The 144133-nt window shown below is 38.3% G+C and overlaps 1 protein-coding gene and 1 long non-coding RNA gene across 2 annotated transcripts; one reads left to right on the forward strand and one right to left on the reverse strand.

Moving 5' to 3' along the window:
- Nucleotides 1-2104: 2104 nt before the first annotated feature.
- lingo2 (leucine rich repeat and Ig domain containing 2) lies at nucleotides 2105-107209 on the reverse strand. Its single transcript, XM_042418087.1, has 2 exons — nucleotides 107155-107209; nucleotides 2105-4636 (listed from the first exon to the last, which is right to left on the reverse strand). The coding sequence occupies exon 2, from the start codon at nucleotides 4622-4624 to the stop codon at nucleotides 2783-2785; it is 1842 nt and encodes a 613-aa protein (XP_042274021.1). The 5' UTR covers nucleotides 4625-4636; nucleotides 107155-107209; the 3' UTR covers nucleotides 2105-2782.
- On the forward strand, nucleotides 101265-104659 carry LOC121901356. Its single transcript, XR_006097259.1, has 4 exons — nucleotides 101265-101851; nucleotides 103408-103483; nucleotides 103561-103621; nucleotides 104387-104659. It is a non-coding gene; the product is annotated as an uncharacterized LOC121901356 (long non-coding RNA).
- Nucleotides 107210-144133: the final 36924 nt, after the last annotated feature.

Below are 144133 nucleotides of genomic sequence, written 5' to 3' on the forward strand. Positions count from 1 at the left end.
GTGTGAACAGTTTCCTTGGATCAACAGTTGAAACAGAGCACTGTATATACTTAAAAATACATTTCAAACCAAGGAACAATAATGCAAGTAAAAGTCTACATTAGCAGTCGAGCAAGATTAAATGAAGTATACTTTTTCTTTTAGGAAATATGGTAGTATTATGGTAGTATATACTAACACATTTGGCTTTACACAGAAAATCTCCAAAAATCCCAGAGAGTTTTGTTTGATAGAATTTTCAGTTAAACTTCCAAAAACTGAATATGTGAAGATACCCATACTTCTTTAGAGAACAAAGTTTATATTTTTAAGTAAATTAATTTGAAAAATTCTAAAGGATAAGGTCATGGTCAATTTTCAATGTAGTTTTAGAGCAACTGTAATGTAATCATCAGTAATACACTGAAAGATGATGGAAGACATTAAAAAATGAATAAACCTGTACTAATATACCCCCTATGAAGTAAATAGTTACACATCAGTGAATTGTTCACCAGAGTTTGTGTGAGTTCATTACTGATTATTATTATTATTATTCTTGTAAGAATTTCCTCTTGGAAATATGCCATTTTACAGAGGCTTTTACCTATGAATACTAGGTCTGATACATTTATGGTAAATTAAGTGAAACGTAATAGCAGGGATGTGTATTATTCAGCAGTGACTTCTACATATTTACCTACAGTACAGCAGTAAATGCTTGGTAATTTATTATTCCATGACTCTATCTAGTAAAAGACTGTAATGGGATTACCCAAATTATTGAAGACACAGTGAAATGAAAAATACATTTTTCAAGTTCTAATCCTGTTTCTCTGTGTTAATTATTCATTCGTTACATGCCAAATATGTGTAAAAATAATAATTTTTGAGTATTTTTATATCAAAGTCCCTCCCTTTTCTTTTCATGTAAATTGTAAAAATATTTGTGATGACTCATCTTGATCTCAGGGTGGTTACATAAATTTCTCCAATCAAATGTGATTTATGGTGACTAGCTAACCCCACCCATCATGTAAAACCATACTTGACCGACAGCAATATTTCAGTAAGAGGTTTGTGTTTGGATTTCAGCAGGCAAAAACCTTGTTTACATTTCCAAAGAATGTGGTTGAGGTCTTCATTTATTCCTTTCACCAATATCCTCGTCCTTCTGATCTAGCTATGCAGGTGTGGGAGGTGTGTGTGGAGGGTGACAATTCTCTGCCGCGCCGCATCCCCAACCATATATTCACTCAGAGATACAGCATATTACTGAAACTAAACACAGTCTAATTTCTGTTTCACTGGGACTTTAAAAACGTATAATATCAACATTTATTGATATTTAGAAACTGATTTCTGATACATTGTTGCTATTAAAGTGAATGAACTTTTAGTGGAGTATTATAGTTGAGGATCACTGTATCATGTTAATATATTACTATTTGTAAGTAGTTGTAAGTATTTATGAAGTTCTTCCCAAACTGTGGTTATGTCATTTTGCGTGTGAATGTGTCTGTATACTTAAAGATTCAGTTTCATGAATAGTGTGCAAATTACTTGCTTCACTGTTGCTATGATAGAAAATGTTTACTCAGTACTCAAAGAAGACCGTGATGTCTGTCAGTGAGGCTGAAGAGAAAAAGATTTCATTATGTTTTAGCCATTTAGTCAGACTCATTGGTACAAATACATCTTCCTTTATTTCACATACATTTTTTTTTTACTTTTACTTTTGAAGTTTTCACAATCTAAATGATTCAACAACAAAATGAGGAACTACCACAACAAAGTCCAAATTTCCTACAGGGGAAAATGATGCCAATGTCACTGTAGTAAAATTGACACATGTATTTTGCCATCCAGCAAAGGTACAGTTAAAGGAATAAAAAGAGACAAAAATAGGACAAAAAGGTGGTTCATGTTGATACTTTGACCAATACTGGGTCATCTTTATGACGATCCAAGTGTTATGTTAGATCCTGAACAGTGTTTGAGGACTGATTTTTGCAAAATTCTCAACATTTTTCATAAATAAAATTCTTTTTTATTCTATTTTTATTGATAAATAATATATATTTATTCATATCTAGGAGTCAATTGGGGAACAGGGACAGGTAATCACCCATAGAAGCCCTTCCTGAATCCATGGAAACGTCAAAAGTCTGAAGAATGTTCTTGCTGAACATATGGGGTTATATCAATTTTGGCTAATGCATCCCATGAATATTGCTATGAATAGTTCTTTTGAATGAGTATGTACATACAGTACATGTACATTATGAAGCTTTAGGTACACATATGCAAAGTATTGAACATAGGAAATTATGGTCTGTTTCATTGATTTGTTCAGTGAATAAGCATGGCGCAAGACTAAACAAAGAAGGTTAATAGCTTAGATACAAATTTGTACTGTACATGGTTCAGCTGAGTCTGTGAATCCAACCCCAAATTGAAGGGTTCTTTTTGGGCATATAAATTTCAAAAAGCTGATCAATGACACCTAATCCCTTCAGGTTCCCTTGGTGGCAACAGTTTTCACTCGTCATCCAAGTTGAAGAAGTTGCCCGTTGGCAATTATGTAAGAGGATGTCCTACTATGCTTTTCCGTATTTGAAACATGGTATACAAGCATTTAGTCAAGATCCAGTGATTTAAGGTACTGTTCATCTTGTTATGAAGCCCCTTTTTCACTACCACTCTTCCTGCAGTAGTGGGAAGTTCAGTAGTCCTATTTGCAAAAAAATACATTGTACTTTGGGCATTTCCATAATCCAGATTCTTGGATCTATAAAATAAGTCACATCATTTTCATGTTAAAACGACGAGGACCGGCTTGTCCCTCTGCCGAGTCAACATTGGTGCCGTTAGACTTTGACCGAGGCACATATTCAACATCTATGTTGTTTTTATGTTTTCCTTTCCCTCTGCTCCAAACGAAAAGGAGCAGGAAACAAAACAAGACCACTCCCAGGAATGTGAAACAACCCATAGCGGTTGACACTAAAATAGTCTTTAGGTCCAAACCGAGGGTCACACCGGTCGTCCCATTGGCAGTGGTATTGCTGGGATCTGTGTAGTACTGGGTCCTGTTAGCGTACAGCGATCCAAGACTTTTCACCGCCAATGAAGTCATCAAGGTGTCATTTCCAGCAGTGTTGGATGCAAGGCAAAGATACACACCACTGTCTTGTACTTCTGCTGACTTGATCTCCAGTGTACCGTTGTTGTGGACGGTAACTCGGCCATGGCTCCTACTTGTCAGAACTCGTCGGCGTGGGGACAACCAGGACACAGTGGGCCTTGGTGTCCCCTCAGCACTGCAGCGCAACATTGCTTGCTGGCCTTCATCCACAGTGATCGTTTGTGTTTTATTTTCACGAATTTTTGGCTTGGTGCATGTCACGTAATAGGACAGAAGAGTTTCTTTAAACTCCTTAAAAGGCCGGCCGCGGATACCTTCAGGTGTACTGCACTCCGGCTGCGACTCCCCAAAGAAGATGGAGTGCCTTTTCTGTAAGATCCACATCAGACGACAGTCGCACACTAAGGGATTGTTGTCGATCAGAAGGACCTCCAGAGCCTCAGGAGATTGAAAAACACCCTTCTCCAATGTGTCCAGTCGGTTATGAGAGACATTGAGGACTTTGAGCCCCCGCAGGCCCTGGAAAGCATACGGTTCAATGGCAGTCAGTTGAGCTCCAACCAGATGGAGCTCTCGAAGCCGAATCAGTTCCATCAGCATCCCCCCTTCAATATGCCTGATGCGGTTGTAGGACAGGTTCAGGTGTGTCAGGAAGGGCTGATGCTTCAGGGCTTGGTAAGGGAAGGAGGACAAGTTGGTGTTGGTTATAAACAGGGTGGTCAGGTTGAGGCCATGCAGGGTGTTGGCCGGGACGTGGTCTAGCGAGGGCCAATTATCAATTTCTAAATGCCGCAGCCGGAATAACTTTTTAAATGAGTAAGGATGTAAAGTGCTGATGCTAAGGTATCTCAGATGGAGACTAACCAGGTTGTGCAGGTGGGAAAGAGCCTCAGCAGGTACAACAGTAAGGTTGCACCTTTCTAGGGTGAGTATCTCAAGGCTTAACAGTCCACTGAATGCACGATGAGAAATGTAAACCAGATCATTGTCTCCCACTTCCAAAAATTTTAGATTGTGCAAGTCCTGGAACATGTAATCCAGGAGGATGACGATCTTGTTGTCACTTATATCCAGCCGAGTAAGATTTGCTAAGCCTGTGAAAACACCCAGAGGAATGAGCTTGATACGATTGCTCTTGAGACTGAGCGAGTGCATGTTAAACAGGGCGTTGAATGCTCCAGGCTCAACATAACTGATAATATTTCCACTGAGGTCAAGTTCCTCAAGCCCAGGAAAGGCAACAAAGTCATCAGGGTTGATCATTGTCAGCTTGTTCTTACTCAGGTCGAGGATCCTGGTCTCAGTTGGGATGCCGTCTGGAATGCTGGGCATGCGCTTGCGATGGCAGACAACTGCCTTGCTCTGCGCTGAACACTCGCAGCGTGACGGACATCCCAGAGCAGAACTCACAAAGACAGCCAGGAGGGCCAGTCCCAGGAATGGTTGCCAGCATGAGACGACTGTGTGCAGCATGACTTTGCTCATACAGTCAACCATTCTGTCACGGTTCTGCAAAAGAAAGAGAGAAAAAGAGAGACAAAGAAAGAAGTTAGTGAGTGACTCAGGTTGGACTTCGTGGTAGCTGTGTTCATGTCGAATTTGTTATTTTATAAATAACATGGCAAGACTGCTATTGAATTCTTTAATGATGACACAGGAGCTACTTTGGTACACTTCACTGCACTGTGACTGAAAATACACACCAAATGATCAAATAAGGAAATAACATGCTTGGACAAACAAGAGATGTCAAAGAACATGGAGTAAAATTTGCAGCAGGGAGGCATGAAATGGTTGGTGAAATACAACGTTATGAGACAGTAGTTTTAGGATGAATGTTTATTTTTAAATAAATAACTGGAGGTATACCTTAATGCCGAAATCACAAGAACATATAAACAATTAAGAATTAGTTGTAGATAGTGTTTTTCAAAGAATATAATGTTTACCCTTGTACAGCAAAACCAAGAATGGACAGGTTTTTGAACAAAGTTTGGAGACTTTCTCCCAGTGCGAATAAATGACAAGTTGTACAAGTTGTAACATCAATAAAATTTACCAACTGATGCCTGTTTCCTATCATAAAATAAACATGTTGTTGACGTTAGACCATGTTCACAAAAATCAGCTGCCTGTCTTGGCAGGTGATAACTCTCTGCTTCTACTGTCTCTGTGATTGCTTCTTTTGTGTTTCATATACCATATAGGTCTTTTCATTTACATGTTTTCTGTCAAACAACTGCAGGATCTCAGCAGGAACTAGCAACAATCACAGTACGTCTAAATGCTGAAATCAGCTGACAATGACAGACATATACTGTAGGTATATATTTGTCTATATGTCTATATGTAAAATCTAACAATATGGATGTGTCAGTCATGATGGACGAGTACAGAGACATGTCTAGCAGACAATAGAGGAGATGGAGTTTGTTGACACATGTATTTGACCATTTTCAAAACAAGACACACTCGTAGAACAGGGGGGATGAAGCAGTATATTGTATATGGAGTGCCCTAATAAGCTCTTATGCTTTGCATATTCTCTCTGTCTTTATCTCACAGGCACACACTCACTCACACACACACACACACTGTGCTGATGCTCTTATAGGGTTGGCTGCCTTCATGGTCACTTCAGCTTGAGACTGATTTCCGCTCAGCAGTAATAATCATCAGAATCAAGCTGTTAAATTAATATGTGCAATAAGTGCAACTTTTGCAGCCCATTGTATCACATCACTTTCTGTGTTGTGACAATTTTATAAAACTTGTTTTGTCCATTAAAAGAGTTCTGATAGCATTAAACGTAAATCTAAGCCAACAACACACATCAGGGTGCCTTAGTGTGGTCTGAGCAAACATGTTGCATCTCTTCTTGACATGTTGTGTCTTTTCACACATATTCTTCATCTCGCTCTGTTACTTGGAAATGATAAAAAACACCCCCCACCCTATATCCTGGAAAAGACAACTCCAAATTGGCTGAAGTGGCAGAATGAATGAAATCAATCAGAACAGATGGTGGTTTGTGCAGTTCATGGAAGAGCGTGACCAAACCCACACAACAACTAAGAGGGCAGCATTTAATGTAGGAAGAACATGATTATATTTACAAGCATTACCACAAAGGACACAAAAAAAAATAAACAAAGGTCCCATGTTGAATATTTTCTAGTCCAATTTAAAATGGAGGATGTATTTAATCAACTATTCTAGGAATTGTAGTATCTGCAGTTAAATGAACCTAATGGCAAAAGAGATGTTAACACCTAAAATCTGAGAAAAATCTAAGATAATAAATGAATATTCTTATTAAATGGTTGTGAACCAGAACCATCATATATATAGCAAAGGGGACTTAAAAAAACCCCCACTCTATTCCATGTTTTCATACATCGGGGATTTCTGCTATTATGGCTCATGTATACTGGTTATCTTGTCATGCAATCTCTGCAGAAATTCACATTAAAACACAAACAGGTCGATCTTCATATTTATGTATGTATGTGCTGGTTTTCCATCCATAGGTCTACTCATATAGTATATATCACATAAACACATGAAGATGAGCCGATACATGAACTGAATGCAATGCTTGCCACAAACAGACTGGCTGACAGGTTGCAAAGACTGCAAACCATCCTTGCCTCATTTGGTGTGTCATGGGCTGTGCTAAATTTAAACGGTGAGAGAAATCATCTGAATTTCTCCCCGGGCTCTTAATATGCTCACAGATTATGGTGCAAAGATAATATGGTGCCATACACGTGTAAAGTGAAATGTTATGTAAAGCTAAGAAATAAATTCCAAAGGTCAAAATATAGTAAATCTGAATTCTCAAAGTGCCAAGAACCAACCTTGTGTCAACTCAGTGTGACACAATTAAGACTTCACATGCACTTATACAATAAAACTATAAATACTATCGTGCATATACAAGTAAAATTCTAAAACTTATTTCCAACAAAGAGCCACCACATTGAATTGATCTTAATAAGCCAAAGATAGCCAGAGGCAATGGCTTAAATGAGTCATTGTATATTTCACTGATTTTCTCCAGTATGAATGAGAATCATTAGCTGACATGTTTTTTTTATTTTTATGTGTAAATATTGGTATATTTTCATGGTGTTTTGTGTGTGACATTTACTGAATTTCATTTATTTTTCCTCTTTTATGTGTCTTTACTCTCCCTAGCCTCCAGTTTGCTATAAAGTGTTATCTTTATAGTTAGTGGGCACCATATGGCTGGCTCTCCATTGCTACTGACTTGTAAAACACTGCCAAAAGTCCATAAGCCTATTTAAGTGTTCAACAGCTTTCTAACACATGTACTTGTAATGTCTCTTGTCCTGACTCCCTGAATTGAAAGTAGTGACCTTCTATATTATGTTCAACTTTCATGCTAACATGCTAATGTTTGCACTACTGCATCCAATATACCTGGTTAGTTGTCTTGCATGTTGTGCAGCAATATGGAAAAAAATAGGCTCATTATAGGAATTCATTCATCAAATCATTATTTGCTGTGTTTTTCCAAGATCGTTCTGCTTTATACTGATTAGGGCTTGGTCAATATTATTTTAGTTGACACAGTATGTTTGGTCTGTTTCTTAGCAATAAGATACTGCTTGATTGCCTGATTTTATTCATAATTTTGGTATTTTCTTTAGGCAAAGTTCATACACTGTACAGCTGTTTGTGTGAACCCAAAATTAAAACTAATTAAACCAATTAGTATAAAAAATACATCCTTTCTGGTATGAATACAGAAAGTAAGATAATGAGCCGACAAAATTGAAGATCAAAACCATTTAAACAATACCTGATCTTAGTATTCGGCACATTACTCATTAAATTAAGTCAGTAAATTACTTTGTTTAATGCAGTGTTCAATCAAACATTTGTAGATACACATGGCTAATGTGACTGTGACACACACACACACACACATCCAGACACACACACACGCCTCTGCACAAGTGATTTTCATGTCTTTGTGTTTCTGCAGATTCTTCCCACATAATAACCACGTTATGCATACACACGCTGTCCACATGAATTGCCGCACCATATGATTCAATGGTTTACTAAGAGGGTGTCTAATCAGTATAATGATTGGATGTCTTTGTAACAGTGTGTAATCAGAGTAAGAGTGAGCCTGTGATGTGACCCCCTCACCTGAGCACTGCTGAATGAGAGAACCATAATGCCAGTGAATCATCAGCAGCACCCGCTGAAGTGTGTGTCCTGTGCAGGAGCAAATGCTGCATAGAATTAGGAAGATGCCCCAGGGGCAATATCCACAAATAAAATCCCAACTATCTGCTCATGCAGGGTGGATTTTTGTGTGTATGTGAGTAGTGTGTTCCATTGCTGTGTGCATGGCTTATTTTTCTGAATTTTCCTGATGAGTTAACTGAAATGTCCTATGCTGTTCATTGTTATGCAAAGACTGATTATGTGCTGTTTGTGTCTTTCAAAAGGAGTTTACCTCAAGATAAAATATAGATTTGATTATTTTGTTACCTATAGAATATCAAACGTCACAGATAAAAAGATCCACTTGCCAGGGCAGCAACAAATTGGAGTTTCACCTTGGTCTGTCACCCTCAAAGAACATTCACAGTGAAATAAAAAATGTATTTCCTAAGTTCTTATTCTGTGTCTTTGCATGAATTGTTCTGTTATCTCTTGGTATATGCTACATACAGTAATTGTCAAAAAATAAGTTTTATATATTTATATATCACTGAAACCCTCTCTTTTCTTTTCCTAAAAAATACTTTTGCTGACTCATCCTGCACTTGGGAGCATAGAAATACATTTTTCCGATCACATTTGTCTGGGTGACCAGCTAACTCCCATCATTTACATCTGTAGTTGCAGCTCATAGCAGCCAACAGATCCATTATCATGGGTCAGAAGTGTATGTTTGGAAATCAGCTGGTAAAAACGTTGTTTATATTCTTAAAAGAATGTGGCCGGGGTTGAGGTTTACTTTATTCATTTCTCCCTCATCCTCTGCCTTCTGATATAAGAATTCCAGTGAGGGTGGTGTGGGTCTCTACAGCTCCATATTATTGCAATTCTCTGCAGACTTGCTTGTAAACCACGCCTGGTTTTGAGCAATCCAATGAAACCAATTGTCAATTGGATTAAATCCTGCTGTTGGACTCAGAAATATGTTAAAGAAACTAAAGATGCTTTAACCATGAAAATCAGAAACACATATCACAAAAAAGGTAACAAAAATACTGGCTACTCTACTAAAAACAGTGTTTGACAGTTTTAAACCCAGTTACTTAAACTGGGAAAATGTCGACAATGTGATGTGACATAAAGGTAGGGTACTACGAAAAAGCATCTATCTCAAACATTAGTGGCAGCCATTTCTTTAATAGCCCTTTGACATTGGCCTCTCTCTAGAAATCACCATGTTGCATTCATGTTCAGCAATCACACTGAAGAAGCAAAGACCACCAATATCGCCACCAAGAGAGTTCAGACTGTACATTGTAGCCATAAAATACAATAAAGAAATCAGTCACTCCATCACCATTTCTCTCTGCACTTACTCAGTGAATAATAAGTTAACACAATAAAACATGAGAAGTTCTTAATTAATACCTCTAGGAATAAAATGAATATCAGAAATTGATCACAGGCTATAATTTTACAATTTTATCAACGTTTCTAATTTATCTCAATATTCTGGAAAATTCTAATGACATTCAGTTATGGTCCAGTGATGGCAGAAATCCTGCAATGCACTGTGAGATAAGACTGCACAGTAAAGGTGTTTCTATAATGTGGCCCCTGACCCACATTAGTGCAGGGTTGGATCCTGAGAGGGGGATGATAACAGCTAATGGTGTCTGACTCAGCATAAATCAGTGAACAGCCATTTTGCAGGGGTGTTGAGGTCACCTGCGCAACGCCATCGTTCCAAGCATATGTACACAAGTGGCTCAACGTGAATCTCAAACTTACGCAATACATTTCCATACTAAGAAATCATGGTTTACTCCTCCACTATGACGCATATATAAAAACATATTTATTTTAGCTCATTTTAGTACACACACAGTTTTCTATTCCCATCACAAACAAATTTCCATATGAATCGCTGAAAGCATGTAGTCCTTCCCATCCCATGATGCTGGTCTTTACTTTTCAACACAGCTCAGGGCTTACTAGTAAGAGGATGGGTAGGGATGAAGTCTGTCTGTACCAGAGTCACAAAACACAGCCCTGAATGCGCCATGATTCCACTAACATGTCCTCCACAATCCTCTAAAATGCTTTCCATGCAACAGAAAAGGCTTATATTGCCTTTCCTGAACTTCCCTATTACACTTTACCATGCTAAATAAAGGATTATTCACATCTCGTCAAACTAATGAATGTTGCTGTCCAGGTGTGGGTTTTATCAGACAGAGATCTAGAGGTGAGAGTGTAGCTACTGTATACAGGAGATTGCCACCGCTCCTCAGGCAGTCGACTGATATTGCTGAAATTCTGTCTCTGTATTTTTCTTTTGCACAATCTCACTATGACTCTTTCATTTCTCTCACATTTCTTCCTTCTCTTTGTGTAGCACTACTAATTGATGTGTATTTTTCTGTGTCACTCTATTGCTTAGATGCAATAATTTATAGTTGGATGGTTTTTCGAGGCTGCACACTGTCAACCTGCATTAATGTAAGCAAATTTGTGAGCATTTAGAAGACCAAGTGAGCTCTAAAACACACAAGGTGATGATGATAGCAGGAAACCAACAAGTAGATGTGCAAAGTCAATAACAAAACTGTGGGTGTGCAACAAGCAAAGTTATGAGGTCATTTCAAGAGGAAAGCCTGACACATATTTTTTGATTAATTCTCTTTCATGGGAATAAATCAACAATCAAAGATCTCAAATTTAAGTTTATATCCTGCTGTGCTCTTTTGCTTGGCTACATTTTAACAATGAATGTGCATTCATGCACACAGAATAACAATACAAATGAATATATTTATGATAACTTTAGATACAGCACATACAGATCAGCCATAGTCCCGAGCAGGCTCCTCAAAACTCAGAGGTTTCAGTAGCCAGAAACTCCACAGAAACATGGTAGTTGATTTTGTTCTAATTGGAGCCAATTGAATCAAGCAATCATGGGTCAGATTATTCATCATCCTCCTGCCGGGCAGAGTGGACACCCACTATTCATGTTTGATTTCAAATTATTTACCAACTAATTAGCCCCACAGCTCCAATATGGAATGAATATAATTATGCAAAATGATGAACTTAATTACTCAATGGTAGACCTCACTGTACAGTCCAGGAGGTCGGGTTGTTAGACTGCAACATACACACACAGATTATATCTTAAAAATCACAGGTAAACTACATCTTACTTATTTGTACCCCTTAAATACTTTTTAAAAACCATGTGTTTTGAATGTATTTCAATGTGGACTATACAAGGCATAAAACCTGTTCATCCGTCAAAGGATTATGTAAGCCGTCAGTTCAAGTGAAAACATGAAAATCAAAGTTGGCATAATATGGTTTTTCTGTAATAGCAATGACACTGTATGTCACTGGTCGACTTTCTAACCACAACATTCTGTTTATACTTAGACTCTTAAGCCATAATCCTGGCAAACTATTGGTTGTAAACATTTTTCTTTGGCTTTCATCTGAGGGGTAAGTTTGCACACCCTGAAAGCTCACAAGGCACTTCTTATTTTGCCCAAGTAGTTTGAGGATTTAGATAACAACTTGGCCTCTGTGCAATCAACCAATAAAAAGCCACTTGTGAAATTGGCCTGGCTCTATCTCCTCTGGAAAGGTTTTTCAGACTGTGTTTGATGTGGCCCCCAGGCACTGATCATCCAACATAATGTGATTCCTCTTCACAGAGAAAAGCTTCCCTGCGTTTATAGTGGATGGTGGGAGACAGTTGCTTTCTTTACCCAGCAATTATCAACACCCCTTAAAAAGCATAATCAAAGCGTCAAATTTTGATATTTTGACTCAGAAGACGGCTCCGGAGGAAGAGCCACTTCCACATGGCAGGAAGAGGAGGAAAATAAACTCTCAGAGCGAGAGCAAAGCCGCAGAGGCAGCGGGGCTGTGTGAGGAATAAAGCAATAATGAAAGCAACATTATGTGTAATCATGCAGGGAGAGAATGTGCTACATACTGGTTGCAGCAGTTATACAGCAAGCTCTCTTGTACATTAGCATCTGACATGGCTGCCCTCACATCAATGGGTCCAACTCATCGCGATGTAATTGGTCATAATGAGGAACGAATAAGAAAGGCGAATATTTCAGAATACGCCAAAAAGGAACTTAAAAAAAACAACCTCAAATCCAGATATTAAACAATATTGCCACTTTGACAACAGTTATTATTACAGTTGTTATTCACACTGGGCAATTAACTTGCAGTGATCAAAAAACGGTTAATACTTGTCTGAATAAAGCAGTGGACATGCATAAGCTAAATGTTTGATGCCTCAATGTCCTAGATAACTACAAAATAACAGTACATCCTCATAAGGTTCATTGTAAGGGAAAGTTATTAAATCATCATTTTATTTTAATGAGGCTTATATCTCATAATGATGATACCCTGAAGGAAAGATGTTATTAACTTGCAGGTTAGTTCACAGTCAGAGTGTGCAATTAACCCACCTTTTCAAAAGAGCATCAGCGAGTAATCAAATGGGATCATAATGAGAGGGAGAGACTGCGATGCTCTTTGTCTTATCCATTATTGAAGGGATCTTTGTAAAGGGCAGCAAGGCTTTAGGTTGGTTAAAGTGAGCCTGCCAACATGCAAAATGACACTGTACTCTTTTTAATAAACCACTGTCTATCTGACTGCTCATGCAACAGAATGCCTCCTCAGGATGTGACCTGGATACAATCAAACAACTCAGACCTCATCTATTTTTCCAAACACTAATAATTAACAAGTGATACAAGCAGTGTTTCTAGAAGGAGTAGAATAAGAAAAACAACAGCAGCGGCAGCAACCTTGAGGATTCTTCATGCACACATATGGCAGTGGAAAAACTACAAACCCTTGTTAGTAATTGTTCCATTTTCACAACCATTTTCATAAATTGGATTCCACAAGGCGGACTGTATAATTCATTAACGCACACACTGCAAAAGCAACATGATCATAGTCACATGATCGAGGGTTTTGGGACCAAGAGCCCTTAACGGTGAGGATCAGCCGCCTTGGGGCAATAATAGGCTTCCATGCACAGATTGCCCTTCTGCTTGGCTTGCAAAGCGAAGTCAAAGCTCAATTAATCCGTGTTAATTAGAGATAAACTTGGTAGATTGAGTCAGTTGCTCTTTTCTGTGTCTGATAACCCTTGGTTTGGGAAAGAGGCAAAACGGCCCCATCAAACAGTCAGATCTTGATTCATTCCACAGTGAAGGGAGTTAATCCAATGTTTAATAGCTATTAAAATTATGAACTTTGGAGACAAGCAGGCGCTTGTAAAAGAAGGTAACAAAATTAGGTAATTAAATGTGTGTGGATAAAAATACAGCACTGGCAATATGAAAGGGCTCAATAAGGTCTGGGGAACAGAGCATTGTCATTTCATTACATTTACAAAGTGACAAATGAAAAAGATAAATCGACCAATTAATCAGTTCATTAGAGAACAATGTGTTACATATTAAGAGTTTCATTGCAGTGTATTTTTCTGAGTTAAAATGACACGCACTCTCCACACCCATTAGACTCATACAATATAAACATTAATGCACCGTTATGTTGATATTGAGGTGATGTTATTGTGCTTTATAGTACCACTTCAGCAGGTTAGGATGCTCTCCAGAGTGTTCCTTCACTATAGAACATTCAGGACAGATATTAAGTGTCACATTAACAGGGGCAAGTAGTCAAAAAGGTGTGAATTGCCTGAAGTACATAACACAGAGATGTGTTTTTCTAAAAAGATGTGGTACATTAATTTCTTTCTTCTGCAGAGATAATGGAATATGTAGAGGATAAAGTCATTGGATATCTATACAGTATCTATTGAGATAAATACCAATTTAATGTTGGATCACATAAGTTGAACTAGGTGGATTCATCTTAATACCTTGACCTCAATATGGATGAAGATATACATTGTAAATTGCATAAAAGTCCTTGCTAAATCAGCAGGAATCATTGGTAAGAACCTGAGAGATTTAACTTTTCAAGCTTATTCAAATCCTTTAAAGCCTGTGTCTGTCCTTAATTATTTGACTGGGCCTCTAAAATGATACATTTTTCTCTGTGTGAATTGGTACAAAACAGTGGTTGTAAATATTTTTTAGCCTTAGGGATGGCAATGCTGGCCTGTCACTTGGTCTATCACTTTGGTCCGGACCGAAATATCTCAACCACTGTTAGATGGATTGCCATACAAATTGATGCAGATATCCATGCTGCCATGCTGACTTTGGTGATCCCTTGACTTTTCCTCTAGGTTGACAGTTGTGGTTTTAAGTCAGTGAGTGTCTTTAACAACTATTGGAAGGACTGACATAAAATTTGGCCCATCAGGATGAATTGTCATCTCATTGGCGATCTCTTGACTTTTCATCTAGCACTACCATCAGGTTAAAATTATAGCTTGTCCAATACTTTGGTTAAGAACCAAATACCTGCAAAACTAAGGACATTTTTATCAGCCTCAGCTGTACTTTGTGTTCAGTGCTAAGTAGCTAATGTTAGCAAGACTCTTAGTGTTTGTGTGTACAAACATGCACCAAGGTTGGCTATACTGTAGTGGGAGATATATGATGGGAACCTTGTTGTGAGGTTTGCTGGAAGATTCAGTTCAGAAGTTAAGTTGTTGAATTGCTTTAATATGGAAGAAAGCAGGTTGACTAAAATGATATTTATTGGGGATATATAAATCAGTGGATGTGGCCAAAGAAGTGCACACTTTATTACTACTATGAGTTTGAAATTATGTAGATGTTTGTATTAGTGTAGTTTTGCTGGGAGGTTTGTTGTTATAGTTTTGATATTTTTAATAGCAGCCAGGTTTTTTAATCCTATGTGGGAAGGGCAAATACCTGACACAGATTCAAAAAAACTAATTATGTATGTCTTACTTGGGACCCTTCCTAGCTCTTGTGTACTGATGTGAGGTATTTTACATTATTTAATTTTGTAACTGCCACATATTATTACATATATCATTGGTAATGTGGATTGGAAAACGTTCCACTGTCAGCTGTCAGCTGCTAAACTGAAAGTATGCTCAATGTTATAATTTGCAATCACTGATATAAATCATACACATTCATCCATAAATACCTTGGATCCTTCCACACAGGTAATTCTATCATCCGTAACATGACATGCAGTTGATAAACATCTCTGGTGTTCTTTATACCCAGAACGTATTAATATTCCACTTCAGTAAGGAGAGCAAAACCCTACACTCATTAATCATGGTAACTAGCTGTATTTTTAGATAATGAAAAGAAATCTTTTGCCATCTGCACCCTGACCACCACTTACATGGATAATTCATGCCTATGTGCTATGTAACATATATTCTATTACACAAACACTAAATATAACATGTAGCTCACTAAGCTACTATGACTGCATTGAGTGAAAAATCAATAACTGCATCAGAGACCAGAATCCCTGCCATGCAAGCATTATATGGGTATTTATATGGATGACTTACATTGATTAATTATAATATCAAACCACCAATGACTGGGACTTAACAATGGTATTGATATATGATGTTACAATGTACAATTAACAGAACAGTTAGATATTTCAGGCTATGCTACTCAGTCAGTGATGCTGAGGGATTTTCTTTTTTTCCACTTCCTGCCCACATAGAGAGATTAGCCCACAACAACACCCCTGAAGCTGCTAGGAATGCCATGTATCTAGGGATGCCATGTATTGCTCACTGGCATCACCAGCAGCTCATACACCAGCCAATAGTGGGACTTGAACCTAGGTGCTGCAGGTGTAAGGACTGCTTCCTAAACCATACCAGACTGCTGCCAGTAACAGGTGGGGAGAGGATAAGAGTCAGACAGAAAATGAAAAAAAGAATTTCCTTTCCTTAATCTTCTCTTTCCCTTCTGACTTCATCATAAACTTGCATAACCAGCAAGACTGCCTCAAATTTTTTTTCACCAATCTCCTCTATTTTCACTGACCTAGACTTTATTTTTATTCAGCCTCACGTCTAAAGAGCATTTTTAAAAAGGGTAAGCAGAACCTAGAGTGAATTTCTTCCTTCTCTGGCTTTGATCAGAAAAGCCTTGTGAGATAAATTGTGTGAACTGATTAAAATGCATCTGCAGCAGCCGTTAACACATTGTGTGGGCTCCTGAGAGCCCTCGTGGATGTGCCTCTCGCCCTCCCCTCCACCACCCCTCCATGTCTGGACAGCCTACATCAGGTCTGAGTCAGGGGGTGTTTCATCAGTGTTATGACTCAACCACAGGGACAGTAAAGGTGGTTGGCAAAACCCCTCACCCCCCCACCCACACACCCCATTCTGGCCTATATTTACATCTAAGCGCTTTTCATAAAAAACTAAATATACCATATAGCATGTACAGTCTGAGTCAGAACACAGAAAATGCTTCATGGTAAAAAAAACAGCAACACCATCAACAACAAAAACATATCAACAATCATCCATAATAAAGGAAGACATGTACTGCTGACTCTATAAATGCCTATAGCAAAAATTGAGAAAAGAAAGAACAGTATCACTGCAGCATAACGGAAGCATCATGCTTTCCATTGCCAAAAGTGCATCAGCTTAAACCAAGTACTGTACTGAGAAGATGCTTTTCTGTATTACACTAAGGCATTGCACACATCTCATAGTCATGCTGATTACAAAAATAACTCCATATTAATTTAGAGCATGATATTATAACATTTTACACAAGCTTTAAGAATGTATCAAAGCAACCAGTATAGTCATTAAGCATCATTCTGCACACACTGTCTTCAGCACACCCATAAGCCACTGGGCAAGAAGTATATTATGCCCAAAATAACGGACAAATAAATGCAGGGTTCAAATTTTAAACCTTTTCTTGTAGGAAACAGAAATTATTCATAATGTTACATAAAAAGATATGCAGCTCTAACATACCCATGCATCTCCATGAGGTCCCAGTGTTTCAGTACACTTGGCAGGAAATCTTGGACATATATCTGCAAGACATCTGTCCATCTCTTCCTCTAAATCGAAATGGATGCACAACTTCTTTTCTTAAATCTCATTCTCTTATGCTATTATTTTCTGTGCGTGTGAGATGTCCGTTCCTCTGCGTCTCTCTCTCTCTATGTCTTCCCCTCTCTCCCTCCTCTTTGGTTTTCTCTCTCCTTACCCAATCAAGAGATCTGGCCTCTGACCTTGCAGCTCAATGCCATTAAACTCCTTTCAATTCTGCACCTTGTAGCATCTCAGGGAAGACAATGTAGCCTTATGCAGTCCTTAATATCAGCCCTTACCAGATTGTATATTTTTCTTTCATATAGTCTCGGTCATCTGCTGGTTTGGTGTTTGGTCCCAAAACATATTGAGGCTTTAAAGATAGATATATGATTATTTAGCTGATATTTCAAACACAGTCTGGGAAAAGGCAATAGTGTATTGATTAACTCCAATGGATCCTGTGTATGTTCACACACTCCATCCAAATCAAAATCTTAAACAAACAAACAAAAACACATTATCAGTAAAGGTTCAGAGGATTATACAGTGTTTTTACCAATGGATTTCATTGTAATTTTTATACTGTAATTTCTGTCTGCTCTGTCTATACAATATCTTTTGCATGGCAGAGGAATCCTGCTCTGTTACTATTCCTGAGGTTTCTCTTTTTTTTTCTTATCTGAATTGGGGCTAAGGGTCGAAGGATAAAGGCTGTTCTGTCTTGCACACATTGTAAAGCCCACTGACTTTGACTTGGATTGAAATCTTGAAAACAGTCTTGTACTAAACTAGTGTACTGCCCTACACAATGTAGAGCCATTTACAAATATTACCAAAATAGATCATAATGGTTTATTAAATAGAGTATTAATTGTAGATTTTCAAAGATGACTTTTCCACAGGAGGCATAGAGCCTTTTGTAAATGTTGGCTGATATCAAATTTGCTGCCTTTAGATGTACAATTTTTCAGTAACAGTAAATGGCATATGATAGAAAACAACACAGATATTCCATGTTTCAATATGCAGTACAGATATTTCAGCTACCACCGGTGAGGTTGACTATACTAGTGAGAATGGTAATAAATGAGAAGATCTTAAAAATAAACAACTAGTCATCACCAAATCCATATTGAATCGAATTGAATCGAAAATTGAATTGAATCGAATCAGGACCTTGCTAATCAGAGTCAGATTGATTCAGGAAATCAGTATCTGCATATACATAAATGCAGGCAGCATTGCCTCAAAACATCACTGAATGATTGCTACCCAGGGGAATTCACACAGCAGGGCTAATCTGACTGCAGTCACAGCCGAAGACATTGGGTTTACAAGGGGTTAATGAACTCTCAGAGGACAAATCAAAGCAGGCATTTGAGTGATTTGACTGTTTTTATAGCTTGCTGTTATCAGCCATTCAATATGCTTCCCCCATGGGATTATGGTCCATGCAAAGATCACAAAGCCTTATTGGATATTGATCAGGTCATGTGATTCAGTTGTTGTGGAACCACAGCAACAAAATAAAATGAAAGATACAGCAGGTGGCAAAAGATAATGTCCAAAATGACCATCCTGCTGATTCTTGTCTGGAATGTCTCAGTCAATATTGCATTTATGGTGCTTCATGCTGTTCACGTTCACTTCAAACACTGTGGGATAGATTTCCTGAAGCCCTCACCATGTTTAGTATATCCCCCAACCCCCGCCCTTATCCATTTATGGCATCTCCTGAGCAGCTGCAAGAAGCCTAAAAAGGAGAAAAGTGCCCTTAAACTGTAAATGGTTTCATGCATTGCCAACTGGCCATTCTTTTTCAGAAATTATGATAGTATTTACAGTGTAGTGTGTGCCAGTATCTTCAAAGTTCAACACGTTCTCACTCCCAACTCGTCACATATCGAAGCTTGGTCAGGACCCTGTGGTGTCACTTTGTAACACACGGGGTCCCTCTTTAGCGTCGTTTTTCAACGTGCAGTATCACTGTTAAAAGATAATTATATTTTATGGTGTGACAACGTGGTGGTTAACGTCTGGTTAGGTTTAGGCACAAAAACCACTTGGTTAGTGTTAGGGAAAGATCATGGTTTGGGTTAAAATAAAAAATAAAATAAAAAGGTTAAGGTGGTGTTGAACTGTGCTCTGTGCTGACTCTGTGCTGATTACCAACTTTCTGCCAACAACATTACAAGCCATCCACCGACCCCTCCAACTCCTAATAAGAAAGTCAGCTAATATAGATGTCATGTGAAGTACGTCAATTCAGAAATGTTGATATGATATGTATTGTTGAAATGTTAATATGCTCCGTATTACAGGTGTTGAAATGTACACATTCAGCATATCTGTAGTTTGCAGAAACATACAATGCCAACGTTTTATTCTGGCGACCAGGCTGAAATTTGTCACTCTATATAGATGTCATTGGTCTCATAGCGTCTATTTCAGATGTTGTGGGAGCTCAACAGTAGTCTATTGGACTACCCTGCACGTTAAAAAATTACGCTAAAGGGGTACCCAGTGCGTTAAAAAGTGACGCCATGGGTCCTGACCAAGCTTCGATATGTGACGAGTCGGGAGTGAGAACGGGCTGCAAAGTTACATGCTGCAGTAGCCAGGGTATAGCTAGCATTTTACATTTTGGTCTGCTTGATACTCTATATATTATATATATATACATATATTACTTTCAGAGAGACAAAAATACATGGCTTTCTACTGACCTGCATGTCCCTATTCCTAGTGTTGTCACCTATATTTATGCATTGTCTAGGCCATTGTCAAATTGTGACTGGAGCCACCAGAAAGCACTCTTTAAACATTAAGTTCAAGGGAAATAAACTCCCGGATATCTGTATTGTATTGGCCTCAAAAATCCAGCATTTGTCTGGCTATAATTGTGACTTAGTCTGAGACATAAATAATGCATAAATAGCAGTAATTTATTATTAATGTTTGCTGATGTGATCTACCAAATAAAAGTTTCCTTATTTATTTCCTTAAAACCAAACAAATGGGGTTTACTTTAGAGCTGAAACAATAAGTAAAACAATTGATCAACAGAAAATTTATCAGCAACTATTTTGATTAATTGTTCAAGTAATTTTTCAAGAAAAATAGAATCATTCTGAGGTTCTTGCTTCTCTGATGCTACTCATTTATTTATATCATTATGAACTGAATATCTTCTATCAAAACCAGGCAGTTTTACTGGTTAGAGACTTTTGTGCTTTGGTTCTTGGTTGAAACCAAGTAAATAATCCTTCTTAAAGTGAGTAAATGTATACAGTCTAATTTGATATAACCACAAAACAACTGGCAAAGCTCATTTATATCATTCATAAGATGCTGCTATGCTCTGATTGCAGGACATCTATGAACACGAATGACACACATTGTACATATAAATCATTTGAATACTCTCTACAGTAGCTAATGAGAGACACAGATGATTTCTCCTTTCCTCTGGTGTAAGTCTCATGTATTGCCTTCAAGAAACAAGTCAAACTTGAGCAACAGCACATACCCTTCATCTAAATTCAGTTGTATGATTAATTATCCTGCCATGACTCTTTCCCATCACATACTATTTAATAATTCATGAGGAGAGTTCTTGGTGGTCTCCCGGTATCCTTCACACAGTTCTCATTTGAACAATGTGGGAAATGCAAGTGGTAAGAGTAAAATGAAAAGAAAAACAAGTTAAAATAGGGATCTTTGAGTTTGAATAGTGATCTGTCACAGCTGCTTGTCACAGGAAATAGCCACAGGCTGCATTCAGTCAAATGTGCGTGAACAGGATTGTGCTTGCTCTGCCTGTGGGTGCTCAGGTAATGTCACTGCTTAAACAATGTTGACTTGTGAGAACAGTACAAAACAATGTTGCTAGAATTTAATCAAAATAAACATGTTGGAATTTAATTAAATTGCATTCTCTGTTGCAGATCGCCTCCAGTACAAACACTGGAATAAGATTACAAGACACAATTCAAGAAACTTTGGAAATATTCAAATTGGAAAGTTTGTAAAAATGAAATACTGTTAAAACTGTGTTAAATTACTTCTGTTTCAAAGTCTCTGTGCTCAAGCTTGACACAAATGGCCCTCTTCAGGTGGCTGTCATTGTCATGGTAAACTGAAACACATTACCTGCTCCACTGATTCCCTGGGGCGTTGGGTGAATGAGGCAGGGGAACACCCTCAGCACTAATCACTGAACCACAATCAGTCCCTCCAGGATCTTGCACAGTGTATTTTGTGACTATAGCTGCCAAAATGGTAACATTTCTAGCCATTTTACTTCAATAAAAGATTATATCTGTGACCATTGTTTGTTATTTTGCAATAAAAAATGAGACTGTTTTCAGATGTCACTGATATTTCATAAAGCCAGTGAGAGTAAAAATAATCTCCAATTTTTTAGCATAGCTGGTGCTTTTTAGACAGATATATAACAAAAACTTCTAAAGAACAAATATGTAAATAACTTTGGTTTAATTTCTTAACTGAAAGTCCCTTTAGAGCTTGAAAATAGTTACTCACGATAAATGTTGCAGTTAGTACTATTTTTGCTATTATGTGTACAGTATATCAAATAAACAGTGCAAAATGGCCTCCAAAATCTCTCACTCCCTCCTTTCCTCTACTTTATTCTGTTTAATGTCTCCTTGAAGTTACTTAGTTGGTAAAGGAGGAGCACCGAGAAAGCATTTGGATCCACCCAGGGACTCAGTAGCTCTCTACACAGCAGTAGTTTAGCTAACAATAGCCCTGGGTGATTAGTTTAAGCACTAGGAATGGGTTGGTGTGGGAAGCTAATATTTTTACAGTAGGTCTACCAAGGCAATGTATTCTAGGTAGCTACCTGAAATGATGAATATCTCCTTCTCTTTCATGTTGTCAGTACATCAACAAGATCAAGTCACTCCACAAGAAACACAAATGTCAATCAAACAGCAATTACCCAACAGAGAAACCTGTTCTTTGCTGCTTTGGCTTAAATCCTGCATCATAATTTGAATAATTTGAGGTGAGATTAATAGTCATTATCATTTAATTAGAGGTCAGTTAGACCAATATTCAGTTTCAGACTACAAAACTACAGTATTAGTCAAGACTACTGTTTGCTGTTGATGCAAAGTCTATAGCTTGTTTACAATATGAGACATCTTTGGTATTTGGCATACTATGGTTTTGTTTGGCCTGTAAAAAAGAAAAAAAGCATGCTCATTTTTTAGTTTTCTATGGGATTCAAATCATGCAAAATTTGTTTAATAAATGAAGCTAGTAGACCATAAATTAATGATGTAGGCCAAGCAAGTTTGACGCCATTATAAAACTGGAAATCTGTTTTAGTGGTTATTCAAGCTGAGTTCCATTAAAAATAAAAACTATTCAAAGTATGAATATAAATATCATCTGAACAGCTGTGAGGGTAGTGGTGGTAGCTGGCTTTAAACATTCTCAAAAATTATACAAAGGGAGCTCTTTGGTGACCAGCTCAGTGCTGCTGTGATGTTTGTAAATGAAGCAGAACCTGATAGGATTTCACTCTAAGTATTTACAAGAGCTCTATAAATCAATTCTAAAAGCGTATCAAATGTCAGCATAATTGTAAACACAGTTTTATTAATTTTCAGGGGTAAGCATTGGTATTTTTGCATTTTGCTCTCAGTGACATACTGGCATGGACCAGCTCTCTAAAACACAATTAGATTGTGTACATTTTGTGAAACTGTGTATGTTTAATGTCACCACAGATGGGATAAAAGAGTAAACAAGAAAGGAGAAACAGCACTGGCACAATTCAAACCTACTTTAGTGACTTTACGCAAGTCTCAGACTTACCAGTTTGACAGCTGAGAAAACATTTATATTTTTCAAGTTAAGTAGTAACTTTAGCCTTTGAGTATTTTAGAAATCAATCAAAATGAAAGGGTATGTGACCTACGTCATTTGCCAAGGAGCACGTTATTGGAAAGGTCTAACAAACAACTCCTCGAATATTTGCTGAGTTTATGTATGAGGACAGTTTAAAATGTCACTATAAACAATTTTACTTTATTGAACAGCAGAAGAATAGAGATCATTTGTTGACAAATCTTTCTAAGGCCATAGATTTAGAGACAGACACATCAACAACCCTATATCATTTGACAGTAAATGCTTTAGGGATTTGGAGTCTTCAAAACCATTTTCTCACTTCCTAAAGGTTTGTTGCTACCTGGATACCTGGGACGGGTTTCATCAAGGGTCTGTTTGCTGAAGATAAGCCCAAAACCAACTCTACTGCAGACAGACCCTTTTGCAAAGAAATCATTAACATGGCTATTTCTCATAGCACCTCACCAATTTCTCCCATCATTTTCAGCATCCTGAGCACTGACAGTGTCTACTTAACTTAATGACGTTCTTGACTGCTTCAAGGTAAGTGATTGGAAAGTGTATAATCTTTTAAGAGGGCTGAAAGGTAATGCTTAAAGGAGGGAATGGCTAATAATGTTTTATTATGAAAACAGATTAAATTAATCTATGGATTAATCAGTTGCTCTGTGGACTGCCCCTCGGAAATCTTATTATCCGCCTCTCACAACACTGCAGTATTAGTGAGACACTTTCTTAGCATATGCAAACTGCTGTCCATACTGCATTTCCAAAAAACCACTGCCATTCAATAAATACCTCACCAGAGCTCTAATTCATGTTTATTGTTTGTAGCTGAGAAATGTTCTAAAAGCATTTAGAGCAAATGGATTATAAACTGACAGATAGAACTGGATGCGGAGAAAGGACATGGACAGAGTTCTGAGCTTATCTGCCATGGCAGCTGTTTATAAGGGCAGTCACACCTTCAAGCCTCTTTCTGACCAACTCTTACTGCTGTATATACTGTCAGCCAATATGCTGGTGTCTGCTGACAATATCAGTGTTCTCTGAGCACACATTATATTTTATTTGTACTTGTTTATTCATCTCACATTTTCAGCGATACAAACAGATTTTGCATTAATAAAAACACATAAACAGACTTACACTTAGATATTCTCAAAATATCTTACTCTCAAACCAAGTTTTCATTGCTACAAACTTCACACATTGACCTATCAACAAATCCAGCACACCTCCAAACAGCTCAGTAATATGTCACTGACAAAACAATGAATTGAATCTGGTATCTTTTTGCATTGTAATTTAAAGGCCAAGCACCGAGTCTAGTATTGCTATGAGAAAGAAAAGTTCTCTCTCTTTCTGTGTCTATATGTATCCCACAGCATATTGCAGAATATCACAAATGTATTTATCAGTCATTTATCAGTCATCAATAATGCTAAGATACAGGGCTAAAAAACACACATTAACCAGATTAATCTGGTCCAGTGTAGAGCCTTAAACTGATTTGATTTCATGCTAACCGACTGAACTGGCATTTTTCACTATGAGACTCATGACAATGTGTCTCATATCCAAATGGATGCCAAAGACAAGCTGGGGGAGGTAGGCTGACCTGGGCTTACGGCACAGATCTTTGTTTGTGCCGTTCTTTGTTTATTTTTGAACGTGCACATGTAACGTGCGGAAGTTGACAGTGAGACGTCGCAGAGATCTTCTCTTCTCACGTAAATGTCACATGACACAAACAGGCTTTATTTGTATAAACTGACCACATATTGTAAATCAAAATGGTTACTTTCTTGCCTGAAAAAATGCCAGCAGACATTCTGCGGGTTGTTGCTTTCAGACATGCTGATATGCCTGCAGACATGACTGTGGAAGCGCTGTAAATGCCCCCAGATGACATAATAGAAAACTGTTTGCACTGAATGATTTTGAAAGAGCAACAGCCAATGGGGAAACTCCAACACTCATCCATCCGACCGATGGTGTAACTTCATCACTCAGTCAGTGACTCAGTCAGTCACGAACAATTCCGTTTCTAGGGCTGGTCCTTGTGGTTCTCCCAGAAACACAAAGTATGCCAGGAGACCTAATACTAAAGGGAGGTTTGTTCCATATGAGTCATCAGTACAACAAAGGCTTGGTCACCGTTTGTTTTTAACCTGGACTCTTGAACAGCCAAAAATCCTAAATTAGCAGACCTAAGAGGTCATTAAGGAGTTAAAAGGTCACTAATACAATCAGGCACCATCATTAATGTGATTGATATCACTTAGAAATAACTCTCAAGATAACTGGCCGCCAGTTCAAAAAGTCAGAAATGGGGCAATGTGTAAAAATAGCTGGGTTTGATACTGACATATTACGGTAGTTTAAAACTGGTGGATTATCTTATTGGGAACTGGAGCCATCTATATATTCCTGTATGTGGCCCTTACTTAAACAATACACCCACATTATACACTTCTAGGGATGCATAAATGGTCTTGAATGTTATTTGGTTTTATAACTGACCCTTTTCCAACAGTTCTCATTAAGCTTTCAGTGTGAGTGGCCACAAAAGGTACTACCAAAAACAGCACTACAATGCTCCACTTGTTCCAAGGTGCCCCTTAGGGTTGCTTCTAAGGACACTGTGTCATGATGGTAGAAAAGTTCAGGGGAAAAGGTTATTGCTTCCAATCTGGCGGGGGGAAAAAAGGAAAGCATGATGACTAAGCTAGAGGGCACTACTGATGCCTAATTATAGTCCAGATGGTCTGAATAGGTAGGACTTCCAACAATTAATTACTGAATGTCCATGTGCTACACGCAGCCAGCATCCCTCTAAAAAGGTAAGCCAACATATCTTCATTTCTTATTGAATGGATTGATGAAGATTGAGAATTTGTGGCTATAAAATTATAATTATGATTTTCAAAGAGACAATTGTTTATATGCAGTATGTCAGGTATTCTTTTATGTTTACATTTTAAAACAGAGCTTAACTGCCTCTGTCACATTTTAATTTTTGTTTGCAAAACAAATCCTCCCAAGGGAAATTCCCTGACATCTTTTGACCTTGTTCATAGCAACCGCGTGTCTACCTTTTATTTCAACCCTATCACAGATGTTTTTATGATGACATGAACCTCAAAAAACATAATGTCTTCTATTGATCATGACCACACTCTACCAAATGTGCAGTATTGTCATGATGGCTGATTGTGCTCCAATATTTAGGGGATTAAACTGTTTAAGCCAAGAAAATTAAAGTGCCATCAGGGGAAATTTTTAAGGACATGTGGTTCAGTAGTTTAGAATGGGGGTGAATTTCTGGCACCTTATCTGCAAAAACAAAGTGGCTCAAAAGAGGACGGAAAATAGATCTCTGTTTTTTTTCCGACAGACGTCCAACTGGTCAAACGGCAGGAGGTTTAACCTTTAACTTCAGATAGAGTTGAACAACTTTCTTTCCAAGCAATATGAAGATGATGTGTGGTTATGTCTTGGCCACTGGCCACCATTTTTTCTGTGTGACAATTAATTTGATATATATCACATATGACATAGCCCATGGGCCCCATTATATGATCCAGGATATCCAGGAAGGGTCTGGTGGAGACACTTCAAACCTATCTTCTTTCGACAGATAGAGCACACTCTGTTTTAATAAGAGAAAAGAGCTGCCTGTGTCTTCCCATGTAGAAGTCAGTTTTTACTAGTTAGTAACATGCTTCAAGCTTGGGGTTTACTTTTTAGGGGTGTGTGAAGTGCAACCAAGGAGGAGGAAGGGAGGGACCATCATGAAAATTAGTTGTAATTAAAAAGAAGTGAGTCAAAACAGCACAACAAGCCACAATCACAGAGCTTGTGTGATCATAGAGTCAGAAATGCGAAATAGCACAATCATCTGTGGATGTAACTAAGACGAAACATAAAGTGGTTTTACTATTTGGTGGTATGTGTTACATGTTTTAATGTGGTCCACTTTGCGCAGGGGGCGTGTTAGAGTTATGGTAATGTAGAAACATCACCTTTATTATTGCCAGCTCGAAAGATCAGCTGTTCTACAGCGGGGTTTCCCAGTGGAGTCTCCAGTGGAGTTTCCCGGCGGATTTCCGGCTCATGAACGTTGCAGGAGCCTCAAGGAACAGTTATAGGAATACAGAAATTCAGCTAAATTTATGACAGGTCTGGACTATCTTCTATCTGGAGTCACATCAGGGTGAAAGCAACAGGGGAGGATGTGCTTTGGAATGTGTGTGTGTGTGTGTGTGTGTGTGTGTGTGTGTGTATGAGATTAGAGGTGAAAAGAGCGCATAAAATGTAGATAGAGTTGTCCAAACTCATCAAACAAATTGATGAGGTTTCACTGTGATTAACAGTTTCTTTGTATTTGTCCAAGGAAAGGGTCCTTAAATCCGGTATCCTCTGAAACCTAGGTTGACAAGCATGTAGCAACTCTAGTGTCATAACTTCCACCTGGGATTGTCCCACACCGTTTATAGAGAGTTTGGGGTGAGGAGATGGTTCTGTGAAGAGTCAGATTGACACTTTAATGTGGAGGAAGGGTCCTCAGTTTAACTGAGGGCACTCAGACGAAGTTGAATGTACATCCATGCCTTTGAGGTTAGGGGTTATTGTTGATTGAGCCCACATGGGCTCTTTGGAGATTGCAGGAAAGACAAAGATCAACTGGTTCTCCTACAGTAATGACCCATGAGAAGTACAAAGAACTGCTAAGCAATGTCTCCTGTTGTAACCCAGCTGGAGAGGTGGGGTCCGTTTCACAAAGCAGGTTTAGTGAAAACTCAGGGTCTGTTAACCCTGAAATGAGGGAAACTCTGAGTTTTCCGTTTCAAAAAGGGAGGTAACTCAAACCAGAGAAAGAGGGATAACTCTAGCCTGTTTCACAGAGAGGGGTAACTTAAGCTCTTGGTCAGTTACCGTAGTAACAGACTCTATGAACCTAACCTGGTCGGGACCAGGTTTTTCTCAATGAACCTCGAGTTTCTCTCAGTCTCCGCCCTCTTTCAGAGCCATACACTCCATTTGATTTCCTCATTCATTCAGTCAGCAGGCGAGTTTTGGCGTAGCCTAGTTCTGCCGTCTGTCATTTAAAAAAATCATTTAAAAAAATCAGAGTCAGTATATTAGAAGTCCATTAGGCACAGTAGGTGGCGACTTTTTCACTAACATGGCATGTCCTTTTGATAACGATCCCGTGGATGAAGGTGCAGCATTACTGCGCAGAGAATTAAATATTCGTTGAGAGATGGTTATCAGACCACGCATAGATGTTCTAGCATTTCCAGACAATTATCTTTTTGAGCGGTACCGTTTCACGTCACAGTCCATCATCTACATACACAACCTAATCCGTCCTTACATTTGCAACATTACTAATCGTAATCAATTCTCTCACATCCCAGCAGATATTGTATGTTGCGCTGCGTTTCTTTGCAAACGGAAGTTTTTTGTACAGTGTCGGGGCCAGCCACTGGCCTTCCTAAATTCTGGCTTAGGGCCAGCTCCTCTGCCTCCGTTAGAGGTGGCGGTGCTGGACCACCACCCGTTTTACGGACATCTGCCTTCTTTCTGTTGGCTGAGTAGAAGTCTGTGTTAATTTAAATAGGATTAATTATTTAACAGAACATGATGTAGATGAGAAGACATTTATGTGTGTGAAACCAGCATTATGTTGGGGATAAAACAACTGCACAGTCAAACAGCCACTTAATATTTACTTTACAATGTAAGACATGATCAAAGTGAGGTACCCCCATGAGATTATGCCGAGGTCTCACCTGTTTGAACAATGTTTTTATATTTTATCCTAAACTGCTGCCAAGTGCGCTTCTCCCTCGCGGGATTGGACCTAAATAAAATAAATTAATAGGCGACCAATCAAGCAGTTTTCCTCTGTAATATTATTGTGATTGCAAAGGACTACATTTAAACTTAGGCATTGACCCGAGCAGCGATGTTCTCCCACGCCGTCTCCCTCTCTTTTGCAGCTGCAGCGGTGTTGCACTTCTTTTTGAAAACATGTTCAAACTCGCCGTATTATCGCATTAAGATTTCTAATTCTGGTGGGGCGAAAAACGCAGCCCTCCTCTTCCCCGTTGCCATGGTGACTCGTTGAATCGGGGCTCCATTGATGCTGGCTTTTTATAGTTGTGGTGCACGCGCTTAACTCCAGGTGAAACTACTCCGAGTTGAATAAACTGACTCAAATCAGCTGTTCTGGAACCGGAAACTCAGAGTTTCTTATCTCAGAGTAGATCAACTCAGAGTTCAGGATTAGACTCAGAGTTTGTTGAACCTGCTTTGTGAAACGGACCCGTGGACATTCAGAGGTTCTTCAGTTTCCTCAACAAAAAAAAAATCATTGTGTTAATTAGGAAATGCTTTAGGTGTCACGAAATGTGACATCATCAACAACTCCATGTATCTAGCGCACACCAGGATAGTAGCATTGACACTATTTTATTAATAGATTTCATTAAAATAAGAGACGTATACAATGCGTTTCGCATGTTGCTTCATCAGATTCGCGCTGTGCTTGATTGCCATCAGGTGTGCCTTTAAATAATCAGGTGCTGATTAGCTTAGAATCCAACAGGTTCAGATTCGTACAGCATCTCATTATGCAATCCAAATGCAGTTCAAAAAGTCAATAATAATAGGTGACAGCAACTATAATTCTACTGTACAAAATTGGATCGAAATATAACATTTCCCTAAGGCCCATTGCCATGTGATAATGAGATAAATGTCAGAGTGCAAAATACATAGTCAGACTATCCCATTTCTAATACTACAGAGTATAAGTAAATCCAGAAAACATACATTTTCATAAGATACCATAAATACAAAATGCATGAATTTCCTAATAATAAGATATACTGTATATCAAAAATTAGCAGAAAAGAGTAGAAAAAATTTATATTAGAAGAAAGAGGGTACTATACAAAATACATACTACATTTCACCATAATACATTTCCAGAGTCTGAGGAGGTGAATACTATTCCAGAGTAGATATTAAATATACCTGTCTTAATAAGGGAGAGGAAGGAAAAGGGCTGTGCCTGGAGTGGTTTTAGTGGCTCAACTTTACCTACATACAAAGTCACCCACAGAGAAACAATGTAGGTAAGAGATACAAGCAAAATTTACAAAAATGGACTCAAGTCTAATGCCTCATTCAACCAATGTGGCTCCAGAGAGTATATCTGATATGCTTCCCTTTTCAATAATTGATTAATTTATGATATTGACACCCCTAAGGTTAGGAATTCCATTGACAAAGAAGTGGAACATAGGAACTGATTTCTGAACTGAAAGCTTATAAAATTAAGAAATTTGAACATGATGTGGAGAATTACAGGAGTGAATCGGTATATAAGTGGATGAGTGACCAGCGGAAGAAGAAGAAGGAGAAGAGAACAGTGGCAAGTCAGGGAGTGGTCAAGATGGCGGCGTGGAAGACGGACGCAGTGAAAACAACTCCTATACAAAATTCTTTCTTTACCCCCACTCCATGCAACTTAAACACAGTAGCAACTCTCGTTGCCTATTAATATAAACCAACACTATTAAACTGGAAATGTCTCAGAAAAAAAGCTGAAGCAGTGATGAAGGAAGATAAAAGCAGAAAGCCAATTGCATCACCCATGCATAGCACTAACACTAGCATTAGCCCGCCTGACGCTAACACCGAAGGGCCACCAACATGGTTTCATGAAGAAATGGAAAAAGGGTGTAACAAAATTCAAGCCTTGTTGGATCACAAGCTGAATACTTTACTTGACTTGGTGGAAACTTTTATCAGTGACAACCGTGCACTGGGGCAACATGTTAAAGTGTTAAAGATATTGAAGACAAGCAGGTTAGCCACACAGAAAGCTTCAACCAAGACCTTGGTGATTATAAAAAAAGACAGAAGAAGAAATTGTGGTCTAAAAGAAAAGCTCGATGATTTGGAGAACAGAGTGAGGAGGCAGAACCTAAGGCTGGTTGGCCTACCAGAAGGTGTGGAGGGGAAGCCAATTGCCCTCCTACAAGAGTGGCTCCTGAAAATACTGGGCCTTAAGACTGTGGACTCAACTGAGATTGAGCGGGTTCACCATACACTCCAGAGCCGTCTTGAAGAAGGCAGCCTCCCTCTGGCTCTAGTGATCTGTCTGCTTCACAGATGTGACGAAAATCCTTGACATGGCATAGAAGAAAATACCCCTCCAGTATGGTTACTCCAATATTATGATCTTCAGAGATATGCCCACGGTTCTCTACAAGAAAAGGAGCACCTTCACGCCACTGAAGAAGAAGCTGCATGACAAGAACATTTCCTTTAGGCTATTCCATCCTACCAACTTGGTCCTGGACCTCCTGGAGGGCAAACGCACCTTCACATCCCCAGTGTCAGCAGAGCACTACTTAGGAAAACATCATCTTTCATTTTTGACCTGAACCTGCGACTTCCACTGCCTCTACTTGATCAAGAAAGTGAACAATGAGCACCGATACCTAGCAGGCACCATGTAAGTTAAAACTAAGGCTTGGAAGTGTCTTGCCCAACCATAAAGACTGCTTAATTGACTGCAGTAAGTCACAGACTGTTCTCCTGGCTACATTTTTGATGGCACAGCAGCCAGAACGGTGGGGGACTTCATAACTCTCTTATTTCTTAAGAATGAAAATCTATGTATACAGCGAACTTTATGTTGATCCCTCACTAGATCACATTCTGTAAGACTCCACACAGGTTGGCTCAGGGCACACCATGATGTAGGCATCAGAGATTTATTTATTTATTCATTTATTTTTATTTTTCTATATTTTTTGACTTACCTATCTTATCAATTACTTATTTAACACCTCCCCTCACACAGTGTCTGTTTTGTATCTCTACAAGCAGACCCTTATAGATGTCTCACAAGGTTCCATTCATCATATATACATACTTTTCTTTTTTTTCTCTCTCCTCTTTTCTCCCCTCACTGAAATCTCATCAGTCTATAAAGCATTTAATATTTAAATTAGTTTCATCTGTTCTACATGTTATCTGTAAAATTGTTAGTGATAACTGGTTCCATGTGATTAAAATCTCAACATATCTCAAGCCTTATTCAAGGGACCCTGAACGATCATTTTAAGATCTCAGATTGGAGTTCATAAAAACAGATTTCTCCTTCCCCCAGATTATCTAGGGAAGTTTCGGAAGTGTTTCATAATCGAGTTGTTCCTATTCATAACTTAAATACTCTGACCCAGTTTAGGTAGCTTGGTTTCATTTGCTAGGGTGGTGTATGTTGTTACTATGCATGACGATGGGAAGAAACATAGGCCAGTTTCCATTTTCATGGCAGATTGGCTTTGAGAGGGAGAGGGTGGGTAGCAGAAAGGGCAGTTATTTTACTTAACTCACCAATATTCTCTCCTTTTTTAAATGTAATTTTTACTTCTTTCCAATCCTCCTCCTTTCATTCAAGTTAATATGTCAACCCATCAAGGTACGACAAACCCATGTTTTCAGCTACTACACTATAGCTTTTGTTGCTGTGATCTACTAATTGTAGCTATACCAACCACATGTTGCACAACATATAAGTTTCTGAGCTGGAACACTAATGGACTTAACCAGCTGGGGGGCAAAAATGCCCCTAGAAATCTCAGAATGCCCCTAAAAACCGTGATCAAGGGGCAAAAATTTCCCCCAAGATTTCAATTTTTTAAAATCATATTAACCAGTTTAGACCAATATCCCAATCCTACATTAAGCCATCATTTAATTTTCATTTAATTTCCATTTCTGTCTCTAACACACACTCACACAAACAGCGCTGTTGTTCACACAATGCTGCTGTTACGATACCTGGCAGAGGCCATGCAAACCTGAACCTGCAGTGAAGTTGGCTGCTGCAATGGACCAGTACCTCATTAAAAAAGCTCCAACTGTTACCAAAGAAAGCAACTAAAATGCTCAGCCTGTCACCAACGCCACCCCCAGCAAATAAGATGGCAAAGACAGTTGCCACTTCTACAATTGAAAAAAGGAAAATAGACTGGCTTGGTGTTGAAGAGGTGAATAAGACGATTCTCCTCTTCTGTAAAGCATGCAGGGCTCATCCACCCAAACATAGCCTTGGACAGGTAAAAGCTAATCACAATTTTGTTAAAGGAAGTGAACAGGTTCAAAAGTATTCAGCTCATCGTCACCAAACGAGCAAGCACCATCGACTTGCTTATGATTGTGCGTTAGCTAATCTTAGTGTTAGCAAGTTGGCTAGATAATGTTAATGTTACAGCCTACATGTGCGTCTTGCCGACTGGTGGGGTGATCAGTGCTGTAGACTAATGTTACTGAGCTCAATGCACTGAGTGAAGTAAGCAATGATGTAGTGCTGGATAGTTGAGTCTGTAAAGTTAGACAGTGGGGACAAAAGTTGCCTCACAAATATTTTTTAAATTTCCTACACTGGAGGGGGCAGATATAGTTTAGTCAGGGGGTATATATTTGAGACCAACTGGTCACTATGCTCAACACCTATAGATAAAACCAAGATGACCCTAACTTCTATGTGAACCTCTTTCTTAAAGTAACATGCACCCACTCAGAGCTAATAATTTGTGGTGATTATAACCTGGTACTTGACCCCATTATGGACAGATCCTCCTCCACCCCTAAACCTTCAACATCGGCTGCTAGGGCCCTCACAGAAGAACTTTTAGACCTCAATTCACGCAATGTATGGCAGGAGGGACATAAATCTCAATATGAATATACTGTAGCTTCTACTCTCATATGCACAACAGCTATTAGGATTGTTGCCTTCTTTATTCATGCAGCAAAAACCCATCTTGTCTCATCCTGTGAATATTTAGCCAAGACACACTCAGTCCATGCTCCACTTTTGCTCCAAACAGCTATAAAGGACTCTCACATGAACTACAAATGCTGGAGGTTTCCCAGCCATCTAATCAATGACATTGACTTCATCAAATTAATTAATGAGCTGTTGGACTGGTATCTGACAACAAACAAAAATCCTGCTTCTCCAGCAATTGTTTGGGAGGCTCTAAAGATTATGTAAGCGGCACCATTAGTTACTCTTCCTGGAAAAAGAAAAGCAACACTCTTGATCACACTCACAGGAAATTTTTGATCAGCTGACTGCAAAAAAGGTGGAATAAAACATTATTATTATGCGGGAGGTGGAGAATGCGATGGTCAGGTTGAAACAGTGTTATTATGAACAGGGTGAAAGGACAGGGAAATTGTTAGAATGGCAGATAAGAAGGGAGGATGCCACTAAATGTATTCCTGCCATTAAACAGTGTGATGGGGGAGAGTTGGTCTGCAACCCAATACTCATAAATCAAGCCTTTTCAGACCTTATAAGTCTCTCTATTCCTTGCAGGGTGAGAAGACATAGGATATCTATGAATTCTTAGACAGTCTAGGCATCCCTAAAATATTAGAAACAATGAAGGGGGATCTTGAGAGTGAGATAACTGAATAAGAGGTTATGGCATGATTACCATCAGGAAAAGCTCCAGGGCCTGATGGTTTTTCAATAGATTTCTTAAAATCTGAATTTATATTGAGTTCTAATTATTTCATGTTTAACAAGAACTACTATTTACAGACTCAGGGGACAAGCATGGGTTCTCCCTTTGCTCCTAATTATGCTAATTTGTTTATGGGTCTGTGGAAGAAAAGGTGTATATTCAACAATAATCCTTTTTTGAAGAGCATTTTGTTCTAAAAGAGATTTGTCGATAATAATTCTTGGATTTACTGATATCTGTGAATGAAAGCAGAGAACTTGATACCTCTTTATTTTGAAAAGATACTGACAGAAATGTTATCTTTCATGCCTGAAGTCACCATCCTCAGGAAATGCCAGCCAACATTCCCTATGGGCAGTTTGTAAGGCTAAAATGTATATGTAATAAAGAGAGTGATTTTGATGTTGAAGCCAGAGAAACGGAGGCAAGATTTGTCCAAAGACGTTACAAGGACCATGTTATTGATACAACTATCAACAAGTCTAGTGCCCTAAATAGAAAACTATTATCTTGTTCATCTCAAAATCTAAGAATGTGTCTGAATACAATAATATCTCTGGGAGGGTTAAGAACATTATCAAAAGTCATTGAGGTTTACTAAATTGTGACCCTTCTTCTTCAGGTCTTCTTCTCTGCAGCATATCTCTGCCTCTATGCCAAGGTTTTGTTATAAAAGGGGTACGAATATAAGGGACTCTATTGTGACATCTATGTATAGAGAACATAACATGAAAACCAACTGGCTCTTTAACGAGGTATATGGAAATTATAAATGTGGTAGATGTACACATCGCTCTAACACTTATGATACTAAAGAAGTTTTATGATCCTCACACAGATAAAAAAGAGTTAATTAATTGTATGTCTACACATGTCACCTATATGCTGAAGTGTCCACATGGCTTTATATATGTAGGCCAAACAAAGAAATTACTTTGTGAGTCTTGGTGACTATGTTTCCGAGAAGCGAAGCATTCTCTATGGTGTTCCTCAGGGCTCGATCCTTGGTCCATTGTTGTTTTCCCTTTACATAATCCCGCTTGGAGAAATTATCTGTAACCACAGGATACATTTTCACTGTTATGCTGATGACACCCAGCTGTATTTATCTGTAGTACCTGACAATAAGGGTGCCCTACGTCCTCTGCTAGACTGCCTCTCCAGTATTGTGTAGTGGATGAGTGGCAACTTTCTCAAATCAAACAAAGACAAAACTGAAGTCCTTATCATAGGCACAGACACTCAAAGAGATGAAATGATAAACAGACTTGGAAATCTGGCCCTACAGGTAAAATCAAAAGTGAAAAACCTGGGTTTCATTCTTGATCAAGACCTCAGTTTTGACAATCATATCAGCAAAGTCACTAAAATAGCCTTCTAACACTTGAGAAACATCGCAAGAGTCAGACCCTACCTCTCCCTAGAGGATGCTAAAAAACTGACTCATGCCTTTGTACTCTCATGGTTAGATTATTGCAACGCTATAAATAAAGCTTATTATTATTATTATTATTATTGTTATTAGTTGAACATAAAGCATCTATAAGAAATTAAAACATGGATTATGCTGTTGCGAGGCACTACAAGGAAAGAAACCATAATTCTGCTGCTTCCCTTAAATTCATAGGCACTACTAAGAGAGTCACTCCTAACCCTATGGGTGGCAATATCATAAATCAGTTATTGAAAAGGGAAGTATATTCTATATACTCTCAACACCCTGGAGCCACATTGACTTAATGAGCCATTAGACTTGAGTCCATTTTTGTAAATTGTGCTTGTATGTATAACCTACATTGTTTCTACGTGCCTACAGGTGACTTCATGTGTAGGTGAAGTTGAACCACTAAAACTCCTCCTGACACAGCCCCTTTCCCTCCCCTCCCTTGTTAAGACAGGTATATTTAATATCTACTCTGTAATAGTATTCACCTCCTCTGACTTTTGAAATGTATTATGGTAAAATGTAGTATATATTTTGTATAGTACCCTCTTCTAATATATATTTTTTCTACCTTTTTTCTACATTTTTGAGATGTATCTTATTATTAGGAAATGAATGTATTTTGTAATCTATGATATTTATGGTATCTTATGGAAATGTATGTTTTCTGGATCAACTTATCCTCTGTAGTATTAGAGATGGGATAGTCTGACTATGTATTTTGTATTCTGACATTTATTGTATCTCATTATCTCATGGAAATTAGTCTTATGGAAATGTAATATTTCAATCTAATTTTTTCCGGTAGAATTATAGTTGCTATTGCCTATTATTATTGACTTTTTGAAATGCATTTGGATCGGATAATGAGATGCTGTCCAAATGTGAACCTGCTGGATTCTCCGCTAATCAGCACCTGATTATTTAAAGGCACACCTGATGGCAATTAAGCACAGAGTGAATGAGAAACGCGTAGTTCGCTCCTCTGGTTTTAATGAAATCTATCAATAAAATAGTGTCAATTCTAGTATCCTGGTATGCACTGTAATATTATTTTTTGGTTTACCCTGCACCAACTGGCACTCGGGGGAAAGGCATTGCTATGCATGGGGTATCTTCAGTATTTGAGCTCCATGTATCTAGTTGTAGCAAATAAAGTTTGAGTATTTAAAATATTCTGCCTTGTTAGTCGACATACTGTAGCTTTATAAACAAAATCTTACCTGTGGGCTTTTCTAAGACAACACATATCAGCAGTCACAGTATCAGGTTACCCCTTTATGTGATGATCCTCCAGGATGATCCACCAGGCGTAAGCCTGGAAGAGATTATGTGTTCGGTCGTGTGTGTCTGTGTCTGTATCTGTCTGCAGCTAATCTTGAATACTACTGGACCCATCAGCCTAATATTTTTTTGTGCACATTTATGACTGTATGCTCAAGGACCTCTCGTGGTGCAGTGATTCACAATTGTTGAAAAACCTATTTCATAATGTCTTTTATACCGCCATTGACTGCTGACTCGTGACTCCTCTTAACTGGCCGATAGTGGCCGCAAGTGATCAACAACTGCAACAAATGTCATTTCTGTCAATTGGTTAGGCTAAAAATAAATCTGTTGCAGGCCACATTTTGGCCTTTGTCGTGGCTCATAAACTGACATCCATAGAAAGGTTTGGTCTCATCTTGAACCGGGGCATCTGCAGATTAATTCTATACACGATATTTTATGTTCCACCCAAGTTAGGGATGATATGAGATGAATAAATCCCTGTTTTTGTTAGCTTCACCGCTATCTTGACTCTAAAGGAACTGAGAAGGACAACTGAGTGAGATTCAACTCTTTGTTTGGGAGGGGAGAGGGAGGTTTGGGAGGGGTTTTAAATTGTGCAGTGTTACAACAAAATGTTCTAAATAAATAACAGTGTTTAAATTGAGAAGTTTGGATGTATTGTCCCTTTTATTGTTACCTTATTAAGATTTTACAGCTAGGCGAACCCAGGAGGGCACTTGGTTACAATACCATTACACTATTCTATGCATCTTAAAGGAAACTGAGACTATACATGCCCCCAGACACACCCGGCAGAGATCTGCACTCTACTGAGTGCACTCTTTTAGTTAAAACTGCATGCGACATAAATAAAAGATTAACCTGGAAAAAAACAGTAGTACTGTATTGTGTGCTGTGGTGTCAGGTGTGCAATGCAATAATTCGAAAGAGCCATCATCACAACTGATGGCAAATGTGAGCATGGCGTGTATCGCCTTTAAAAATCTCAAAAACCATGAATTAACTGCAGGGTCAGGCATTTTTTCTTTCATTAATGCATATGAAAGCAATTATGTGAATAAAATTCAGAAGTCCTGATGTCTAATGCATTAAAGCTTACTTACACCCCACGGCCTTCACCTTTGTATTGATGCTGTGATAATTCACTTTCACTGTAAGAGCTGCGTTTTTGCTCAGTCACTCAAACAAAAATCTTGACTTGACTCATCAAATTCTCAAGGTGCAGCCGAAAGCAATTACAGAGCCTTGGGGTGGAAGAGCTATTGCCAAGGCCTTTTTCTTACTCTGCCCCTAATAAAGGCTCGCCTTTAAAACAAGATTAATCATGCTCCTCTTTTCATTAAACCTCAGCACTTTTGTAAAACCTCTCAGACTAGCATCATATACTCATTACATGTACACCTCACTGCTGAAGACAATAATGGCTCAGATTTCCAAACCATTTTAGCAGCAGTAAGATTAAGCCTAACGTACAGCTCCTTTGGAAGAACCATGCATGACATGCCCTTGCAAGGTGCTTTGTTTCTCTTTTTAAAATTAGACTTAAACTTATTTCTTTCCTTTATCATAGTGTGCTTGAGAGTGAAACAGAAATCGGTGTCATTGAGACACATAATAGGATGACGAAGATTGCAGGTTCTAAGGTATGTATTCATGCTATACTTGGGGATTCATGTAGAAAAAATGCATTCATCATTCACTCAACCATTGTCCTCTGCTGCAGGTTTCTATTACTCATGCTCATGTGGAGCAGATGAGTAATAGGATAATAGGCTGAGTAGTATACACAGAAGTTGTGTTGTAAGATGGATGCAGCTTAGTAAGGCAACAATGATGTACAGAATGCTCTGATTTTCTACAAAGGGCATCTGGCATAATTATGTTTCTGTAAAGTTTGGTGGCACTGGTGCTGATTTTTTGGGATGACATGGATTTACTCCCATCTGTGTTAGAGTCAAAAATTATTTTTGTCTGTAGGCAGACAAAAGCTCTGTTTGGCACACATAAAGTCTTTCAGGCAGCAAACACTCCAAAATCCCACTTTAAATATTGCAGATGATCAAACCTAAATTACATATTTTATAAGTTATATAAAACATAGAAGCTAGTAATTGTACAAGCTCAAAACTGCTAAATTAGGCTACAAAACATTTCTATTTGCTGAATGCAGACATGTTTACACACTTCATATACACAATTAAAAAATTATAAATTAAGTTTAGTAAATTAAAGAGGATTATACAGAAATTAATGCAGATATAACTTCCCCTGCCTTTCCCTTTCCACTTTCCAGTTGGAGATTATCAATTCATAAATTAATCCATTCAAGGTATTGTGCTGATATGAACAACTCCACAATATAAACATGAAATGAAAATACAGTCCTTATATAAATTACCCTTAATGATTCTGACAGATTTGAAAGACATATGTCTAAAAAATCATTTTTAATTCAGAGCTGCATTAAAGGTGTCTTACCGAAGTCATTTAGAGAGTAGCCAACAGTCACTTTTGGATGCAATGGAAAAAGCAAGCCAAGCCAAAAAACAGTCCCTTAGAAGGCAGAATCCTCATCTTCATCCGGTGTATTTACCTCTATCTGAGAAATCTCTCCAGAGTATAACAGCTGCAGGAAACTATGGCACAAACAACTGTCTGAACATTCTTCATACATGGCAAAATTAATGTTTTTGTTATTTAGTTTTCTTGCATTTTCAAGACAAAATCCTTTCAACTTTGTCAACACTATCTAATAAGAGCAGAACACAGACAAAGAAGATTCAATAGGTCTGTTTGTCTGCTAATGCGATCGGAGGCTGCTAGCTAGTTACCTAGTCTGGTTAATTAACCCCCAGAGGTTTGGAGAGAGCAGAGGCTGCAATCTCAGTAGGCCTACTGGGCTCAATCAAGACCACAAACTGAACATTGTATATGGCATAAAAGTGTTGTAGTAAACACATTCTCTTCCCTCTGCCAAACCCTGGGGAGCTCTTAATCAAACCACAGTGCACTCATGATGGTGCCTCCACACAAAATGAAAAGGAGAAGAAGGGAGAGAAAAGACAGAAAAGTGTGTGAACTCGAGCCCTCGGCCTTTTATCTGAACTCCTCTGACATTTTAACACTGCTGCTCTCCGTGGAGACTGTTTTGCCAAATGATGGGAAGAAATCACAATGTGTTGTAGAGAATGATGTTTTGTCTTTAATCATGTGCTTCACCTTGTATGGTATTGTTTCTCACAGAGAACTGAGTTAACATAGTGCAATTAGAGTAATTTCACTGATGTATGTTTTGTCATTTAACACAGAATGTGATCATTAGCAATCTGTTGTAATGTAACTGTTTTCGATTTCATTCTAATGTTACAGACATTATGGACATAATCTGTCAAAACAGTGTTTTTTCTTCTCATGTGATGAGCTTTAGTCACTGTTATTGCTGAAAATTATTTACAGTTGGTGTTCAGGGAGCGCTGGGCCATTTTATGACTGTGGGGCAATTTAAACCTGGTCAAAAGTGTTTGAAAAATTCAAAATAGGCAAATGCCATTTCCTGAAAATGTATTTTTGCAGATGCAAGCTTGTACTGCGCTTGTCTGCAAGCTTGATTATTCAGGAAAGAGATAACACTGATGAAATAAAGCAATGCATAATGTGTGATGATTAAAAGACCTTTTGATGGCATCTTGCTCCCGTAATTTGATATGGATCCACTTCAAACAGAATTTTGGTGCAAGATATGACATGGCAGAAGGGGGAATAATTCAAATGTGGTAAATAACAGTTGTTTTTTTCTCTGTACTCTACTAGTACAAAAATCTTTTTCAAAACGGGTAACTGGTGGCATACTAAAAAAGAACAGGCAGGTGGAGGAAGACAGCAAATGTTCCAATCATATCACCAGAGCAGAACATTTATCATCCTTCGAGGCCTTCTTGTAAATCACCACAAGGTCTTGCCCCCAAATTACCGAGGACATAGCCAGAAAATAAATAATTAAAAGCCCGTTTTCTGATCTGAGGTTCCTGAATGATAAATGATGAGGCTTGGATGGTGAGAGCACGAGGAGCTCAATTCTCAAGTCCTTCAAACACTTGGTGGAGGGAGGTGAAGGGTAGGGTAGCGATGTGGGTACACAGATTCTAGTAGAATACAAGCTGACTGACTGACTCACTGACTAAAAATTAATGCACAAGGCAGCAATGGTACTTCTGTAATTTAAATTACAGTGGAAAAAATTTGTAGGCTGGTGCTGGAGCATTTCAGGAGCCATTATACTTCCTGGATCTTTTTCCTCCAAGATATCCAGCTGTGAAAAAGAGTAGGCAGAGCTACCGCTGAGATGTTAGTGCTATTTATGTTACAGCTGATGTTCTGGTGTAAAATCTGATCTGTGTAAAATATGTATTTGTATGAAGGATATCTTCTTCATGTATGAGCTGTCATAATATATTAAGTGTTCCATGTAATTCATATGTGCATTATATGACAACCAAGACAATATTCTCATATTGAAGAGGAAAACATATATCTACATCCAAGAGTAGATATGAAATGAAACACCAATGCCAGGCACTCAAGTGGATGAAAAAAATGTAAAGCCTTTATTACATATAGACTTATTTTTAAAACTACAGCAACGCATCCCGGTGCACTTGCCTTACGTAAGGGATCTTGATAAACAATAAACAACACCAATAAACCGTCCAATCCCATCCATCAAAGTAGACATGGTTTAGGGTTGGGTATCGCTTCAATTTTATCAATTCTGATTCTGATACTGCTGATAGAATCTGGTTCTTATCGAATCTCGGCTCTGATTCCAGTACTTTTTGGAGAGAAAAAAACCCCCCAAACATTTCAAGAACAAAAATTAGCCTACCTTTATTCTTGGCACATTTATGCTATAATCAGTAAACTCAAATGTGACAGGAAGGTTTCTTTTCCCCTTCATTTATTAAAATAAATATTGCTCCTTCTTATAAGGAATGATCAACAAAATCAATTACAAACCAAAGTTATTTAAATAAATAATGGAAAAATATGACAAAAAATATTAGAATATAACAAAATATTTAATAGAAAGTTGTCATGGAAGCAGCAACAATGTCAAAGAGAGTAGATGTCTGCAGTGCAAACTCAGCAAGAAAAATCAGCATGTCGACCTTCTCTGGAAGGATACGTGATCTTTCTGGGCTGATCGTTTCTCCAGCAGTAGAGAAAACCCTCTCAGTGGGGGTAGAGGAGGCCTGTATACACATGTATGAGAGGGCTAGGTCTGACAGCAAAGGATATGTGTCTCTCCTATCACCAGAGAGCAGGGTCTCCAAAGGATATTATAGGAGGCATGTCCCTATACATCTCCAGTTCTTTGTAAGTCTTTTCCTGGATGGACAAGGCGCTCTGAATTAGGTTCCTCTTCAGGTCTTCTGCAAAAAGCTCCTCCAAGGGAATCATCAGCCTTCTTGCAGATTTTAAGCTAAAAGAAAAAGAGAAGAAAAAATATACTTCAAATTTAGCCATTTATAAAGTTTATGTATGAAAATCAAAACAAAGAACACATTAAGATTATTAAGACAAACATATCAAGTATAATTTCAGCAATTTTTATCATGTTGTACTCACTGGTGCAGTCTCATTCTCGCTCTCCTCCCATCTCTCCTTTTTGTCTGGCTGGACTCTTCTCCATGTTCCTCTCACCATCACCATGCTCTGTCAGCTGTAAGTGTAATAAGCAATTAGACTACACAAAGGAGTAACACAGGAAATGATGCAGGAGATGAGTATTTGATAATTAAAAGTCTAAATTTAATTCATATTTAAAATGAATACCTGCTCTGTTTCTGTAGGATGTGCTGCTGCCAGTACTTTGTCCTTCATCCGGTCCCAGACTGTGTAATCATTCTCCAGTTTATGCTTAAACCGAGGATCCAATGCGGTTGCTTCTCCAATGAAGGCTCTGACGTTGACACTCAGGGGTTGACAACTTTTACTATCAAAAGAGCCATTTTTGGCCAAAACAAACAAAAAAACTCCAAACTGTCTGGAGGCTAAAACATATTTGAGCCTTACAATGAAGGTGACACAGCCTATTAAGTCTAAATTAACCAACATTAGTGATAGGTGTAAATTAGCATTCATTAATATGTTTTACCATGTGGCTACTCTGCTGAGGGCTATTTATGATAATTTGGTACTTAAACTTTGCATTTCCACTATAATAATACCATGTTTTGTTGCATTTATGAAATTATATAACTACAATAAAGAATTTACATTTTTTGTTATTTTTGTTGGGGTATGCGATGACCAACAAAACACAAAACTGAACCATTGTGAAGTGGAGAAAAAATAACATGCGTAGGTCTACTTTGAAATAGAGTAGCTATAAAGAGCTATGCCTGCTTTGAGTGCCCCCTGTGTTTGTGCAAATGAATAAAGTAAAAAGTAGCCTACTTTGATAATAAATAAAAGTTTCAAAAAAGGCCAATTTCAATTAAATTTTGACTAAAGTCCAGCTCAGTGTGAGGTAATCTTCTTCTTTTCTACTCAGTCATGTACAGCAATCAACCCTCGGGCCCACGATACAATATCAGCTGAGGGTCATTCAATTCATTGACAAAATCACAACTTTTTAAAACAGATACTTTGTTGCAAAACACTGGTTCAGTGCGATTTCTGTTTCTGAACATCACTGTAGATCTTCTTGACATCAGGGCTGTAAGATGTAACTTTGATCTCATCACACAAGACTGCAGGCTCTCATCTGTGAGACGGGAGCGATATTTGGATTTTATGTAGTTCATGCTTGAGAAAACCTGCTCGCACAAGTACGTTGATCCAAAGATGGACATGACTCCACATGCATTCTTCTTCATGTTCATATAATTGTCGGGAAAAGTATTCCTCGTTCCAAACACAAGTTTGTCGGGTTTTCAATATCGCTCCATTTTTGGTTTTAAGCGAGAACAGCCTTCTGATAAGCTCCATGTTCAGAAATCAAATTATCGTATAAATTATTCTTCATTTAAAGAGTAACCACTTACCATTCCACTTAGCTAGGTAATGGAATTATTCATCACTAATTTTATCCCATTGTGCCACCATGTACCACAACACATCACTGTGCTCAAAAGCTATCATACCTGTCCCTCTCCATTGGATTTCTCAGCTGTTGATCCAAAGAGGCTTTGAATCACAGGATACTGCCTAAGGAACCTCTCAAGCACGAGGTTAAGAGACTTCCAGTGAGTTCTGACGTTAAGAAGGACAGAGTGCTGGGGCAGGTCAACAACACATAAAAACAATAACAATATTGTTAACTTTATCTTACTGATACTAATATGTAGACAATAATATCTGCCGTTTAACTTAATGATGAGCAAAGATTCTTATTCAGAAAGTGTTGCTTTGCTCGGAGCACAGTCTTGGCCATGGATGACCTCTTCATCCACACGATCACATCCCGGATCTTTGCTGTTCATTTTGCCACTGGGGGTAATTGTGACTTTAAGTCCCAAGATTAAGCATGTGTGCGAAGCAGCCTCTTTTAATGATGTGCAGCTTTATTACTGCCACTCCCATGTTGGATGCATAATCCACTGTGACAGCTGTAACTTTGCCCTTTATCCCAAACTCATCCAAAATGTCCTCAATTTCCTCTGCTACCACTGCCCCTGTTGTGCTTTGTAGACGGTTTTTGTTTTAAGGACTTTCTGATTCATCCTTCCCTCAGTGATATAACGTACCATAACTATAATGTAATGGTCCTGGCAAATGCTTGTCCAGCCATCACTGGTACCTGCTACTTTGCTGACCTTTTCCAGATCCAATTGTATGTTTTCTCTTTCTATGTTGTACCAGGCTGTAGTGGTCTAAAGGTTAGAGAAGCAAGCTTATAACCGGAGGGTCGCCTGTTCCATCCCCCGAACAGGCAGGATAAATCTGGGTGGGGAAAGTGAGGAAGCAGTGCTTGCCCTTCCCTCATTACCACCGAGGTGCCCTTGAGCAAGACCTTTAACCCCAACTACTCCAGTGGAGCTGTTCAGTGGCCAGCAGATCAAACTGTGATTGTACTGGGCAGTTTCCAGGTATGAATGTATAACTGTGTGAATGTGATCAGGGTGTTCCTGAAAAAGAGAACATTGCTCTCAGAGAAACTTTCCTGAATAAATAAAGGTTAAAAAAAAAAAACGCTGGCATCAAGTGATTGGACAGACTGTCCCTGGAGGGAGGGTTGTATTTGGGATTTAAGGCCTTGGTCATCTCCCCGCAGAGAAATTTTACACTCACATTATTATGCTACACCTACTACAGAGTAGGCCTAATAGTTTACTTTAGACTATGATGTGCTATGACACAGGAAAATATCAAAAAAGGCCAAAGTCCACGGATATTGCTGTGAATAACCAGATGTCAATAATGCATTTTGCATACCTAAACGGAGGAGACTCAGCCGTAGCAAAGGGATGTAACCCCTTCACCATAAATCTTGTCACTGCCCGGTGACATTCATCCACTTTCTCCTTGCTCATCTTCCCCTTCATGGCTACAATGAAAGGAGTTTTTCTACAAGAGGGGGGTCTCTGGGGATGAACCAGAGATGGAGGGGTGCTCTCTGAACTCGTATCTAAGAAAAATATATATTAGAATAATTTGTAGACATCATTAATTTACCTTCAATATAAAAGGCAAATGTCAGCTCATCTCTGTTTTGTATCTGAGCATGAGACATTGCTACTGTTAACATTAGCTGTATCTGGGATGTTGCGGCATTGTGCCTGGGAGACCGCACCACGTCGAACACGGTGCATTCCTTCAGATTCACGCTGTGTTGAAGTACATCCTTTGTCATATTGGAGGTGCTTCCTCCCTTGTACAAAATATCCTTTCTGCAGGTGTTGCACTTTGCTGTGTCGTTATCTTTTTTAGTGAAGGTAAGCCAAACTTTTGAGTGTTTGCTGCAGTCCAGGATGTTAACATAAGTGTCTCTTCGCAGATGCTTTGTTGACGTACTGTGTAACAAATGATGTGCAATGAGGTCGGTGTAGCAGGTCCTGGCAGATAAGTGCAACTTTTATGGACTAAGAAATGCTCACTGCAGTTCACTCGGGAGCGCGACTGAAATATGCAAAAGTTAGGAACTGATAAGCAGAATCGAAATGTACAGGTCTTATCAAATCCACTGTTCTTGGAAAGTCTAACCAGTTCCAACTTGGAACCAGTTCTTGATACCCAACCCTTACATGGTTCCTGACAAAATATGATGGATGTAAAGGACTTCTGAAGTGATTTGTCTTTAAGACAATTTCCTGTCAAGGTACATTTTTCCAAAGTAAAATCATTATGCATTTAACCTTATAAAACTTCTGCTTTTAGATAATAGATAATAATAGATAATCTCTAATTGCCATTTAGTGAAAAATTGTAGCATAAAAAATAAATAAATAAATAAAACAAATTCCTGTAAGATCCAAACTGAATGTATGTATAACGATATAAGACTAATAGTTATATTACTGTATATAAAAGAGATATTATAAATAATACAAATGTATTTTTTATCTGAAAGCCTCAGCAGACAGTTTATCAGACCATCACATATTTTATATGTGATTGTTCTCATTGTGAATCATATCTGATATTAGATTAGTCATCTCTTATTTTGAGGGCAAAAGCAGCCATGCCTGGTTTTTATCTATGAAGCGCTGCCCCAGATATTACCAGCCTACAGTATCTCACATCTAAAAAAGAGAGATAATAACAGCAAAGCTATGCAAAGTTGAGGTTGCTGCTTAGATTCCTTTTGTGTAAACAGAACTAGTAAATCTGCCCTCCAGATTTCATGTATGAAAATGACTAGTGATGGGGCAGCACAGGTGTTTGTGAAATGTTTCTTTACTTTTTTGCTTAGGTGTATTACGCTTGTATTAGTGATACAAAAAAACCTCAAACAAAATACTCAACACAGTCACACCTGTGCAAGCTTGACAGAACAAATGCCCATAGCACATTTTATACATATAGTGCAGTTACCATATATTAAGTAGTTTACAAGAAAATCAAATTTGACTGACAAAAACATTGGAAGTTTGAATGTAAAACTAAGATAAAATATTAAAATGATTTTAGCAAGTATGAGCACTGATCAGGATAAAATAAAGAATGGAAATTTAAACACTCTGAAGCAAAAAAGGTAAGTTTCTTTTTCTCAAATCATCTGGGAGGCCGTTCCAATTGTTTTGTTGTGCATTTTGGCACAGGGCAAGAAGTCCTGAGTGGCTTATGGTGGTTGTAGTCAGTAAACCATCAGTTAACCATTCTCATTACTTTATACAGTAAGTGAAGCATCGAGGAAAAACTTCTTGTAATTGATGGAGTTTCATCAGCTATGTAAGCATCGTTGTAGAAGCTGAAACGAATCTCAAAAGAGATTTGTCATATTCAGTGTAGCCAGTCGTGGTTGAAAAGCCATGTAATGAAACGTTATTTTTCAGTGATGGAAAAATTGTAGCAAAAGAAATTACAACCCTCTCAGCATCCTGAGAAAAGTCTGTCGAAAGCCTGTGTGACAAAGCAAAGGGATTGTCCTGTAATGGTCTGTCTAAAATTATGGTTAAGGGGGAAAAATGAAGTGATGTTTGTTCCACTGAAATCTGAATCATAACACTTTCCTATGCCAAGGCCAAATCCAAGATGTCTTTAATAATACTGCTAGTAGTTGATGTTCTGTCCACGTATTCAGAATATATATTTTTCATCACATTTGTCATCTAAAAAAACCCCAGAAATGTCCAAAGATTTAATGTTTACTTCAGAAACATTATTCTTTGTTTGTGGGAAAAACCTGCAAAGAGTAGATCATCATGGGATAATAAACCCCTCCATTAAAACTCATGCTAATGAAATTTGTACTAGGTTTAGCAGCTCCCAAAAGCAGGATGAGGCAGAGTTCACTGCAGAATTTACCAAGGAAAATAATGTCTTCATCTCCATCATGGGCAACATTGACAGACTAATATCAGATGTCAACGTTACCTTGATATACAGTATTAGCTTACATACGCACAAACAGATAGACACACAAACACTGGGACATGAGGGTGCAGAGTGAGGGTGCAGAAAACATGCTTCAGGGTCCAGTCTTTGGCTCCCTCCTGTTCTCACTTTGCAATACTACAGCTTAGTTATCATGTCTTGCACAGACAGGTTCATGAATATATCTCTGCATGTCTAACTAACATTTCCAGGTAGATATTCTCCCACTGGCTCGAGTTCAAAATTACTTTCTCTCTCTTTGTGACATCCTGTCCCCTGTAAGATGAAACCATACTAACACCTCTCCTATCTGCAAAAACCTTTCTGTGATCTTTAAGAACCAACTGTCCTATAAGATGGTAGGTAATTTTCTACTCTGCAGATTTGTCCTCTATAACATCCAGCTCATCAGCTCCTAGTACGTGTTCTAGTCATTGTCAGGCTAGACTACTGTGACTCTCTTATCATTGTCCACTTTAAATCCACTGCCTCTCCCTCACAGCTCATCCAGAATGCTGCAGTCCATCGTCTAACCTCATTACTTCCTTGAAACGACAAGAAACTTTTCTGGCTGTCTAGTCTCAACACATTCTCCTTCCAGTGGTGAATTTTAGTGAGAGCAGCGAAATTGCCATACATGGAAAATCAGTCCATCTTGACTCCTGACTTTAAGCCGTTCACCTTGCCTCAATTTCATACCAAACCAGGGTTTAAAATGCTCTAATCAAACACTTGAAGCCCTTGAAAACTTTTTCAGATCTTGAATATTTTTCTAAAATATTAAATATGCATCACTGAATATGCAACAATCAAAGTTACAGTTTGGAAAAAGAAAACTCCTTGGGTATCATTTTATTTTTATTGAGTTTAACACTCAAAAACTCATCTTACAGTGTGCTTGATTAGATTTGATTCATTCAGATTTTGATTCAAATATTGCCAAATCCTGATTGGTGCTAAGAAGTATACGCGTCGCCGTTTTCCAACTGAGCACCACTCACTTCAAGCCAGTGATAGAAGTGCAGACAAAAAAACTGAAATAGCTCACGTGAAATAGCCAAAAATGTTCTAACAGGCAAAAAAAAAAAATGTGAGAAAAATGATATTCTGCATGGGTGCATACTGTCAATGCACACACCTCACCTTTTTTATTGTGTACCCAGACCTTGCACTTTTTAAGACTCTCCAGCAATTTAAACCAAGGGTGCCAGTTCACCTCTCCCATGACAGCTTTGGGATCATAACATATTGTAATATAAACCCAGATAAAATGAGCCTCAATTTGCCTGTCTTAGTGGCCCTGCTGAATGTGATTCCATCAGCTGTGGCAGGGAACATTGTGCCATATTCACTCCTAGAGATGAGATTAGGTCGGCACTGAAAGATTTACTCATCCACGCGCGACCCTTTTCAATATGTCACTGCGACATGAGGGGAAACTCAAAAACCTTGGAATGTTAGGGAGTGTTGTTGTGAAAGCTCATCCTGAAAAGCTTTCTCATTACTTTATAGTATTGAGAGAATTCAACATTTTTCAACATTTAGGTGAACTGTATCAAGACTCAGTAAATGAATCAATGCCCAGTTAGCCAGAAAAGACTGGGTAATAGTTCACATTGATCTAGAGAATGGAAGGCCCACACCTTTTGAGCTTCTGCATGACTTGATATTAGAGAGAGTTTATGTCTTTCACTTTGAGTAAATCACATACATGTACAGGCACAGACTCCTAAGCTAGTCTGCAAACTGTTAGATCAATAACGCCCATTGTAAGTAGATAAAGGTATCAGCTAAATTTATAAAATTAAGACGCAAATGTAAAATGAAATATGAAACAGTTCTTACTTACTGGAGTACTGCTTTATCACAGTTAAGTGTAACAGCACCCTGGATAATGCAAGTGGGATGAGATTACACACACTGTTTGAGACTTGATAATAACTGACAATGAACTATGGCTTATATGCATATTTATATTGTGATCTGTAGTAAAGCTCCCCAAACATGCATATTATTGAGACATCAATTACTTGTTCACCTATGCATGAAGCAGCTGTAAAATTGATATAATCAAGAAGTTACTACAGGTTAAAGCTGAGCTGCAGAGGGTACTCACAGAAGCAACTGTCAGAGGTGTTGGCTCCTGCTGTAACTAGGATGAATAGCCAAATAACTGGGACCTGTATTATTTTCATCTTAGGTCCCTGTAGCAATAATGCAGTATCTAAAATGAAAAATGCTTGTAATTGCTGAGTTTTATAAGTTGTATTTATACACAAGAGAGTCAGCAGAAGGTTTTGTCCCAAAAGAGGAAATATACCATTTAGTAAACAAAAAGACAGTAACTTAAGTCTTGCAGTGATATAATTTCCATTCAGGATTACATCTATTTGACATAATGTGGAGAAGAAAATCAGGGAATAACATAGATACTGCTAGAAATGATACAATACACCTATCAAAGATTAATTTGGTTGTTCCTGTTAGTGGGTACTGTGTTTTCTCATTAAATCAGCAAGTCTGTCTGATTAAGTGTTTTGTGATTAATTGTGGAAGCAGAACAAAACAACAAAATATTACCAGCAGATAACAAAATATTATAAAAACATAATTTTCAGGTGCAGTCAGTGGCATTTATGTGATTAGTAGACGTTGAAATTATCATCTCTGCCCACTGCCCGAAAGCCGCGCCCTGCCTTAAAGATCTTTCCCATTCAATTTAACGGCATGTTGCCCCCGTCCTCCTTAACTATTTGCCTGTGCCGTTCTGAGGCAGTGCATCACTTCTGCTTTCTCATTGGACAGGACACTCCACAGTCCTAGCTGAGATGGGTGACCATTACCTCCCACCCAACCCTGCCGCTTCACTTAGCTCAGATTTAATTAACTCCAACCAGCCCTTACTCCTGGAGTGATGGCTGCAGAGGACTGTCCACTGGGGGTTTCTGATCAAGAGGTGGACAGGAATACAAACTAGCACTTCAAGCTGAAGGAAAACAGAATCACAAGCTGGTGATTGTGATGCCACGGCTGGTGAAATGCATAGAAAACAACAGTAGGATTATGCTGTGTGCTATGGGCCAAGGCTTTTCCCCCACACATCACCCTTTATTCTACTGGAATCCCTAACCTCCCTCCTCCCAGCTCCCTCTCTGATTTTTCACTTCTGTGTTTAATTAGGCCCTACAGTTAAACAATGCTCTCAGCGTCTAAGGGTTTTATGGCGGGTGCAGACCGGCCATGGAAGTGCCACGAAGTGCAGCCAGTTTCCTTTCAACACCCATGTTAACTGATTGGACTGTTTAGACCAGTTATGCCATGGTGTGGGGCTCTGTGGCCGGTGCGCAATCAGATAGATAGCGATAGTTTCGGCGTCTGGTCTATTCTCTCTGCGTGCCGCGACTGAATCTGCCAAGGAAACACACTGATAATCTAATATTAATGATATAGCTCTGCTATAAATGCCTAGCCTATTTTCAACAGAAGCCAAAGCTGCACAGAGCAGATCACAGGGTCAGGAAGTCATACACAGGAACGACAATAGACCAATTTTCAAAATAAAACACCCTGTCCCGGTGAAGGACAGAAGTTTATCCATCTGCTCTGCACTCATCCGAAAATACTGATGATAGCGTTGGCTGTCCAGCCTCATGTATATATATATATATATATATATATATATATATATATATATATATATATATATATATATATATATATATATATATATATATATATATATATATATATATATATATATATATATATATAAATTGATGAGGTTATTACATACCCATGATAAAGATCAGCTCTATATGTGATTAGAAAAATGCAGAGACTTGCTGATCAGTGCAGAGAAATGCGCTTCTGGTGTGAACAGCCAGGCTCCTGCTCGCACAAATATTGACGCTTTGTGGTGCTTCGCAAAGCTTCTGCTTTCGGTCTGAACATGCCGTTACTTTACCAGCATGAAGAAGGGGCGAGGAAGAGGAGAGAGGGAGAGATTCATGTTCAACTCACATAAAACTATAAGAAAAAAAAAAACTCCTGACACGCCATAATTCACCCCTGGCTCTGTGGCTCCACTTGTGGGGGGAAATCAGCTAACACACACATACACACATGCACACACTTTGGGACTGATATTACAGTATATATTTCACAGCTCTGTGTGGTTCGACGTAGCGGAGTGGTGTAATGCTCAATTTAAAGGTATGTGAGAGTGGCATCTCCATCTAAAAACGACTCTGTCCGTTTTGGCCTGTGTTCTTCCTGGATACCAAGTGATCCATGAGGACTCCTCCACAACAGTGTCAGCGGCGTTTGACAAATGTGCTAGCCCTGCAAAATGCTTGTACAAGCACAAACATATCTGGACTATTTATCTTCCTGCTGGAAAATTTATCAGAATATGAAAGCATATCAACTGCATCCATTTTGTTTGGAATCAAATCTGACAATAACAGGCATACATTGGGCAGATGATAGATGGCAAAATGTAGGAGAAAACAGAAAATAGCAATTTCACACTAAAATTATTTCATGTTTAATATCCGCTTGGTTTCCTTCCAGCTATTCGCTTTTCAGTTGTGAAGAAGCAATTCTAAAGTTTGATGTGCCTCGAAACAACTGTGGTCTGAGATACATCACTGACTCAAAATTAGTTTGAATTATTTTGCCATGTGGGTCACCTTCTGTTGAACCTAAAATGAATCAACTGTAGGTTACCATGCAAACATCCATACTATTCTTATTTTATCAATGTTTTATCTTTACTACACATGTAAAGTATGTGAGTTTCCTTTAGATGTCTCTAACTATTCATTGGTCCAAGGGGGACTTGTCCCTTTCCTGACCTGTCGCCCTACTTATCCAGTTATTGCTGGGAGAGGTACCTGCTAGGTCTATGAAAAAAAAAAAGAAAGTGCAATCTGGCAGTATCAATAAAAGAGACAATCTGATGTTTAATCCCACTGTTATAAAATTGTTCATATGATTACTACAATTGAAAAATTAAGAGTGATGAATCACATTTTTACTGCCCTGTATCACAATGTGACTATAATTGGGTTGACAAGTATTTCACAAGGTTTGAGAGTTCTATCTTACAAATTTCAGTTTTTTTTACAACAAAAAAACTGTCCAGACACACTGTTCACTGTAATGTCTTTGGTTGCCAATAGAACTCAATAAAACTGAAATTATTTTATAGTCAATGTGACAAATGGAGATTTTACAGCATGCCTAAATTCTTAATTATGTCCTTTTGTGACCTGCCAATTCACTCGATCAATTTTATTCAACTACTGCCTCCGACTAAGGTAGCACTTATCCAATTTGATTAATATGTTTCATTATTTCACAGTTCTGCACATTATGTTTAGTCTCACCTTGGCACGAACTGTGATACTTCTATTGCCCTTAACACAGAGCTTATTCCTGAATGACAAAAGCAACAGGACTCCTGACAGAGCTGTCCCCACGTTTACTGTTACTCTATCATTGTACCGTATAGAGTCAAAGGCAGATTTTTCACTCTGTCTGCTCCATGTCAGCAGCTTGAATCCTTGCTGAGCACATTAATCCTCTGGGATGGGGCCCTTTAGAATCATTTATTCACAGTCGGGGGTAAAGCACTGAGGAGTCAAAGGTCAGTACTTGGCCATTCATATCACCATAACCCTGGGGCTTTTCCATCACTGTACACTCTCAGTCTGGGTGAGAGACCACAAAGGTCAAGGCACACATTGTCGGGGGTGGTGCTTTCTTCGATTTTCTGGTCACTGATATCTCAAGCAATGTTGTCGCAGTTTGATTAGCATATGCCATCTGGAGCATATTCTCATCCAAAATTGCTTACAGTAACATAAGCAGATACAACTAGCACGGGTGGTCATTTATGCAATTTAAGGGCTATATTAAAGCTTCATTCAATTCTGGCATGACGACATCATATAAAGATAACAAAAGTCAATATATAGCCCTAATAATATACCAAAGACACATACAAAAAATACATAACCACACTTAAGGAAGAAAATTCAAGAAAAAAGAATACGTATTGTATTTTTAAAAAACGACTCAGCAGCATGTGCGTGAGTTGTCACAGTAAACATCAATAGCCTTCAGCCATAGTGGAAATTCCATAGACATGCAATCATATTTCTTCTTTGGGTCAAGCACTGCAGTACACGGCAACTCTAAGGCTAATCTCTCATTGGGTATTCATTGCCAGGAGGCCGCCTATTCATAAACAGGAAAAACAATAACAGTATGACATAGTAGCTGGATATCTAAATAGCCTGAAGAACAATTCACATGATTGCACATAATTACTATCCATGGATGTCGGTTGAACACAAGAGCAAATAACTGCTTTTGGCAGAACATGTGGGGGGAAATTAAATGTTGAAATTTTCTTTATAAAGAATAGATGTTCAGTGGCACAAATCCATTTGTGTAACCGAGGTCTAATGGATATGTTAATAAACTGCATCCTTCCCCACTACTGTTCGTAAAGTTTGTTAACTTATTTAATGCTGGTGTGATGTTCGCCATACTATCCATAGACACTGATAATGCCATCTTAAGTGAGTGTAGGTCATGCTATTAATTTGTGCCAAGTGCTGCAAACTGGTCCAAAGTCTCATCTCTGTAAAACTCACTCATTACTGATGGAGAGATTGATGGGGAGAAAAGGAGATTGGCACAATGCTGAGAGGACCTAGTTAGGCACCCTGCCATTCTGTGGTTTCACATGTAAATAACTTTCATAGCAAGTTGAAATGCACTCCTCAGCACTCCTGTCAAAAGCAACAACATCAGTGGTGCTGCTTTCAGGAATTTCATCCTCTTTTCACCCAGCTCTGTGGTGCATCATCACATTGGCAGTTTTGTCTCCACCCATCTTTCATCTTTGGCACTGTTTGTGCTTTTATTATAACAGCTCATCTTCATGTACTCTCAGTAATTTGCTATTCGTGATCGCCGATGGGGCCATAAAGCAGAAAAAATGATGGAAATAGACAATGATAACTATGGCTGGGATTCTATCTTGGTCCACCGTATTGTGCACTGAGGCACATAAAGGATATCTTGAAGCAATTTTGACTGAAACTGTGCTTCAAAATGAGTCAATGAATCTTATGGGGATGGATTGAACTTCATTCCTATTGAATAGGGATGGACGGATGTAAAAACTTTCAAACCGGTTTGATATTAAGCCAAATACTGGACCGGAATGGTAATACCAGTTTTTACCATTAGGTGTCCCACATGACTCAGCTGCTCCCGAGAGGAACATAATGAGAGCCCACAACTCAGTGACACATCGACTTTTCATTTCTCACAACAACCATTCTACTTAACTTTTCTTCTTGTGCTAGGGTGCTGTGTGTAGCCACGGTGTTTCTGCTTTAACAGCCAGAAACAGCGTGGCTACACACAGCATGGCACAGCTTTGCTATGGTAACGATACTAGCCATGCTAACTAACTGCTAGCCGCCATGCAGGCTGGTAAAAGGATCCATTGCATCCCTTTGTATTTGCAGGTTGTCTCCAAAACACAAGCTGCTCTCAGACTGCTGGAAGCTGTAAGCAGCCTGGCTGGGTTTATCCGGGTTTATCGGTGAGATCTGGGCCACTAGCCCGGGTTTGCCTACCTCCTCCAGCTTGTCTTTGGCGTCCAGCTGGGTGGACAGCAGCAGTGAGTCCTGTCAGTGCTGGAGCCTCTATGCGAGATGCTTAGACATCTCATAATGACAAATGCTGGTCCATTTGTTTTGCATAAAATCAAACCAGTTTAAGCTTGTATACCAGACTGGACCAGCAGGACTGGAAACTGCCCCAACCCCACTATTGAATGCACATTTGTATACTGTTTTTTCTCTTTTTTTTAGACAGGTAGGTCTGAGGTTGAATAATATAACCATCGGGATGCTCAAATTTGTATGTTTCTGCTAAAGATGAGTAATGGAATCAGAAGAAGAAGACCTCAGCTGTGGCTAAGTGTGGAATGGGGCCATTCTCAAGTCAGACACAGCCACAGGTCCTTTTCTGCTTTTCTCACATACATGACCTAAAAAAGCGGTTGATTGAGACTGAGCTACAAGTTAGTCTCGGGTAGGCTGAATGGTAAAAAGATCTCAATGCTTCACAAAGCATCAGGGCCAAAGAAATATGGAAACATGGCAAACTATTTTTACTAGCTGATTCAACAGAGCTAGGGGGGAAATGGAGATAGAAACTACAGGGCAGTTGAGAGGTGCTTTAGTCAAGAGACCATGTGTGATGTTATATATAAAGTATATTGAAACTATGCCAATTGTGTGCATCTATAGTACCTAAAAGTGAGTGTATAGTCAATGTGGTTGTGACTCTTAACTGCCCCGATGAGCCCTGTATTTCCCAACATCTGACCCTTAAGAAACAACAAAAAAGGTCTGTCTGGAGGTGCAATGCATTTAAATTGTTCCCCTTAAGTTTAGAACTAATGCTTTATAGAACAGTCTATCACATCCTCATAGTGGTCAGACCTCTGGAGGATGCAGTCTTTCTTAGAAAAGTTTTTCCCAGGTGTAAATGCACCCGCATTTCTGTCATTGCATTACACCTCAGGCAACATCCTCTCTCTCTCTCCATCTGAGTGCAGCAGAAACCTTAAGTGCCAGAAGACTATTTGGAAACCTTAAAAGCACCTGTGCTTGCTGTTGTCTCTGTATCACCTGCTTTCCTTCCTTTTATATAATCATGGAACATTCATTCCGCTGCTCAGACGAAAAGCAAAGCAAACAGAAAAATAGGAATTGTTTTAACTAAATCTGAATTGTTGCCACAAACACTTCAGTTGAGTATGAGCATTTCCGTATCATAAAGAATCAAAGGTTGATATTTCTAACACAGTTATTACCACAGCGCAACTGAGAGGTGGGTGTGGGTAAGCAAAGATGAATGTACTCATTCAGCACTCCACCTCACCATTCAATTCGGTGGAAGTGTCCTTGTATGTGTAGCCGCTCTTGAAGGATATGCTTGTCTGAGTTCTGAGGCTACGCACTGAAGGAACAGGCAGCCAGCAGACAATCACAGAGGAGCTGACTGCGTCCATTAAGGCTGTCAGTTAGCAAGGGCCTTGATTAATTGCACGCTGCATAGTGGCAAATTAAGGCAGGTCTCAAGCCCACCCCCCCAAATAATTAGGTAAGAATAGATTGCCACAGAGAGGAGGGTGAATACTGGGTGCCTGGCATCACTCAGTCTGTCTTACATGTAATAAAAGGTCTCACACTGTGTGAGCATGGGCAATAATTGTGTGCGAGTGTGTGTATTTGTGTGTTGAGGAGTGTATTTGCATGCATGACTGTGGCTTGTGTGAATAACTGAAGAAGTAATGATGGTGCTGATGGTGCATACATTTATGCTTGCCCTCTATGGCACTTGCTTGTAAGCGTGTATATACACAGCGTAAGGTATGTGCATAGAATGTATATGACTGCAGTAGATTTTGATTGCTTGTGCATATCTGTGTGCTTTGTTACAGTATGTATGAAAAGAGCAATGGAAGTATAGCAGTATATCACAGATGACAGGTTTCCCATGCATCCCTGCAGCCAACGCTGCCTTGTATTGGGTCTTAACCAGCTGCCTTTTATGTAACATCACTGCAGCTGCGGTTACACCTGTCTTTTCAATGTGAATTTTATCATCTGATCATGCCAGAATGCATTAAGTGACATGTCCAACTGCTGCCAGAGAGGATTTTAAATCCACTGAGCCAAGCTACATCCTGAATTCAACACTGGACTCTGGGGAAAGGTGAACACAATTTAAGCAAAATCTTGACATTCTTTTTGTTGCGTCAGCAGTACCATACCCCATGGTGAGTCACAACATCCTGCAACAATTCCCTAGAGGTGACACAGTCCCACCAGCTACGGCCTTGATATCAGATATACACTCTTCACTCTCACTTCAGTATTACTAAAAAACTGTGGTCAGGTTGACAATAATCATTTATGCTTAATACCTTTTGAAGATATGATCAGTTACCCTAACACCCTGTCTACATATGACACTGTTCTGCCTCATTTTTCAGTCCTGTCTCCTGTCCATCTGACAGCACTAATGTGCTTCAGTTTTAATCAATGCAGCCGTCTATACCTGCTGCATAATGACTCATGCTTCACTGACATTTATGCATGCAACTGCAATCCAAATCATGTTTGTAGGCTTCACGTTTACACTACTGTATTGTGCATCAGTACATACATTCTATATTGGGCTGTAAGTGTTGTCAAATGCTCCTGAATGTACAGCAGCCCTGTGGTTGAACAGATCCGGTGAAGGCACTGACAGACGACTACAGCTGCTGCTGCTGTGCTTCTTTCACTATGTGGTTGATGTAGATAAGGTGTAACAGTTGCTGAATAACAATGAATTCCATAGGATTTTTTCTGTAGTTCATGTTTGTGCACACAGAGCTCTATTGCAAATACACTAGATGGACTGACGCATATACAGTATGTCATACAATACAGTTCTTGCATGTGCTTTTCCTTTGTTCAGTTCTTACGTGTGATTCTGCTTGTGTGGCTTGACTAACTGTAAACATGCATTTCTACATGTACGTCACCCAGTGGTAGTACAAATCCTCTTTATGCTCCTGGGCACATTTTGTACATCAGTGTTTAACAGCAGGCCATGTAACTAAAAAAATACACATCATGATGGAAAACAAGGTTGAGTACTGTTCAGCTGTATACAACAGCCAGCATGCACTGATATGAGTATGTTAGGACTGCTGTGGTAAACAGACAACACTGCTTAAGTTCTACAGTGTGAGGACTGGTCAGTGGCCTTTACATATTGTTCAACAGTGAAACAGCCCCAGGGAAGATGAGTTCTTTTATGTGTTGATCCTGCAGGGAACTATACCGAGCGTTCTCCCAGTTGGTAGGGGCTTAATCTTCTTACAGGCAGGCTGCGTAGAGTCCATTAAAAAATGTCTCTCTCTTTTCTAACAGGCCATTTCTTAACCATTGATCAGATTGCTGGCTTTCTAGGATGTTGAACACATTCTCCAGGTGGGTTTTGCCAGTGTGTTTAGAGCAGTAAAAAATATGTATGTATATTGTTCTAGAAAGTAGGAAACAAAAATCATGGCGCTCTGTAACTTCTCTACATTGTTTCTGAGCTATGCTGGCATCTCAGGAGAGCAGCAGTAATCATCATGATCAAATAAACACCCTCAAATTCTAATTTACTCTTTCTTCCTTGTGCATCATTTTCTGTCTGCCCACATGTCTTCTGTGACTTGTATTCTCAAACAATAAAGAAACAGTGGTTATGTATTGTAGCTGTGGGTCTATGAAAATTGATCTAGCACTGTTTGATTTAACATCAAGGTGGTGTCAAAGGCAGTAGTGAGCCCATTTCACATCCACCACTCCAGTTTTCAAGGATGCTTCTCTGCCTGTATTCATAGAATTAGGGTAGCTTGGACTTTTGTTGCTTTTCTGAAAACAATCCCTCCCTGCTTTTGGTGAAGGGCCAATTTGACCAACACAGGTGAGGAGACAGAATCACAGACGAAGTAGACAATTCTGTGGTAGAGACAGTTGACAAAGTTGAATTGTTATACCCAACAGTGTAATCTTCCTTCAGTGGTTGTTCAAGCCACTACCACTGTCTTCACTGTCCTCTTCCACAAGAGGCTCCATGGGAGAATGTTTTGAAAAAACCTTGACAAGACCCAGTGGTGATCAGACCCGGGGCAGAGTATGACAGAGTCTTGGGACAAAGCTACACAAAGCTCTAATAGTTGTCATTTGAGTGTTCAAGAAAAGTGGCAACTGTCAACGCTGCCCTTTTATAGACCCTTTTATAGGACCAATACCTACAGAGTTGAGGGTCTACTTCTGATTAGCTAAGCGGGCCTGTGCAACATTTTAGTGTGAAAATATGCAAAGATGAATGGTCAAGTGATGCATTACATGGTTGATTCCTTCTCAGTGTAAACACAGGGTTAAGGGATAATATTCTAAACTTTTCAGCAAATTGCTTAATTTGTTAGAACAATTTACATTTAACCTAGATTTAATGTCAAGGAATTTGGGCATTAATCACACCCTACTTTGACCTTCTCACATTGAAGTCCCTTTATACCCATCATCAGATATGCTTGGGTCTTACTGATAACTGCAATCAGATTAATTACAAAGGTACTGTTGTTACATTACAGCAGTCAGTAAAATACTTAATTACTGAGATTAGATTAGTAGTGATCAAAAAAGACTATTTTGAATGAACTTCAAGTACATTAAAATGGCTCTCCTGTAAGATTATATGTGTTGACATATACAATGGTTTTCCCTGGAGGATGAGTAAGCAACAAGTCCTCCAAATTAAATGACCAAATACATTGTTTGACCACCTGCACTCTAGAATGACACATATGAGCTTTTTCTAATCTGATGCCCCTCTTGCCAGTAATTGGCAGGACAACATAATTTATCTGTGCTTTCCAAAACCATCACAAATCATTGTTAAAAGATAATGATGCTTTATGATGTGAAAGTACTACGGTTAAGGTCTGGTTAGCTTTAGACACAAAACCCACTTGGTGAGGTTTACTCGCGGTTAGTAGTGGGAAACAAACAGTGGTCTCCTGTGGCAAAGTCCACTGTTGGGTTATAGCATCTATCCACCCCTACTCCTCCAAATGAGGCAATTTGTCGACATATACAGTATACACGTCATCTGAACTGCACCACTGCTCCGGGTCATAATTACTGCGCCGCCAGGCATCTGTCACTCAAATGTTACTATAGGTTGTTTTTGGCCAACTGACATTATGACCTATTGTGTTGTTTTTCTTGGGAGGATAGTCTCTGCAAAAGCAAATAAGGACTATAGTGTTTGCAGGACAGCTGGAGAGAATATTTTACAGTAGAGTATTTGTATTACATTACTCTATATGCTATTCAATACAGTGACAAGCTTTGAAAACCACACTGATAAGAGTCAGACCTGCCACAAGTTACAGGTTATTGAATTGGGACTGTCTTTTTCACCCTCCCATGTCTCTTTCACTTTCTCATAAAACAACAAGCTATTTGCCACGCAGCCAGAGCGTAAACATCATTGTCAACAAATCTCAGCATGTGTCTTTCAAATACTGATCAAATGGGTTTTGAAATGTGGATTCCCTAGGAAGTGTACATTGTGTTTTGTTATCCAATTTGAACAGTGGCTGTAATACACCTCAGCATAAAATTGGAATTATCAATGTCACCAGAAAAAAAAAAAGACACAATTCATATTGTGCTATAGATACAGCGTTTGAGGGAGAGTAGGATGAAAGTGATGTAGTGTGACAAAACAAATACAGAAGATATGCCACAAGGGAGCACTATAATAAAAGAACTGCTGAGGAGACGGGAAGAATATGGTTTTGCTTGAGCATACTACAGTAAGACGGCTGTGTGTGTGTGTTTATTGCTTGCATGGGTGAGCGGAGTGTGTGCACTTGTATGTGTTGTGTGCTTACAGGGCCTGAGCCAACGAAGATGCAGCTTGGATTCTTGTTGCTCAATCAAAGTCTCTGGAGTAATCTCTCATAAGAACAGAGCGGGGACAGGCAGGAGGATGCCCATTTCATTCTGAAGTGTATTAAATCCCTACAATCACAAACCAGTATACCCCAGCGTGGCAATGTAATTTTGGAGGGGATGTGGATACAACAAGCATAGAAGAAGAAAAAAAGGATGTATTCACAAGGCTGGTGCTGACGTTAAACCAAGATTCGAATGGAGAAGAAAAGATGGCAACACGCCTCAGTGATTGGCCAGTGGAGGAACTCCCCTGTGTCCGAGCAGATATGTCTCTCCTTCTCATCATGGCGGGGCAATTTTGTCCCGGTTATAGCTCCTCCATCTTCTCCCAAGCTACTCCTTATATCAGCATTTCAATTTCCTCCCTTGTGCAAGCTCTGAGTGCTAACCTACTTCAGACTTTCTCTGAGACGAAGAGAGAAGCAGAAAAGATGAGAGAGAGCAGAGACGAGGAACTGCTGGGCTCTCAGTTCAGTCCTGCTTCCGGTTTCCCCAAGGTGTGGAAATGCAGATTCAAAGGGAAAAATATGCCCAGTGATGATGTTGTGGTTAAGGTCCCTGTCTCATGAACTACATATACCCATGTTGGCAAGATAGAGATAACTTCCTTTCCTGTGTCTCCTCTGTTTTAAGTCACTCTTAGCTAAATCTAAATCTAGATAACGTTTAGCTAGACAACTCTGTATATTAAAAAAAATAGCCAGTATATTTCAACTAGACATGTGACAAAGAGGCATCCTGCAAAAGAACACTATTTAATCGATAATGCTGCTACAGTGATACCAATTTGTGAAGATCTGGATTGTCGTTAATAATTAATTGCAAGACTTTATTTCAAATCTATTGCCTTCACAAGATAAGGCAGTCCACATCTTTTTGCACACCATCAAATCAGTTAAAAAAAAATCAGCTGTCAGTGTAATTGAGCATGTTGACATTGTCAATTTATCTCTGCTGTTGTCTACAACAGTTAATGCCAGAGGAAATATCCCTGACGTACTGTAGATACAGTAAGCTTCCTGAAGGCTCTAAGCATTAAGGGAAGCTTTTCTTTCACTCTGTCTTTATGTCCCTAAGTGTTAGTGTGCACATTAATCATTTCATTTTCATTCATCTCCCCTTCCACAATATGCCTGTCACTGTTCCCATAGTGCCTGCCTCCCCACCTTTCTTGGTTTCATCTTTCATAGTTCTCATTTCTGCACCCAGCTCCACAGTATCTTTGCGTCACTCTCTCTCTATTTCCATTTTTTTCTCTGACTGTTTGCAATGCATTATATCCTGTTTCACCTTATCGCTTTCACCCTCCAAATGCTTTCACTTCGACACCCAGGAAAAATCTCTTTTTCCAAGTTGCCCAATGGCAATGAAACAATTATCCACTTCTGAGACGTGTCCCCCCTGAGTTCCCCCAGAAATTGTCCTTCAAAGGCTTCTGCACAAGCTCTCTGTACTGTCCGATGTGTCCCAACAAGTAACATAAGAATGGGGGTACACTTGAAAACAAAGACACAATCTAAAGCTTATTTGAGTGTGTAATACTGGTGAGGACTGAGCCCCTAGCTGTTTGTGCCATTATCCACATATTAAAATGTGGACCTAAATCATATAAAAATGCTAACAAATTCTGCTTGTCAGTAGGGAACTGCTAAGAGTTTTAAAACATAAATCAGGGCTACATGTCTTCAATCATATTGTCAAATATTGAGGACAATCAGTATTTAAAAAAACACTTGTGGAGCGACTGTTTCAACTGCACGTGTCCAACTGTTGTCATGAAATTGGATCTTTATATGAATAATATACCCGCATTGTGCTACTGAGCTACTATCAAGTATAGACTGATATACATTATAAAAAGAATAAAATGTACAACTGCTAAATTCAAAAAGTATGTAAATAAAGAAAACCAAAACTTATTCATTACAGTTAGTCTTTATGCCTTTCTGTGCACTCTTGTTGTGCACTTCTGCTGAAAGAGTAACTCAGTGCAGGGTGTCAGCCAGCACCTTACTTTGTGGACTGAACTCCCTTTGGAACCAACCTCTAGACTCCATCATTTCATAAGTGTGATGCATGAGACAGGAGGAAGTAAGATGGAGGCCACTTCTTTACATCCACGAAACCATTTGGGACTATGAATGTCCTCATACCTGCTGCCACAGCCTCCAAGTGGTGCCAAAAGTGATGTGAAGGTACTCTCTCCCCTCTCTGAAAGTGGGACATTGCTTTTCCCCAGAGAATGTAAGCTCCCAGCAAGTGCCTGCTTCTTTTCCTGAGCTGTAGTGTCTCTCAAAGTCTGCCCGACATTTAAAGGATTTCGGCCTTCGACTATCAAAGGGTAGAATACCTGGGACTGTGGGAGAGCCGTGGCTCCGGCCCTGAGTTTGATCTAGCCTGGGGCAGTATGGGTCAGCCTCCCAGATCAGGCCTGCTTTCGGGAGACATTGCTTCAGATAAACCCACAGAAATTCAGGTATAGCAAATAAGTCCTTCTAGCAGTTTCTTGGCCTAGATAGAGAGCTATGGGGCAAGGGTCTGAATTCATTACTGGCTAACAGATGCTTTCTGCTAGTATTATGCTCGCTGTGGGTGTAAGCTGATGCCAAGATTGTAGACTTGATTTCTTTCTCTCATTTTTGACTGAAGCTTAATACCACATTTTGAAAATAAATGCATTGCAAGTAGAATGTGAGCATTTTTTGCAGATTTTCTTCTGTATAGCAAGTACATTGAATGCAGTCCATTTCTGAAAAAAACAAAAAATGTAATTACGAGCTATCCATAAATGTAGAAAATAGTCCTGTGTTACCTTGAATGATGTACTGCAAATGAAAGGAAACAGCAAGATACAAAAATATTAACCGGGGAAAGAAAAGGCACAGCGGTATTGTCCTCTATCCCTGAAAAGCCCGGTCTCAACCCTGGCTTATATAACAACATGAGAACAACTCCAACATCCACCTTTCTCTCGAGAACACACTGAAACACGCTGCAGCCTCCTAGATCAAAACCGTGTGGAATCCTAATGACCTCTCTGAGCTGCACTCGTCTGAATCCCACTGAAACTACACTATAGCACATGTCTAAGTTATCAGTGAGTCAATCTTTTTCTCAAACTCTGGGCTCCACACTACGCTTGTCCTTCTCCCATCCATTCCCTCTATCTTTCCACATCATCAGACAGATTTTTGTAACATTGAACTGAGTGTGTACATGAGAGTGTGTGTATTGGATTTTCGTCATGACAGGCGTCCCTGGCCATTGTCTAGTTATTAATTAACCTACTAATACTGAAAAAAAAGAAACACATAGAGGCGCATCACAGTTGTTAGGGATCTAAACACTGACTGTGGCTGCACTTGGAACAAATACAACAGTCTCCATGGCAACAGAAGACCAAGTTGTTCTTTCTACCCTGTCAAATAGCAGTGAACCAGAGAACAAGCACGAAGGATGAAGTTCTTTCATTAAGGTTTAACTAAGACGCCATTGACACTTAACCCACAATCCATGGCCATGATCACACATTACTATACTATATACTATATAGCTTAATGCCTATCACTATGTTGATACATCTTTAAGACACAGCATAAGATAGAAACACATACTGGAGTGTAATGGTGAGGAGAGACCATTCCCCATAATGCAAAAGAAATAAAAAAGGGTAATCATGGCACTAATGTAACCTGCCATGGCTGAAAATATATATAATATGTGATAGGAATCATATGGCTGAAAAAGGACCTTAACCAAAGGCTATTTCTCTGACAATGACAAAAGTTTTCAATAGAAAAATATCTCAAAGTAGTGAAGGAGTTTTTCTGTCAAATTCTTTCCAATGTCTGCACACACTTTGTGGTGTGCAGACCTGCTTCTTCTTTGCCAGGAGCAATTTGGATGAAATGGAGTGGATGAATACATAGGTACATACAGCGACATAAATAATAGGAAAACAAAAACACTTACCTACATCAAGGGCAGCAGAAGAGAAAAAAAATGAGAGAGAGAATAATATTAAGGCCTCAGGAAAAGTATTTGAAACACCCAACAAATATATATTAGTGTGACTTTTAGTCAACAAAGTCTACACTATTCTTACTTGTTAATTTATGCAGTAAAGCCACAGGAAAAATACATTATGTATGTACCATATAAGGGACATTAAATGACCACAGAGACAGGTTCCCAGTATCACTTGATGAGTTACCACCTACTAATGAAACAGTACAAAAAAGGTAAATGAGTGTTGAGGTTGTGTCAATGATACCACTCGCAGCGTAGTTCACAGATTAAGCTGGTGTTAGACATGTTTTCATTTTTATGGAAATTGACTGGTAATTGGATTTTGTTGATGGCCTGCTGATGGACTCTACCCATTTAAAGATGGACTCATAAAAAACATCTTAAGGATAAGGCTGATGATTTTCTATATTTTTCTTATTGTCAACAAATGTCCTGTGCAGAGCAAAACCAATGAACTCCTACTAACAAATATTGTGTGTGTATCCAAAGCCTGATATATCGTATCCCTCTGTGCCATAGACCTCTGTTGTTGTCTTAAAACTATTAAAAACAAGTTAGTGAGCCACACTGTTTAACTGGGTGAAATTCTCCTTTCCCCCGAAGGCAATGACTACTGTAGTTTGTTTAGAAATGGCTCCAAAGACTAATAACATTGATAACATTCTCAGTCTCAGGAGAGACTGACACATAATACCTGTAAGTAGGATGAGTTCATTGCTGGTTTGGCTCTGCACATGAGAATTGTTGACAATAACAAAAATATAGAAAATTGTCAGCCATATCCTTTTAAGGGATAGAATCTAAACCGCATTTTCCAGACAAACACTGCAACCAGACACTAATTGTTGGAGTCAAAGCCCTTAAATGAGTCATTTAAAGTCTCCCAACTGTGTAACTGTGAAGGATCAGTGGTGCTCTCCCCAAAAAGCTCTAGCCAGCAGGGAGCATATATATCATGTGGATTTACTCTCAACCATTAAGATAGATATAGATGCTGGGGATCACATTTCACAGCGTGATAGGATCCCTGGCCCAGTCAGCCCGACCAGGCTGTCAGCAACCAACATGGAGAAGGGAAACTGAATGAATAGGGTGAAAAATGACATCCGCATACCTGTTCTGGTCAATACATCATTCAGAGGGCAGTTTTTCGATGGAGTGTGAAAAGAAGGAATGAAGACATTGGGTGAAGGCGCTTTGTGTGTATGTGGGGTGGGGATTGGTGAGGTTCTGCATTGTGCTTTATGTGACAAGATGGCTGCCTCTGTCTTCCCTGGTTTGTGTTGACTCTGAGCTTTTACTTTACCTATTTCAACCAGTTTTAATATTATTTGAAACTGAAGACCAAAACATTTGAGCTCTGTGCAAATAGAGCTCCTCTGTGGACCTATTTCCATTTAATCCACTGGGCGGGAGGACAACCTGTTGCTGCTGAACACAACACAAACAATCACAAACTATTGAAGGAGAATACAGCTGGCTAAGCCTACTGTTTGGCCCATGGTATCTCTGGCTGAAATCTCTAGCATCAAATCCGAGACGCTATCTATTGAGAACAGCAGCAAACACAGCTCAAAATCACTCTACCCGCTCTGGAGCCTCCATGGCACGACGTGCTCTGTGGAGCCAGCTTGCTGGGATGAACATTTAAACAACTCCTGGGCTGATGTTGTGAAAGGTAAGAGTAGGATTTCTCTCCATCTCTTTGATCCAAGCAGCAACGTCAATATCCAGCGTCTCTCAAACTCCTTTGCACCACTAGCTGAGCTTGCTGATAGCCTAACTCAAGCCAGCCGACCCACTGTGCACGACTGGAGGGCTGTGCTGCAGGCGAGAAAACGCTCATCACCCAGTGCCAACTCTACCAGCTCCCATTCAGTCTCCCAGTAAGGCAAGCGCCCTTGCCTTTATTAAATGTGAGATCTTTAACAGGAAAGGCTGCGCTGGTTAGTGACTTAATTACAGATCATAAGCTGGACATATTACTTTTGGCTGAAACTTGGCTGGACTCTAGTGGTAGTTTTACACCAATACACATCATCGCTGAATTTTAACTTTTTAAATGTTTTTAGGATAGGAGACATGGAGGTGTCGCAGCACTCGTCTCTGGTTTGTTTTTATGCAGGCAACTCACTTTTGCTGAGTAAACTTCACTTGAATATCTCACAATGACTGGCACTGACTAAACTGGCTTCTGGTAAATTTTAGAATTGATTTTAAAATTTTAATACTTGTTTTTAAGGCCTTGCATGGTCTGGCACCCCAATATCTCTCTGATATGCTTATGGGCTGTGAACTAGCTAAAACCCCTAACCCCTAAAACCTCTAGGTTATTCGGTTTGCCACAAAAACTGGTGAAACTGCTTTTAGCTTTTATGCTCCAAGTCTCTGGAACATCCTACCCAATCATGTTAGGTGTGCTCCAACGCTATATTCTTTTTAAACTAAACTGAAAATATTCCTTTTTAGCTGCACATTCTAGTAGTTGGGTTTGCTGGTCTTAATTATTATTTTATTCTATTCCTACTTTTTAAAATGTTTTTAAAATCATGTGCCTTATTTTTACTGGTTGGTTGCTGGTCTTAATTATTTTATTTTATTCCTACTTTCTGAATGGTTTTTAACTCACGTATTATTTATGTCTTTATTTTAATTGTGTTTACTTATGTCTAATGTTTTATTTGTACACTATCCACATAGTTTTGTGGCTTCAACTTCCATGGTAGCTTATTCTCTGTGAGGCACATTGTGCTTCCACCTGGAATGAAATGTGCTATATAGATAAAGTTTTGCTTGCTTGCTTTGCTTGCCTCTTGTGAGGAACTGGGATCTTTCATGAACTGCTGTGCTGATATTCATTCTTCCAGGATGAGACCTGATTACTTTTCATTATTGGAAGTACTGAATTTTCTTAGCTGCTCTTCCTAGAAGTCAGAGCCAGGCGGCACACCACAGAACATTACCTTCAAAGGTCATAAAGATAAGCCTGACTAATTATTTTGAGGGTTTATGGGTGATAAGCACCTTGCATGTGACTCAAGAAGCAAATTCAATCAAACCAGTCACAGACAATAATATAACAATAACAACAATTAATCAGCAGAGTTATTTTGTATATGTATGATGTGGCAGCAATCATAAATTCCATGCTGGCCCTGCATCTTAATATGGATGAATAGAAGCGGGGCTACTTGAATAAACATCCACATAACAAACAAATAATAAAAACGATTTAGTGAAAAATCAACAGTTCCCTGATGCTTCCTCTTACCATCGCTTTTATCTACCCCATTCACCTCACAATGCCCTGGGATATTTGCACATTTTTTGCATTTAAATTAAATAATTTATTTGAGTCTGCATCAAACCTCTAAGACATCAGACTATGATCATCCTCAAAAAAGCATTTTCTCTCTAAATGAATAAATGCTTCTACTTCAATTCAATAACCGATCGCTTCCTCCTGATGTGGTTGACTTTACAGGTCTTCTCCATTAAAAAAATGCAATAAAACACAGCATGCTACTCAGAGAGGCAATGCACAATTCATTATTGCACTATAAAGAAAACAATAATAAAATGCTAGTGATTTGCCCTCTCCTCCCACTTGTAAAACATCTTTGCCTAAAGCTGAAATATACAGTACATGTTATATTGTTGAGAGTCAAAGCAGAATGATTTAGCGTGGAATGACTGTGTGATTAGAGAATAAGGGTGGGCTACAGTGATTTCCAGCTATACAGTACCAGCTCAACTGAGGAATCGCCTTCCATAAAAAGCCTCCTGTGGTCTGAGAGGGAACACGACAGAGCGTTAATTACCCAGGCAACACTGGAGAACAAGGTAAAAGGCGTGTTAATGAAATACTAATAAGGTTCCAATTTGAGTCCTTCAGCTTTGCCATCCTCCAAAGTGATCTCAAGGACTTCAGTTCCTTCTTTAGCTGGTCTCTGTTATTGCTAATTACCATTGCTCACATGACAGAAGGCAGTTTAGAAACCATTATTTCTGGGGAATTAATCCTTTGTGTGTTGTCCTTTGATGGAGGACACCCAAGCCGGTTTACTGGATGTCAGAACTGAGGGACATGGAAAAACTCCTAAAGAGAGAGTGAGTTCATTGTCTGCCAGACATTTTGCCTCCTCCATTCTGTCATTAACAGTTAAGGAACAACCTAGTTTGGGTTCTCAAGAGGGATTATGTTTATTGTAGTCTTTGTAAAGTACTTTAGACAGCTGGAGCATTTAGTTGGAAAGTTGAGCAAACCACATGCCCATTTTCCTTACAACTTAAGAAAATACTTGAGTTGAGTTAGTGTTGTTAGGTCTTCAAAGTTGTCTTGTAACTGTAAATCTAGGGTTAGGATCTTCAAGACAGGTAATGGAATTTCCACTATGGGCATCCTGCAGGACCAAACAGCCATTTCACAAGACTGTGCACTGCACTGAAGCACAAACTGATAACATAAGTCAAAAGGAAACTCTTCAAGCGTTGGCGAGTAGCAAGTAGAGGAAAAGCAGACAGGGATGGGAGATATTCTCAAAGACATTTGAAGATACAGCAATTTCTCCGGGGCAATCATTTGATGCTCTCATTCCGTGATGGCTGAGTGTCACTACTTTTGCGCTCCCATCACTCAAGTGCATCCACCACTCCAAGAAATTGATTGTTGGAGGATAGGACTGGAATAGTGCACACATACTAAAATACACATCTAGGCTGGAATATAACTGTTTCCTTCAGCAGTGAAAGCAGTCCAAGAAACTGCATCAGAAAATTGATTTTTAGCACTGAAAATACAGTAAGTCTATATGATCACCACTTGATAAAATTGAAATAATTTACTTGTGATTTGTCACATTGAACACAGCAAAACACAGACAAGTGAAGAGATAAAAAAAAGCTGTTGAAGGTACAGGTTTGAAACCTGTAAGATAAAAATGGCAAGAAAGACCAAATGGTCTACAAGCTACTATAGAGCACCAATTAGCAGAATTAAACTGGATTGTAAAATGTGTGCATGTTGTTGTGTTTACATTGTTTTGTTTTATTTAAGTCCTACATCTCAATGTCTTTAGACAGATTCAAATATTAAGATGTTGATTTATATATATTCTCAAGTCTGGCAGACTCTTTACAGTTGTCTTAGTATCTGCTTATATTACACAGAAGCTGAGCTCTGTGAATCTCTTGTCGAGTACAACTCCCTCATATCAGGTATAGAAACGGATTAGTTCAGCAGATTATTTGCCCCCTCTGAGCAAGTTCCCTACAATCATTGCAGGCACCAGTGTAGGTTTTATTTTTCCTGATCTCACATGAAACATGTAAAGCATCACTCTGTATTGAAATGACTGAAGGTCAGTAGAGGTTTAGCGTTAATGAACGTATTTCAATTATTACTATAGCCCTATCATAAAACGGCTTTAAATAGATTAATTCCATCAAAGCATCACATGAAAAGGGTATTAGCATTCAGACTCAAACAGCAAATCCAGAACCGGTACAAGCTCTGACAATTGCTGAATGTCACGATCAATGCCAGCACATCACAGTATTAGGATATTCTACTGATTTTCTGCCAAAAACAAAGGACTTAACCCTCAGACTTTGTTACACTGTGTACCGTTCTGAAATAAATATTTATATGCGTAAGATGAAAAATATGATATAAGATCCTCTCTTCAGTATAGTCAGTTTTATCTGGCAAGGTCTGTTTTGGAAACCTTGTGTTGTTTGTTAGTATTGTTTATGTTTCCTCGTCCCATTAATAAAATGGGCAGCTCAGTGTCTCCACATGATCACATACCAACTGGTAGGCAGGTGTTTCATTCTGTCTCCATGCTACTTTTAGAAGTCTAATAAAAATGTCTTTCTTTCTTTCTTTTGCAAACATAAGTACTATTCACTGTCTTGGAGTTATGTTGTGACCTGAGATATCAGATGATTTAAAAAAAACAAACAAAACAAAACTAAAAAAGGCTCAGTAAGAGCCCAGTAAACCTATTTTTCTGTCTGTCTCTTTTTTCATCCTTTCCTTCCATCTGGCTCAGAGAACGACTCTTGGGCAGTCACTAAGACTGTTTGTAATGCTTGCACAGCAGTGGTCGATAATAACTATGATGATAATGGGATTCTGGCCAGTATCACATTACCCACAGCTGATGGCATAAAATGTGATTATCATTTGCAATTTTTTGTATGGCAAATGGTAACACTGCCAGTACAGTAGGTTGTGTTATCATAAGTAATGTAAAGTGTTAAGCATTGAGTTGGATGGCTTAATCATCCTTCTGTATTTTTGAAACTTACAAAAAATCTGGCACATTTATTTTGCCAGACTTGTGGTGGTATATGGGGGAAAATTTCATCCTGGACAATTTGTACTAGACAGAATAAAACGCAAATGTCTCCATGAGACCAAGTGTGGTGTTCAGTAGTTGGTGTTATTTACTCATGCATTTAACTGCACCTCATATTTAAGTATTACCAAATAAAATTTCAGTTGAATAAGATGAGAAAGACCTGCAACTCATTTCTCTCATTTCAAGTATCTTAAGGCTACAGTGATTGTAAAATATATATTATGAACATTCTCATACTTTCCACAAAAGGGCATTTCCACAAAGTGTAGCAACTTTACTCTTACATATTACTATAGATAAATGTGTACCTCCTGCGATTTAATTTAAGTTTTTAATGAACGGATATATAAAAGTAGCGTTGCAAGACAAAGATGAGTGACAAAGTTTAAATTATAGCTGCCAAAGTCATTAACAATCCTGTATAGCCTAAGATTGGTAGATATATTATATCATGATACACATGATTTTTATATGTAAGAAGTTGAAAATGGAAACATTGGTTGTGAAAGTACGTTTGTGATCTGTAAAACTGTTTATGTAATTATGAATTGACATAAACATAGTATTTTTCTACTTTATGAGCAGACTGGGGGCAAATAAAGCACTTCACTTTCCTGAACAGTTTACACAAAGCCTTTTAGTTCAGTGTCAACTTTACTGTGCTTGCTTTCTCTTCTTAAATCATTGCTGAACCGTTGGACATTTAAGACAGCCTCTGTTTTTGTTTTGAGGAATGGCAATGAACAGGAAAACCATTGTGTATTGTTGAAGCGATGCTACCTAAATTGTTTGTCAAGCCAGAGGGGGTTTTGTTGGTTTGCTCTCTAAAGCATTCCTCTTGTGCTCTCTCAGCATGATATCAACACCACACTTCACCACATGACATTGGACTTGCTAGATTTAAACATCTGCAAAATCTCCTTCAGGCTGAGTGGATGAAGGGTCCTCTGTATTTTCAGAATGTCCCCATCTGGACAGTAGTAAACACAAGACTGTTTGACCAAAGGATGCAGAAAATATGGATTAACAATTCAATCAATTAATATAAATTGATATTGTATATCCACTGTGTTTTGATTTGCAAATCCTTCAAGTTGTAGACATAATACTAAGAAAAGGTACAAGGTATCTGTCAGATTTTGCTATGAAATTCCACGTTTGTGCTATAAATTACATCTTGTGTGCAGTCTTATCTTGCAAACTCGTTTTAACTCCAAGAACTCTTTAGAAATTGCATGAGAACCACTACTGCATCCTAAATGTACCATCTCTGCATTTTTTTTCTTTCCTAGTGAGTTGGAAGGAAGGGATGGGCATCCGCCTAGTTTGCATTCTGCACGAGCTGGACAATTCAGTGCCTGTCAGGCAACAGCTCTCTTCCTCTGAGGTGCCTTTGAGAGCTTGGGAGAAAAAGATGCATGTGAGGAGGTCTGAAGGAGGGTGAACTTCACACTCGCCTAATCTCTACTCTGGATCTGTCTGTCGTTCAGCGGAAGCCCAGCTAGCGGACCTGGCACTAATTCAATCACTGATTCTTGATTGGCAGGGGAGTGTGCTATATCCCCAGGAAAGCGAAAAAAAGAGTCCCTTTTGTCCTTAAAGAAAGATAGAGGGGAGAAAGGCTGTCTCCCTTTAGACTAAACCAGACCAGTAAGAGCCATCTGTTGGAGCCAGAACTCAAAAGATCAAATAAGGCTCAATGAAGAGCAAGACTGCAAATCTTGCCTCAGTATAGGGGATGGGAAGGGCATTAACATAAAATTATACTAATTCTTATTCCCTCCAAATGTAACTGCTGCCTTTATTTGTGAATACATATCTCATTTGTTAATGATACCCAGCTAAATGCTTTTCCATCCTCTATTTTACTTTATCAGCCCAATAATACAGTGGGCCTTACGCAAGGACATTGTTGTATACTCATCCTAAACCTCTCTTACTTTTTTCTGTGAAGTTTGATCATTTTCTAACTTCTGAGTGTTCAAAGTTGGATTCACCAAACTCTCGTAACTGCACAAACCTATGCTTCTTTAAGCCTGATGAATGCCACCTGTTTACAAGGAGCATGTTCATGAATTCTGCATGAGCATAAACAACGCCCCCAAACTGCTTTTGGCTACCTTCTGCTCTATTTGTGGACATGTTTCAATAAAATAAAGAGTTTAAGTTGTAATCCTTAAGATTTCAGTCCTGGTTGATTTGGTGACATCTGTATTTACTGTAGTAACAGCAAGTGCGGTTTAATACCACAGCAAATACTTGTTAAGCTACATTGTTAGAAATACAACAGAAGAGCAACCAGTATTTACGTTTACAGTGCAGCCAAACAAACTCATATTGTTGCTTACTTTGGATGCTTCTTCTGGATTAATTACTCCCTTCCAAAAAGTAAAATTGATCCGATGAAGAAAAAAATGCCGGAAATTACTCTTATAGTTGATGCATTGATAATGATGGATCACACTTAGCTCTAAACTCTAATTCAGATCAGTGATTCACAACAAGACAAAACTGTTTTAGAATGTTGCAGAGAAAATTGCAGCGGTGTGAACTGGTTTGTTGCAGAGCATCTGAAGCCGTTGCCTGGTATCTCAAAAGACCTACCTTGTCAAATCGCTGAGTGCGGTTTTAGGACGTAAGGACATAGCTATTTCTCTTCAGCCAATCAGGAAACAGCAAAGGTCAGTGCAAAAACATAGCGTATTTCTGGTCAGAGGAGAGGGAGGATCAGCTCACCCAACTTTTTGAAGAACAGCATTCACTTTATGATTGTAGCTCAAAAACGTACTCCAATAAAATAAAAATAATGCCCTTTGCTTGATTGCAAGCATCCTGGGTGTGTCCGGTAAGTTACTTGTTCTTTTTCATTTATGTTAAGCTAATGTTGTGAGTTAAGTCAGCTAACGTTAAACAAAACCAGTCACCAGCCAAACGGTGATAATGTTTAATGTGTTCATAGATAGTAATGTAACTTGTAGGCTATCAAAAACAAACAGAAATCCAGCTGATCCATAATACAATGTATTAGTACAGAAGTAGTGCGGTATGCCAGTGCGTTGTTGCTATGGAAATGGTCTTCTGTGTCTGTGTGCGCTACTTTGATGTGAATGGCCAAGTTTTAGAACGTTCATCATCCGACATCTTGGGACATCTTCTTTTGCAAATTGCATCCAGTCTTGTTGCGTCATTTATCTGAACTGGTCTTAACTATGGTAACAAATACCTTGCATTTCCTGTCACTGTTTCACAATAAAAGCTGCCCAGCGTTTCCCCAGTTTAACAGTTTTAATGTCAGGCGGCAGCAGTTGGAAATGTTCTGTTTGCATTAGCAGTAATTTAATACAGTTCTGACACTGCGGGAAGGTAGTAAGGCTTTTAAAGTGCTTGTTATCGTATAGTATGCTATATTTATGTCATGCTTTCAGCATTTTATATGAATGTTCTTCTCCATTTAAGTCAGGCATAACACAGTCTACAATATAAATAATAAAAATAATGAATTCATAACATCCTTCCATTTTTGCACACCTTCTCCCATTTATGAAGCGTCGCCTTCAAGCTAGTTCAGGCAGCCCAACTCAAGCTGCGGTACCATATACCCACCCTTAAAATCATGGCAGTGTATGTAAGCCGTCAGTGCTCCGCTCACACTTCGCTGCATACCTGCTGCCGCACTGCTCACATGCTTGCTTGCCGCCATTTGCAGCTGTTGCCGTTAATATAGCATTTCAAAAGCTCCACCTCCACCCCAGCATCCACCTGTAGGCTCTGAGTCTATCTTCCCCTAGGGGGGGAAGTTGGTATCATCACTCCCCATTCCCTGCTGTGTGAGATCACTGTTTCTTTGTTGGAAGCGACAAGGTCAGAGCCTGGATGTCAAACACTAAAGCTGTACATATTCTACTTTTAAATAATAATCTACTCCATGTGAGTTAGCTGACTGAAGTTTAATAATAATAATAATAATAATAATAATAATAATAATAATAATAATACTGTAGGTTATTAATACAGTTATTACTGGTATATTTATAAAACATTCATCAAACTAGGTTTGTATTGGGGTTTTTGTTACAGCAAAAACAACATCAAAATGCCAATAAATTAATAAATAAATAACAAAAAACAGCATCAGAAGACCATGAAATTGAGTACTGATATATATTTTAAAAACTGCCCCTCATGGCCAACAAGGTGGGACAAACATTGGGGCAAAAAATAGAAGCAGATCTTCTAAATACTTAGACACTGACTTAAGCCAAATGGTTATCCCTTGCTCTGCTATAAAATTTGAATGATGCTTCTCTTGAGAGTGACAATATTATGAAAGGAATAATTTCATCTGTATGAATAATTCAGAATAAAGTTATCAAACTTTTTTTCCTCTCCTTTCTTTAATCCCTCAAAATCTGAATTATAAATCAGAGAGGTTGTCACACTGCTCATATCCATAAGGTGCTGTCTTCATCATTTTTCTGAAATATTTCATTAGTAGGATTTGTTAGAATGTATATGTACATATTACCATTAAAGCTGACCTATTATGCTGATTTCCAGCTCTATATTTTTATTCTGGGACTCCACTAGAGTAACATTGCATGATTCACAGTTAAAAAAAACTTCTTATTCATCTTATACTGGCCCTTTATATACTTTAGCTCTGTTCTGACTGGCCAGCTTTCAAGAAGCCTGTCGAAGGGCAGCCATATCAGAGTTGTGTTAAGTTGCCACTGATGCAAACCCAACATTTCCTGCTTTACTACTGCAAATTAAAAGCTCTTAAATGACTAAATGGGACACTTTTACTGTGAAGAATTTCCAGGAAATGAAACATGTTCCTCACTGAATTAGCAGAGCTTCGTTAGCAGCGCTAAACACTGGTTGAATCAACAACATATGGAAATAGATGACCAGCACACCACCAATAGGTGGTTCAACTGAACACATAGTATGTCCAATGAATTTTAACATCATTACAAGATTTTATAGAAGTAACAGCAGATTTGACTTTTCATTTCACCAGTTTCATTATGAGATGATGGAAATTTTATGAATATCTACTTTTTTGGGGTCTTATATATATTATTGTTCCCAAGACAAAAATGCTTCCTGCATACAGAACACTCTGTTTGTGCAAGATTCACTTCCTGGTGATTCCCTCAAACACATTATATATTTGTTCTTGATACAGTAGAGACTGCAATAAGCTCAGTGTACTTGGCCACCAATTAGTGAAATAAACAAGTCATTTTCTGTACAAAGCATACACTGTTCCATCAAGTAAATGGCAATACATAAATAAAAAAAACATCAAAATTATTTTCAGTCTTCTAAGAGTAGAAGATTGGCTGAATGGGAGAAGGAATGAGAGAGAGAGAGCCTGTTGAGTGAAACAGAAAAAGGGAGCATTTTACAGTAGATGAGAAAAAGAGTGAAAAACAAAGGGTCAGGCAGGAAGTGTACGAATGTGAGTGGTGCTTTTACCAATAGGTGCTGTTGGGGACGAGTGAACAGCCAGTAAAAACAGTTCAAAAGTTGCCTTATGAGTTATATAGAGAGTCACCTCTAGCATGAGGTGGAGAAGCAGTCTCCTGGTCCATAATTGGCTCCAGGATTGGTGATAAAACAAGCATCAATACCCAGGAACTTTTTAATGATCAAATCCTTTGATCTGAAGAGAGGAAGACTGAAGAAGATTCATATATATGGAAGCTGACAATCTCAGGTTTTTGTCATTAATGCTTGTTGCAATTGAATCATTTTTATGTGGGCTCTGACAGAGTCAAAGCTGGAGTGATTTATCTGCTGTGCTACAAGTATTTGAATAGTCTCTTAATACCACTGTCAGTTTTCATTATGTGGCAATTAATCTGGTGTTCTTATTTATACTAAGACTGTGATTAACTAAGGGACATTTTTAAGGTGCAACATGTATTTCTGTGAGATAGCAGCTTGTGGAATATAAATGAAAATACTCCACATAACCATTTAGCTCTACTTTTTTAGTCCTTTTAAACTGCAAAATCCAATGTTTTCTTGTAACAAAATGACGCTGAACACTAATCTATAGCACTATGTACAGTTATAATCTACCACAGTACTATTTTTAACTGTACAGATGCTTTGGGTTACTGCTAAAAAGCCTATCCCCTGAGCACTTTCACTTCTGTAACGAGGGAGGTTAGCATTACTTGGCTGATTTACTTGCACCGGCAAGAGAGCATAACCTGATCAGTATTCTCCAATGAGATGCCTGATTTCACAACACAACACAACACGGCACACTGTCTTCCACATAAATGGGGTGAGAAAGCTGAGCTGGAGCCACAAGGGTGGACATTGAACACACAGCTGCAGCAAACACAGCCCACAGTGCCCCATATTGTATGTTTCAGTTGCTGCCAAACCAAGTCTGGTTTCCTCACTCAAAAAATCAGTCATGGCTTTGCAAGAAATCACAGCAATTTATCCTGGCTATGAATTTTAAAAATTCCAGTGTGACATACAGAGATTAAAAAGTTGTTTGAAAATATTTCCTGCTGTAATGTGCAGCTTTGAGTTTAAATCTATACAGGAACAGCCTGTTTGGGAGCAAACACTCAGAGAAATGAATCCATGAAATGTTAGATTCTCAGATAGGTACTCAACTACTGGATTTTTGCAGAATGCATATCCAGTGTTGCATAATGCATTGCGTGTGCCTAGTTTTAGAAATGCAAATAACCTTGAGTTGATGGAATCCATTCAAGTTGATGTAATCCTTCCACAGCGATGGCTATGAAATATCTGTGATTCTTCAAATGTTATTGATGCAGCAAAAGTAAAAGACAGGAAGAGATAGATACAGGTAGGGAGAGAAAAAGAAAGGAAAGGACAAAGGAGGAGGGGGGACATGAAAGAGTGAAATGAGTATAAAGTTTGCCTTGTAGAATATGACACCAGCTGTTGTCGGCATTTTTCTCCTGCTGTTATTAAACAAGGGATGAAAGATGTTGTGTACCACCATGTGTACACTTTCAAATGTGCTCAAAGAAGCCATTTTGCAGGGTAATATCCCATTTAGGCAGCGTACCATTCTGATGTCTTTTAGAAGGGTGTATTTTTTTGTAACATAATGCCCAGTCATACAAAATAAAAAATAATCCTTTCTGAACACTGGTTGGCTTTTAAAGCTCTAAACTGTGAGTGCAATTTCAAACCCTTGTTGAAAACCTGTTATTCCCATGGTGATGTACTGGACTGAAAACATTTTTTGTGCTCTTTAATAGGAAGGAAGTGATAGTATTAAAGAGATATCATGCCTTGGTTAAAAGATTGGATGTGTTTTGGGGCAAAAAATAAATATTTTGAACTTCCATTTCCAAATGTTTTTATCTTTTGCTTAAAACGTAGACTTTAACTTATCAAAACCATCCAAACTGCAGTTCAACACAGTACATGTCGTGAGATATATAACTCAACGAAGTGCCACTGTCTTCACTTATACTAATCTTCTTATGTTAGAAAACTATCAGGCATCTGTATCGATCAGAGGACATGATTCATCATAGGCTATTTGGAATTGTCTGCTTTCTGCAGGGAGTAGCAGAGGCTCACTTATTTCAGTCAATAACTACTACTTATAACAGGTAGTGAGCTTCAATTTGTATTTGTATCAATATGTGTGGAAAAACATTATACAGTACATTGTTTAGGAATCAATAGCTTTAAACTTTTATCCCGAGCCAGATTACTCACATTACTGAGACTGTGCTGACCTGTGTTGCTGCCTGTAACTGAGCTCTTATTGGCAGCAAACATCCTCCAAATAATAGTAAAAATGGCAAAGGAAAAAAATATTTTGAAAATTCCCTCGGCAGCCCCTGAAAGAGTGTTTGATATGATGGGTAGACAGTTGCCAGACAGTTTAGCGAGAATCCCCAAGATGTTTCACTTTTCAAATTCCCACTAACTGGACAATTGGAGAAGGATGACAGAGTGTGACAGACATCACTTTGAATTAAGACTGGATGACAGTTCCTTCCTTTGAACCTCAGCCCCTGCTCCTTCTAAACTCTTAACCTCCTGGAGAAAGAAGTTCAAACAACTGAATCGATAGCAATTTAGGGCAACACTCCTGTCACTTCCTTCTTCTTCTTCATCTCCCACCACCCTGACTGAATCCTAGGAGACAATTTGCTGTGCAACATTGCTTTGATAGGATAACAAAGAAGACCCACAACAAATGTCTTTCTGGAGAGAACGGATGGGACTCTGATCAGACAGGACTGCTGATAAACATGTTCCATACCACTAAGTCTAAAAGGATGTCATTTTGTCTTTCTGTCTTCTCGTGCAAAAAATAACAGTGGAAATATATAGTATTTAGTCTTATATTTTTGTTTGTTTTTTAATTGCACAATGGATAAGTAATAGTAAAATCAAAACCCTCGCAATTATTCATGGATGGCCTGCACCAGAGCTATAGTAAATGAAAGGAAGTCTCAAAGTAGGTGAATTACCCTCTTTCCATGTTCGAATCATTACATATTTGATTTATCCAGCTATCACAGTAGTGGTCACATCTAATGCACAGTTAGGAAGCTTAATTCTAATAATGCATAAACCATAATAGAGAGGTGAAACTGCAGTCAATGGAAAGGTGTTTTCCCATTTTGGAATCAAAACACAATGGCTTTCAAACATCAGCTTTTCAAATCTAACACATTCAGCACAACCTAATAAGCTTAGACTTTTAAAATCAAAACAACTGTAGTTACTACTGTGCTTCCTAGAAGTTCTTTTATTGATTTTTGTGGAAGTCGAAAGTTTTCCTGTATTTTTTTCCCCTCTTTTTATTAAGAAACTCAAAAGTTTCTACTACCTCTTTCTGCCATATTTTCCACCATGTACTTCAGCCGTCCAATGTTGTCAAAGCTAAAAAGAAAAACACCATTCATTCATACATTTTAAATTTCACCATGTCGAACCACCATGTCGTACCAATCTAACTTTTTTCCTGCACTTGGCTGTTGGATGCTGATATTTTAATATCTTTGTTTAACCTGCCATCCTGTTTTACAGAGTGGCAATTGCACAAGCCCACCTCCTCATCCATCACCACCATTATCTTCAGAGTGTCCTGTGAGAATTAGCTGAGAATGAGGTTCCATCAGTCACCTGTACCCTCTACACCACTACAACCACCACCACCAGAATCTACCCTTCAGGGGCAGATCCTGTACTCACCGCTCTACCATCACTCTGGGCCATCATTTTCTAAAGATGGTATGTCTTAATGTGGCGTTATCACCAATGCTTTCTCTGTATTACAATTATTATTTAGTGTTTATATATATATATATACTTATTCTAATTTGAATTGCTGAATACAAGCCTGACACCTGTCACCTTCGATTAATTGATCAGCTGATTACGCCATGAACAAGTCATAGCTCACTGACCGGAAATCTGTGTTTGCTGAAGGATAAACAACGAAGGGTAACAGTCTGCATACTATGCATATCATGCAGCTGTATGGCATCTTAACAAAAGCATCAGAGGTATCTGAGAAGCAAACTGCCATCATAGCCCTAGAAAGATTCTCGGGACACCGATGCCTCTTGTGATGGCTCGCCCTACTATATAACAATCCTTGGCAGATGAGCCACGGAACATATTATTACCATTAGTGCATACATTTTCATCTAAGGAGTGTTAAATAAATCAGTAGACATGCACCGATTAATTTATTTAATTTCAAGTTTAAGGTTTCAGCCTAAACTTTCATAGTGACACAAACCATTTAGTTTTTGCTCTTTCATATTTGTTATGTTAAATATTTATGTTATTTAAGGAATGCTCATAAAATTGATTTCTGTTCAGATTGCAGAAGCAATATCTCAGCTTACTCTGTGGTCATTTAACTCGAGGCTCTTCAGGAAATGTTATGAAAATCCTTTTGAGAAAGAACATTATTTGCTCCACATTCAGAGCTGCTGTGTCTGAACAGCTTTAAAGGTCAGCCAAATAATCTAAGCTGTCACTTTGGGTTTTTACCACTTCAGATGATCAGTGGCTAATGTTACAGTGTGGAGAGAATACGAGGAAATACTGTCCCTGTTTTGAATATGTAGTTTTCAAGATTTAAAAAAAGAGAGTTTTTTCTGTAATTCTTTAATCCTTTTGATATGATGTAATGTAATGGATGTATGTCAAATTAATTACACTTGATTCTGTAACTGTGTGGTCACACTTTAACTCACTCAAGATTTTTATTTTAAAATCTAGATGTCTTATTAACTTAGACAATAATATTGGCTGCAGCAGAGAAGTGTGTCCAATCCACCTTCAACAGACTCTTTGGATTTGACACTTTGAAATAATAAATATAATAATGTCATAAAATATACAATAACTCATGCATTTTTTGTAGCATTTCAAGTTCTTTCTTGATGTTAAATTAATCATAATGATTATGACAGGTCTCAGATGTTGCTGTAACCTCTGTGATAATTCAGCATGACAATCTATTTCAGCACAATATATCTAAAACACAGTAAGAAAAAACTTCAACATAGTTCAACACAAGTCTCTGCATTCTTGAACTATATATATGGGGATTCATTCTAAACTGCATTAAAAGAAGAGGAAGCTGAAGAAGAAAAAAGGCAATCAAATATTAAAGACTCTCCTGGGCACTTGCACGCAACAGCCCTGTTAACCTGACCCAACTCCTTGACTGTCGCCAAATGCAGCTCCACTGCACTAAAATATTAACTGCCTGCAATCTGTGACACACACTGGTACTGAGAAGCCTTGGCGGAGCCTCACACTTGATCCACATGTGATGGAAATGTATACATCTAAACATGTGGGCGTTCCTTACTATACATGTACATATATAATACGAAGGGTCAAAGGTTCAATTGATTTCTTGACAAAAACATGTAAATTACCGTACATGTTCCTATACTGTGCACATATAAACAACTATGGTACAGTTTAAATATGGTATAAAATCGTACATTATGTACAATGTAGATCTAACACACAATAAAGGATATATTCTTCAGAGCTGTTTAGTTGAATGATTTTTGAGCCAAAAATTTTATATAAACAATATTTGATAGACTAAACAATTACATAATAAATCAAAGAAATAAAAAACAGATTAATTGATAATGGACATAGTAGTTATTTGCAGCCCTAGTATGCCTTTCTGGATGCAAAAAACATTTGCTAAGAAAGTAGTGGTGCAGATTGGCCCCTAATTGAGAGACACAGGAGCTAAAGACTGGTTTACAGCATCTCTGTTTATCCTTTGCAAAATTAAAAACCACCAGTTTGTGTAGTTTTAATACATCAGTGACTGTGCTCTGTAAAAGTCCTTCAACTTAAACAATGTTATTGGTCCGTGCACTCCAGAACAACATGTACAGTAGAGGCATTTTCTGATCTGACGCTTTTGTTGACAGGACAACATTGTTTGTCCGCACTTTCCAAAATCGTTCCTAATCACTGCTGAAAAATAAATAAGTTTTATGGTGCAACAAAGCCATGGTTAATGTTTGGTTACGCTTAGGCACGAAAACGACTTGGTTAGGTTTAGGAAGCAATCATGGTTAGGGTTAGGGTAGGTTAGGGGATGATCCTTCTCATGTAAACAAACAAAATAATAATAATAATAATAATAATAACATAAAATGTACAATAATATAAAATTGTGTACAAAAGAATCATATTACATATATTGTAAATGAAGGTAGAACAGAAATACAGCCGTGTTGTATTCCATTACTGATATCAAGAGGGCTAGATGAATTATAATAAGTTTCTACCCTAAAGGGAAGCACAGAGCCCTTTTAGTTAGACATCAAGCCAGCCTGCATACTGCAATTTGTTGAGGATGCTATTGGATGCTTTTGAGAGGTCAACAAGGAGGCCTCTCCATTTCACTGTGGCATTTTTCCCTTTTCCTAAACACACATAAAGACACAATGTCAACATTTTAAAAATGCTCTTTATATGATGAAACATGATGCAGAAGTTTGCCAAGCAGCAAATTCCATTGTGTGCTGTATTAAAATAAAGAAATAAAGATTGGTCACACATCAGCTTTCCCCTTTGGCCAAAACAATGTGTCTCTATCGAACAGGCTTAGCTTCATAAAAACTAAGAGTGATCATTGTCTCTGTGGATTCTCTTTTCTTACAGCAAAGGGACGAACGCTAGGGTCATGAAACTTGTCAAACACTATCAGCTTCTATAATGCACATCACTGTATTAGAGAATAGAGTATCCACTATTAGTGAAATTAAACCTACTTGGAAAAATGCCAAAAAAAAAGAAGTATATCACAAAGTCAGCAGTAAATCCTGATGCTTTCTTTCTTTGAAAATGACTTCAAACAGATACATAAATGTTTTTCAGAAAAAGTCGAAATATTTCATTTCTAATATGCTGGACAAAAAGCAATATGTTTGTGAGTGTGAGTGTTTCAACACTACAGTTAACACTGTAGTAATTCTGGGTTAATGAAGCAGTGCCTTTCTGTCTCCCTAACCCTGTTCATGCTTCACTAACAGCTGAGGCTCTGGGCTAAACAGATGATGAAGTTGTTGTTGTCATCCGATCATTGCACTGCTTTCACAGCAAATGTAAATCAAAAATTTCTTATGTTTAGCCCTCTTACTCATATGGCCATTATAGACATTTTCACTTGTCTTCCATGTATGCTGGAGCGCAGCTGTATCTACATATGTGTGCATTCAAGCAATCAACAGTACTGTTGTACTTATCAGTTTAATTTCTAAAATAATGCAAATGACTTTGTATGAATTAAAATAAATCTTAAACAAGAGCATGATCATTTGTCATGTGGGTGATAGTTCGGTTAACACTGATAGTTTCACTTTATCTTGGGACAAGAATTATTGTGGAGCCTCCAGGTGATTTAATGAAGAGGAAAATGTCAAGATGAGGACATGGAGAGGACTTCCTGTGCAGTGTTTCTTTTTTTTTTTTTTTTTTTAAATTTGCCTTGAGCAAGGCTGACAAGATGAAACCAGACTGGACTCCGAACAACAAGGGCTCCTGTTAGGGGACTGCTCTCTGACTCATCCTCTGCAGCTTTAACAAGCAAAAGGACCATGTCTTTGTCCAAAGCGAGGCAGCATTCACTGTCTTTATCTTTATCATCTACTCCTTTTCTCTCAGTGTCTCTCATCCACACTGACTGAAGGCTCACTCACATGTTAAAACTGCAGATACACATAAAGAACACAGATATATGTGAAAAACACAACAGTGATGTAGACTGCTCATGTTTCCCGTCTCTCTCACTGTATCATCATTCATTGTTCAGCCTCTATTCTCTCACTGTCTCTCTTACTCACCCACTATACACAGTATATAATGCTTTTTGTTGATATTTTTTATGTTATGTTGTGTAAAAGAAAACAACCTATGCTCATTTTGATATATGGTCAAATTGACTTGGAATGACTTTGACTTGGACTGAGTTTTTAAAGCATCCTAACTGTTGTGATTTTAATATGAATTCTGAGTTTAAAATTACTCTTTTAATAGCTTTATTTGCTCTGTTGCTTGCTTGCTTGGTGTTACTTGGCTTCTCACTGTGGTATAGCCAACACTCCTAGTCAGCCACAGTCACTGGTAATCTGTTAGGGTTTTACACTTCCATTTTGGCTGGGCAGAAACATTATCACAGTTTGCATTCATAGCTGGTCCATGTGGATGCCTGATAATCCTGTAAACAATGCACTCAGTCCTGCCGAATACACAAAGATAAACAACAAGCGGTTGAAATGACACAGCACGAGGTCAAGTTGGGCTTCTTTCCTCATTTTCCATCTTCTTTCCTCTCTCCTGTAAATACAGTTAGACACTGAGATGTGCTGCCAAAAGCCTTCATTTTCAGAGGAAGGGATTTCACTCAACAGTGCCGGAAAGCCTCTCCCCCAGAACTCATTATCTTGTCCTCTTTGTCACAAGGAGCAAAAAGCCACATTTGTGAGCATTGTTTAATCTCTGACTGGAGGTTGGGTTTTACTAACAGGTCAGTCATGCAAGGGGGAACAAGCACACTTTACATTTATGCAAATGGCACAGAGTAATTATCTGCGACACAAGTTTGTGATGGTTCCCTTTGCAACTGAAAGAGAGAGATGGTTGAGTGACTGGCAAACATTGATTATTTTTAAATAAATCACTGTTTAATGACAGAGTGATGAGGGTCAGAATTTAATCAACTGCATCACATAAGAAACAAACAGCAGCCGAAATAAATGGATGTTTCCTTCAAAACCTAGCAAGTTAATTTATCTCAAGCTGTTTGGTATCTGCTTTAAAAAAAACCCTACTTTCAGCAACAACATAAGTAAAGGATAATAAATGAGTAGGTGTGCGTTAATGGTTTTAAGCCTTAAAACTGTTTAACGCACACTTACAAGTTGATTATCCCGCTTATACCATGGTCATTTGCCAACAATATAAAATAAAAGCATTTGCAAATTTTTGGTGAAAGTTTTGCACACAAAATTGAAAAGATTATGAAGCAAGAGCTTACCGTTGTCATGACAACTTGCCATAAAGTACTCACTGCCAGCCTGAACTGAGGCATAAAATTCACGTAAGGCGTCATTAAGCGTAACCGCAGAGTATGTCTCCAAATCAGTGTTCTTTTATTTTTGGTAGAGAAAGTCTCTCAGTATATTAACTGCCCATATTGTTGCCTTTTTTGTATTAATCTCATCCTCCTCTTCCTCTATCATTTTAAGCTCTTCAGATGTCAGTTCCTTGTGCCGTTTTTCACTCGGTTTCTTTCTTTTCTTCATTTCTTTTTCCTCTTCCGCATCTCATTCTTCAAAACTTCATAGCAAGTAAGCTTTGACAGCTGTGCTCTTTAATGTTGCTATGGTTACAGGTTGGGTAGCGGATGAATTTAGAACAGTGATTAAACTTGAGACGAACTACGTGCGCAATACACGGTTTTAATGCAAACCTGACGGGTAATCAGAAAAAAGTATTCACCCAAACCATGGTATAAAGTAATTCAAATACAGACCAGTGCCTGTGCTATTGTGCATGTACAGACCTGTGTTGTTTTCAGGTACAGTGAGGATTTTTCCTTTTTTGCAACGTTCAGGATGTTTTGTGTTAAATATGGTCACTATTGGAGATGTTTGGGAATTTAAGTAAGACCAGTTCCACATCTGCTTTGAAACTGCTTACCTAGGAAACTCAACCCTTGTTGTATAAAACCCCAATTGATTAACATTGAGTCCAGACTTTACTGAATCATATAATGTACTTGGCTTTGCAGGCTTGTGGCTTAGACAGTAAGAATCTATTTTGGTACCAATAATTATTCTTGAATCAATACAGCAGGACATGAAACACCTGTGTGTTTTATCCCGTCCTTTTTATAACTTCCAGCCTGATGGGATCTCTCTTTACAATGAATGGAAATCTCTGGCTTGGAACATTCCCCTGCACTTTACAACTCGTTTTCCCACATATCAATGTATGCCATGGCTTGGGCTGTCACAGGAGTAATGAATAGCAGCAATGAATAGCGGGAGAAGTAAGATAAATAAAATAAAATATTGCTTTGTCACCGGCTTCGTTCAAACTGCTTTAACTGGCACACACGTCTTCCTGCTGTCAGCACAATATTTGAGGGAGGAGAGCAGGTAGGCTGCATTATCAAGATATTAATCATCAGGTTGGACGTTAAAGCATGTTGGAGCCCCTCAATCTCCATTCAGCACTGCTGGCCTGTTAGAATTCCTTAGATACCTTTCCGTTTATCTTAAAATCCTATCACGACTTGTTTTATTATTACTTCCCACCCAGTGTAATTGCTTGTAACCCCCTCTTGCATTAAATTAAATGCAATTCCAGCAAAATTACACTGCCATATCATCAACATTATCCCTCTTCATTATGTCCACACCCCATAAAAAAACATGCTTCACCAGCTATAATGTCTTATGGAATGCTTACATGTGGATTGAAGGCGTCCGATTTAGTCTTGGATTTTACGTTGCATTATTGTTTTTCTTAACAAGCTTTGAATTTTAATGATGTTTGAATGTTGCAATAATTTAAACCATTTGAAGTAGTGTTGAAGGAATCAGGTTTGGTTAGAGGGGTAGGATATGGAGAGCCATTAAAGTTGACACATCTCGACCGATGTTTAACTGAAGAGGACCCACAGGAACTCCAGAGACCTATCTCAAAATGCTAAATTATGGATAAATTTGCAAAGTAAGCCTCCTTAAATCTGAAACATTGACCAAACGTAAAAGAGCTATCACGGGTTCATGTCCAGCTAACACAGCATAATTTCCTTTGGGGTTCTACAGCTGAAGAACTGCTCAGGAGTGTTTTTTGAATAAAAGTTGAGTTTATCTGCATTATAATGAATCACTGTCATGCCAATTCATATGAAAATCCTCTGCAATGTTTGAATCCAATAAGAAATCGTAATTTGGACTGTAGCACATGTGGTATCCCTCCAACATACCTGACAACTACTCCGAGTTGCAGGCAGAAATCATGTGGCATTGTGTCTCTGGTTAGAAAAGCTGCCTTAAAATAAGATGTTCCTGGATTTGATCCAGTCCAGTTCAGTGACTTTCTGAGTATAAATTACATGCCTGTGTTCACAGGAATTGCCTTCTAGTATTCTGTTTCCCTCCAAACCAAAAAGAAGATACAATTCTACAAATATAAGGATTATGTTCCTACGTTAGATCTAGATTTTACAGTTGGGGCTGTTGGTGTGGTTACAATGGGTTACATTACTAACCAATTTAGACTTGTAATGATAGCAAAACAACAGACTAAAGTAGCATGAGTCTGTGTAACAAATACAACCAATTCAAAGCAGATTTGAGGTTTGGTTAGTTTTGATTAAGGAGTTTGAACATTTATTCCTCTTTAGGAAACAAACACATGGAAACCTTATCAATTTGACGTGCTTATCTCAGCTATAATGCATCATTACTTGACTACCTGAAATGTAGCTATTTAACTTAAAATAAAAATAGGGTGAAACTGCATTCACATTTAAACATTTTTAACAAGTCAGAGGTCTCAGAGTAGCTTGAGATGATTCTGAGTTCATACTATAACATGCAAGATGACTTTATGGCGCAGTGTTAACACGCTTTACATGCTAGGCAGACATCTGCCATCTGTTAAGAAGCCACTAACAAAAGCCAGTGATCTGAAAAAGATCTTTCATGACAGGCACTTCTTTGCTCACAGTGATGTGTCATGATTGCTTTCTTGGAGTTTTAACTTACTCAGGCTTGCTAATTATGTGTAATCTTCATGCTTAATCAGATCATTTATCACTTTCAACAAAGTAGGTGGGTGAGAAAAGGGAAATTTAATCTGTTAAAGAAGAAATATCCATCTGAGTGGTAGCAAGGACAAAGCTTACCAATGTTAACAATATTATCTAGAAATATATATATATGAAAAACGTCTTTGTTAGCTAAGTCAAACAAGGGTAAACCTGCTGCTTCATGAACACATTTTAGCCACTGAGTCACCTTAAAACATTGCCAATGCCAACAGGTTTGCATGATTTTGACCTGAGCACAATTTGAACATCCTAAGCACCCCGGCAGGGAAACAGGGACGTCTTGACAGGCTTTGATCAAAAAAAAAAAAAAAAAAGAGTTCTGCACACAATAGCACAGGCACTGGCCTCGGCCTGCAGCTCCTCCCTAGAGGTGCAGAGAACTTTTAATCTAATTAAAACAAGACTGGGAAAGACAACTTGAAAGATAAGGGTGCCATAGAGAGTCGGCTGCCTGGCACCACTGCTATTCATCCTTCTCAGTAGCGACTATAGCTAGTTATTAAGTCCTTGAGGGTGACAAGGTTGCAGTCAGGAATGTTTCACCATGTGGCAGTATTAAACAGAGGATTGGTTTGACAGCTGCAGTCTTGTCAGGATTGACAACACAATCACATCAGTGGGACTGACAAAAAAAAAGGCAGGGACAATTAATCTTTTTGTGTTCTCTTTTTCACGATGGAGTAGAATGGACAACAAAAACATAAACATCCAAAACTGCTCAAATGATGCAGAAGGGACCTGCCCTCCCTGGAGCAAGCTGGAAATATAATATCTTTATATATATATATATATATATATATATATATAAATTTGGTATGTCATTTGGGATTCGGGTAAATGTAGTGGGGTTGATGGGGAAGGCAGACACAGGAAGTCTGAACTATATGTTCTCAGTTTTTCTCTTGGCTCTGAAACTCCTTTTTATTTGAGTTATTTATGCTTGATGAGTCAACCAGGTCAAAAATGTATCTTAGAAGTTTAAGCTGGATATAAAGAATGTGTTTCCACTTTTAGATATGGATGCGTGGACATGATTGATTGATAGATCGTTAAAAGCCACGTGATTCCGACCCTGATTGTGCCTACATGACTACTCAAGGAATGATAAAAAGTGTTGCACAAATCAATATGTGAAGTCAGTGTTGTATGCTGTAAGGAAATTAAGGGTTAATCACTGTGTATGGATTTATGATTTATATAAGTACACTGTAATTAGTTATGGGTTGTCAAGCACTGCGTTCCTGGTCTAAAACACACCTAAAAGGTTAATGTTGTTGCATCTTACTGGCATTTGGTATACGGGAATGACCGTGGATAACTAATTAAGTTAGTAATGCTTGCATGAATGCATCTGAGATACACCCTAACAATCAGAAAGTATGGTCCTCATGAGGTTTGTTTCTGATGATAACTTAATTGGCAGTCACTGTTGTGAAAAAAAAGAGTTGTACTGTACTTTTGCAGTAAAAGTAAATTGATGATTTCTTCAGTCTGCTGCATGGACTTTTTATGTGACAAATAATAAAATGTTGTCAAAAAGGATCAGATTTGGATATTTTCCTAAGGGATTAGACACACTATGGCTTAGTGACAGTACTAGCAATGTAGAACAATAGTTGGCAATACAAATTCTGCAAAAAAAAAAGACTCATCATTTCGTTTCATTCCTCCAGACTTTAAGATAGTTCCAAGCTGTGAAAGTAGCTTTCATGTATTGCTTGCCAGGAGGGTCATGCACAGCAGGTAATAATTCCTCTACAGTATGTGGTAATAATTAGTAATCTTCATTGTGCAGCTGTAGGGGTGTTTGCTGTCCCATCAAAAAATCCTCCTGCTTTCTGACACATCTCATTATGGTACTCCTACATGTTTGTGAAAACAATGGTGACAAGAGCTCATATAATGTGTCATACAAACACAATATGGATGAATAAAAATAAGCTCTAGGTCACTTTCTGAAATATGTTTAATTGTAATATGACATGCATAACTATTTTAACACTTTTTTTTTTATTGCGGTCAAGCATTCGCCATGTATTTCTCAATATGAATTAAATATGTGTATAAAAGCAATTAGGGTCTATCTCAATGCTCACCCAATCACAGCAAACTTAATTAAAGAGGCTACCCATAGCTGTGCCTATATGCCACATGCCAGTAAGAAGCCACAAATTTGACCTTTTAGCTGTGGCTTAAAACAGAAATACAGTGCTTGTCATCCCATAAATTCTGACAGTGTATTAGCCTCTCATGTTCATTTAAAGTCTGTACACTGTGATTACCTCTTAATGCCCTACTCACAAAAAATTTAACAGCATGTACATGGAACAATCCTCAAAGCAGTGTCTGGGGGAGTTTACTTGCCCTTTGACACCTCTCCTGCCGTTTGCAGGCCTTAGTGTCTTAATTATAATGATGATGGCACTGGTGATGATATTCATTTGTTTGGAAATAAGATAATAAGCATGGTACATCATTATATTTCCATGGCTTCTCATTTTAGCCACTATTAGCTATAACATCCCAACTGCAGTCAATTAACGTGCCGTTTGCAAGTTACATAGTGACCTTATCCAAACTGACAAATGGCCAATTTCTTCACACCTCTCTGCATCCCAGCATGCTTTGCCTTCTCTTATTTACTGCCTAGTTTCTAAATGCCACATTTGTTCCTGTTTATTCCCAAAGAGGCCTCTTTTGTTCTGTATTTTCTTTTTCATTAAGGTTACTGGCTGAATTGTATTGTGCTATGGATTTCATTCATCCATGTAGTATCTATCTAGTATCTAGGGTAAGAGAGAATGTGTGGGTTTTGTGATTTGGGTGAACTAATCCTTTGAAAAAAAAAAAAAAGTCATAAACATATCTGTAAATACAGCAAGCACCATGTAGTGGAACTAAATATTGTTCAGGATGAGTGCACTATGATTTTTATGGAAGAGTAAACCATAATCACCTGTACCAACAGCTGATAATGGCCTTGGCCTGGCAGTGTTCCTAGCTCATCTCCTTGGGGTAATGACCCCTCAGAGCTACTGAATTTGCTGTGTATGCTTATGTGATAGTGTTTGTGGTGTTTTACCGTCCTTCCGGCTCACATGAGAGGTCAGGTTCACCTTCAGTAAGGCATTAAAATGAAATCCACTCCCTCACTGAGCCCATCACTCAAGACCATTTTGACCCCCAAATTAATACATACAATGTAGTCTTATGAGCAACCTTTATTATATATTTCCCTGTTAATGGCTGAGTCCATCGAAAAAAAAAAAGAAAAGAGGATTCATGATGTAAAATAGGGTGGAGAAACAGTAAGATTCCTCCTCTGTTTTTAATGATGCAATATTACAACGTACCAATAGTGTCTTTATTTACCCTGACTAGGTACGGCACAGCATTTATTTAGGCAGTTAGGTATGGTACAGTATTTGTAGGCAGCTGGGTACCTCAGTGCTTGCAGAGATCAAAGTGTGTGTATGCTCTTTTGCCACAATGTATTAATCAATTCTGTCTTTGTTGTAGTTCAAGGATCAATCTCTTTGCATATTCTTCCCAGGTTATACATACAAATGGATATGCATTTCATCAGAGGGATCAGAGCTCAGGTTGAGCCACGGTGCAGTGCCCCAGGAGCAGTTGTGGGGGTTCAGTAACTTGCTCAAGGGCACTTGGCGGTGGACAGTCATGGCATCATAGATGTAGTATCCTGTAGCTGCTACCTCACAAATGCACCAACAGAGATCAAATCAGTTGCCCTTAGGTTACTGGTTGTTGGTTTATTGTTGCTTAGTAGGTTTTAAGAACATGCATACAGCTACAGTATTGTTGGTGTTTGTGAAACTGATTTGTGTGACTAAAATTCATGCTCAAAATAGTTCCAACTGGTATATGTGACATCACCCAAAGGATTTTAAAGGGATGTTTTAAGTTTGCATTTCAGTTTGCTCAAATTCAAAATTGGAGAGACTGAAGGAAACTTGAATGAAGCTGATGTGGGACGAACAAGCAACCACTACGGTTGAGTGAGACAGGCTGAGACAATTATCAATTAAGCAAAATGGTGCAAACTTGTCTTTAGGTTTTACTGTAATATGTGGCTTACATGTATAGTGTGGTAGGACTAAAGGAATCACTTGAAGATGAACCTGTGCTCTGAGTCATAATTTGTAATTTGTCTGAGACATAAATTGTAATAGTGGTAAGATGGTGGGGATAGCATGGTGAGAATAAAAACTAGAAATACTGCCTCCTGGTTGTATGCCTTTGCCAATCAGTCAAGTTGCAGTTTACATCCATGTCTGTCCAGACTCGAATAATATTTGTAGTGAAGACTTTGAAGGCATTTAATAAAAAAAGGTATTAACTGTATATTTTGGTAACATGGAAGTTATCACTATATTAACACATATGATTCTAGTGAATAATTTCCAGTGAGGAACATGCTGTCTTGACTTAGAGACTATTTTTACAGAGGAGTGCAGAGGACTGATAGAGAGCCTCGTCACATGGTGCAAAGATAATCACCAGAAGCTCAATAATCAGCAAAACCAATGAGCTTGTGGTGGACTACCAGAGGAACAGGAGGCCCCCTGCCCTGGTTGTAATCCAGGGAGAGAAAGTGAAGAGGGCAGATTCATACAAGTACCTTGGGAAAGCAAAATGTGAAGCAAAATATATATCCTAAAACATGGATGCTTCACACACACACACACACACACACACACACACACACACACACCTTCAACCCAGCAGCACAGAATATCAATCGGCCACCAATTGACAATGGAAGGTTGTCAGCTGATTGGCCATGACTGGTGACCAGCCCCGATCAGTCTCATATATCCAATATGTTGCCGGTCAAATTTACACATATGTGGCGCACACAGCCACATGATGGTTCACATCACGCATACAGTGGTGCAGACGGTAATGTCACAGACCCCGCCCCCCCACACACACACACGCTAAAACTAAATGATATGAACTGCAGCAGAGACTCGCTGTTGACTGGTAACGTGACAGCATGTGTGCTGCAGTTTTTAACTTGTTTAAACATTAATTTACCCGTTTTATTTATCAGCAACATGTTGCACACCATCATCATGACCACCAACAGGCAGGGCTCAAACGGCAGCCTGAACATACACATGGTCTACACATGGACCATCCCAGATGGTCGGTCCAGCCCAAAATAGCCTATATATATTATATATATATATAATAATCTTCACCACTGACAAATATTTTATCAGTATCTTACATTGAGTTGACTTCAATGAACTTACAAGTTCATGATGTGGTTAGAAAACCAAATACTGTGTTCATGTTTTATATGAGCAATGTTTTATTATGAACATACAATTGAATTTTCCATTCAGGAAAAAAAATACAAAAATGTTTGTTTATGCTGTCAATGATAGTTCTCAGAGAGAAAATCGACATTGGCCAAAATTGGAATTGGCAGATCAAACTTTTAGAGATGGACAAACACACGAATGTACGAACAACCTGAAAACATAATGTTTCTGGCCACAGCTGACGCCAGCATGGAGGCTTAAAGAACTAACATTACAAAAGGCTCTTTTCAGGAACACTTAAAACCCTGTTACAAGCATTCTCATCTGGGATGTTCAGTATCCAGCACAAACACAGTTTTTGTGTTGGATACTGAGCAGCTCCAGTGAAGCAAGGACCCTTAAGTTCCTTCTCTCACCTTGTTCTGTGTGTGTGTAATTCTTGGACAGGGGCCATAGGATATGTGAGACTGAAGGTTGATGGTCCAGTGCACCTGCACTGGAAATGGCCTCCCTCTCAATCACCTTATTCAAAGTGCTGTAAGCTTGTTAGGTGCTGTATTGCTCCTCTCAGTCTAATTTCCTGCATGACATAGGCTTGTTTTTTTCATTGCACCATTGGCCATTTACCTATCAGCATTTTCAGCTGGTCACACCGACACCGGGCTTCTGCACATAACAGTTACAGTGGGAATCTGTTTTGCTCATGGAACCCATAGAAGATAAAATTCAGCCTATTATAATAAACTCCTATTCAAAATTTTATTTATTTTTTCTTAGGTGCTGCTGTAAATGTAAATCACTCAGTGTGTTGTCAGTATTATATGTGCTGACCAAGCAGGGCCACTTCAATCTGCATTGCTTCACTCTTGCAGATAAACAAACGCTCTGATCTGATGGAGGTGTGCTGGGGTTAACAACTGTATAACATGGGTTGATTGTTGTGATACACTTACAATCTCATATATCATCTCATATCGTCAGTTAAATTCTGCCATACAGACTAGTAAAGTAAACAGTGACAGCTGATTGGCTGTGATAGGATGGGGACTATCACTATGAACTAGGTTTTTGGTTGCAGGTTAATAATACATATGTACTTTTTCAGTTTTTTTTTTAATTTATGGAACATTTGAGCCTGTTAGCATCAAAACAGAACATGTTTTATCCCCTCAAACAATATTCCCTTCTCTCTTTCACCATAATAATACAGTAATTGCAACCATAATAATTCGTAGCCAACACCTTTGAAATTTGATTATGTGTTTCCAGCAGGGGATATTTCTACCAATGGAGTAACAGTTATTATATACAGTATATTATGCTATGAAAAACAAAGCATTCCTGATTTTGCTATCACCAAAAGCCAGTACTCTATTTACCCTTTTTAAACTAACCCCACAAGTATGTAGCCAGTACCCTTGTCATTTGAAGTTGTATTACCCTCTCTCAGTAACTCTATCTGGGCATAGCCAGATCCCTTGCTACTATTGATCTGTATCCCCACTCCTTTTCAACTGCGTTGTGAGAAAATGTGCCATGAAAAAATTTATTTTTCCCTGCATTTCCCCTTCTTCAAACCTGGGCTATCCTTCCCAGTCACACCTGCTGATCCAAGCCATTTTTTGAGGCGTGGGTTTAGCCCTCAGTTGGCTCTGCCTGGCGCATAATATTCAGCGGGTTAGAGCGGCATCGCTGCACATTAAAGGTTGAAGTGGAGGGAACATAAACACGGTAGGCAGCAGTGTCGCGAGTATTATTATCCCATCCGCCTTCTCAGCCCTGATCATCGTCTGCTGTTGCTGATTCAGTTTGTAGAGATAGGGTCTTAGAGGATGGAGAGAGAGAGAGAGAGAGAAGGAAGGTTTAGAGTTTTATGTATAGGTATGTATATATGCCACCATGGGGGGAGAAATTTTTGAATACATGCAGCTGATTGGGGTTGGATTTTCATAACCATATAAAATTCCATATTTATAATTCATTAGTTGCCTTCATAGCAATATCACATGTTTGGTTTTTTTCCTTTAAACTTAGGTATGTAGAGGTTATGTTTAAATTTAGAATATTCCTCCTGAGACTTAACATGTCAATAAATTATCTATCTCTTCAAGGTTAAGTGTGTGTATGTGTTTGTATGGGTATGTACATGTGAGAGGATTTCTGTGGAAACTATGTAATGTTATGCGGTGAATGTATAATTCAGGAAGTGAGGATAGAAAGGGAGACAGATAACTGTCAGACAGACTACATTTACATTGACCCTACTAGATTTCAGCTGGCTATGCACCCAACACTCTGCTTCACATTTTATATTCCTTGTTTCTATCTTTGTCCCAAACTCACAAACACTGCAAAGACCCCAAGTTTGCACAAAGCCCCACATACACACAGATCACGGCATCCATAAATAATAGAGCACACATAAATTAAACATCGAAGTTGAGTTTGCAATAGCCGCTCACAGTTGGCCGACTAAGACGCCTCATTCTCCCCCTCCAAGACTTAATTAGAAGCCTTGCATTTCCTGTATCGAAAACAACAGGAAAAAACAAACAAACACAAAGGAAAGAAAGCCACAGGGAGCGTACCCTTTGATTTCCCACAATGCACTCTGTTATTACAGTTTGCAATAATTGTGGGCTATGAGTGAGGACAAAGCCTTGAAAAGGAACATCTAGTAAACACCTGGTTTCTGCCCTCTTTTATTAACCTCTGCTATCTTCAAAGGTTAGTAATCTCTACTATCTCCTTACAAGTCTCTTGTTCCTTCATGCATATCGGTTTGCATTTATAGAGGTTGTGCAGATGCAGCACAAATTGCCTGGTAACCACAGTCTCTGCCAACACCAAGGTCCAGTGGAGAGGTAGTTGTGTGCAAACAATGTCCAAATACATAAATAACCAGGAATGAAAAATAGATGAAAATAATAGCTGTGACGCAAGTGCAGGTCAGTTCAATGATATAATATGGTTTACAGTAAATGATTGTGTCACATCTAGTATACAATATAAGTAACACAAGACTTATTGATTATTAATCTATTAAGTTTTTTCTAAATGAATTAATCACTGTATTTAATGATTGATTAATGACATCTAAGAAGCTGTATCCGCAAATCTTAGAAATTACTAAGATGATTGTTAAAATAGTTACTTTGACTTCAGAAAATATTATCATTGATTACATGTAATTAAAAGTGAGGGGTCTAGTAAGTAAAGTAGGAATGGGCTATATAGCTAAAGTCCTCTATCATGGTAGTGATTTAAAGTAATTTCAAGTAATTTTATATTGCAATAGATATGGATTTTGATGTTGAAAGTTTTCTGGGAGATCAAATGGGAAACTTCATGGATAAAATAACCAGAGGGGGAAAGTCTGATATTATCTAGTCATGTGGATTAAATACTTCACATACCAACAAACCTCATCACATTAAGGAAAACTTAATACTAAAATCCAAATTTGCCATAAAACATTCCTGCAATATTGCCCACCCTATAAGTAATGAATGGTAATAGTAAATAGTAATTAATTATGGTAAATTATGTAGCAAATGAAAATTATATTATTTGAACACTTGAAACTTTACTTTATGCCTTGTCTATTTCCTTCTCCAGTGGATGTGCAGATTCAAAAACATCAGCTCAGGCTTGATGATTAGTGTTTCTCGAAGTGTGCTGAAAGCCTGCTCAAACTAGCTCATGAAACACATTGAGACTGCCAAACACAAAACAAACATACTTTTGAATACACATTACATGTTGTGTGCATACATAATTAAAGGTTATTGTTCAGCGTGCCATTTTCATGTGTCTGTCATATGCAAAGGTTACAGCAAGGAAAGATAATTGTTTTTGAGTTGTTATGCATAATTCACACTTTGCATTCAAACACATCATGTTCATTTAAAGTCATTTCATGACTCCTGTCACCATGATAACACCAGCGATGGAACTGTCCCACTAAAAATACAAACCAGACTTTTTGCCTTGCCTTTTTAGTCTGAGCTCATTGAAGGTTTTAGTAATTCAGTCTCTGATATTTTTGGTACGAGAGTCTATCTAATCAGGACACAAAAGTACATGTCCTTCTGTTAGCTCATTCTTAATTATGGCTTTAGTGATATTGAGATTGACATTTAAGATCCCCTCACGCCTGTGTTTCCGTGAAAGACCTGAAAGAGGCCCATCTGGTCTAAGTAGGGCACCAGGGATGACAGCGCGCCAGCATGTTAATATGTTCTCTCAGAGATGAGGGGGCCGCTGTGTTACAGAGATGATGTTGATGGCACTCCCAGTCACGTTCACTCACTTAGCAAACCTCGACTCCTCTTGATCATTCTTGACAGTAACAAAAGGGGTAAATGTTCTCTAATCAAGGCCAAAAATTTTGATCACTGCTGGCATTTCCCTAATCAGCCCATAATAGCATTTTGAGGACAGTGTCAGCAGATAATGGAAGGTTAGCCATACTAAACAATACGATATGACGAATTTCTTTCAAAAAACAATCTCTGAAAGATGTGACATACACTCTAAAAAATACTGGTGGCACAAAATAAACTAACATTTGGGTATATGAGGCACTGCTGAAGAACTAATGCCTGATGAGAATTTCTATTTCATTGTTCTTAGGTTTACTGTCCTCCCTGTTTGATATTTCATGTTTTTGTTCATTTTGCTTTGAAAAGTGCTACATAAATCCCATAATATGGCTTATTTAACCATGCGTGGTTGTGTGTGCATCTCTGGCAGAGAGGTAAGTGTTCCCATTTTGTAATGCCACCAAGCTATTTGGCCCTAAGTTCAAAGCTCATGTACTGTAGTTGTCTAGTTACTTTGTCTAGCAATAGTTGGGTTTTTAGTACACTGCATATACTGTATAACATTTGCCACTTTAAAGTAATATGTTAAAATGAAATAAAAAATTCACTTATTGGATTTGTCATGAGAAGTTCAACCTTTTTTCAGCAAATCTCCTGTCATAGAAACCTCAATTGGTAAGTGTCTCACTCAGAATTCATATTATTTTTACTCCCAAATTATTCAAAATTTAAAAATCACAAAATACTAGGTAGAACTTAACATAATGCAGCTCCACATGACAACAGTGCAGCATCATTTGCAATGCAATTTCCAGACCTCAAATCATGTTTGGAAGAAAGGGTTGGGACAATGATGATGATTCAATAGACTTGGTGGAGATATGAGTCTATTACCAAGAATAATGAAGCATGTGGCCAGAACTAAAATTATAACAGACAAGATGAATGCCATGAGTTTTTCATTCCCATGTATGTGTCTCACTTTAATTAGAAAAAAAAATGCATCCAAGTCTAGTAGACCAACTGTCCACCTCATAATGAATAAATAAGTTGACTATCTACTCCCAGACAGACACACAGAGACACATATATATTTTTTCTACTTCCTAGGTCATACTGTACAGACTTATCTCTCCTTTATTAAATTACAGTTGTCCTAGAATCAAGAGAAAGCCTTTGCTGTCAAGCTACAAGAAAGGAGCTAGATAAAAAACCCATCATATCCATAATAAATCATAACTATATGCAGTACAATGAATTGAGCATCCTCACTGGTTTATCCCTGTAGCAAGTCTCGCTGTCACTGTGAGTTCCCTCAGCAAACAACACAGACACGACAGACTGATCACAGAAAACGTCCTTTTATTCACAACTGCTTACACACACTTTAACATAAATACACAATGCTTCCACCATGCGCCCCTGGTCGCCTGGTTTCTTCTGGCCTATGGTCCGGTCGCTTGAGTCACTTAATCCCACAAATAATATTTGCAGACTTTTGCCAAACAATATCTGACAGCCAGCGTGTCGTCTGTTTGTGATGTGCAACAGTCATCTGAGGTCCAGCACGCTATTGCATTTAAAGGCAGAGTATAATTAGCCAACGAGCACCAGCTGTGCCAATCAACTCACCTCGCACTGCTCTCGTGAGCCATCTCCTCACCTCTCTCTCCTGCAGCTGAACATCAACCACCCTCACCCCCACAATCCCCATCATCTATCTGCAGTGAGCAGGCGTCCCTCTCCAAACCAGTCTTCGTACTGTGTTCTCCCTTCAAAACAGCAGCCAGGCTTTCCATTACGTGTCAGCATGCTGTCAGAGCCTACCTCTTTCAGAGAGATTATTTTTCCCTTTCATATCTGAAAGTGTGCAGCCATATCTAATAATACCGTATCCAATTGATCTTGGGGAAAATGTAGCACTTCATTGGTGGAAAAACAACAACAACAAATAAAAAACAAATCATGTCCTCTATCCACAATGTCAACACCGGAATCTCTAATCCTATTTTTTCCTTTACTGTAATTAAAAGTTCTGTCATTTTTTTTGTGAAGCTTCACACAGAATTGAGTGTGGCAGGTGAGAATTTTGAGGGGCAACCGCCGAGGCATCTTGAAATGCAACGTACCCTGACTACTTCTAACCTCTTCTCCCACATGAGAAGCTGGGAAGGTGTTACAGACATACAGGCCATTTCCTGCTGAGAGACGATGTGGAAGAAGCACACCTCACCTGCGAAAAAGGCCAGGTGGTGTGTTTACATTTGATCTCTCTCTTTGCTGAGAAAACACTGAACAATTGTCAGGAAATACCAGACAAGCATGCAGTAATGTCACGAGAAAGGAGTGATTTAAGAAGGTGGACCGTGAGGAATGTTTAGGTCAAAATAAAATGCAGCTAATGGGATGCAACATGCCTTGATTGATGTAGTCTGTTGAGTGAATTAATCACAATCTGTTGCCTGGGGAAATGTTCACAGGGGATGAACGGGTTACATACAAACACATTCAGTCATTGCAGCTGTGCAGCCTGTACAGCCTTATCCATAAGCGCCATCAACAGGACATTACAGTATCATGACTGGTGGAGGTTACATGAAAACTGTCAACATCTAAATTAGTAGGATTCTCAAGTCATAATTGATTGTTTATTCTCCTTACAGTGAGTGCAGACGACTCCTTAAATTGAATTTTTGAGCAGTACACCCAACTATTTATGAACTACAATATCCATTATCCATTTTATCCACTTTGTTTTACTCTAGACTTTTTTTCCAATTACTCAATGATGTGTACTTTGTTTAATGTGGATGATTAAGTCTTGTCTTCAAGGCAGTTTAAAAACAATTTCAAAATAATAACAAAAGTAGATTTTTTTTTACAAAAGCTGTGATTTTTACCATCATTACCATGAAGCTTGTTAGCTAACATGCAAAAATACCCACTGCTAATGTTATGTTTTCATAAACGCAACATTGATCAAACAGGGTTTCATTACTCCAGTTAGAGTGCATAAAAAGGAAATGTACAAAAACAAAACAATATTAGTTTAAACACCAATATTTGCTTCATTTTTGAAAGAGCACATAGTAGGCTCTCATTGACAAGCAAATACTGTACTGCCAATCACAGGAGCCCTGAGATTCAAATGAGAAAAAAAAAAAAAAAAAAATTCTGGTGATCCATTTCATAAGTCTGATGTCTCCTGTGTTTATGACATTAGAACAGGTGGGAAAATGGTTTTACCAGGATGATATACATTTAATGATAGCTACACACAACAGAATAAGCACTTTGGATACCTTTTGAGTTTAGCAATTTAAATTAATATGGTTATTATTCATATTTATGACATAGAATTGGATGCTGTTTATTGAATATTGCAATTATAGTGAGATGCTAATTCTTAATCAGTCCTTCAGTTGACAATTGAACCATTGGTACTTAAACAATTAGTTCTCAAAATGTTCATGTCAGGGACCCCCAAATTGATATGTAACGAGCTGTGGACCCCCATTTCATAAGATTTTTGTCCCAGGGACCCTGTCTGAGAAGATAGTTGTTAGATAAGATTTAGGAGAGAATTCAATAACCGTCTGTACTGTAAGTGTGGGAGATAACCATGGAGAGAGTGAAACCTCTGATCAGAGTAGTTATTCTTATATTACATTTTTATGGGGACCCCCTGGAATCCCCTCATGGACCCCTGGGGGTCCCTAGACCCCACTTTGAGAACCAATCACTTAGACCAATCTGTATCACCCTCGAGGCCAGTCAGCTCATTTTTGTTTGTTTAATATTCCAGAGAGAAGTCCAACATTTGATTTTTGGCGAGGTGTAAGCTACGTCGGTGAAGGACGAGGCCATGTAAAATTAATAAGGTTTGTTTTATTTATTTAATGAATAAAATACTTAAGTAACAGCAACTGACTCTGAATAATGCTGTCTTGTTTCACAGTGGGCAGAATGAGACCTACACACTGTTGGGGAGAAATTCAAACCTGATCAGCTGTGCGTAGGTAAGGTGTTATAAAGTATGACCCAAGCTATCCAAACATATTGGAGCAGCGAGCTAAACTTGATTTTGTTGGCAGTGAAAGTGCTCAGAGAGAAAAAAAGAATGTGTTGTTAGTCCTACCTCATGAAAACTTTTATACAAAATACCGCAATGATCAGATGATAGTCCTTTACTTGATCCATCTTTCAGGCCTTTTCATTACACCTTAAAGGGGCAGTTCATCCAAAATTTGAAAAAGAAAAAAGATTTCCGCATTACCTGAAGTGCTGTCTATCCATCCAGATCGTTTCAATGTGATTTGCCTAGTTTTGGAGATGTCTGCCGTCACTGAAACTGAATTGCACTTGGTTTGTGGCACTCAAAGCACCAAAAAGAAAACAAACAAAAAAACCCAACCAAAAAAAAAAAAACATTTGAAGAACTCAAAAGCAATGTCTTTTTACAGAAATCATGACTCGATTACTCAAAATAATCCACAGACCTTGTTGTGAACTGTTTTCTACCAAACTACACCCCCCATAATAATGAATGGGGGTGTAATAATGAATAGATCAGTCTTAGAAAATGGATCACCAGAATTCTTTTTTTCTTACTAGCCTCTCAGGGCCTCCGTATCCAATGACTGAGTATTAGAAAAAAAAGAAGAAAAAAAGAAAAAAGGAGGAACTTCTTAGTATACAATTACAAACTGTTTTTTGCTGTGTGATGACCCTTGGTGTCATCTGTGTTTGGCCTTGGGATTTACCTGTCTGCTCTGTTTCTGCAGGTGTTAGTTAGGGCAACTGGCAACACCTGAGGGCCCACAAGGTTGCTGGGTTGTTAAAGGCCGGGCTGCAGCTGTGGCAGTCTCTCTCACTCTCCTCTGACTGCTTGTGGCTGCTGCTGTTATTTGCAGCTCTCTGCTCTCCCCTCCAGATACCCGTGCTGGTTCAGTTTAGTTATGTTGCCTTAGTTATTTCTCTTGCTTTTATGCACCATCCAACACCTATACGCACACGCTCTCCACTCATACATCACACACTTTGCCCTGATCCTACTGACATCCACACTCCATACATTAAATATTTAGTTAATTTGATTTAATAAATTATCTTTTGTTAAACATTCATGATGGTGTATCTCCCTTTCGTTGTGGCCACTTGAGCCGGGTCATAAAACTGCCATGAAAACTCAGCCCCCATGATGCAACCTGCTGAAACTTTCACACTTTGTTTGATAACTTACACTCCCTTGGGACTTTTGTTTTCTCTCTTTCTTTTTAATTGATTAGTTACAGTTCACAAGGTAATTGAATTTAACAAGACTTTAGTACCAACGACAGCAGCTGGATGATCAGCCTGTGCACCTAGAGGTACGGGAAGTTGAGGACATATCAAAGTTTGTCTCAATACAGCTTTCTCTGAAGGAACACGACATCTTGATTTAGATGCAAAACACAATCCCATGCTCGGCTGGCTCCTCCCATGAGGGGCCAGGAGATTAAGATTTAATGGTGATACTGAGGGAATGACACTATCTGTCTGCAGCCTCCCATCTCTTCACACAACATCACCTCTGTTGCTTTTCTATCGCTTTCTCTTCCCCCAAACACAGACGCTCTTGCAGACACACACAAACACACGTAAACATACACACACAAGTACGTGTGTGCTCCCCACAGATGCTTGCACACACACATACACACACACACACTCACAAATTTAGACACTCACACATGCAATCTAAATTCTGACAAAAGCTTGGCTACTGGCAGATGAAGTGAACTGGAGTTTGACTTGTAAATTAAACTCTTGTCAAGATGATCTTTTTGAGTGAATACTGGAATTGGCTTAAGAAATGATGGATCTTCACTCAACATGCATGGAAAAACAAACATGCCTGGAAGAGATGCACTGTTCTACGCTGTTTAACACTGTATTGCACAGTGCGAGTGTCATCAAGATAATTTTAATTAGATTATATGTGACATGTGAATGATAACTATTGGCCCTCATGCATTTACCAGCATGTGTATCCTCTGTCAGTATATACTGTCAAATTAAATGACTGTATTACAAAACATAACTGTAGTATCCAGAGTATCTTGAGTGTGCACTGGCTTAAGTCTGGCAGTATGGCTTGCAGGAAAAGTTGAAGGTTTAGATTTGTCGTTTAATGCAGTCAGCATCACATACAATTACTAATTGTACATAGTAATTACTAAGGCCATTTTCAGAATATTGAATTGCAACCTCCCTTGTAGACTTTATGTGCTAATGTTATCAAGGTTTAAAATGTATCTGTAATGACTTCCTCCCTTCAGCCACTACTTATTGCTTGAGGCATTAAGAGCTGAAATTAATGAGGGATCAGCTTTCACCCAGACTCACAGGGTCAGGCTATTTCATGAAAAGAGTATATACTTTCATTTTTTATAGATGTGTCAAACCTATGATTCATTATATTGCACTGAGACACTGATAATGATGAGTATGTATCCTGTCTCATGTGACACTGACGTTATAATAATAATAATAATAATAATATTCAAAATGTTAATCTTACACCAAGGAGCCAGTACATATAATGGTAGACAACAGGTCATGATAAACAATGAGAAAAGCAGATTCAAAAGACATGGTAAATATCACTGCCTACCTTACAGACACACATCAAACTCAATTGTATATGAATAAGTAAATAATAATCTGTGGCTTCACTGAGAATGACTTCCAATTATATCCTTAAAGCAAGACAGAAGAAAAATGCACAGTACTTGCTGTTCTTTGCAATCCATATCCTTAAATTATTTATGAATCATAGGTGCTTTCTTTAGAAGCTGTGAAGAGTTCATGGACTCATTGTAAATTTAAAGGATGCTCCTGGTGCGACAGAAAATCTAGAGTGACGATGTGAACCCTTTTCTTCAAATGGCACACATCCTGCAGTTTTGACCTGCTTGTCCTGGCTGCATTGATGAGGGATCAAGGCATTATTCAGCAATGATTTCTGTGTCAGCGGTCAGAGAGGCTGCAACAAGAGACACTGACACAACACTGCAACTGGATGACATTGAGCATGTAAAGCCGATGTAGCTGGGAGACTTGAACAGGTCCAGTGTCACAAAGCTAAAGATGTACGTTTGGATAAAAAATAAAGCCCTATACAATAAATCCCATTGGCTTGTGATGTGCTCAAAAAGGGTCCTTGATTGGAGGATTCTGGTCACTAAAGTAATATTTAGACTTTTTTCACTGTCTGCAATGACCAAATGAAGAAAGAAAAGCATGATGTTGGAGTAAATGGGTTGAAATGGTTGGGCAAGAACCACAAACTGAAATTCAAGATGGCTGCAGGTAGTGAATAACATAATCATGTCACTCTGACCTTACAGAAACCACGGAGAAGGCTTTTTTTTAATGATTCTGTTATTTTGTCCATTTCTCTCTACCATAAAGGTACCAGGGCTGACGCAAAATGAATGAAATCATCTAAAATGAACACACAAGTCTTTGGAACAAAACAGCTAAGAGACTCTAAATGTCTGCTGCTTACCACTTTGAGAAGCAATCATCCCCTCAGCCATGGCCTATTCTTTTCTCTCTTCTTCTGCTGTGGTCGTCCCTATTTTATCTCTTTTATCTAGAAGGAGAGGAGAGGAAAGGAGTAGGAATAAAGAGAAAAATTACAGGTAAGCTTATAAGCTACAATAAGAATCGATACATAAAGATCACAATTTGAAACATCTTGAAAACACAGTACTTAGAAATTAGATGGACGTAGAAGAGACGAGGAATCAATAGTAGAAACAGTGAGCAAAAGCAAAGGTCTTGCTATATTCTGAGTTTTCAAACCACACAAAGTAAATAACATGATACAGTATATACCTTCTATACTTATTCTATTCTATTTTAACCAAAGCAAGGCTTGCAGTGTCAGTATTGTGCTGAGTCCATGGTAAAATTTTCTGCTTAAAGATTTTTTTTAGCAGAATTCAAGTCCCTAGCAAACAATGTGACCTATGCATTGCACACTGGCCCATGCCTGCTTCTCTCTCTACTATAATGAGTCCCCTCATCCCGACTACAGGAAGAAATACAGCGGATGGTGATTATGCAAAAGGCGTGCCTGAGTTGGTAATGCAATGATAAGAGAGACAGAGAGAGAGAGAGAGAGAGAGAGAGAGAGAGGAGAGAAAGAGAGTGGGGGGAGTTATCTTCTCCAAGTCCAAAGGCAGAGAGAAAAAAAAGAGTTTGACTCAGGACAGTCTTGTTAAAATCGCTCTTGACACCCCACACTATTAGTAGCACCATTAAGAGTTCAAGGACAATCCTGTCCTGTTTTTTGATCATTTATCCGGTGGATCCCCTCGTTAAGCCTGAACGTGGTTCCTCACAGTGACCACAGAATATTGATGGGCCGTGAAAGGGTGATTTTGCTGAATTCATAATAATCCCCTTTTTGTCTGCCCTTGATATTACACATGAGCCAAACGTCTTTGACAATCCAGATTGAAAAATGAAGTCCTTGATGCTGATGCAGTTCTCCCAGTAATCTTAATATGACGATATTAGATACAGATGGTATATATCAAAAGGGGCTCAGTCTTGGCATGGATTTTTACATTATAGTCTTATGAACATTGACACTCTGCCGTTGCGCTGCTCGAGAGTCCCGGTGCTCTTAACTAACATGTATTGGAATCTTTCAAGACTGTACATATACAGTGGAAACAGCTTATAGTGATCACTTCTGTCAAGGTCAAATTGATCACTATAAGGGGATGATTATTATAACCGACTTTATTTTTCTTTATTTCTTGTGCAGATTACCATCTAATTGATATATCTATATTTATTACATAAATAAAAAGCAATGAAACAGACAGCCTCGCTATTTACTAAGTTTTATTGATGTTTCAAAATAGAGTACAGCTGTTTAAACGCTTGTTGTCTTGATGCTGCATCGCACTCGCTCGTTTTTGGCAGTTTGTCATAAGCTTTGAGGAGACTTTGTTTTTCTTGAGAGAAAACTTTCTTTTTCCCATCATGATTTCAATGTGCATGGAGCACAAGCCTCACGTAACCAGCCGGAAGCAGATGCGAGGCAATAATGGTGCCACAGCTGCTAAGTACATATGATATGTGTATCATGGGAGTAAAGTAAAAAAAAATAGAATTACCGTAGTTTTACATCTTTTTTCCATATGTTGTCATGTATGAAAAGACCCAAAATGAACACTATAAGCAGACTACTTGATTACTATAAGCAAATAATTTAAATAGCATTTGCATAGGAATGATTCTGTCCCAAGCTTTTTGATCCATATAAGCAGTTGATTATTGTAACTGTCATCACGATAAGCAGTTTCCACTGTACTCGATGTACTACAGCACATACTTCCAAATAAAGCGATCGTGATTCAACGTGAAATACAGTACATCATTGAATATAATGTGATTTAATAACCTTTTATTGACAAATTGTCATACCTTGGCCTCTGAAAAATTATCACAGATACCCCTGTCTGCCACAAGCCTGGCCTTGATTCATAAGGATGCATTAGCACACCATTTGCCACCTGGAGTCAAGATGCACACCAATCAAGACAATAGTGCCTGTCTTTAATTATGTGACCATAAAGTGTCTTAATATGCAAGAGCACCTGGATGCTGTAATAGACATCAGAGCTTCATCAGCATTTGTTCTTAACTACCACAGTCCAAACCCAGTAATCGGTGCTTTATTTTGCAGTATAGAGAATGGTGAGGGACAGATTGTGAAATGGGAGTATTTTTTTTTCTTCTTCTTCTTCTGACTTCACTGCTCAACTGCAAGTGAGAAAAAATAGAAGCAGTATTCATTCTTGGGAAGCAAAAAGCAAAAACAAAACAAAACACAAAAGATATTAATGCAACTGTATTTTTATAACCATGATATATATATTCTCCTGTAACGTGTGCTTTTCTTTGTCAATAATATACAGATATACATAAATAAATCCCTCCATTAAAATAAACTGAATTGTCCCTTGATGATTACATGCAAAAGTGAGAGTCATTATCAAAATGAGTGAAATCTGATTTTAACTATGTTACACAGTTAGTCACTCTTAGTAAGGTCCAAAGCCACCCTCTTTGAATGTACTTGAAATTCAAAGTATGTTTTACATAACTTTTCAGCTAGTTTAGGACAAGTGTGACTTCTTAACTGAAATGCATATTTTTAAGCCTATGTGTGGAATGTGCATGTATTTGAAAAACATCTTTCCTGATGTTGTTACACTAGATAGAGCAACACAAGACTTTCAAGTCCCAAATTTCACCAGAAGAAGAAGGAAAGTCCATATGGTTACCGCAGTTTATTATTATCATAGCAGTTCCATTCACTGTGATGTTATGTTATGCTGTGTTGTCAAAACTGAGACAAAATTAAAACTACATAACATACTCATCCTCCTGATCCAAATGTCTTTCCTTTCAACTAATGATACAGAGCTAATAAAGCAGAACCAATTACTTTGCACAGCTGGGCATCTTGTATATGTTCCTTTCGATCTTGAGCATTTGATTGCTTGTAAATACACGCTTGATTTATACTTCTTTACAGTGTAAAACTCAGTGGGCCCGATGACAAGAAGCCAATTAATCACATTATTATGCCAATTAAGAAGTTGGTCTGCTCCAGTGAAGGTAGAAAAAAAAAAAAGCGAGAGAATTGAAGATGTGAGACTGAGGCCCTCCAGGAAGTTAATTTGAGCCATTAAATTACATCCATCACACCCACTCCTTCACATACAGTACCAGTCAAAAGTTTGGACGCACTTTCCCATTCACTGGAATGAGAAAGTGTGTCCAAACTTTTGACTGGTACTATAGGTTTCACATGTTAAAGAGCTGTTTATATATGAGGATTCAAATGGTTGGCCTATATAACTTTTATTTTCTTTTGTAATGTGCATTCAGTGTTTAAAGGTCCAGTGTGTAGAATTTAGTAGCATCTAGTGGAATGGACTTGGCAGAAATGGAATATAATATTCATAAGTATGTTTTTATTAGTGTATAATCCCCTGAAATGAGAATCATTGTGTTTTCATTGCCTCAGAACGAGCCCTTTATATCTACATAGGGAGCGGGCCCTCTTCTGTGGAGGCCGCCATCTTGCATCGCCATGATTCTAGTAGCTCAGAATGGAAAAATCAAACACTATCTCTAGAGAGTATTTTTTTGTGAGCTAGATGCCACTAAATCCTACACACTGCACCTTTAAGGGCTTGGACACTTATCATTGTCAAACATACTATTATAACAGCAGATGCTGTTGTTAAGGTAATATATTTTTATATTACCAAAGCTCCAATACATACATCAGTTCCCATGGCAAACAATAAAGAAATACATTCTCACTCAATACTTACTTACACTATATAACAGTCTACATAATGAATAAGCAACTGTGCTACTGAGGACCATATACTGTGTTTCATACTACATTACACCAGTTGATTTCACATAGCACAGCTTCAGCGTGACAGGAGGAACTAATCTGGGAAATCAATACCTGCATTTGAAGTTTCAAATCTAATGATTTCAGACTTGACATGACAGAAGTGTTCAATCAAGATTTGTGACTTAATTTTGCCTTTAACATCAGTGAGACACGACTGGATTTCAGCTCAAAGAAGTGTTCAAATGTGAAACATTTACCATAAAGAATAATGTTTCTGTTTATTAGCTCAGATGTGTGATTTCTTCTAAGTAAGTTAGCCGTGTATTGAGACATTCTCTGGCTAAACTATGAGACTTAGACTGAGAAACACTGGACATACACAGTAGATGGTCAGTGTGGAAATGGATGATGCTACAGGGCTGGCCTGAGAAGGCTGTATTAATGATTTGATACTTGTTTTTACTTCCACTACGAAAAGTTGTCATCATTGGAGTGTGTTGTAAATAGAATGAAAGCTAAAGGTAGAAACTTAAAGGGGACCTATTAAGTTTTTCCTTATTTTCGGTCATATATATAATGTTACAATGTTGGGTGTTCATGTTAAAAGTGGCAAAAATGTCAAGTAATGAGGTAAAAGTATGTAGACGTAATTCCTGTGAGCAAAAAACACTGGCTTCAGACTGCTCTGAATGCTTGGTTTCCAACATTTTTTTTTCTATTTCAGCCTGAGACAATGTCAATTCATGACGGTTTTCTTTATATGGTTATCTGCTCCACGCACAGTGTGCAAGTTCACTGCTCTGCTCCACTAACATTATGGCATTTTTCCCATTGTTTTGGGGGTATTCACGCTGAGCCATGACTCGAGTCGAGCTGGCACGCTGTGAGTGTTTTAACATTACACAGCAGGGCAAAGTAAAATAAGTTGTTCACCTGTTGGAGGTGTGCTGGTCATCTGCAGCTCTGCATCAAACTTCATCATCACTGTGGCTGTTTCTGCTTTTGTTTCTCTCATTACTCCCTGCGTTATTTCTGACTGATCTACTGAACAAATAACTCAGTTTTTAGCACCGCTAACAAAGCCCCACCAATTCGGTGAGGAAGACATTTCATTTCTTGTAAATTCTTCACAATATGAAGAATATGAAACAGTAAAGCAGAAAATGTTGGGTTTTCACTGGCAGTAACTTAACATGACTCGATACAGCTGCTCCTCGGCAGGCTTCCAGAGAGCTGGCCAATCAGAACAAAGACTGGACTGAGAGGGCGGCATAAAGGGCTAGTATAAAATAAATAAGGAGTTTTTTTGTACTATGAATCATACAAAGCTACTCTAGTGGAGTCCCAGAATAAAAACATAGAGCTGGAAATGAGCACAATAGGTCCCCTTTAACTTTTCATATCCACTTTTCAAGTGCACAATTACTCTCTTATTATTAAGTAAAAAGAAAAGAGAATTGCTATAACTGAACTAGGAGCTAAGTATCTTTGCTAACATGAAATCAATGGGCCCTCCACACAGTCAGTGTGATCAGGGGATCTTTGCATCCAAGATTTGGTAGCCTAAATGTTGTCTTGCAAAATCAATAACCAATCACCAATGTCTAACACTAGCTATCTCTCATTAATGGAAGGTAGCCAAGCATTACTATCTTAAATCACTATTCTTAAAAATCACTGACGTAGGTTACTGTGACAGCAAGTGTTTCTGTCTTTCTCTCTCCCCTTTGTTCATTACTTTACATGTACAATTATGTTGATGTTAAACATTCAAAAATAATTAAAATCTCAAAAGTTTTAACTGCTTGACATCCCATTTCAAATGATCATGGACTCAAAGAGAATTCTTGTTATTTTAAACCTTTTTTTCTTATTGTGATTGTTTATATAATTCATAAATTATGAACTGTGGAGTTTTACATTCCTCAGTTTGCTGGGAGTAATACTCTCCAATATACACGTAAGGGTCAAAGACTTTAACCCAAAAGCACTAACATCACATCCTTTCTTTATGACAACTCCCCCATTACAAAGGGACCTGCCTACACCCAATTTTCCAATTATCTATTTGCTGAAACTTGTGTATATTGTGGTGTTACATATGTTATTTAACCTAACATGAGCCAGGCTGCTCAAGAACCCTGATTCATCTTTCAAGTCCTATCGGATGTTCTGCCCTCTGGGAAAACTTCTTCACATCAGTCTTTGATGGGTAGTTTCAAGGATTTGTGGGATTTTTACACGCTCTCTTATCTACCACTTGTCATCATAAATTGTACTAATGTGTCAACAAGCAGTAATTCAAGGTGTTACAAAGTTAAAATATCTGTTAAATTTGCATTAATACAATTAACTTTACATAAAAAATAAAATAATCTTTTATGAATGACTTCAATAATTTAAATATGAAAGGTTTTGAGTGTGGGAGTTCAAAAAGGTAAAATAAAGCAAAGACACCCCCTGGCTGGGCAACATAACTCTTCTGCTTCTTCTACAGAAGATAACTGACAGCCATAAAAAAATAAAAAAAAATATCAAATGGACTTATGTAACTGAAATGTCAAAATAATTGTCCAATTATATACATTTAAAGATGTACCTTTACAGCGTGTACTATTATGTTGAAAGGATTATCTTCATTGCTTTGTAGATAAAACCATAGGCTTGCTTTTTTCACTAGAGAAGTGAAGTAAAATTCTTTACAATGGAGTAATAATGAAATGTGTAACACAATCAATTTTGTTATGATAGCCAAAACCTGGCAAATAAGTCCTAGGTTATAGCTATCTGATATTTGTCATCAGCACATCACAGAGTGATCTGTACGCATACATGTATGAGTGTTCATGTACCCACAGCTACTGACATTTTCATTTTTCATTAGAGAAATATGCCTGTTTCATTTTCCTGCATAGGTTTCCAATTTACTGTAATAACAACATTGTATATTTGTGCATTTGTACATATTCCATATGTGTGCATCTGCTCAATGTGATCTGCGAAGTACATTTACACACACATAGATTGCATTTTGTGTCCGTGTGAGTCAATTTTGACAGTGGGCTCCTTGAGGGCCTTTGCATCAAGTGGAACCATTTTGACTGGCCTTGGCTCCAGGGGCCTCAGCATGACTCCAGAGAGAAAGAGCCAAGCGGCTGCATTTGTGGTGAAGGAAACTACACCACCACATGCTCCCTATCCGTTCCTCTTAGCCAGCTCAGTGGCCCATACCTCTCCTTAATGAGATGCGGCAACACACACAGACACATGTAGCATGTCTACTCTAATTATACTAGAAAGCTCTGCCATCTCCTGCACCCCCTTGTGGCATCGTGCAATTCACTCCAAAGGCTTGTTTTTAAAAGGGTAAAAAAAGAAACAAAACAAAGTCTGACATGTACAATGGCAGTTAGAACAGAGAGGATGCTAACAGCATCAGAGCACACAATCGCAACAGTGGTTAAGGAGCAGCATATTGTGCTGTAGGTTGTGGTTATTTCCATATATTTAAATTCCTGCTGCTAAACAAAACATGGTTTGTGAGACACCTACATTTTATCTGACTCTCTTATCTGTGTCTTATGTAGGCATTTTAAACACGATACTTCCACTGTGGGGAACTAGATGAAATTCCAGCATCATAAACTTTGCAAGTTAAGTGAGGATTCGTAGGGAGTGAGGTTTTTAAAGCTTTCGCTCAGACATTAGATGTAACATGTATTCCAGTGCCCATTGCCTTCAAAGCTTGAAATTAATGATCAGAAAACATGCTTTATGCTGCTTGTGCAAATAATTTATTTAACTTATTTATCCTCTTGAATGGTTGTGTAAAGGCTGGACATAGTCTATAGTGATAAAAATTTAACATATAAGATAGACGTCGTCTTGTTAAAATACAATGTACAGTAAGTGGAATAGGGTGGAAATATCTTTGTTGTGGGTTTGTTTTTGCCTTCACATTACTCTAAACATGTTGTCGGGCAGGATTGGCTGGATATAATGCAGGTAAGCTTGTGTTGTATGGAGCTTCTATTATGACAGTTTAATTATTATAGATTTGTTCAATGGTAAATTATTGTTGATTAAATTATAGATGCATCAAATAATTAATGCGGTAATTGAACACATTTACACTAAATGGCACAATTAAGCTATTAATAAAACAATTTGCGAAATGTTAATTAGATCTGCAATTTCATATTCCATTTCATTAAATGACTTAATTTATAAAAATGATTTGTAAAATGCTTTTTATAAAAGGAATTCAAATTGGACTTTTGTGATACACAATTTTCTTTAAGTATGAGTTTTCATTTTCATTTGCCATCTCACAAAACATTTATCTGCTTTTCACTGGATCACTCATATCAGCATAATACTGCCTTCTGCCTTTGTATCACCCACTCAGTGGCCAGTAAGGTGTCCATTTGCCCACAGAGTGGGCTGGACTTTTGCTGGCACAATAACTGCATGTCGTCTAATTACAAAGACAAGTCTTAGGTTTTGCCTGCCCCAAATAGCTGAAAAATGAGTCGTGAGATGAAAACCCCCCCCCAAAAAAACACTTGAGTAAAATGCTATGATAATTAAGCTGCCATACTGGAGCTTCCACAGTGTTGCATCTCCAACGTGCTATGATGTGTTTTATGCTTTGTTCTATTTCACTGTGTTTATTATGTTGCATAATGTGCTACATTTCTTGTGGCATACTGTGCCACAACATACACTGATATGACTGATTGCTGATTAGTTACATCTTAATGGGCTTGTGTGCATTCAGTAGCACTTCAAAACCAATATTTAATGATGACAGGTGATAAAAATGTTATCCAAGCAGGTTAATTTTCATACTGTACAGGAATGAATTGAAAAAATGAAAGAGGGTGATGCGAGGTAGAAGAATGTAGCTAAAAACAGCTATATATGTTTTGGAAAATGGTCAACTGCAAGGTTAAGTACACACAATGTGTCATAAACTAGATTACATATGCAAAAACACAGGCATGCTCATTTAAATTTGAGTCAAAGTGGTGACAGCTCTTCCACAGGCAAGTGATCAAATAGTCATCATTTTGAAAGGCAGAAGTTCTGCACAAGAGCACTGCGTTGCAAAACAATAGCATCCAGTGTCATTTTATAAGTACTTCAAACCAAGCTATAAATAGACTGGCAGGTACACAACAGTCAAGGCACCTCCACCCCCCTTGGGGAAGCTCTCTACATCTGTTCCACCCTCAAGCTACTGTACACCATTCCTACAATCCTCTACTGCTGAGCAATTGTCATCATGCAGGCTTCTTTTAAGATCACTTCATTTTATGAAATGAAGCCTGTCTTTTCAATTTATATTCCTTTTTTCCCCCACTCATGGATGTATATTTTGGTGATAAAATGATGTTGGGCATGAATTAGTGTGGGATAAATATGGGCTTTTATGAAGTACCGATCATCATTTGACACTAGCCAACTGACATTTTGGCAGGTGCAGCCATAGTGCTTGCACTGCCTCCCCTTGAGCTATCCATAGTGGTGACTATGAAATATGGACAGCAGCAAATTGCGATTCATCAGGCACGCCTGCCTTGCTCACTGAAATCTATATTCAATTTTGGAGCATCTGTCATGGCAGTGGCAGGCTGAGGCATGCTGGGATTGAGAATCACTTAAGTGTTCTGAAAATGTACATAGTGGAAAAAAGCTCACTGACTTTCTGTCTGTGTATCTGCCTGCCAGTCTGTCTCTTTCTTCCTGTGTATCTGCAAGTAAATGCACATACATGAATTGTTTTACTGCACAGCAATGCTCATTTTCCTTCCAAATCTAATCAATGTCTCAGGTCACAGATGCATTTCAACCCACAGTAAAGGAACCCATGCACTTGATTAGTAAAATAATCAGTGGATTCTCATGTGTTCATGGATTTTAAGCGACTTCACTACCACTGGGAGAATTCTAACAGCATCCCCAACCCCTGATAATGCAGGAGCTAGCAACGCTATGCTGATTGATATTGCAGAAAACTGTGGCAATCTGTGGACATAAACTGAAGCAGTCACAGTGTTGCAGGTCTGAAGGTCTATGAATGCAGTATAAAATATACAGTATGCTGCTCAATCAATCCCATTTAAATCCATGTTTTAAAAATCTAACAATCCAATTATTTTCCATGATTTTCTATCACATGTGAAAGTGAGGATTCAAAGTGATGGTGAAGAAAGCATGAAATCCTTGATTCTATGGCAACGGCAAAACTCAATTTTCCTTTTCCTCATGCTTATAAGAGTTTATGATTAAGAGAAAGCGATTGGCTAATTATCTGCAGAGGAAAGAAGCATAAAGGTCAAGGTTTTATCTGTAGGGTTGATTTCTACTCTCTGTAGAGCGGGTCAAAGTGAGCTAAGAATTCTCATTACAAACCATTAATTTATACTGACAATTTGCAGTGGGTGTATAGGTAGAGCTCAGTGTCTTTCTCAAGAACATTGACACAGGATTGAACCAGTGGCTCTTTGGTTTTTCAGTTCTCCACTCTTACCACATGGCTCCCTTGATTTCTTAAACTCCTTGTTTGGTGACTGAGTAAATATGAAAGGTGATGGAAGCTGTTGTGCTTATCTGCTGACCTTATGTGCATGATTCAACACATCAAAACCTCAGTTCTAATTTGCTGTGTAATGCCTCTAGACTCTAAAGGGGTTGCAGAGAAGACACTTAAGCTTAAAGTCAAGTTCAAAGTAGCTATATGGAGACACCATATAAATACTATAAATATCAAATTCTTTATACTGTAGACTCTCTATGACATATTTGAACCAATAATGATTTAATTCAATTTTTGCCTCAGTGGTGCACTTTCTCTATGCTTTTTTTTTTTTTTTTTTTTTTTTTACAGTAAGTGCAAACTTAGGTCACACAAAACGCACCTCAGCCTCAATATGTATGCTCTGCACTAGAAATAAATATACTGTATACTTGTAGTAGCAATATAAATGAAAGCGAACATATATAAAGACATTGCTATTTGAAATAACATTACATGCAGGTTTATGTCTGCTGAGGCAATTCAGGGAGTGAGGCCCTCCATCTGTTATTGTTTAAATGTGAAATGGCTTCCATCTTTAAGGCTTGTCATCAGTCTGTCACTAGCCACAGAGAATGCATAATGCCAGCAGTAAAGCTCTTTATTAGTCCATGGTGAACAATGAGCCGTGTCAGCTGATAGAGGGAGACCCCCCTCCTCATTCCCAAACAGTGGAACCCAAGGAAGTGACAATAGAAATGCTTCATTTAGTTTATGTGTACCACTCAACAATCCATAGCAGAAATAGATTGTTTTTGCTCCCTGCTACTCTGGAACATTTCCACCCACAAAAGTGCCACTCATTGTCTCTCAAGGGATTATATTGAGACAAGGTTGCATATTTAATTAAATATAAAATATTTCAAAAACCCATTCTTCAAACAATTAGAAGATTAAAACGCAGGTTAAATGTCAAATAATATGCATGTTCCAACATGTCATATCTCAAACACCCAAGCCTGCAGGTTTTACAGAACTTTAATTGCAGTGTGTCAGTCAAAAGACAAGCATGGCAATGACAGATGTCACACTGATGTTTGTTTTTCCACCAACAGCTTATTTTAACAAATGACACGACTGCAAAGTACGGTTCTTATCTGTGCCAGGCAATGTCATGCCACATCCAATCTCTAAAAACACCTTGCACTCTCTGTCACTCATCTCTCCATCAAAGCGCCTACATGGCTGAAATATTTGACCAACAGACAGACAGCGGTGTTCTCTGCAAACAATGTCGGAGGAGGGCAAGGGACTGTAGAGGAAATTAATTCTAAAGGCAGAGTGTAAAAAAATGTAAAGAAAGATGATTTAATCTTTTTGATAATACTCATTATTAATCAGTATTTAACATTCACATTCACACAGACAGACTATGTACAAATGTACAGACATGTCTTGACCGTTTATAACCAAAACACTACAATTTTTCTACTATGTGTGTTTTTTTTGTGGGTGTGTGTGTCAGAAGCACAGCCCAAAATCCACATAATCCCCTAGTTGTTGACAAGTTCCTGGTGGCAGGTTGTGCCCATGGTGATTTAGAAATCACCACAGTGTGTGCTATCTGTCTATATGAAGATTATTTCACGTGTGGAAGATAATCAAACCATCCATTTATGAACTTTGAAGAGATCAATCTCTCGACTGTTATGCTTGTTAAGGCATGGGATAGGTTAAAGAATATGTCTGCAGCAATTATCCCTGGGGAAAGGGAAGAATTGCACCACTCTTTGCAATTCAGCGGACTAAGAACTGCCGTCCATCATTCTGTATGCATGAGATTGGGGGTTAAAGTGGGATGTGGCAGGTGGGGGAACCCTGAGATCCGGTGTAGCAGTGCAGTAGGGAAAAATGACTCACCTAAAAATAACTCCAAAATTGATTTGTACTGTGAGCTCCAGTGGACTTGTTTTCTTTGTGGACAGGCACTGTGATCAGCTGACCTTCTTTTAAGCACCTATGTCTTGCTGTGGCTCTGGGCTGTGTTGCTGCATCTATTCTGGGCTGTGCTGCATAACTTCAAATACACATCATGTACACATCCACTATCTGATTAAAAAAATTCTAAAATGAATGACAATACTTATGCAAGCTTTAAATTTTATCATTATCACACATTAACGTTAATAATGTACCTTCTAATTGGGATACACTCATTCCAATTTGAGGGTGCTTTTATGACCCTCATACTAGCAGCGGGACCAGTATGGAGGAGCCAAAATCAGTGTGGGGGCAGGGCGGTGGGGTGACATTACTGTCTGATTTGTTGAGTATCTCGATGGCATCAGCTGGAAGGAACGCCAGGCTGCAGCAAACGAAAAATGAACTCACTTGACATTATTATATATGAAACTGCCAATCAGATTTATTTACTTATTAATCGAAGCTGCCGGACACTGTTCTGCATCATTCTGGCCCACTTTAACCCCTGCATGTGAGGTTTTAATTAAAGCTGAAGGTATTTTTCTTTTAACTTATTTATTTCCAAAGTGACTTTGTGTGGCTACAATATTAACAAGCTACTATGTTACTGTACATAATGTTTTGATCTTTAAAATTATTTGCTACAGCGCTGAAGCATTTCTTCATTAGGCAAAATCTGTGTGAAGAGGTATGTTAATCAAGGTCAGAAGATGAAATAGGCTCCTGTTCAAAGAAGAAATAGCTGTAGCACATAAGATGACATGCTATTTTTCAGATGGCAAGACTAACCACTTGGTGATGAGGAATGACCTTTAAGAAAGTTGATTTGTTCTGTCTATTGTTCCAGCTATTTAAGGGCTATTATCTTGCTGAAAGCTGAAAGGAAGAAAAAAAAAAAGAAATATAATTAAACTCTAGACTACAAAAGCTTTACTGTATCAGTTTGCTTACTTTGGTTTGATAATCTATTGAAAGCTACTGTCTGCAACCTCTTCCAGTGCTACACTATGAAAGCACCATAAATGAAAGCAAAACATTATGCTGCTATCTTTTTAATGTTATCCTCATGCTCAAAAGCCTGGCTGGGGATCAGTGCAGTACCTAAGCGGAAGGGAACTGAAAAACGTCACAACAGGGATGAGAGAATGGTGTGAGCCAAAGAAGCTACATTTCTCCATTCAGTGGACTGCTTAGAGATTGAGTTACAAGGGTACATTACTGTCTCCCAGAGCTACCCTGGTCGCCAGCTTTATGTCCCCATATCTGACTGAAAATTGCTTTTTTTGTTGTTGCAAAACAGCATGGATATTCCAGCTTTGTCTCCAAGAGCTCAACATACAGCCTCACACATAAATATGATTTACCAGGAATGTGGTATGTTTTACAAACTATACTACTGTTTGGATTTTATGGCTAGTTCTGTCTGTAATGGAGACAAATACAGAGAGGCAGGTGCGAGCAGGAAACACTCATGTCTGCAGTAAACAGTCATCTAATGCTTGTAGATTTCCATCCAAAGCAAAAGCTACTGTATTCATTAACCTGTATTGAATAAGCTACTTAAACAGCTTTGTCTGCTGCCAAGAGACTAGTAGAGAATCAGTTACACTGTAATGTGACCTATCAGAGAAACTGGTTGTAACACTACTCAGTTACATGTACACTAGATGGTACTATATGTTCATGTCTCATATTTATAGAAATGTGTTGTCAGACTACATTTACCATTAAGAGTTATAGAGAAAAGACTCATATTGTATTTGAAGACTTTAAAGGAATTTAATAAAAGGTATTAAATGTATTTCCCCTGTATGTGTTCACATGCTCGGCCAATAAAGCTGATTCTGATAGAACACAATGATGTAGCCATGACAGTAGACAAAGCTTCAGATATGGATGTTGCTGCAAAGAAGCTACAATTTCTAAAATGTTGATGCTTCACACACATCTTCAACCCAACAGCACAGAAGATCTACACAATCACCACAGTTTCAATGTGGGCACCCAAGATTAGTGTCACCGATTCAGTATCCAACCAAATGTGAAATATGGTCACAATCTTTCTTTCTGTTCCTGAGTTATGGTGTTGAATAATGGTCAGAAAAGTGTTTTTGCAGTTTTTGCATCATGATGTCACAGTGAAATTGACCTTTGACCTTTTGGATATAAAATGTCATCGCTTCATCATTTTATACTATTAGACATCTGTGTGAAACTTTGTCATAATTAGCACATGAATTCTTCAGTTATGGTGAAAAAAACCTTTGACCATCAAATATTAATCAGTTCCTCCTTGAGTCCAAGTGGACTTTTGTGTCAGATTTGAGGAAATTCCCTCAAGGCTTCTTGAGATATCGCATTCACGAGAACAGGAAGAACGGATGGACGGACGGATGGACGAACAACCTGAAACAAGCTGTCCCCATTGCAGAGGCAGAAAAAGGCTACATTTGTTTTCCTGCATTGAATGTTAAATCTTTCTCAGAATTTAGTCTGACCTGTATGAGATGGTCAGACAGTTGGGTTTGTTTACTGCATTAAATTAAATCATTCAACCAAAGTCCTCTGCATTTGCCATAATGATGTTTACAAGGATGTTTCTGACTGAAATCGAGCTCTTAATTAACAGCAGGAACATGAAGACATTTCTTCCACACAGAACAGCTAATCATTAGTATGTGAAATGTATAACGCTGCATTCAATTTGAGCTGTATGCTACAGTATGTCCTAACACTGTTGCTTACAGTGATTATTTTATCATTACAGCATACAGCACAGTGTTGCACCATTGTACATAATACAGAAATGCTGACATTTCCTTGAGCATCTTAATAAAATAGCTATATACAGAAATGCCCATAGCCTGTGCCAAAAAAGTTCACTATAATGACTGAATTAAACATGACAACATATAGTCACAGTAATGATTGCACACCCATCTAACAGGTGACAAGCCCAGACACCACAAAATAATGACCCATGATGGATCCTTCACCCATACATAAAGAAGCCTGACATCACTGCAGTATGACATTTCTGTTATACAATCTGCCCAATGCTAAATTCTGAAAATGTAAAAATGTGACTGATTAGCAGACATTAAAATGACTGACTGATGTGTGACACAGTAATACAAAGTGCAAACACATGGATATTCTTCCAATGTAGTCTCTATACCCACATTCTCTTTTTACAGAAAAGATACCATGGAAATGGCGGGGGGTTAAAAAAAAAAACATGCTCCTATTTAATTTCCTTCCTCTGCCACAGTGGTATTATTTGGCAGCAAATGGTGTCATAAGGTTAATGTTGATTTAATGAGCAATTCATTTAAAGCTTATGTTTCACAATACAAGAATGAAACTTAATAAAAGATTTAAATCATATTCCATTGCACTTAACTTAGATGAGATACCAAAGTACACAGAGGCAAGGTAGTGGAAAGAGGAGTTTATTTGTTCAGGCAGCTGGTTAATTGGCTCAGCATTCTCCTAAGCACTAAGTGCACTAATGGTGTCAGTTTTAAACTCGACAAAGGTACATGTGAGCGCTGACAAATCAGAACAAGTGCAATACATGTGCATTTCAGTGGTGTGTCTACGTGGTAGCAGTGCAGCCATTATAGAAACAAGCAGTGTACAAACATTTTATAAGGACAAGAGGATCACATGCTGTGAAAAGGAACAATGCAGGCATACTACAGACATTCTAACTACAGAACATGCTGAATCTGGTTTGCTGTTACAATAGGGTCAATCATTTTGTACATATGGATTCCCACAAAGTTCATGTCCTGCTCATGGATTATGCATTGTTTTGCTGTTTGTTAACGCTGCAAGCCCACCAATTACAAGACTGCACTGACAGCGGAAGAGTCTCATTTATTATCTATAGAAAGATTCTAACAATGCATGTCAGAAACAGCTCACCCACTTACAGTAGTGGAAGAACTCAGATCCTTTACTTAAGTAAAAGTGCCAATACAGCAATGTAAAAATACCCCATTAAAAGTAAAACCCCTGTATGAAAAATCCTACTTCAGTAAAGGTACATAAGTATTAGCAGCAGAATGCACTTTAAGTGTTAGTACTGTAAAATTAATGGTTCAGTCCCTATATATGACATCATTAGATTATTAACACTGAAGCATCAGTGTGTAAGCAGCATTTTACTGTTGTAGCTGCTGGTGATGGAGCTAGTTTCAACTACTTTATATACAGTTAGCTGGTTTAGTCCAGTGGTTCTCAACCTAGGGGCTGGGCCCCGCTAAAAGGTCACCAGATAAATCTGAGGGGTCGTGATTTGATTAATGGGAGAGAAAAAAAAAAAGTTCTGGTACACAAATCTGTTTTCAGTTTTTGGACTTTTTCTCTAATCTTTGATTTTTGGTGAAATATTGGATCATTTGAACATTTATTGAAATGAAACCATGTGAGAAGTTTAGAGGGAAAAATCACTATTTGATGGAGCTGTTAACAACTCATAGACATCTGAAATGTGACCCCGACTACACACTGCTTTTTGTAAGACGTAAAAGCCAAAAAGGTTGGAAACCACTGGTTTCATCCTCAACAATGTTTTGTATTTTCAATTGTGTAACGTATTCATCTGAAAAGTAACTAGTAACTAAAGCTGTCAAATAAATGTAGTGGAAAAGAAAGAACATTATTTCCCCCTGAAATGCAGTGGAGTGAAAGTATAAAGTAGCATCAAATGGAAATACTCAGGTAAAGTACAAGTACCTCAAAATTGTACTTAAGTACAGTACTTGACTAAATGCACATGGTTACTTTCCATCACTGCCCACTTGTCATCATTTATCTTGACACCAGTCAATAGACAGAGGGGGTCAGACTGAATCCATTACCACACTGCATTCAGTAAGATTAATCCACTGTGACTCCTTGACATAATGTACTCGGGCCATTTTTTAACCAGGTACTGTAAAAAATGAAAATCCAATAGGCCTCTGGTCTAATATCCCAGTTCGATACATACTTGCTAAAAGGCAGTTATTTGTGAGGTCTGACTTTTTATTTTGATAATATCAGTGTTTTTACTAGTTAAAACTATATCCTCATTTGGCCTGATAAGGGCTGTTTGGAATGACGGTATTTGTTCCTGCCTGTGTTGTCTCTTCCAACTCTCTGCCTGTATTATTGTTTTGTAAGCTGTGGTTGAATCTGACCACCAAGATCTGATTACAAATTGAGCAAAACCTTGTTCACCAAAACTGCCATTTAGGCCCCATTTACATCTGGTATTAACATGCGATCGATATCTGTACACATTTCCAGGATAATGACATCTGATCCATGGGTCTTCGCATTTACACCTGGTATTAAAATACAATCTCTTTTTCTTGATTGTACTCGCACTGTGATCTAATCTCAATATGTAAATTAGCTATACGCAGAGCTGATGGACATGTCAAAAAACATGGCACACCATCATTCATTTGTACTAATTCACTACTACTACTTGTAGCTTTTGTGGGGCTTGCTTTAGCTGGAAGGAAGAGGTGCAGCTAGGTGACCTTTTAACTGTTGGCCCTTTTTTTGTTTGTTTGTTTTGTTTTTGTTTTTAAATCAATGTGGTCATGCTGTACATGCTTGCATTCACACCTGGTTGAGATCCAATCACAATGCAAACCCGACCACCTCCAAATGTGGTCTGACCGATCAGATTGCGTTCAGATCACAATGCGTTTTGAGTGCATTTACACCTTGCATTAACATGCATTTTTCCTTATCCAGGTAAGTTATTCAAATATAGATCACATTTCAATGCAGGTGTAAATGGAGTATTAATGTTTTGCTGGGTTTAACACAAGAAAAACTTTTACATAGTTAACCAATAAAGACAAGTTTTTCAGGGGGAAAACTTAGGTACCCTCAGGCGTTTTGACCATTAGTAGTGCTATGGAGCAATGTTTTTATGAGTGAGTCTCCGTTTTCCATGCATGCACACTTGTGCATATGCCAAGATCTCGCCATTGGTTTCACGCTATTCTGTTGATTGACAGTTTATGGCAGTAACACATCATCAAATACAGCAAAAATCTAATTTGTTCACAAGAAAACTCTACAGATTCCATGTCTAGCTCAAGAAGGGTTAGGGTTGGGTGACACACATTTGGTGACACAATATGTTCTGATATTCCTAAAAAGAACATAAAATGACTTTCCAGTTCACAAAAATAGACTATACAAGATGTGGAGAACAAAGCTAGGTCAGACGTATAAATAGACTACTTCTAAATATCAGAACTGGTTAAAGCCTACGTTTATCCCTTCAGTGCATGTATCTGTCATGCACTCATAGATTGTAAATGATGGCTGCGCTAATAGATTGGGACAACTAAAACTTATACATATACTGAAAATACAGACCTGGCCTGTCAGATCACTAAGTCCGATGACTTCAGGTCTCTTGGTCAACATTAGAGAGTTGCTACTCATTTAAGTACTACAAAAAACCACAACCTTTACAAAGCCAGGTCCCAACATACGGCTCTCCTTTCAATGCAGGACCAAACACACACAAGCACACAGCAGATAAATCACACAAGATCAGATGACCTACCTCTCTCCCCTGGTAGTGTGACCTTGCGACTAACAGCTACTCTTGTTCGATGGCTGCTAATTCAGCCCCGTGCTAACTATATTACCTCTCTCGGGAGTTGTAGCCACTACTTCACACTGTCTTGCTCCTTAAACCTAAACTTTCTCTAAATTGCTAAATTACTGTCCCCAGACATGGAGAGTGTCACAGTTTAAACCAAAACAGGAACAAATTTGTACAAACCCATGAGCTAATCCAACATGCCATGTATCTTATTACGCTGCTCCTAAGGATTGAGGAGATTTTTTTTCCATACAGCACATTAAGAGAGAATCAATTTGTCAGTGAGCAACAGAGAGGGGAGGGGGTATCATGGAGCATGGCATGGGGGTGGGGGTGCAGTGTTGCACTTTAGGTATCAGGTGTCTCCTACACTTTTCTAGGGAGACGGTGATGCCAGCATGTGGGGCATACGTGCAAATTAAATGGAGAGACAGAAAAATGCATTATTGATCAGGGTGATGCCAAAGTGTCTCGCTCACAGCACGGGATCAGGTTTAGGTACAGGGTAATTAATCCACAGGCCTGAATAAAAGCAGAGGAACTGATCTGCACCCCCTCCTTCTCTATCTCTCAATACCTCTCTTTGTTCAAATGTCTACTTCGTTCAACACCGAGAAAAATAGGTGGCTAGCTTGTAGGCAAAACCAGTGCACGGCACCACTGGGATAGCTAGAGCACACAGAAAAGCACACACACGTATAAACATTCACTTACAGACACAGACACACAAACACACATGCACACACACACACACACACACACACACACACACACACACACACACACACACACACACACACACAGAAACAGTGAGGCAGGTGAGAGACAGAAAGAAAGAGAAACACAGAGGGCACCTGGTTGTTTTTTTTTTCTGCCAAGCTGAGCAGAGCAGGTGTCCATTGTACTGTAATTACACACTGCAACATGTTAATACTTCATCAGTTGCATGTCATGCATGCAAATGACATACAACCAACATATTTTAAGATACAATCATTTTACTTGACCTGGGTACACCAATGCCTTTTAAATTCTGTTTTTTTCCAGAAGACAACAAATGAGAGTTTTCAGGTATTTAAAGCTGCTATAATAAATATTTTTACTCTAACAATGGATCAAATAACTTTGTGTATGTGAAAAAGGTTACTTGAAGTGATGAACCTACATTACCACACTGGATTGCTCTTCAGCTCAACAGAGATTTTTAGCATCTCTCAAACTCATTGTTTTGGTCTCATAGTCCACAACTGTTTTGATTCACTCTCATCATTCTCCTCAGTGTCGCCTTTAGCAGCAGCTGGCTGCTGATTAGGCAATATGGTAAACCCACTGTATGCTACCTGCTCAGCACCAAACAACAGACAGACAAAGTTAGCAAGCAGCTGGTGAATGTAGTGGACCATCTAGCAACTAAAGAGCAGGTCCCATCAGGAATTGGAACTAGAATCGAAAAAATATTGGACTTTCATTCTTAAGGTGGACAGAAACATAACTCCAAATTAATGTTGATTTGTATATACAGAATATGTGAATATGTAATTGTTTGCCATATCAACTTAGAAGGTACGAATATATAATGTAAAAGGATTTATATGGGCCACTTCTAGGGCTGACTTCACACTTGACATAATATAGGTGATGTTTTCAGTGTAGAAAGGCATCCATATTTTTCTCCTTTTGATTCAGTCTTACAGTTATCTTAAAGACATATTACTGCACTAGCTAATTCTCTAAATGTTTTGAAACAAACTGTACACAAAAATCATGGAGCCACAGGCAGAGAAGAGTGGAGCTTGAGCTAATAGGAGCCTCAGACAGGTCATGTTCTACATCAAAACAATAAACAGATGGATTGAGATACCTGCAGACCCGATATAACACTTTCTTTTAAGTTGTATGCAAGGTTGTGAAGTCCTCCTGTTCTGTGTTATGTATTGTTGTCCCCAGAGGCTTGACATACAGGCATAAAGGCACAGCAACCCCAAAGGGAAAACCTTATCAAACACTAACTAACAAGGAACTAACAGCAATTATTTTCATTTAAAAGCATCTATTACACAGATTTCATCGAGGAAACACAACCTGGTAGGCCAGAGGCACATAAGAGGTACAAACAAACACAACAACATGCTGGTTTGAACCACAGAGGAGGAATTCTGAGACTGTCCTGCAAGAAAACGACAGAATCAAAAGCAAGTGAACTAATGCATGTGTGCATGGACCTACAATGTACTTTATTGTTTCATTTGGAGGATTTGCTTGGAATTCTGCAAGCACATTGTGGGGAATCTCTACAAAGTGAGCTTACAGTAAGCCGTTGCATGAGTGTATAGTCTCACACAGTGATTTTGGGTGCAGCCTGCACAGTGAGTCCTTGTTTTGAAAGCCGTAAAAGGCAACAGAGAATGTAATTTCTTTACATTCCTAAAGCAAATTTGTACTATAAAAAATGGATATGAAAAGCAGATTCCACTGTAGTCAAAGGTCTGTATTAAAAGGGAAGATTTATGAAAAGATTTATGTTGAGGCCTAAATGATACTTGTAGAAAGTCTTTATGCCAGCTGTCAAAGTTCATTATTTAACAAATGCAGTATTTGACTGTGAGTTTTAGTGTGATAAAAATAGATCAACCAGTGTCATTGGGGAACACATATCATCATTAAAGTAATAGTTGGCACGTGAATGGAAAGTTTAGCACTTCTCCTCAACATCTGCTGTAATAATGGCCTCACTTATGAAAATGGAAAAACAAAATTATTCCTTCTTTATCTACAAAACAAGTGACTAGAGAAGCAGTTTTGAATACCTATCACCACAATAATTTGCAATTTCAATTATTCTGAACCAAAATGAGCTGAACCAAATAAAAACAGAACAAAAAAGCCCCATCTGAATTTCTCTCAGATAGGTACATCTGTATTTCCATTGACTTAAATAGCAACACTTAGTGTCTGTCATATGTGATTAGTTATAAGGTTATAGGCCTTCTAAATACAGCACTGCTTCATATTTGAACACAAAGGTGATGCTTTGATAGTCAGAATAAATTTGCATGTCATTATTTTCCTTGTAGATGCTGATATGCAGAACTTTGTGGCAGATGGACATCTTGGTACACTTTGAGGTTATAATATGCACAAGAGAATTTTCATTAGCTAGATGGCTCCACATCCGATCATCATTACAATATGTGTGGGATGCTGCTCTGTATCTGTGTTTTCCTGAATGCTCAGCACTCACATTCAGCATCTCTGCCAAGCACGTTCTTGTATTTTAAGCCTCTAGTACCTTTACAAAGACAGACACATTCTTATGTATTACAGCCACAGTCATGCAAAAATTTCTTTGTTGATCTAATGGGCCCTATTAACATAATCTCTCAAGCCTCCACTCTCTTTAACACCCACAGACAGACACACACAAATCACACTAAACCATCCACCAGATACCACCTATATTTTTTCCCCCGGGACAACAGATCCATCCATCTTTCAGCGTGTCACCCAATTAAAGCTTTTTGGCCATGATGAAATGAACCAATTAAGCAGTGCACTCCTGCTTGGGCAGAGATGCAGCTCTTAATGGGGGAGATTCACTCACAAGAATGCCATGTCTGTATCGCCTCTCCACCTCATTATCATGCAGCTATTAGCCATCACTCACATCAACTAGGGTTCACACTTACACCCAGCGAGCGGGTGTTGATCCATGTGCTTTGGTGAATCATAATGCACTAACACTTGAGTAACTGGAACACAACAGGAAACAAGCCATGGCTTTCTGCAAATAGTCCTTTTATAAAATTGGATAGTGCTAGTTAAAATTAGATAGTATGGGTTTGAGAGCATAAAAGCCCATACTTGACCACAGGAAAAGAAAAGTAAAAGCATGAAGGGCAAAACTGTATCTGGTGATTTTACAGTGAGATACATGCGTTTTTATGCCCCCCATACATTCTAGGACATTTATAGTTTGACACTCATGTTTAACCACACTCTCTCATGAGTCCTTGTTTTCAGTCTTACAGGTGCATATATTATATGATTCTGTCAACTCTGGGAGTCATGTAGCATCACAAATTGTAAGACTTCAAGGACATCGGTGTAATTTGGGTTGAATAGTAATGATACTATATGGTTGTATTTAGGAATCTGTATTAAGACTATTAAAACTGCCTCACACACGATGAGTGCTGTGACGGAAGCAAGCAATGACTGCAGTTTTACTCTGAATTGGGATTTTTGTTTTGTTTTGTTTTGTTTGTTAAAACTTTGAAATCTTCATATATATAAAGTGAGCATAAAAGTGAAGTGATGTTAAAATGTAAATGAGTACCAGAGTAAACTCGAGATCAATAGGGAACAGGAGACTTACATGGTGCAAAGTTTTTACAGTGCATTCACTATAACTTTCTGAGAACTTAGTGAGAAATCAGTGAGTGAGGAAAATTTTGCAACACATCAGATTGCCAATAATTTGGCACCAAGGTAATGTCAGTTCAGTTTCAGCTCAATTACCTTTTTTCAAACTCATCTCTTTTTTTTTAGGAAGAAATGAACAGAAACCGACGCTTATGTTCTCACCATCACATTTCTTTCTGATTCACACTGCCTTCTCTGATTTCCACCTCTTTCATTGATCACGTATCATCCCTTCTTGTTGTTAGAATGAAAAAGAAATACACCTCCTCATCACTCTTTTAAGCAATTCTAGATCATTATTCTTGTAAAACACAAATGTCTCTTTATGTATTGTCAGGCTACTTGTCATGTTTTTATCTTAACACCTTTACACATCACAACAGCTTGTTTGCAATGTTTGTGATCAAGGAATTTCAGGCTGTTGCAATTACAACAATAGCGCCAGCTAAACACACTGAATGTTAAGTTGGCCTTTTCAGGGGTATATCCAAAGTAATACTAATAATCGGTTTCTCACTATTATAAAGTGAAGTTCTGACACAAAACTCCAAGTGACTGCTAATATCAACAACTGTTATTGTCACACAACAAATTTAAGTTTCCTTCATATCTCTATTTACTTACTTCTGTTAAATATTCAACAGAAGTAAGTAAATAGAATTCTTAAACTCATATTGAGACTGTTTACATCTGTTTACTCACTGCCTTGACCACAGAAGCAATACATTATCCGTAATTTGCAGAGTACACATAGTCACCCTATAAATATTTTATTAGACAGGGTTGAATCATGGCCTTAACATTCATAATGCACTACAAGCACATTTCTTTTTACAGATGAAAAAATAAACCAAGAATATTTTCTTGTTATCTTGAATGTGTAATGCAAGGGTTGAAACTCTCAAGTTACTAGCAATAGTAAAGTATAATGCAGTATGTGTCAAATTAGTGCAGCACAGCACAAAGCAACAATATAAAATATTCTCAAAAAGTATCACCATATCTACATTACACTTTCTACTTCTTTTCTCTGGTAATAATGAATTGGTGCTCTTAGCACTCATTTGGAGTTTTTTTTTTTAAATCACTGACACCATAATGATGTTATCACAAATTACAACCCCATAGTCACATTTGAGGAACACCTCACATGATTCACTCTAACTTGTAAATTTGTAATTCACTGTCATTCGCACGCTCTGGTGATTGACATTTCTGCTTCACAACCTGGGATGGAATAAATAAACAGTCTGGCAATTGATGTCCTCTATCTCATGCCTTCTTTGTCTCTTCATGGTTTGAAAATATCCCTCTTTCTCTCTCTCTGTGTAATCGGAGCCTGCATGGCTAAGATTAGCAGACCCCCCTCCCAGCTCCTTAGATCTGACCCCCCGGATGTAGCTCCAGGGGGCTGCAGCTACTGTAGCCTCTGACAATGTGAAAAAAAAGACATAAAGGAAGACAAGAGTGTACCTGAGAAGAGATTGCCTTTCCACTCCCCTTACATTGATTCTTCACCATAAAAAAGCAATGTCTCAATAGAGGTGGTGTTGACGTTGAGATAACATACACTCACTCTTTCAACCCTTTTTTCAACAGTTGAATAAAATCGTGCAAATTAAAAAACACTTTATTCCCCTGAGATACATCCCGCTCCTCTTTTATGATTAAAATGTATGGTTTTCAAATACCCCCACAGCTTTCCCATGTTTTATAATTCTTTCTCTCCACAGGCCACATGTGGCACTGAGGATTCCTTTGTGATGGTTTTCTATCCTTTTTTTTCTCCTCACAAAATAAATGGTCACATGCCTTCTAGCACTCATTTCATTTTCCTACCAGATGGCATGTTGGAGGACACTTTACATGGGGGTACATGGCGACGTGCTCATCAATCCATCAGGCTCATTTCAATGTTAATGGGCAAAATATCAATTTGTCTCTTTATGAGTGCATTGTAAAATTGTTTTCATTATATAAATCAAGAGCCATGAGCTTCGGTCAAAAAAGAATGCGTCTTGAAAATAATAGTTCTTCTTTTTTGGCGATCAATCACTTTGGAGACAGAGGCCCATGCGATTCCACACACTGTAGAAATTAGGTTACAGTATGTTCATTTTTTTGCCTCTCACATACAAGATTGTACATTTTCAGTTCTTGTTAATGTCAAAGGACGTGAAACACTAACGTGACCTTTCTAAGATCACTCTGACTCTGATGTCTAAATAGAGAGATTTCCAATAACTGAAGTGCTGGAAGGAAAACAGATTCTCATAATCATACTTCTCATGCTTCAACTGCATGTGTAAGGCTTTTATGCGCTTTAAAAAAACACACACACACACAGTAATTAAGAGTCATGGCAAACCTATACATACATTAATCTCAATATTATTTTCAAACACAAAGACATGGCTGATATTCAAATGTGAGCCTAAAGAAAAGTAATCAAGAAACACATCAGCAACGACATTGTCATATGTCTTATTATCCTGTCAAACTGGAGAGGCATTTGACAAAGATGCCTTTGTTGGACCTCTGACCCTAACAAGAAGTGTATGGAAAGGAGGCTGGGAGACATATTGCATAATGTAATTTCCACATTCATGACACATGCATACATACTGCTTTGAATGAATAGAATGCATTGACTATTCATATATTGAATATAGCATATGACCTTGAAACAATCATGGCTTCAGTCACCAAATTTAAAATCTTTTCACTCTTTCACCTATCACTTTGACATTTCCCATAAAAAGCGCTGCATGCATACAGTATATTTCTATGTAAGTGGTAATACCTATGTATGTGTTGCATTTACAGTAAAATACAATACAGTAAAAGGAATACATTGATTTTTCCCCCTTCTTGTTTACTATGGTGCCATATACAGCACTTCATGAATAGAAAAGCTATGATTGTTTTTTTTTTTTTCCGAAGCGTTTCAGCTCTCTTCAATCACAATGCCAAAGCAGGGTAATTAAAATGTCTTTCTTTCCTCCAAGACACAAATGTATGCATTTCACCAGACAAGTCAGAGCACACAGTCTCTCAGAAGCTGCATACCTTGAGCCGGTCGTGATTCAGTCTTTTACTCAAGGGCATTTCACAAGAGATGTCTATATTTTGGATCAAACCTGTGAAATTCCAATCAGGAGATGGTTCTGCTAAGCACCCAACCATACTTACCTGCTGCCCCCGTGTGATTAATCAAAAATATTTGACATATACAGGTTATTCAATTATCTCTCATGCCAGCGAGCAGGGAAAGTTTCCGAGACCCCTAGGGCAGAAAAGTTCTTGCTTCAAGGATTCAAAAGCAACCAGAAGTGCAGTTAAATAGGGCAGCACAACAGCTGGCTTTTCTCAGCAGAGATTTGAATAAATATTTGATGATAGTATAGTATCTGGGATAACACAGACATACTTTGGCAGTATTGCATGGTTTTACAATCACAATAGCTATTGTGTTAGGCAAACAAAGATGCATACACATTAGCACATATCTTGGTAGAGCTGGCGTTGCTGGTATATGCTTTTGAATGGGGTGCGGAATGGATGTCTGCTGCTTAAGCATACGCCAGTGCATCTGGCCTATAACATCTGGACACGATTCTGTTGGAATTGAGCAACAAACGGTAAATGTTCTCACCGAAATTAACATAAAGCGATCCATTTAGTGGTTGGAAAGGCATAAGGTGGCAACTCTATTCCGCATGTTAGTTGGAAAACGACCTAAGAGCTCTGAGACTGGGGTGAAACAAAAGTAACATACGGTCTTTGATGGATGTTTCCATCTAAAGAAACATACAGCCCCATGAGTACATATTTTTGTAACATGGTTGACCTCTGTAGAAAATCAACACTTAATTTTAGCCTTTTGAGTTACACAAGATCACAATTTGCATCAGTGAGTTACAGAACCTGAGCTCTGTTGGTTTCTTTTGGGAAGTCTGTTTCCTATCAGGTGGGGTGCTACAGTACCGACATTCTGGTTCTTTGTATCTCAGTGTGTATTACTGAATCATGGAATATGGGTCACTGATGTATTTATTTCTTTGGCTAATAGTGTACCAAATACCCTATGAATGGATGCTGTGGCTGGCCTTTAAAGGATTTTGTATGCAAGACAGAACAGTCGTAAAGGTGTGCAGATTAAATGTTCAGCTTAATGTGTTCTAATATACATTGACTTCAGTTAATTTTATAATACACAGTGATTACACTGTTATTTACATTATTTTACCACCATTACTCATTTGTTTAGAAAATTGAAAATGTGTTGGGTTCTCAGTAATCTATTGTAAATAAAAAAAGAGTAATCTGTCAGCCAGCTAATTAAGATGGACCACTTTTGTTTTGTGTTGCTTTACAATTGCTACTGCAGTAAAATTCATTTAAATAATCTCATTAATATACAGTAACTCTGTACTCAGAGCTTGTTTCATACAGTATTTGTAAAACAAATAAATAAACAAAGAAATGGGGATATCATTAAGGTGACATACTGTAAGTTTTAATCATCGGTTTCCTGAAGCCCGAAACTGTATGAAAATAAAAATAACATGGACCATTACATGTCATCATCTGTCCATTGCTGTGGGAGATTAAAACTTCATGAACAGTTTCACTGAAGAAGAAGAAGAAAAAAAACCCAGCAGTTTTCTCACACTAAGCTTGCCATACTTGCCTCAGCTTTATGTTTTGAGGCTTTCTCCTGAGTTCAAACAACATTGCTAATTCAGTCGCTCTACTGTGAATTTCTAAACACTAATGCAACATGTATAAGGAGTGCTTCAGAAGTCTAACAGTTAAACAAATGTTCAGGCAGCATCGGATAACAATTAACAATTAGCAGTTAATGATAATGATAACAATTAGCTGTTAAACTAAAAATGTATTGTTTATTTGTATTTAAAAGATTATACTGTATATGATGAGTACTGTTTGTTAATGCAAACTTGTAATATAAGTTTTGATATAAGAGCTAAGGTGTCTCTTGTTCTCCTAGGCAGGAATTCATGCTCTTGTAATGATGGATGCAATTGACTGCGAACTGCCTCCATTGCCATTTAATGGTTTGTAATCAGAGATGTTGAGCTGCAGCTTTATCATCTGCAACAATGAGGGAGTGCCTTACCTGTTGTATTTCTCTGTCATTACTCATGCAAATATACATAATGATTACAAATGAATTGTGACACAATGCCTCCCAGTTAATTGGATGTAAAAGTGGAAACCATTATGGCCCTTTTTTTCACACAGGGAGGGTTCAGAAGTATGTATGCATTGTGGATGTATGTATTCATTCACAATTTCCTGATTTGAAAACCTGAATTTCCCATTTGAAAAAGAGGCAGCTTAGTGGTGGTTGGGTAATGCTGTTGTTTAACACACTAAGATGCCAAAGGAGTTGTTGTGGATGTGCTCACTGCCTGTTTTTCTTTGAGGTGAGGTCATAAGCCCTGATTGTTCAAGACCTCTTGTGTAGCATCACATGAGGTCCCTTTTACAGAGTGCCAGAAGAAAAGAACAACAACAACAAAAAACCCTTTGCTGAAACTGTCCTTCCTCAAACAATATTCTCGACAATGGTTTTAGCTCAATTACAGTACTCCAGATCCGTAATTATCTGAGTGACTTTGGAAATGGCAGATAAAATATTAAAGTTATTTTCTTTTTTAGCAAATACAAATCACTTAAGCAAACATTAGTGTTAACATTGACTACCTACCTGGTGTTGGTATAATAACTGATATGGAAATGTTTTTAAATTTGTCACCGTATTTACAAAAAAGATGAAATTTTTATGAATCATACAATTTCTTATCTACTCAGTGGTTAAAACAAATTGAATTTTATGAAACAACAAACAAAAAATGCCATACATTGATTTGAACTACCTCAAAATAAAACCTAAAATACAAAATGCTCTGAGTGGAAGATTTTAACATGATCTAACTGAGGTTTAGTGACCCAGATAATAGCCCAAACACACATTAATGAAGATGTTGTAATGCTATTGAACTTATGCTTCAAATGAACTCCATGCTTGTTCAAATAATACTTGTAATAGTGCATAATCCTTTTATTGGGAGAAAATTGATACAATAAATCTGGGAATTTATGTTTTCCTCTTTCATTGTGCATGGTTATGGTGGCAGTAAGATTTTGTTTTAGGATACTGTTACTTGTGAGTATTGATATTAAACTATTTTTACCAGCATTACAGCTGTAGAACCACTTTGTTTGACTTCAACACCGTGAACGTGTGAAGACATAATCCTTTAATCTACACAACAGCTTGCATTCACTGGCCGTTATAGTTTGTGCTTCATTACTTTTACTGAATTTGGATTTTAAATCAGACCTCAGTTATGTGGACACACAGCTGGTAGAAAGGAAAAAAAAATCAAAGCGATCCATCACTGACCCCAATTTTCCAGGGCTACTTCATAATTCAGTTTGATCTGAATACATTTTTCTTGCCTTTCAAGGCAAACCCCAATGATTTGCCACAGAATCACAGCCAGTCCCTCCTTCTGAGAGGTGGAAGACTGAAACTCCTGCAAAGTCCTCACCATACAATATAAATAGTTTTTTTCAGGCTATTTCCTCATGCTAATTTGCCTTCAATGACGTACACAGAAAAAAGGGATTTTGCGTCCAAATTAGATGACAACTTTCAAAAAACTTCAGCATCTGAAGCTTAATGAAGGTCTGTTGAAATGCCTCATAAATCCTTTATGAGCAAATATGCCATGCAGAGGTTAGCAGCTGGGGCTGTGCAATATTTGGCTAAGCTCACGATGTATAGTCCGACTGTTTCACCTTTTGTTATTTACTGTATGAATTAACTCATAAATCATTCACAAAGCATCTATGAAGGAGCAGGTCCAACACAATAAATAAATAATCTCACTATGCCAGGCCTTTGGGTATGGGGATCTAGCAAATTGTGATTATTTTCCTCTCTTTTTCACAAAATCATGAGACTGCCTCCTTCAATCCATGAGACAGACAGACACCCAAATTGGTGCATGCTGTTTCTCTCTCTCTGTCTTGATACATTTTGCCAAGAGTGAGTTGGATGCTAAAGGTGTGCAAAAATGATCATTACTATCTGTGAGTTCTGCCTTCAATACCATGGCAACGGAAGGCAAATGTGACCATGAGATGTGTTCCAGTAGCTGGCAAACTCAAAAGCACAGCCCTTCAAGGATTTGGAGTAAACAGACACATTTGCCAAATGGAGTGAAGCTGATAGATGTTCCATGTTCAGGGTTTATAACTTATTTCAATGCACTTCCACATTTTTTCCCCTCTTTTTGGCAACTCAGTGTCATTCTACAGTCCCAGGTTTGAGTGACATATTACTCTGGATTGTTATCTGAGCTAAAATTCCCATCTGACACAATTAAGGAAGAACTTTCTGAATTTAAGAAACCATAAAACTGATGAAAGACACTTTTATCCAAACATGAGAGCAAAAAAAGTGAATGATACAATTTTTTCCCCAGACTGTGGCCTCAGCAAGTGATTAAAACTTAGTGACCAACCGACACATATTGTTGAAATGCACATGCAGTCAAGACAACCCAATTGGGCATCCTTGAAACCAATCCAGTCTGCCATATTGCTCACTATGTGGTTAGGTGACAGATCTTGTGACACAGCTAACACTTTTTGTGCAGACTTTAGGATGTGTATATACATGCAGCTACAAGGAGAGAAGAAGCAGTGGGATATCAGTTATTTTGGATGGAAACCTGCTACGCAAGAAAGCACTAGCAACAGTGGTACAAAGATGCACAATGGCAACAAGCTGCGTAAAAAACTGTCAGAGAGAAGTGTAACCTTATACAAATGTCCTACAGGGTGTGGAAACAAAACTATAGTACTTGTGTTGATTCCTAAAGAGAACACATAAAGAACAGAAAACACCTTCCAAATCACACAATCAGAGCTGAATATATAACTTACACAATCAATGTTAACATGGCCAGAATCTATGGTGAGAGAGATGTTTATGGTTTGTAAATTTTGCAGTTGCTTTAATATTAGGATTACTACATTAATAGTAAATATTAACAAAACATTCCCCAAACTGTACCTAAGTGGACCTTTTTATTTATGCTTTTGAAAATATATTTATCTCATTGAATTGCACTTCTCTTTAAGCCATACTCAATTATTATTGGGAGTAAAACTGATAACTCTCTGCAAAGTGATCTTAATATGAATACATTATAAATTATAAATTAGGTGTAGTCAACCTTCATGTGACTACAAACGCTGTACTGTTTATTATCTAGTTATTAGAGACCTTGAACTAATGACTAGATAATGTATTTCAATGCTGTTGGAAGACTGAATTCCCCATCCATCAGATTTTAATGGGATTTTGCCAAAACCATGTAGCTCCTCTTCCATGTATGAATTGTGTGATGAGTTGTTTTGACACGTACCAGCATACTGCATGACAGAAATGTCAAGCCAGGACCTCAACAGGGACATGATGACATGACTGTCAGGGAACACTGATTTGGTATTTTGCATATTAGAATAGAGAAAGCATTGGATACTTAAATCAAACCAGTAAAAATGAATCAGAAATACATTGGCTATTACTTATTATAAATCTCCCTTTTAGCAAATATTTAATTGTTAATCTGTGTAACAAGTGACCTTTGAAAAATATTTTGTGTTTTAATCATGTTGATAATATAATTTATATCTTCTAGTTCATATCTGAAAATTGATTAACTCAACTTGATAACTTTTCAAAGAGGTGAAGTGAACTTGGATGTCCTCCCACAGGTAGTGGTCTCTGCTGACTCTCTATTGCCTCCTAAATCATTTTTGCTGAAGGGCAGCAAGGTTAAGCAGGTTCAACAGAGCAAATAAATAATTAATTCAATAAGGGTAATTAAGAAAGCACATCAGACGAGCAGCATGTGACCTCACGGCCCCACACAAGGCCTAGACTTAAAACCCCTAAGCAAGCCTTTTCTTTTTTAAACTACCACTTCATGAGTCCTGTTAAGACTCCAATTTTAGGTCATTTTTAGAGGTTATGAAAGCTACAATCCCTAATCATCTAATTATTTAACACTGTGGTGAGACAAGCCGCAGTTAGTTTAACTTAACATTGCAATTTGTTGTTGTTGACACTGCTGTACAACAATGTCAAGAAAAGGCTTAGTCATCCCATGGGTGTCTTTGTATTGATTCAGTTGCAACATAGTATAGTGTAAAAGAAAAAAGAAAAAGAAAGATAATCCCCAAATAACAATGCCAAAAGCATAATGACTGATGCAAATGACTAAATCCATTTCATCAAGGCTGCATCACCTTTACTTGGCTAATTGATCCCTGAGCATCTACAAAGCTTAATACCAGAGCGTTCTCCTTCTAAATGAAGTAGTAAAATCTACTGTATACAAATAGACCGAAATAGTCTGAAGGTAATGCAAAAAGGTTATGCAGAATTTTCCCCCACTGATTTCATCTAATAAGTTGTTAATGAGCTTTATAAATCAATACCTCCTATAATAATAAAAATGGCATGCCTTTTCAAAGTGATGGAGCCATATTCACTGAACCATTAGTTTATGGTGCATAATATACTGTATATGCCTGGTATGTGGAATGTTTTTATTATACCAAATTATTCTATCTTCAATGTATCGCCCCCGTGAGTCATTTTGAAATCTTACTGTTTTAAGAACTAGATGGTGGGATGTAAAAGGCTTGATGAACTAACTTTTAAACTTTTGATACCAGTGTGAAAATGAAAAGCACCAAAATTGCAGTAAGGCGCTGAATATTTTCCATTACAGCAGCAAAATGCTTTTCATTTAGTGGGCAGATAGCAGTACATTAACACACTTGATGTGGCTCTACATTCTACTATGCCTCAGTGCTTAAAGTCACCCCTACATTGTCACTGTACAATGTCACACATTAAACCAGCTGATTCTTGGTTCACAGTTGATGTAGGGTGGTTTCGGCAGTTTTAAAGCCCTTTGTTGCTGATTACAATTGTAATCTGTCTACTGAAGGAAGGAATCTTCATGTGTCTGTATGTATGTCCTTCACATATCTCTTGAAACGTTCATCTGATCAACTCCACACTTGGCAGGTGTATGGCTGGGGACCCAAAGGAGTGCAATGCCGACTTTGGTGCAATTTGGATAAGCATTACATTTAATATTAATAAACTAGTGATCAGCGAGCTGCTCCACTCTGTGTAGGGACAGGGTGAAGCTTCAGGGCTCTGCTGACTGACTCCAGCATGTCAGGGAGAGACCAGAGATGAAGTGTGACATGAGTCAGAGAGAAATGCTCTAAAAAAGTAAAGTAGACAGAGAAAACAGAGCTTTTAATCAAGAATGGACACTCTTACCTCGTGTCTAGACAGAAAATGTAGTGGTAGCAGCATGTTTAGCTGATCAACAGCAGCAGTGAGTGCCACAGGAGGCATTCACGTACATTGTTGAGCGTGGGTCACCCGTGTTTTGGAAGCTCTCACAGCCCAATACACAATTAATGTAGTTTCGCGCGGAAAATGGAGAAAATACTTCCATGGGCAGTTCAAAACCAGTTTGTCTCATATATTCTGAGACCGTGGCGATTATGGAATGCTACTACAGACAAAGCACAAGTCTTTGGAGCAAACATAGCAACTCAAATCCAAACTGAAGGCAGAGAACATAGGAATGATCTAAGAGCCCAAAATGATTGATCCACTTCATTTTAGGATACACTTATTTTATTTTTAAATGCAGCCCTTATTTTATGCTACTTGAAATGAGAAAAGAATGAGAACATTTATTTACTATTAGAGTACTTATAGTAATAATGATAATAACAATAATGCTTTCCAAAGGATAGGAAATTCAAAACATAACAACATTAGGGACAATCGCAAGAGGTAAAATAATAAAACACAAACATACATAGACATAGAGATACACAAATATGTATATATCTACACAAATAAAAGATAAAGACTGTCTCAATGACAGAAGAAAAAGATAAAAACTCTATATTAATTATAACATCCGTGTATAAGAGAATGTTAGTTTCTTTCATGTTGTTGGTGTACATACTTACATCAAATGTACTGTTTTTTTCTATGCATTGAAGTAGCAGCCACAGGCCAAGCAATTGGCCTGTTCCCAAGAGCCAGGTTTTGAACAGGCACAGCACTATTTAACTACATGACAACTAGATACGGTTAACTGCACTGTTCGCCATTAATCTCCAGCAGGCAACAGATTAACTGTTTATTTACTGCTGTTTACATCCTGCCCCAGAAGCAGTAAGGAGCCCTAGCTCATTATATGATCACACTACATGTTTGATGTTACAGTATATGTACATGTGTGCATGTACACAAGAAAGACTGACAGGGACAGATAGAGAACAAATTAAACAAATTAAATAAAAGAAGAGAGAGGGGCAAAAATATAAACTTATACAAATAGACATGTCTCTGATGGATAGCCAGATAAATACAGTACATAGATGTAATAATTGGACAGATAAAACGTAATAGGTAGCTAGATTCATGTCTGGCAGACACATCGCTAATGACAGAAATCCCATAGTCTCTCTAATGAATATGCTCTCTGGAGGAAAAAAAAAAGTCCCTCAGTAGTTTCAGTTGTAGCTGTGCTAAGACTTTCAGACTGGCAGGTCTAAATAGGACTAAGAGGAAACTATGTGAAAAAATTGCAAAGTCAGTATCCAAAAAGCAATATGGAAAAAGTCAAATAAACACAAGGCACTCAAACAACCTTGTGATTCTGTTACTTTCTGCCGGATATTAAGCCCCGTGCCCCTACCTGACAGCAAAAATACATTTGGACAAATACAGGAAATTTAAGGGGTCTCAATAAGTGGAAGTGAAGAGCTACTTACAACCACACTTTTAGATTAGTCTGAGAGTATAAACTTATATTGATTTTACATATTTTTTAAGTAAAATGTTGACCTGGTTCAGCTTTAAGTCACTATCATTGAGAATGCAATGAATGAGACCGGAGTACTATGGCATTGTCTGTTGGCATTGTAAAATGTAATGTTAATACAACTGGGCTCAAACTACATTATGTAAAAGTGGCCTCTAGCGATTGCTAGTTTTAACTATGGAACAGCGAGCAGTTTCTCTCAGTAAGGATTGGATTGTCATGAATGTGCATGCTAGAGTGAGTGGGGGTCTCTCTCCTCAAGTCCACTGTCATGCCTTCAAACATGCCTCCCAGAGGGAAGTCATGCAAACATGAATGGAGCAGGTTCCTGTAAAGGTGAGTCCTGTCTAGTGCATGGCTCGATGCCTCTTGGTGTCCCTGACAGCAGAATAGACATATAAAACTAAGATAGGACTGAGTCGTAAAAAAAGAAAAAAGTGCCAATGCCACACTACTTTTGTCAAGATGATGTACAATATAGTTCTTCCTGACGATGAGAGGATTGTGGGACTTGTGTGAAAAGCCACAGCTAAGGTGTAAAGACGTAGTTAAATTTTCACAATATATATTTTTTGCCCCATTTAATTATTTACATGAACCATAATAAAGGGCCTTTTCAGAAAGGTGCTATTCTCAACTGCTTTAGTGTTGAGGAAGCCACAGCAGAGGAGGAGCGAAGTCTGTGCCTGAACTGACTAACCTAAACTTGACTCTGGATAGAAAGAGAACAAAACATTATTGAGCATGCATAATGCATGCATGTTCTATTCTGATTCTTTAATTTTCAAAGCTCATTAGTGTTTTCATTTCGTCTTCCAAATCACAAGAATCCCAATGATCATTGTAATCTTATAAATTACTAAAGGCAGAAAGAATCTGAACACAGTAACATAAATACTGTAGGATAAAAACTGCATGGTATAAACTGCATGTTTTGTTTTGACTGACGTTCAGTGTGATACAGTAATTGCATCAACAACGTGATGGGTAAAATTCTAAATATAAATCTGTGCACTGTGTTTATAGTATGTTGTTAATTCAATGAAACAAAGCATTTTTGTTCAGGATGCTTGCATTGCATCACAACACTGCCTCTATATATTCCACTCATTGCTGGAATATGGAAATGCCTCTATTTGCATAGGCCTGATAAAGACATCACAAGCAGACTCACCCTGCACAGATCTCTCCCACTCCTTGCAATACATTTCCACACTTGTGTGTTGACTCCGCTTGGCAGCGGTGATCAAATCCTTTTTCAGTGGAGAGGGTAATGTGTGGGTGACTCCACTTTAGCAAGGGATGGCCAGATGAAAGTGCGCAAACATGCTTTTGTTGCTGGGAGCACATCCCTTGCAAGAAGAGAAACACGGCTAATTTTGAGGGTGAATCATTGCAATCAGAATTCATTGTGATGGCGTTCTTCATGGGAAAACACACCACTGGCTTCAGATTCAACATTATAATGAACAGTTGTGTAACCTGAGTACATTCATGTGAGCTCATTTGAAAATGCTGAGGCTTAAAGGCAAAGCTTTCCACTGTGTTCTA

The sequence above is a fragment of the Thunnus maccoyii genome, chromosome 8, assembly GCF_910596095.1.
Source record: "Thunnus maccoyii chromosome 8, fThuMac1.1, whole genome shotgun sequence".
Classification (NCBI taxonomy): Eukaryota; Metazoa; Chordata; class Actinopteri; order Scombriformes; family Scombridae; genus Thunnus; species Thunnus maccoyii.

Coding starts and splice junctions, on each gene's coding strand:
- lingo2 (XM_042418087.1), bottom strand. CDS start 4,624: ATGGTTGACTGTATGAGCAAAGTCATGCTGCACACAGTCGTCTCATGC.